We start from the raw sequence: 144,179 nt of genomic DNA, 5'->3' as shown, positions 1-144,179 counted from the left end.
AGGAACAGTATGACCATGACCCTCAATTCACTGAAATCACAGGCAGGCATTGCGCCTCCTCACATAAATCATGAACAAAATGTCAGGCGGAGAATCAGAAAATAATGTGTGTTCCTCTCATCGGACATTTCTCAGAGAAAATTAAACAGTGTCTTTTCCCACTGAATTCACTCCATCCTTTGGTTCTTGTTTTTAAAACCAGTCTTTACGGAAGAGCAACACGTCGTTTCTCGGCCCATGTGGAGAGGGTGCCTTTTATGCAGGCTTTGGGTTTTCTTAATAAAAAACCCATCTCTCTAATTTATAGGCCCTCCTGCCCTTATTTATGGCCACGCACAATACAGCACTCTCTGAGCCTCCACAGACTCAGGCTGCAGCCGAGCCTGGGTAACAGAAGCTTCCTCGTTTCTTCTGGCTGTGGGAAAGTGCAGCATTAGTAGGGTATTTCTTCACATATCCAAGCTTCGGGCCTGGAAAAACTATGTTTCTTTTCTCAGTTAGAGAGCTTTGAAACAATGCATTGGTCTTTTCTTAGGGGCCACAGTAAACAAGTCATCTCTCGGATTGAATGAAGGCCGATGGGCTTCCCTCGATCAAAGAAGTTGATCAGTGGTTGGTGAAATAAAACCTGAAATACCTGTCATTTCATTGGTGGCCGTGGGTGAGTCAGGTTCCTCATTTGTAACACAAAAGGCTTAGACTTCATGCTTTCTGAGGTCCCTTCTGGCTCTTACTTTACAGACTTGCTATAGAGCATCTATAGCTTTTAAGCCCTGACTCTCAAGCTACCAGAAGATGCAGAGGTGAGAGCCCATGGGATGCTGGCTCTCAGGGAAGACCCACAATAGTTACTTACACCCATGAAAACAGAGAAACAAATGGAAAAATTCTCTGACAACTGTGCAGAACTTCCAACATACACCTGCTTAAAGTGACAGCCCACAGGGTCACTGGGCATGCAAAACCTCTCCCACACTAGCCCTCTCTTTTCCTCATAGGAGGGTTCCTAGGATCAGGGGATACCAGAGTTAAGAGAGGAAGGCAAGAAAGAAAAGAAAAGATCTAAAGAAAAAAAATTTCCTTGACTAGTGATGGATCAGTTAATGATGAATAGATTATGAATCCTTAGAGATCTTGAGGTTCCACCAGGTGGGGATTTACTTCTGACCATGACTGAGCACCCCTAGGAAGGTTACAGGTTCAGCCCCGGGCCCCCCTCTCCTCCCCAATTACACACTGTCCTTCAGAGTCTCTTCCAGTCTTCGAGCTTGAAATACCACCAGGCTGCTGGCGGCTCCCAGTGGATCTCAGACTCATGCATCCGTCTAGCCGGCAGCTCCACGTGGACGCCTCATAAGGCATCGCCAACACAAACATCCAAAGAGAGCTCGTCTCCCTGCCTCCCACTTACAAACTTGGTGCCCCCCACACAGATCTCAGAGTCATTACTGACAGCTTCCCTTCCTTCATTCTTCATAGCCTTTTAGCTGTCCGCTCTCTCCGAGTGAGATCCATCCTGTCCATTAGTTTTCATCTCCACTGCCAGCAGCGAGGTTCTGCCACTGTCGCCTCTCATTGGGGTCACACTAAAAACCTCCTAGTTGACTCTCTTCACTTACACTCCTGCTCCCCATCCTATCTATGTCACACACAGCAGCAATTTTTTTAAACATGATTTGAATTATGCCACTTAAAACTTTTTTCTGGCTTCCTATTGTACTTAGAATGAAATCTTCGTTCCCACCATGGGGCCCTGGGCCACATATGATGGGGCCCCTGCCCTCCTCCACCTCACTTAGCCCCACAGTTTCTTTTTCTTTTTTTTTCTTTTTTAATATCAGAGAGAGGAAGGGAGAAGGAGAGAGAGAGAGTTGAAACATCAGTGATGAGAGAGTCATCACTGACCAGCTGCCTTCTGCACGACCCCTGCTGGGGATGGAGCCCACAACCCGGGCATGTGCCCTGGCCGGGAATTGAACCTCGATCTCCTGGATCCTAGGTCGATGCTCAACCGCTGAGCCACGCCCGGCCGGGCAGGGCCACACATCTTTTGCCCAGTGCCCTGCAGTCACACTGGCCATAGTCTGTGTGCCAAGTCTGAGGGTGCCTTTGAGTCTTTGCCCCCACTGTTCCTTCTTTCCCTACTCAGTGTGGTTGACTCTTTTCCAAGTGTCAATGTCAATGTGACTTACTCAGAGAGACCTTCTCTGGTCACCTATCTAAAGGATGCCCCACCTCCATTTCTATCGGTGATAGTGCCCTGTTTATTTCTTCCTTAGCACTTACTAAAACTTGTAATTATCTTATTATTTATTTGATTACTGATCTATACTTTGTCTAGATTTTAAACTCTAAGAGAGCAGAGGTTATCTTCTTCCTTATGTATTTCACATTCAGAATATAATACGTGCTCCATATACATTTGTTGATTAAGTTAATTGATTAAAGAAGGCCATTAGCTATTCACACTTTATGGTCAGTTGTCGGGAAATCAATCCGATTGATCTAATCTGGGTGAAGCGTACTATTCTGCTCCCTCCACCTCTGTGCAAGCAGAGGTCCAGCTGCAGGGAAAGGGAGATGGAACTTGCAGCCTCATTTCCTAAAACCAACTCTTAAAGGAATAGAAAGGACTATTCCTTTTCTAGGAGAGCATCTGAACCATTTCCTTTTCCACAGCCTCTCCACTAGGAAGTTTTGATTTCATAGGATATAGAGAATACCAATTATAATGTATGTGAGCTGCTCCTGATTTTATAGTCAACTACCTTGCAGCTCAATTACATTTATGTATATTATTAATATGTATCAGATTGATTTTCTTGTAAGTTTTATTTAGATTTAGCTCAGATAATACAGTTGTCCCTTTTTAAAATTATAGGAAACAATACATCAACTGGATAGACTATTATGCAACCATACAAAATTATTATTATTATGTAAACATAGTAACAAATAACAATGTTTATAATTCAGTTGAAGAGGCAAAAGCAGAATACATAATTGCTCTGAGTTGTAATTAACACTATCAAAGTGTGTATGCAAATGAACAAGGGCTAATAGGGAACAGGAAAAACACCTTGGTTTTCTAGTGTGGTGGATTTATGTATGATTTTTTTTAAATTATTATTTCTTGGTACAATATTAATTGCACAATAAGGTCAGAGGGACTATAGGTTGTAAACATGTTTGCTGGTGCGAACCTGCACTTATTGTACTAGAAACACGTGAGTTAGTCAGAGAAACTCTCACTCTTACTATCCCTGCTTCTTTGGGCTGCCTAAAAGTTGTGCCCTTCTCTTTGAATGCCTGTGGCTTTAGTACCTGATTAAAGCCTTCACTCAAATATTCCTATCAGGAAACAGCAGCAAGGATGAGCCTCTTTAAAAGCTACATTTCCTATTAGTGCTCCATGTGGGTGTCTTGTGAGGTGTGTGCATTAGGGTGGAGGAAGTGGGGAGACAATGCATTTAAAATAAATGCAATGCAACCAAATAAGTTACAAAGAATAAGATGGATTTGAATGTCCTATATGGAATAATTCCCAGGCTATGTTGTTAAGTTAATTCTCTTTAAAAAGTGGAAACGTGTGCATTATGCTACCATTTGCTAGAAACAAAATAACAGGAAAGAAAATCAGACTGAAGGCTATATATATATATATATATATATATATATATATAGAGAGAGAGAGAGAGAGAGAGAGAGAGCGAGAGAGAGAGATTTTCATAAAGCATATATTTGCATAAATATGTTATATATAACATAAATGTGTATATTATAACATATACACACACGTTTTTAAGCAAAGATGTATCTGGAAAGATAGACAACACACTGGTAACAGTGGCTGCCTCTAGGGAAGAGAACTGAAGGACTGAGGTGTGAGTGAGGTTTACCTTTCACCATATAATCTTTCACACTGTTAAAAATATTTACCACGGGCATTTATTATCCATTCAAACAAATGACTAAGTCTTTATATGAAGCTAGAGAGCTGTTCACCAACAAAAATAACTGCATATGAAGTGAATTATGTTGAATATGTTATATTAATAGATTTTTTTTTTAATTCATAAAAGATTAAAAAAAATAAAAGCAAAACAAGTGATGGAGCTGGTGGCCTGCAGGTGGGCTCACAGACCCCTTCCCCGGACAATGGGAGCCATGCTCAGGGTATTACCCGCAGACTCAGTCTGCGCTGCTCTGTGCCCGGGGCAGCCGTGGCTGCTCCCCAATCGCCTGGTTCCTTTGACAGATGCCTGGTTCCTTTGACTGTCCTTTAGGACAGTCTCCAGGCCATTGTCCCAGGCTGGATTTTCCCTGCAACACAGAACCCTAGGAGGAAAGTCAAACAAAGAAAGGGGTTGTCAAGTAATTTTTTTCAGTTTAAATTTCTGGAAGAAAAATGCCATAGGTGTTGGGGCCTGCGGCGGGCAGCAGCAACATCAGAACACTTTTTGGATTAGCTGAGCTCCTTGCTTGTTTTGTTTGTCTGTTTGTTTCCTCCTTCTACCTGACTCTACCGGTCAGCCTAAGTAGCAAAATTCCATTTTACCTGAAGACAAAGCCTGGTTTTCATTAGGAAGCCTATTTGTTTGGAGTCCCCTGCAGGGAAGCAGCCAAGTCCAATCTGGGGTGAAGGGCTTCCCAGCTCCTGGGGGTAGGGAGAGCCTGGGAGTGGAATTCCGGCCATGCTCCAGCCTGGGTGCCTGTTCCCGACGGTGCCAGTTCCCGCTAAGCTGAGCCAGAGAGGGCATCTGGGAAGCACTCGGGCAGCACCCGAGTCCTCACTGTCATCAGCTTCCTCCCCTGCTTTGCTGCTTTCAAGAAGGGGCAGGAAACTGGGAGTGGGGTCTACGGTGCAGGTGCATCGCCTTCGCCTCTAGGAGGGGCTCCCCTGGGGAGGCCACGCTCGGGAAACTTTCTCAAGCTTCTGCTGTCATTTGTGGAAGGAGGTGGAAGGAGGGAGGAGGTGCCTCCTGCTTCTCGGGTGGCAGTGAAGCTCGTGAGTCCTTCCCCTGGGAGGGGCCCTGCTGGGAGGGGAAGGGCAGGGGCTTTGGAGTCAGACCTGCCTGGGTTTAATTCTGTGCCAACTCACTGTGTTAAGCAGCTTAGGCTAAGTTGTGCTGCAGTAACAAACAAACCCAGCGCCTTGGTGGCTTGCAATGATAAAGGTTTATTTCTCACTCAGAGTACGTATCAACTGTAGGTCAGCCGGGGCTCTGTCCCACGTTGTCTTCATCCCCAGACCCAAGCTAAAGGAGCAGCCTCCATCTGGAAAGCTGACCTTGCGGACAAGGGCAAGAGACAGTGGACCTATAGGCAGGCTGGTCAAGTTTCTACTCACATCACTTCCATTTATATTTTACTGACCAAAATAGTTCTATGGCCAAGTCTGTCACCAACAGAGCATGGATGCTTAACCCATCCCCAGGGAGGGACAGAAAAGACACTGAACAATAGTACAACTTACCACAGCCACTTGCTAACTGTGGGTCCTGTTGCAAATGATTGTGAGGTAAGAATAGTGATGTGAATCTGGAGTAGATGATAGGAAGATTAAATAAAATGTGGATTTTAAAATGAGTATAATGTACAAGAAACTAGATAACTTAGCTCCCACCCACATTTCACATGAGACTTATCAAAGAAATTCTCATTCCTCCAGAATTAGCTGCTCTGATACCCTAATATGCGGATGTGCCAATGTTAATTACTTCTCCTGGGAAATACTTGCATTTTAACAATGGTTTTGTGCATTATTTTAACCTAAAGTCTTAACTCTGGAATTTCAGACACCACAAGGTACTGATCTGCTTAACCAATTGCCTCCCTGCACCCTGGCCCTCTGAGCTTTCCAGTTTGGATCACTTAACCTTTATCTGTGGTTTCAGCCTTGGGCCAGGCTCTGGGACAATTCCTCTCTCACCAGAGGGGGTTACATAACCCCAGAACAGACATTCAGTGACTCAGTACCAAGTCAACCTTAAAAATAGTTCATGCAGCCTTTTCCTGTGGTTCTTGCAGGTTCTAATCCCTGAGCCTTCATCTTGGTCTTTGTACCCTACACGTTTCTTCTAAACCCTGACTTTCCACCACACTGGTCCCTGCCTTCTGGAAACTGGAGTCCTCCTGCTGACTCTCGTCTGGGATTCCTTACCTTCCACTCTTCTAATAAGTTAAACAATGCCACAGTTCTCCCACCTTCCAGAGCATTCACCTTTAGCCTCCCACAGGACCTCCTGGCTGCCCACTGTTACCTGTCTGGATTGCTCCCTGCTGCTAGCTGATGGTACCTGTCATACCCACACTGGTGTCTCGGCCCCAGTTAACCACATTCTGATGGTCCTGGCACCAACCCACTCCAGCTCAGCAGCAGGTGGGGAGGGAGGCATTTTGCCAAGTCAGGTAGTCACTGACACCAAAGCCAGGCCTGGCTGATATTCCATAAACAGTTCCTCCAGCCATCAAACCATTAGACATTTTCTTCAACCGTAGGCGTCACCACAGCCACTCCTCCATAAGTCTCAACACTAGCACGTCAGCAACAGGGAACAGAGGTAACAATAAACAAAAGCAAGGACTCCATGTCTGTGGTAACTGATCTGGGGCTTCCAGCTTCCTCAGGCTTTGTGATGCTGATTATGAGTGGTCTATGAACACATATTCATATTTTCAAAACTTACTGTCACAAGATGCTGAGCGGAACATTTTGTATTTCCCTGAAATTGGTGAACAGGTATCTTTTTTAAAAAAATATGTCTTTATTGATTTCAGAGAGAGGAAGGGAGAGGGAGAGAGAGGGATAGAAACACCAATGATGAGAGTCATTGATCAGCTGCTTCCTGCACGCCCCCTACTGGGGATCGAGCCCGCAACCCGGGCATATGCCCTGACTAGGAATCGAACCCCATAGCCTGGATCCCAGGTCGATGCTCGACTGCTGAGCCACACCAGCCAGGACATGGATAGTCATCTTTACTTTCTGATAGAGCCATCAATGCTTGGACCACGCACTGGCCCCACAGCAAACTAAGAGCCAACAAGACATCCCTTCCTACTCTTAACCTTCACTCCACCTTCAGTTTATATGAGACCAGCAGTTGGGAAGGAGGGTGATTTCTCCCGTGTGAAGAGTTCATTGTGAGAGGCTTCTTTCTCCCATTACAGGAGATAAGGACCTGTGCTTCTTGTCACATATAATAGTTAATATAACATTAGCTGCCATAACCAATTAACCCAGACTGTATAATAGCTCATAACAGTTCAAAGCAGATGTTCCTGTTCAACAGAGAGCTTTCATCTGTAGGTGATTCAGGGATTCTGGCTTCTCCCATCTGGTGGTTTTGCCCATTTCCTGGGTGTTATCATCTAAAACCAGCTATTGGAAGTGAAATATGCCCATAGCAGGTACATCTGCTTCTTAAATGCTTTCACCAGGCAGTGGCCCATATCACTTCCGCTCATTTTCGATTGGTGAGAGCCTGTCATGTGGGCTGACCTAGACACAAAGAGGGCTGGGAACTGTAGTCCCTGGTTGGGAAGCTCTTTCCCAAAGACATATTCCTACTGTGGAAAGAGAACACAAATTTTAGAGGACATCTACCCACAACTGCCACATTACCTAGTGCCATGCAATGGAGAGAAGGCCCCAGAGGGATCATCTGTAGAGCTTGGAAGTGCTCACAAGAAGTAGTGCCTGTCATCTCACCCCTTGGTGGATGCTTGCTGAGCTGCAGAATCTAACTCCTGCTTTGATATTGCCTTCTAGACAGGGTGAGAGTGTGAGGATAGGATCCTTAGGGCATCTTGACATACATCCACAGCTGGGGAGAGGAAATGCTTCTAAGTCTAGAGACTGGTGTGTGCTCCTTGTCTGGGTATTTCTAAAGGTTGGCTATCAGAAGGAGAAGGGACTACAATGTGTTATGCCATGTAAGAAAAAGATAGTTGCAACAGCCTCGGCCCAGTCCCCCAGGATTCTCAGGGGGTATGGAACATAACTCAGTGGTTTTGATGGGAAAGAAGCATAGAAACTGTAGCAGGAGTGAGGAATTATAGGGTTGCCAGGGTAACCACTAGGCCAGGTGAGGTGATACCCCATCCAGAGAGAAGGGTGGAGACATGGACCACTGCTGGGGCCAAAACGAGAGCCAATTGTCTCTCTCTAAAGAATTCTCAGTACAAAGAGTGCAAATCAGACAAAATTTGACACCAACGTCAAAGAAACTTTGTATGCAAAACCACCCCATCAGGAGGGGCCCCCAGCATCAAGCAGAACCAGATCAAAACACAGCTTGGCCAGGGACATCTCCCTGCCACACACATGTGGCCAGTTGTGGAGGATGACCCCTGCCTGCAGCATCTCTCCCTCGAGCCCCCTGCTGCTCCAGAGGATGGGACCTAGAAGAGGAGAGGGCAGGGTGTGCTTCCAGCCTCCAGAGGTCACTCAGGCCTGGGCTGTGGGGGAGGCGACAGGCTGAGCTTTAATAGACTTTGAAATTGAACTGGACTCTTAACTAGCAAAAGTGACAGGAAGTTATGGAATCAACTGAAGATGCTATTAAGAAACAGGAAATGAAGAACTTATCAGAGCATAGTTTAAAGTATTAATTGGAAAAAAATAAAACTGTTACACTCTACGGGGCTGAATCTCCTCAATAAATTGTTAAACCTGTTTCTGAATCAGTATCTGTTTGTATTTGCCTGATTACAGACTAACTTTCCAATTTTAAATGTGGAGTTAAAAGCAGGTTATTTTTCCTTTAAATAGTGAGTGTTAATTCAGGGAACACAGGCCTGTAAGCACAGGTAAAACCTAACCAAGCTTTCATTTTAATTCTGCTTTCCAATCTAATCTTCCTTGCCCCAAAGGGGCCCCAAAGGGGAGTGGGGCTCCCAGCCAAAGAAGAGTCAAAGTTTCTTCTCATTCCAAGCAGGATTTCTCACTGACAGATGGTGAGAGGGGGTGAAGTGGTTTCAACTGCCTGTGATTTCCTAAGAAAACTAGGTTTGCTTTCTTCAGTCAAGGGAAAGGACAGCACAGGAGTTGCTCTCAGAAGATGCACGGTGGAAGCTGGACTAATACGTCCCATTACCTGAGATTACTCTGGAGCGACATAACAAAAGTAGCAAGGCCGTTTCTTCACTAATTAAGTAGATAATTCATTCAGCGGATATGTACTGAGCACCATGGTATATCAGGTCCTCGGCTTCTCTGTTGGGATGCCTCCGGGAACGAACAGAAAAACCGTTACCCTTGTTAAGGCCCAGATTTCAGTGAACCTTTATGGAAGCACATTGTAGTGAAACCCTCGGCTGACTACAGCCCTGCCAAGGTCTTTGACTGCAGTCTCATGAGCGTCTGAGCCCAAAACACCCCACTTAACTGTTCCTGGATTCCTGACACTCAGAAACTGTGTGAGGTGATAAATGTTTATTGCTTTAAGTCACTAAGTTTGGGATAATTTGTGGTACAGAAATAATTAAGACAGTTGTTAAATTTAGGGAAGAAATGAGATTATAAAGAAAAGGGAGCAAAAAGGAGATTTTCACAATGTTCTGTTTCTTGTCTTGAAAGGTGAGCGTAGGAGTGTATTCCCAGGATTGGTGCATTTATAAAGACAGCCTCAGCCACAACCCTGAGAGTAGCTGCTGGGAAAGTGGAACCAGGGGCAGTTGCTATATTGTGTTTCTGGACACCGATCCCCCAGATGCCTGCGCATACCCATGACATCTGCTGCATCAGGACATGGGGGCAGAGAGAACTTCCACTTGCTGTGCTCCCCCCACACTAGTGTGGTGAGCCTCCCTTGAAGCCAATGAATCATAAAAGGAATTAACTTCGAAGGATCTGTACTAAGTCTCACAGTAATGACTGCTCATGAACACTGCCTTATCTATTAGTCAGAGAGAAATCCACCCACCCAATGGTCAGCCTGCCCTCTAGATAAATATCTTCATCTTGCCACACTCCTAATTTTAGAAACCAACACCATTTATATGTACTATATTCTTTACTTACACAGAAATATCTGTTTCAGCACCAAGGAGAGGAAACCTTGGTTTCTTAGGTGCTTGGGTGGGGGGTCCCTATCATTCTCAGAATGACACCAAGTTTAAGGGAAATGTCTTCAGCCAGTGAAAGGGACTTATAAATATGGTCTCGAATATTGTATGATAATTCCTGCCTAACTGACCAACCTCTACTTTATTTCAGGGCCAGCCCATGAAATGAAAGCCCTAAACACTAATGAGGGTTTTATGCTACCTCTGATTCTCTTAAAGCTTTTCAGCAGCACCCACCACAGAGAACTGTAATTGTCATGTACTTCTCAGCCTCCTCCACTGGACAGTAAGCTCCTAGAAGGCAGAGACTGTATCTTCTACATGTTTATTCCCAGTAACTAACGTGGCACTGGGTACATAGAGACTCTACAAATGGTGGCTTAAATAAATGAGAGCTAGCGCCTGAGGATGAGTTAAATAAAAACCTAGAGGATGCACAAGGTTTCAAAACTAAAGTCAAGGGCTAAATTCTACTATCACTTCCTCAGTCCTCCCTCTGCTTCCTCCTCAACCCAAGCTTTCCCCATCCCATTCACTAAGGCCACCACCTTAAACAGAAAGAAGAATCATAAGACATTTTATGTTCATTCAAAAATATGGTCTAGGAATTGAGTATGGCTGAAAGATGGTGGAAGAGAAACTCAATGGACCAGGAGCTAACGGGGGATGATTTCACTCAAGGTAGTGTCAACTCCCAAAGTCAAAAGAGAAATCATAGAAAGAAAAAGAAGCACATGAGAGTGCTCTGTGAAAAATGCCAGGAGAGTGCCCAAAGCCAAAGGAGCCACAGGCAGGTATTGACGTAAGAGTACAGACTCAGTTAGATGGAAGCAAGAGCAAGCAGAAGTGAATGTCATTATTTTTTAACATGGGCACATGAAGGAGGATACAAGCCAGTCTCCATTTGTGGGTGCTGTCTATCTAGATAGTTTAAGACAAGCTGAATACAAATATCTCAATGTAATTTTTCCAGAAAAAAAATTTCACAAATAACCCCTGGCTTAAACACAGACAATTTCTAATCAAAGCACTTGGTCCTTTTTGCCACCACAGAGTGGCCCCAGAAATACTTTAACAGTGCTTCAAATTTAACATAACAAGATATTTTAAGAACTGTTCACTTAGCTTTACCACAGCACACAAGTGCTCCCCTCCAATATGATGCACTTTTCCATGAGAATTGGTGCTGAGTATTAAATGAATCACAAACTCTGATACAGATTGTTGCAGAGTAAAGCAATATGGAGAATTCTACTCATTTTTCCCCTGTCAATTCAGTCTTTCATGCATGCTCTTATTTTTAACTATTCATTTGTGAAATGAATAAAAAGCATGATAATTTAATTTTATTACAGCTTTGTTTCACTAAAAGTCTGCATTGGAAGAGAACGGTTTCTGGCATGGGCATATGGAAGCTTTGGCAGGTGGTCCATTTGCATGGCCATGACTTGTCATAATGATTTCAACTTTACTAACAAATTATTATACACTGATGATTGGAGATGACCATTTGAGGATTGTGTTCTAATACTAGCAACAAAAAAAGAGTGGCTTAAAAGATTTATAAGTTTGTTTTTCTCTCACATCAAAGAAGGACCTAGGTAGGAAGTCCAGGGCTAAACTGGCCATTCTACATGGTCTCGGTTCTCAAGGTCACCTCCTGGTCCAAAATGACTGTCTGCACCCTAATAATTGCCTCTAATTCAAGATAGGGAGTAAGATAAAGCAGAGAAAGATAACAAAATCACGTATCGGCTGTCAGCTCACCTTTTAAGGCGACTTCGCAAAAGCCTGAGAGACAGAGTAGGCTAAGAGGTATAGGCTTTAGCTGGCAATTTTTTCAACCAGACCAAAAAGGAGCTATTGTTACCAAGGAAAGAGAAAATGATATGAAGTATGTGAGTAGACCTGTTATTTGGATAAGAAAAATAAAGCTTGAAGTGGTTAGCAGGCTTGCCCAATCTCATACAGCTGGTAAGGACAGGTCCTAAACTGTCTGGGCGCCCATTCCTCCCTCTCTTCTGCTCCCCTAAGGGAACCCTGATTTCCCTCAAGTGTCCACTCCTCCCGCACACGGCGCCTTGTATTGGCAGAAGCCGTGCACACATCTAGCCCCAGAGGTGGGCTAGATTCGTTTAAGTCATCCCATCTCATAACTGACTCCTGAGACTAGTCACACGAGGTCAGCTGGGTCAATGAGATGCAAAAATAAGGTTTTTCATGGCTGTTGAAAAAAGTTATTCCTTGATCTTCTGGAAGGAAGTCCCAGAAGCAATACTTTATGTCCCTTTGTATTCTCCCATTAATAGACAGGATGTCTAATCCTAGGGCAACCCCGCAATTTCAGCATGAAGCTGCCGTGCAGGGAGGAGAGAAAACCAAGCAACAGCAGGAAAACAAGGGGGAGTAAATGAATTAAGTTAACCGAGTGGTCTGCCCTACCTCTGGATTCCAGGCAAATTTCTTTATTCCAAACAATGACTTGAGTTTGCTGGTTCTTGTTGCCAGTTTGCCAGATACACCTGGTTTGACACGGGTCCCCATTTGTTCCCCTGCACCACCCTGAAAGATCCCTTTCATTTCTATAGTGAGAATCATACTATTAACATCCTAGGGCCTGACAGCACTTTGAGAATAAATAATATACAAAAGGCCATATGAGTAATAATAAGTGCTTTCTTGAATTTAGGCTAACTCTAAGGATGCAGGCATGCCTCCTTTTATGGCGCTTAGCTTTATTGCGCCTCACAGATGTTACATATGCAAACTGAAGGCAAGACCCTCCACCAGCAAAAACATTACAACTCACTTTATTGAAATACTTGTTTTATTTTCACGGTCTGAATCTGAACCTGCACTATCTCTGAGGTACACCTGTATTTCCATATTTAGCTATTCACCACAGTAACTATAACTAAAGTTTCCTCCTACTGTTTTCACAGATCTTTCTCCACCAAAGGCCTGGTGTCATGGTAAGGGTCACAGCCTGTCTTCTCTACCTCAACAATCGCATCAGCTTTGCTGCTTCACAAAGATGGGGGATCTCTTCACTTCCCATTGCTTGAGTCTGAAGTACATTCCTCGCTGTGTCTGATTCCCAGCTCCTGTAGCATGTCAGCTGCCTCCCTCAATTGTTACTCGCCGGCACATTTTTAAGGCATCAAGCTCATCAGCTGAAATCGACGCTGCCACATTTGCTCCTGGAGGAGTTTCCCTCACAAACACTCTTGCAGCCTGAGTGAACGTGCCATGACCAAAGTCCACCAACAGGTTGAGAGCTATCAATGACTGTTTTTTAGAATTGTACACAAACCGCCTTTATTGATGACTGTTTACACATCCTACAATGTTTGTTGATCCCAAGGCTTATCATAATCGGACATTTTAAAGCTTTTATTGTTGTGCTAAGTATTTTTATGATTAATAATTAAATAAGAAAGAGGCCATTAGAGGATGTAAGCAGATGTGTAAACAAATGCATAAACATTGATTAGAGGATTATTAACAAATTTTAGCCAGTTGATGACATTTACTGTAACAGCAAATACATATATAGATAGCAATGTCTGTAATTGAAGTCATTCATTTATTCAAGATTGAAGAAAGCATTTGATGTAATATTTATTAATAAGGGAAGAATATTAGCAAATATGCTCAAAACAGGCTTCTTTGCATTTCAGTTATCAATGTAGTTTGCTATAGTCATGGCTATAGTCATGGCTGCCTATATAAAATAATGTACTTCTATCTTAGAAAGAATAATAAATTATATGTTTGGAGTTTGCTCCCTGAGGTCTGTCCTTACTCAATAGTTTTAAACAGTGGCTGTTTTTGTAAAGGTGTGCTGTCTTAGTTAAGATTAAAAATAGTAACATTTTGGCCCAGCAGGGTGTAGTTCTGTGGCTGAGCATCGACCTAGGATCCAGGAGATTGGGGTTTGATTCCTTGTCAGGGCACATGCCCGGGTTTTTACAGGCTCGATCCCCAGCAGGAGGTGTTCGAGAGGCAGCCCATCAATGACTCTCTCATCACTGATGTTTCTTTTTTTCTTTTTTTAAATATATCTTTTATTGATTTCAGAGAGAGGAAAGGAGAGGGAGAGAGAGATAGAAACATCAATGATGAGAGAGTCATTGATTGAGCCCACAACCGGGGCAAGTGCCCTGACCGGGAATCGAACCCTGATCACCTGGATCCTGGGTCGACGCTGAGCCATGCCCGGCCGGGCATCACTGATGTTTCTATCTCTCTCTCTCCCCCTCTCCCTTCCTCTCTCTGAAATCAATAAAGATATATATATATATATATATATATATATATATATATATATATATATATTTTTTTTTTTTTTTTTTTTTTAAATAGTAACATTTGGCAGTAACTGTTAATACATTTGCTACGACCTGGTCTCAGTTTTCCAACTGGAGCCAAATTTGGTTCTTTACTAAAAACACTACATATTACAAATGAGAATAGAAGCATAAAATGTTAATATCTAAAGACATCTCGGCAATCATCTAGTTCAACTTCCTTATTTTACAGATAAAGAAGTTGAATCCAAGGAGGTTAAGTGACTTGCCCAAGGTTGTGAAGATATTTAGGGTTTAGGACTAATACCTCCTAATTCTTATCCTGTGATCTTTCTGCTGACTCACAGTGTTGAGTAACTATCATTGTTTACAAATGTTTATAGTCATCCCTAAACATAAACTTCCATTCATTTGCATAATAACTACAGCTCTTAGTAGAGTACAAAGTCTACTTGAAATTCCCAGTTGGGTTGAGATATCTGTATTATATCCAGGTCCAGAAACAAAGTTCTCAAGTTCCACCTATAAAAATGTTCACTGAAAGATAAAATCTGTGCTACAAATACAGATTTCAAAGAATTTGAATAGAACAAAATGCACTTAATACTAAAGCTATTTGAAAGTTACTCAGCCTATGTCTGATGACTCAGAGGTGCTAGCTATGTCTTGAGAATCACCATTAGAAATGTTAACCAACACCGAACTATTAATTCACAGATATACTGGCCAGCAGAAATTTCCAGTATATAAAGACCAAAATTGATTTTCTAAATTTCTAAGAACCATTAAGTTTTCTTAAATTTTGAAAATGGAAGATAGTTATATTTCTAAAAAGAAGCCCTGTAAACTTTTTAAAAGGTAAGGACTAGATCTATAAGTTGACATACCTATAACTAAATTGATGGCTACCTGTTAATTTTTATATATATTTCACTCTGGCAATAAAGTCAACTTAGACACCTAGCCAAGTATACTAAGACACTTTGAAAGGTCTAGAAATCACTGTCTGGCTTTAAATATCTTAGTGTCATTTCCAAATAATTTTTCCTGGGATTAAGAATATAAAGAATTTTATTTAAAATGATTATGAATTTCTAAGGCTTAGGGAGGGAAGCTTCAGAGATAAGGTCCTCCCACTAGTACCCATTTGTAAATTTACTTGTTACTGGAGGCAGCCAGAGGAGTGATCATTTAGTAAGCAGCTGCTATGTTCCAGGCACCATTCGGCCCTGTATAGTCACCAACTTATAGTATAAGCATCTCCCAAATATTATGAGGTCAGTGTTATTACTCCTTTGTCATATGAGAAACCTGAGGATCAAAAAGGTTAATGAATGACTCAAGTTTACAAGAAAATCTGGTGTCTATGCGTCCCAAAACCCATGTTTCCAACCTCAGGATATTCTAAGGGGAATAACTAGTACAGTACTTTATACTGCAGAGCATAATTTCTCCCCATGTGACACTGTCCTAGGATACTGAACATGTTTCTAAAAATAACTCCTTTGATCATAGAGGCATCCATCTGGTCTTTCTCCAGCTATTCCAAGGTCCATTTCCTGTGCTCAGCACCGTATATCTAAAAGCCACTGCTGCTGGGTTCTTTGCAACTGGAGATTTGGGATAGAATATTTTTCAAAGCAAATCTACTGCTCTGAAATCTGTATTCCCCATTAAGTGATGCCAGCCATGTAAAAATAGTACTAACTCACATTTTCATTGTAAACTAGAAAATACTCCTAAAGTCATGATCTTTTCTTTGATCATGACAACCTTGAGAGGTGAATAGGGTAAATATTATCCTCATTATCAATGAGAGAGACTGAATTTCAGATATGAGGAGTAGGGCTTGCCCAAGGTCATGGGAATGGGATATGGCATCACTGAATTCCAAATCCAGGGCCCTTTCTGTTATCTCCAACCCCTCCTATAGATGACCACTGCCTGCTTGAAATCCTTTGTAGAATGAGAATAAATAGATAATATTCAAAAGAGAGACAGAGAGAGGATACACTGATACAATTTTACACTAATGAGCTTTGTTTGAAATTACCTGCCCCACATCTCACTCCCATTCCCTAGTAACCACCCAGTTCACTCAGCCTTCATCTGATTGAGAGGAAACTAAACCCAAGTCTGGCTTCAGGGGCAGAATATTAACCAACATAATCCAAACATCTGGTTAGAGTTCTTGATCAGGAAGGGGTATATGACCTAATTCAAGCCAATGAGATTGGAGAGGCTGTTTGCTGGAGGTTCATGGGAAAGAAAGGTTACGCTCTCCTCCTGGATGGTGTGTAGTGCAGATGTGAGGCCTGGAACCATTGCAGCCATTTTGACACCATAAAAGTTCTTTCTGATGATTGTGCTAAACCACTGAATCAAACAAGTCTTGAACTCTATCTTACATATGATCTATCTATCTATCTATCTATCTATCTATCTATCATCTATCCTTTCTTGCCCTAAAAATATATCTAAGGCAGATATAGGGTTATAAGAGCCAATAAATTCCTTTTATTTTTCAAGTCAATTAGAGTTGAGCTTTCCTTAACTTCCAACCAAATGCAGCCTCACTGGCACATGCATACGTGCATTTATACATTCTTGGGTAAAATAAATTGCCCAGTATTCAATGTCAGCTCCAACTAAGCCATCCCAACAACACTGCTCTTGAGCATAAATAACTTAGGACCTGGGCCATTGCCTTCTGTCACTGTTCAGACTGACAGCTAGAAGCAACTTGCCAGCCTTCTTTCTTTAAGCAGCCTTTTTCTCTGCTAATATCTTATGACACTAAAATTAAAGACATTTTCACCAAGGCAAAGTTAATTAGCATACTTAATATCTTCATTAAGAGTTTTTGAGTCCAGCTAGGAACTACCGGGATCTGGGAATTGGGTATGATATTTTAACAACTAATGACAAGAAGACTGATGTCTGATAGCTGAGGTCATGGAGTAATTAACTACATACAGTTGATAGTATCTAAGAATTAATGAGATGTTATGTGGGGGGAAACACTTCATAAAGTGTACAGCACTGAACAAATGCACAGTGGTACTTTTAAGAAGAAATTTAATCACAATTATGTCAATGTGGCAGTTCCTAGGGATAAAAAAAATCAGGCAATGCATTTTTCATCTTGATTTACAAACAACTTTAATGGGGTCAGATAAGAACCTCTAGGCACAAGAGCATCTTCATTATACAACATTATTTAAGGATCAAATCACTTAAGACTGCATTTCCATAAGTGTGTTCTACTGAATAGTAATTTCAGGAAAAATGGTTCTATGGGCAATAAAGTTTGGGAAGTGCTCCATTGTTTTCACCTGCCTAGAATCTATTTCTTTCTTTTGATAACAGTGTCCTATTCCTACTCCCCACTCCCTGTTTATGTCATATAGGTAATACTAATCCCACCTTCCAGAACTATGGTGGGCACAGGGCATAAATCAGCCAATGATCATATTCCATTTCCCTGAACTTAATGATTAATTAAGGAATGGGCAAATAACCTCAGTCAGTTCAATGACAGTCAGCCCTGGGACTTGTGCTGGAACCACTGGGAAAGAGATATTCTCTTTCCTCTGGCATTGTTAGCCTGGTAAGCAGTGAGCCTGGAGCCACTGGTGGCCATTTGTCACGCTTGAGCAGAGCTTGCTGAGCATAAAGCTAATTCAGAAACAAACAGATCTGAGAGATGACAGCAGACCCTAGTGATGTTTTTTTGCAGCACCTGGACCCAGCTGTGCCTGAAGTTCCTGATTTTCAGTCACATGAGACTTTCATTTAGGCTCTTTTCTTTTATCACAAAGGCCCAGCTTGGTCACTGTGCACATAGTAGGCTCTTGGGAAATATCTATTTAATGTTCATTGATTGCTTTCCTCAGCGCAGCTGCTCTGAAATTCTCCTTGAAAACTCATACATCAGATTCTACCTCTAATTTGGTCATTAAGAGTTTATTTTGACTTAGTCAACAAATGACTGACATGTATGACCTTCCTGTCAGCACTCAATAAATGTGAGCCATTCTAATTTTTATTTTAAATAGTCTTCTGGTCTTGACCAGGCTGAAATCACCCCAAAAAAGATGCTTTTGTCACTTGCATCTTCCCCATTTTGTTCAAATAAACATCTCCTTCAACAACTGTTCTAAGCCAGCCCAAGTCTCATCAAGGGAGGCCTTAGGGCATAGCAATCATTTCCACATTTCACATCACTGATGGTTATTTTACCCTCCACACAAATACAGCAAGTACACTTGGGATTTCTTTATCTTATAGTTCATTTACTCGACAGGGGGGAAAGACTAATTGTCAAAATGCTTAATGCAGTTCCCTCGACTGGATACACACCTCTCTCAAAACCAGAGGTCACTTTACCTTCCTGAATAGGGCAAGCATTCTGTCATTGCCCTCTTTCATGCTGACTCTTTTTCTCTTGTTTTATGAGGATTCCTAACCAGCAAAAGCATTGGCATGTGTGAGATGGGCCAAGTTTTATGGAGAGTTCTTTTAATAAAGAACCAGGGATGTTAAAGCTACTTACAGAATTCAGAGAAGATGGGCACTTGCTTGTTAAACCAACCATTGTCTGCAGCTGTTCTGGACAAAACAATTATAGTCTTGAAGCAACTGTGAAATGGGATTGTTTGCCTCATTTCCCATTATAGATTCAAGTGTTTATTCTGATGATACATTAATTGGTGCAAATGTTCCCAAGACTAACCATAGTGAAAAGAGCAGCAGCTGATTCAGCCAGAGCAGGGGGCTTGAAGCACAGAGAGTGGTTGGGAAGCATAGACACTGATCCTGCCCTGTCGTTATCACATCAGAAGGTAGAGATCCCAGAGAATGAGCAGAGAAGCTCAAGATTGGAAGCAGATCTCATAGATAAAACAAAATTTTGTGATTACTTATGGGGCAGGGTAAGAATAAAGGGAGCCATTCTTATTTCTCAGAGCAGTGTTATTAAAGATTAGACATGTACCTCCTGTTTGATACTCATTTTAATAGAGGTCCAAGGCTCTATTGAAGATAGATATATTGAACATAAATCAGAACAAGAAAGAATTCAGTGTGTCTTCTACATAATAACACAGAGCTTAGCTAGATCATTAAAAGTGGGGCCTGCAGAGTCAGTGCCTAAAAAGCGGTGACCTGGTGTCTGGTTCAGGACTTGATCCAAGAGGCCAAGTCATGTTTCGAGATCTGGACGAATTATTCCCTAGTAGCTGCCCCAAGCCACATGGAGAAAGTGTCTCAGACCAAGCTGAACACAAGGCCAAGGGCCAGTGCCCACACTGATGAGCCAATCTAAAGACAGAGGGCTGCAGGATGACTGAATGCTGCAAGCAGGACATGCTGAGTCTTGCCTTGAATCATCTTAAAGGCACTCCTGGTACCTGACACAATGAAACATAGAAAACCTTAATACAAAGATAATTCTCATTTTCTAAAAGTCATTGAATTAGCAGATAACAGCCTGACTCATCTACCAACTGTAGGACCTCAGGTGATTCACAATCTCCATGTCCACATTTTTCTCATCTATAAAATAAGAATTAGCATATCCCAAAATGTGGGACACATAGTATCACTGGTACTTTAGATTCTTGCTACTCAAATCTGGTCCAAGAACCAGCAGCAACAGCATCACTGATATTGTGTTAGAAATGCAATTCTTTGAGCCCCACCCAGACCTACTGCATCCAATTCTACATGTTTAACAAGATCCCCAGATGATTTCTATGCACATTAAAGTTAGGAAAAATACTGACTTAGATGGTGCTAGGTCTCAGCACTAAATGGCTTGTGATCACAGAGTTAGGAAGTTATTCCTTTTCACTTATCTTTCAATCAATCTGATTACTTCATGGAGTCACAGTTTGATGCCAACATGTCTTTAATACCTCTCTAACAGTTGCTAATTTTCTTTTTCAATAACTAGAAAGCAAGTCTCAGGTTATTTGGCAGGCAACTGTATTTAGCGTGACTATAATAGTATTGTTTTATTTTCACTGTGTTTATTTAAATGGTTATCTTGCATTTATGGCAATGAATACCAGTTTTCTATTTAAAGCAGTGTTAGAAACCTCTTGAAAACAAATTTCTTTAAGTAGAAAAGTGAATAGATTTAAAGAAAACACATAATAAATGCGAAGAAGTGTTTGCTTTAATGCTTCCTTCACGTCAGGGAGCTCCATTGGTCTGACACTCCTGACTTCTCTCCACGGCTTTATCATTAAGCAACTTTATGTGCTCTGCATGGAGGGGTGGTGGGTGCTACATCTCTTTGTCAATTTGAGAGAAATAAAATAAACATGCTCAGGTCAGCATCACCTTTCTTCCCCTTAAAATTTAAATACTCAGAGGATGATTACTCATAGATAATTTAGCTTATAAATTGGTAGGATCTTAGCAGCAGGTTACTTATTCAATATATCTTTATTGTGTGCCTATGACATGCTAGGATCTTGTTCTGTGTCCTCTTCTCCTGCTGCTCAGAACCACCTCTCCCTTTGGAAGGTTCTGGACCAGACTCTGGCCAGGCTCTTGCAGTTTCTTTGGTTTCTCAGCTTCTGAATCTGCTCAGAGGCAAAAGTTAGGTGCACTGATGAGCTGAGAATTCTCCTAGAAAAACCCTTCAAGTGCTTATCATCATGAGTCATGAAGAAAACCAAGCAATTGTTTCTAAGGCATCTGGCCAAAGCCCTCGTAACCTAACCGTAATCCATCCAAGCAGGTCAATCATGAAGGATTTTTAGTGATTACCCTGCTAATGACAGACTTTTGGCAAAAAGCCTTAGGTAAGAGGGCACTGCCTCTTGGAGAGGAAGAACTTCTGTGCCTGGGCCCTGCGTTTGCTTTTGTCAGTTCTCCACCACTCAAGCAAAGTGGTGCCCTTTCACCACTTATAACATGGCTCTATTTTGTTTTGATCATGGTGCTTTTCTCCAGTTCTTTGTTGACTTGTTTAGGATCTGACACACTCCACTAGTCTGCAAGCTCAAGGAGAGCAAAAACCATTTCTGTATTGTTTATGGCTGTTTCTCAAGTGTCTAGAACATGGTGAATAAGAGAATTAAAATCCCATATTCCAATTGTTGGAACAAGAAAACTAGGATGTGTACTTTCTAGATCTACTTATCAGTCACCGTGGTATCATTGCTTAACCCTGAAACTGAGATATGCATCAGTTGTTGCTCCTGTGTGCATCTCTAAATGTTCAATTACATTTTTTCTACTGCATTTCTATTAATTGTTTCATGAATACTCTGCCAACAGCTGGAAAGTGTATACAGTGGCTTATAAAGGTAACAGTCAACAAGTAAAAGATAAACAGGACCCAAGGGAAACCTTATCAAGAAATCATTGTTGAGGTGTTAACTTTCTATTGTAATCTGTGCAAGATCTGTTCCCCAAGCTCCCTTCTCTGCCCTTTGCTGCGTAGAGTTGGGCATTCAAAACTAATTCAAAAAAACTATTCAGAGTCTCAGAGCAATTTCTGGTGAAACTGTCCAAAATTTATACTCATTCAAGTAATTGCACCATTTTTTGAGGCAAAATTAAATTATTTTATGCTTACTCTTCCATTTCTCATCTTTCCTTATGATAGCACAGAGGTGGGTAGGAGTCAGAGGCAGCATTTTACCTATTCTGGACAGTTTTTTAAAATTATATGTATAGAAACATGGGTTGGTACTTTCTGGTCTTTTGGTTTCCTTAAATATAAAGAGATTTAGGCTGAAATGTTCCAAAGACTATTAAAAGGAAGTACACCAGTAAAACTGGACTGGAATCTGCTTTAGGGTGGGGGAAGCTCCTCAGGAGTTCCTGGTTTGTGTGCAGATTTCCTGGGTCTGTTGATAGTGGACTGGAGACTCATTTCACCATTCAAGGTACTGATGAGTAACCAGGAATCGCTCTTGGATGCTAAATATTTTTCTTGAAATCAAACCCATTTTGAATTTCCAACCCAAATCAACTTCACCTAGCAGAGGCAGAAAACTCTAAACTTTGCTGTCCTGAAATACAGGCTCATAGCCACTGTGGTTGTGCCTAGTGCTGTTCTAAACTGAAAGGCCAGGAAAAATGAGATATAATCTAGAAATCCATCACAGAAGAGAGTGAAAGTACAAAAATGCAGCCCTCACAATGCTACACCCCTTGAATTACATGCACACACACAGACTTACAGAAGTACACCAACATTTCAGCAGCTGCCCCTTCCAAGACAAATCCATCTCCCCATCCCATCATGTCCAAATGCATCTGGACCAGAATAAATTTAGGGTTGTCTTCAGTGCATAATATTAATAGCTTACATTTGTTTACTCTTTACCTTTCACAGTGTGGTTTCTTATACATTATTTCATTTGAACATTACAAACTGTCTCATGGAGAAAGCAGATAGACATTTTATTCCTATTTCGAAGACGAGACTCTGAGAGCTTGCGTGATTTACCAAAGATTTTACAGTCAGTAACTGGCAGAGCCTGAACTTTGACTCCAAATTTTCTGATTCTTTAACTCTCTGCCTTTCCTGTAGTGTTTCACAGCTTTTTGGGTCTGATATACCTTGCTCCTGCAAGACTCTCATAAGTTTAAATTATGGGGATGTGCCAAGACTTCAAGCCTGGATGCTGGTCCAAGGCAATAATGAGCTTGAACTAAGTGGTCTTACCAAGACTCTCTTGGCACTGATCAGTCATTTTTTTTCTGGGGAGAACTCAGGGCCTCTGAGCTAAGGACCCGCGGCCTAAAGGTAAATCTGAACTGTCCTATCCTAGGGAGGAAGTATCAGTCAGCCAGTATTCTCCTCAAATACAAGTCCAGTGAATTTGTTTCTAAGAGCAGGTAGTTACATTTCACTAGCTCCCATCTATTTTAAGGACTTGGACCAAAGAAGCAAGAATTCATGCAGGGCCTCTCCTTCTAAATCAGTCTACTCAATGCATGCTAAATAATTCATTCTCTGATGAGGCCTAACATGTCTGGGTTGGTAGCATCTAGCCCTCATCTTTTTAAGACATAACATAGCTCTGGGATATTCATCTCAACAGAACCAATGAAAAATATAAGCCCTGTGTCTCTCCTGTCCCCACTCCAGCGGTTATCTGCCTAGCCTGACCTCACAGAGACCCCCCTCCAAGTTTACAAAAGATACCTCTATTCCACAGGCACAAGTCACAACCTTCTTATTTTCTGGAATGTATTTTAACGAGGTGAGGGAAGAACTCTCATTTGTTGAGTTCCCTAGATGTAGCCAGCATTGCGCTAGACAATGCCAAGAGCATTATCATTTCTAATTCTCCCCACAGTCCTGTGAGGTGGTCATTTCCCAGATGAAAGAAGGGAAATAACCCAAGCTCAGGAGGAATGGAATTTCTGGTGGGTGGTCACATCTCAGATCCACGGCCTTTCCACTTATAAGATGTTGAGAACCCAAAGAAACACTTGGCCTGCTTGAGCTTTGAAGGAGGAGGGCTTGATTTTTTATTTTAATTTTCTTTAGGAGGAGAGAAAAATCCAGTCTCTCTCCCATCCTTTCTTTCCATTGATGCTGAGGGAGGTGGAAGAAACTGGAGAGCAGCCAGGCTCGGGGAGGAGCGGGGAAGCTTGCAGAGGGCAGCCAGCAGGGCTGAGTAGCCGGCCTCCCCGGTGCCCAGTCCAGCGGGGCGCGCTGCCCACAGAGGCCCCTCAACACGCGGGCACTGCGGCCTGGCCGCTCCTGCTCTCCCAGGGCAGGGGTGCCCCCGTCCCTGGGCCCCCAGCCCCCGGACGGCCGGGGATACTGAACGCCGCACCGGGGGCTCGGTAGGCCACGGAGGAGTTGAGAAAGGCAGATAGCGTGTGTCCGTGTGCGTGTGTGTGCGCGCGCGTGTGTGTGTGCGTGTGTGTGTGCATGTGTGTGCGCGCGCGTGTGTGTGCGTGTGTGTGTGCGTGTGTGTGTGCGCGTGTCTTGGGCTCAGTAATGGGGGGCGGGGGGGCTGGCCCGCCCACGTGACTTCAGGAAGGCGGAGACGGGAGCTGACGGGCTGACAGGCAGGCCCGGGGGCGGGGGGCTCTCTGAATAATTGAGGAGCTGCTCCGCCGCGGCCGCCTCCCGCCCGCCTCCGCCTCCGGCACCCTGCACCAGCGGGGGAGAGAGCCCGGCGCCCCAAGTGCCGGCGGGCCGCCCCAGTCCCGCAGCCAGCTCGCCGCCAGCCCTCAGGTGAGCGAACGCGCCCTCGGCCGCAGGCCGTCCCCCGCGCCCCGCGCCCCCGCGGGACCTCCCCGAGTGGGATGACCGTCTCCGGCGGAATGAACCGCGGACCGGAGCCGCCGGAGGGAGGAAGCGGGAACATGGCGCGGAGGCGGAGGGCGCCCTCCGGGAACGGGTCCCCTGGAGAAGCTGGGAGCCGGGTCGGGGTCGCTCCCGGGCCCTGGCCGGGAATGGGGCCCGGCAGCTTCCAGCGTCGGGGGACTCCGGGCTCCGACTCCCGGGCGCTGCCCGGCGGGGCCGCGGCGGAGGCGGGGGGGCTGCGAGCGGCGCCGGGGCCGCCCGGGTCTCCACGGACGCCGGGCCGCTCCTCCTCCCGGTTTTGCAAACCCGCGGCTCCCGCAGCTCGGTCTCGGCCTGGGAAGGAGCCCACGGGAAGCAAGAGGCGCTGTTCCGCCGCAGCCGAGGGGAGGGCGGGACGACGTCTGCCCTTTTACCTGGGAGCAAACTCTTCAAAGCGACTCCCGCTGAGCCGGGAGCCCCGACCAGGCCCGTGCGCCCCAAGGGGCATGTCCCCAGGGAGCGGCGACACCAGGGGCGACGAGGGGGACGTGATGGGAGAAGTGTCGGGGGGCTCCCTGGCCGGCGGGGAGGGGCGGCCCCGCACTGACTACCCCGTCCGTCAGAGCCCTCTCTCTACCTCCCAAAGCGCATCAGTTTCCTACGAGTCCAGAGGGCGGAGCAGGGCAGCGGGGCCTCGCAGGACGCAGCCCCGAACCCCCTCCTCCCTCCTGAGCCCCCCCCCATGTGAATTTTATCTTGCGATTGAAGGGTAAGATAGAAGTCGCCAAATGACTAGAAGCGAAAGGAAGGCCAAGAAAAATGGGGGTAAGACTGGAGCAGCAAGCCTGCCCCCCACCCGACCCCACCTCCTGTGCAAAGCTTGGTTCACTGAGGTCTTGAACTCAGAGGTGCAAAGACCCGGCCCTGGGGAAGGGGTTCTCGCCCAACCGTGGAGCCAGTCCCCGGCCCGAGTTGCCGAAGAGCCACAGAATGATAACCGCACTCCCGCCCCAGCCCCTCCTCTGGGCAGGGGTCCGGGAGAACCCCGGGCAGGGGGTGGCCCGAGGCGGGAGCCTGGCCGCGGAGCCGGCGGCCCTGCGGCGCTGTCCGCGGTGCTGAAAGTTCTCCGCGGCCGGGAGCGAACCCCGCCCGACAGCCGGCGGCCCGCCGCCTGCCTGCGTTTCCCGCAAGTGGAAACTGCGTTAGAGCCAAGCAAAAGGGGTCAGGTGGAGCCAGCGATGCAGCGAGACGGGCGGAGGTGCTCCTCCTTCCCCCGCGAAGAGGAGCGAGGAGGGGGTCGCTCCAGGGTCCGGCTTAGCTAACTTCGGGTGGGTAGGGAGCGGGTGGTGCCTCGCTCTTTCCTCTACCTGCGCGGTGAGTCTTTCTGTTGGCAAAGGGTTGGGAAAGCAGTTAGGGGTGCTATTCTAATAAACACTCCTGTGGCTCTTGGGGACCAGAGAATTGTGAGGCTACCCAAAGGAAGAGGCTTCATTATCGGAGAGACGAGACTGCGCTCTGGGCTATCTATTCCAGGCTATGCCTTTTTCTCTGTTCAGCACCCTTCTCTCCCCAGGCTGTTTACATCTAGAAAAGATCTCTAAGCATCCCTGCGTGTTTGTTTCTTTGATTAGTCTTTTATATTATGGGTTGGATGGGAAAAGAGCAAAGCGAATTTTGGGAAACAAAGTTAAGAGAATATTTACTGAACACTTACTATCTGATGAATAATATTATCTCATTTAAACTTCATAAACTGCTAACCTGAAGTATCCCAGATATTTTTTTTTAAAATACACAAAAACACCTAAAGCTGGGTATCTCAGGTCCAGAGCTTAGATTCAAATTCAGGTCTGCGTAACTCCAAAGTCCAAGTTCTTTTTCATGCCCTCATTTTGGCATTTGTCTTTGGATAGCTGTAATTGGGAAACATAGCAAGAGAATGTCAAAAGAGAAAGGACAGCTTTCTTTTTCACATGCACTACTCTCTCTCAACTTCTTCCTCTTCAACTGCTCACCCACCCATTGTCACTCACTCCCACCATCCCAACTGTTTTGTGTATGGTGCCTGAGATAACACTGTTCACACAACTTGAGCTTCGGGATTGCAAAAACAAGTTAGAGGAACAAAACATCAGGCTTGCCTGCAACAGCAGCAGAGCTCCAGGGAATCTGGAGTACTAGAGCCCACAGGTGTCTTCATATTCAGAGTTATAGTCTTGAGTTTTAGGGCAGGAATAACCTTAAGGTCATTCAGCACTGTGATTTTCCAAGAAGGAGTACTTGGGGGCCAAGTCTAAGTCATGTGAATATAAGGATTGGAACCTAGCTGACTTGATTCCTAGGCCAGGGCCCTTTCTACTGCACTCCTGGTGCCCCAAATCCTCTTTCATGCTGCCTTCTTGGATTATCTTTGACAAGAACATCATCATCAGTAAACTATACTCAGTAATATACCACAAATGCATCTAAAATACAAGCAGTCCTCTTTTTTCTTCCAGTTCTTTCCCCTCTGGCCTCAGTATTCCAGTGTTGTCTGACCCAATGTACCTGAGACATCTGACCCACTTTCCTCATAACACTTCTCCCTATGGCATCAATTCATAAATGGGGATGGCAGTGTGGCGTTTCTCTACTTGCCTTTATGTTGTCTATATTTCCTTTTCTATGATCTATTCCCAATAAAATAATTTTTCCAAAATTAATTACCTTAAGCATTTTCTTATGTTCTCATAGGGACTTGGAAGAGGCCTTATAGACAGAAATAAATAATCATTATAAGTGCTAATATCTATCAAATGCTTACCATATGCTAGGCATTGTGCTAAGCTCTTTCATAAATCATTTTATTGAATCTTCACAATTCTGTCAAGTAGATAATTCCCTTGGAAATGGTCCTGGAGTTTTATTCCACTTTTACATAGAGCAGAACCTGATGTTCTATTCATTTCTTTTTGTTTCTATTTCAGCCCATAGTAAAATCTCACCTTCTTGAATTGAATTTTTGTTGCCCTAGTAATTGCATTGCAAGAAGAAAACTTTTATATTGAATTGGGTAGTTCTAGTCTGCTTCAAATATGTAGAGTTTAGAAATTCAAATTCAATTCAAATAGCACTATTGTGCTCTTTTATTCCTTAATAATTACTACAACATATCTGCCATTTGTTATTCTTTACTTAAAGGTTCCCATATGCCTTTTTAATGCTAATACCAACATTCTGCTTCAAACCCCCTCTAGAGTCAATTAAGGCATAATTCATAATTAAATACATAACTTCTATTGTACCCTCACTGGGTGATCTTGCAAGGATGCTGTTGCTGGGAGCTCTGGGCCCTGTGAACCAGAATCTTAAATTAACCAGAACTATTCTGTTCAATATGGTAGTCACTAGCCACATGTAACTAAAAATTCAGTTCCTTAATCACATGAGTCATACTTTAAGTGCTCAGTAACAAGATATGTCTAATGGTTACCTTATTGGACAGTGCAGATATAGAACATTTCCATCATTGCAGAAAGTTCTGTTGAACAGTGTTGCTTTAGAAAGTGCTAAAAACATCCTTACAGCAACTGAGAATTTGGAATTGGGAAAAAGACTTGAGAGTTTGCTTTGAAACTTCTTCCAAGAAAGGAGAAAAAGACACTTGTGCCTAGAACATTCCCAGAAGCCCAAAGATGCTCAAGACAATAAGGCTAGCAAAGAGAGTACATGTTCCCCTGAAGGAGCTGGTGACCTCCAACATTTGCTGCATATGAATTTCATTTTACCAATAGACTAAAATGTTCCATAGGTGAATCTTGTTAAATTCCTGAATTCCAAATTAGAAATAGCTTGGAAGTTCTTATACAGAATGCAAGTTCATATATACAATCACATATAGATATAATAACACATATATGTATAGGTATGTGTGTATGTATATGCATCTTATCTTAGTAAGTATAGTACGATAAATATGGAAAGAATACAGTACTTGAAGTTAATAGTACATGTGCCATTTACTACTTGGTGACATTGTAAGACCTTATAGAGCTCAATTTCTTCACTTGTATAATGTTGGTGAGAATTGCTATCCTATCTCAAAGAGCTACAATGAGACTCAAAGTGTAGGTATACAAAAGTACTTTGTAAGGAGCATGATTGAATATGTAATGGTTGATAATTTTATGTAGATGGTATAGTATAGTATATAACTATAATAAACAAATAAGGTAGTTTTAACTAAATGCGTTTGTGAATGTTTAAACTTCTGGTATAAGTGTACCTTGCTTTTCTTGTCATGTTTTCAGTGAAAAGTGGAATGCCAAAGAAAATACCATTTGTGTTGTTGAGGTTTCTTGTTGGTTAGGTTCTATGAATTAAAATATTATTTGTGGTTTAGTTTATTTGTCCCTGAATATTTCCTTTAGGATTAAAAAAACAACAACTAAGATGTCTCAGTGGTTCTGAAACAGGTTTTACCTTTTAACCAATAGTTTTAAATCAATTGTCAATAATTATCCTGTCATAGCAATAGGATTTTAGAGAAAACGTAAAAAGTACTATGGATATTCCTCAGTATGAGTAGGTAAGGAAGATCATTTAAAGGAATATTTTTACAAATTACTAATTGAAATGAGCTTCCACCCATCTCATGAGTATGCCAAAGGCTCTAGATTCCATATTTAGTTCCAGGAGCTCTGGCAGGTTATTTCCTTTCTTAGGGACCTAGTTGACCTTGATGGTTGTTGCAGGCAATTACTGTTGCTCATTGTGTCATGAATAATGAGAACAAAAATAATTCCATTTCGTGCATTGATTAGCCCAAAATGAGAATGAATTAAAAATAAAACAAATTCTTGTGGTTGCATTAGGGATCCTGACCTTAATAAGGGGCCTTTATACCATCCATTCTCTCAGGTAAAAAATCTTTTGGGGTCATGAGTAAGAACCTTAAGCACCTGGCTAACACTTACTCCCAAACCCAGCATCTACTGCTTACCCTAACGCCTTGTACAATGGCATTTATATACCTCAAGTAGGGGTGCTTTTTTACATCCCTGACCAGGTGAGGAGATGGTATACATACAACCTTACTTTCTTTAACGGCTCACCAATTTGACACTTAAATATTTTTTCTGACAATGCAAAGGTTAATACAATGTCCAGGAATTATAGAAAATAAATGTGTAAAGGAAGCTACTCCATCAGATGACTCTTAATTGTATTTATTATAGTTGTTTTTCATCCTTGAGATTTCATTGAGTTGAAATCTCAATGAAGTAATTTGGTTCTTTGTTTGTTTGTTTGTTTGTTGGCAAAGCAACTAAGAAATCAAGCTAAGTATGGCCAACGGCTCTAGATATCTCTAGTTCCAGGAGCTCTGGTAGGTTATTTCCTTTCTTAGGAATCTAGTTTACCTTTAGCTGAGACATGCTGTCAGCCCTGATGCTGCTCAAGCATACCATTCTCAAACCTGTGTTATATATTGGATTATATTACTAAAGGAAGAATTAGTGAGATTGTCACCTCCAGCCTCTAGTGGATCATGCTGGTTTTAATAATAAACACCTTTTATTGGGAATCATGGTTTATTTGTTTCATGGGACTTGTTTATCTCTTGGAAGGGCCTGGATTTTACAAAGGGAAAAGATGCATTACCTCAGAGCTGAAAAGAATTTAATTTTTACTATCTTTAGTTTGAGTGATTTCACTGATCTTATATCCCAGGAAATTAAGAGAACTGACAATGGCTTTGAAGTTGACCGTCATAGCATGCAATCATTTAATCAATAAGAACAACTGAGAAATGTCCTATATTGACAGAGAAAGTTTGTGGTCATTGGGTGTTTGAAACTCCTATAACCTGGCACATGGATGCTCAATAAATATTTGTTGAATTCAGGCCATTGTTCCAGGTCAGTTCATGCCAAGCACTCATCTAACCAAGAAATGAATATTCCCTGGGGAATTTTCCTTTAACAAATAAAACAGGAGACAAACACAGAACATCAAATCTTACCCTGACAAACACTCTTAGCTCCTCTGGAGACATAGGTAGTGACGGCCAAAAAAGGCTGAAGCTGAGAACTGTATCTTGCTACCCTCGTCCAAGGAACAGGGGATATATTGGCCAAGGGTCTTGCATTTGACTGTGATGAGACAACTTCATAAACACAATGCTTGAATGTAGTTGTGTGTTATTTTCCACTTTTACCTTAAAGAGGTACTTGTTATTTCCTTGAGAAGGTATTTGATTGGCCTTCGTGGTTGTTGCAGGCTAATTACTATTCTTAAATTCAGAAGGAGCTTAGCTTAGAATGAAAGTACATATATTAATTAGAGAGATGGTGACATCACAGTCTGGCAGGTCACAGAATATCATCCTTTTCCAAGGATAATTGAGACTCCCTTTAAGAGTTTTCAGTGGTGATTACTGACAAAAATGAAAGAAAAATGGATCATTCTATTCTAGCAAGTCAATGAGCAAATGGCTGGAATTAACTGATTCTCTTTTGCCAAAGGCAAAATATTCCAACCCAATAAACTGTCCTACAAATGAGCAAGCTGGTTTCCATGGTCTGTGCATTTTTTAAATTGCATTTTTGTTTGTTTTTAATAACCAGCAAACTAAAACAATTACATCCAGGTGTTTGAACATTCTAATGACAAAATCGTCTTCATAATTGTAAAGACTTAGCTGCTCATTAGAGATCATATTTAAACAATATATTATTGTGCCAATATTTTGTAACAATCGCATAACCCAACTCTCATTTTGCAAACAAACTGAGGCTGAGAACAGTCGCTCAGGTTAATAAGAAAGGCAGAAATAAGGCTTCAGCTCCCTCCCTCTATCCACTGCTCTTTGCATCTTTTAACATCATGCATCTTTTTATTAGTCATGAAAACTTGTTTAGTCAATGAGTCTAACCTCTTCCACCACTCTTTTACCAGAGCTGTTAGGAGTACAAAAGTGAGTATTTCTGGATTTTGAATTTTCCCCCTTTGCACTCCCACATAAAAGAACTACTGGTTAAGGATAGTCAACAGGTAAAATTTCATGGATGGAACTATGAGTCACAAGAAAAGGGCTCAAAACCTCAGAATCCTTGTTGTAAGAATTTGGGCAAGGGTTTCACTCCTGTTACTTTCATTGTCTTTATCTCTAAAATAAGAAATTTGGATCAAATAGTATTTCAGGTCCTGTGAGCTATAACATTCTATGGTTCTACGAAATAGGGCCAAGGACTTGAATAATTCATACTCTGCCTCATTCAGCCCAAATAATAAAACATATATCAAGGTTTTTAGTTTTATGTTATTATTTATTAGAAATTCTGACATTTCATTCTAGTATCTCACCCAGTAACAATAAAAACAATAATAATAATAATGACAGCTAATACTTATTTACTTATTTACATTTACTATGACCCCATAATGTTGGTAATGTTATTATCACCATTTTACAGATGACAAACCTGGATTTGAAAGTAGTTAAATAATCTGCCCAAATTTATACAGCTAACTAGTTTGGGCTCTTAACCATCAGGCTATGCTGCCTCTTTGAAAACCACAGGTTTCTCAGATAACTCATGTGTGTTATTTATAGGTCACAACACACAAGCCCCTTGTCTGGGGATTTTCCATTTTACCTACCTTTTCTGGCCAGAAGAGCAATTCAGAGGGTGACTAGGACCTTGATTCTCTGTTTCTGATGAAGCTGTATAGGTATGTGCATTGTCTTTCTGCAAGATGGCTCTTGTCCTCTTGTAATTGATGTCATTGATCACTTGTTTCATTAGTTCAGTATTGAATGTTGGTGCTTTGCAGGCAGCTGCATGCAATGAAGACCACTCGGCTACCTTTCCCAGAATGTGTGAACCACCTGCATTGCCAGAAATAGACGTCTACTGATGCAGGGTCCAGCACCTTCTAAGGCTGCAAAAGCCATCCCTCCACGTCCTTACTTTTCAGTGGAGTCTTCTGGCTTCTGCTCTAGGTTTTTGACTCAAAGTGACAATCTAGACAGTTTTTAAGGCAGAGAGAGAGAGCTTCCAGTGTCATTTCCTATGGATGGGCTTGGGTCAAGAGTCAGACTCACACTTTCAAAATCATATGTGAAATTCATTTTTTTTCTCATTAAACCTACCTTACTCATCTATTTCACTATGAATTTTGTTGTGTGCTAATCTGTTGATGGACATCTAACACTTAAACTGTTATGGCCAATAAGCTGAAAATGCTATGATAGCAGCCAAATAAACTTGTTTGTTTTTTTATTCTTCAGCTTTAGTTTCCAGCCTGATAACTAACCACATATCCCACCAACACCAAAGACAGTTACAGAATGTATAACTCTGCTTCTGCCTCTGTGTTTTTCTAGATACTTTGTGAGGAGTGGGATGGTCTAGGAGTCATCTGAGACCTGGTTTCCAGTCTCAGCTTTGAAATGACAATGAGACTTGAGCCAGCACCATTCAACTTCTTCAAGACTCAGTTTTCTTACCTTTAAAATAGGGGCAATGGAATCTGTCCCTCAAGTCACTAGAAGGGCTAATGAGATGGCATTTGTTAAAGTTCCCTGTAAACCATAAATTCTGTACAAAAGAAAGAAATGTTTTCCAACCTGTCAGTCTTCCTCAGTCAAAACTAACTCTCAAGTTGTTGATACCCAGTCCTAAACCAGGGTTGACAGTTAAATCAAATCTGTAGGGACAAGAAGATCTTGGATTTAAACTTGCATGTCTAGAAAATGATACCTACAATATGGGAGGCCTAGTGGTTTCTTCTAAAATCAATGGTTCTCAATCTGGGGCAGTACCATCTCACTAAGAGGTATTTTTTATTATCACAGACACTAAGGGGTGGGTATTTCTACTGGTTTTTGTGGACTGGAATCAGGAATATTAAATATCCTGTACAACAAATAACCCACCCAAAATGTCAATAGCAGTCCTCCACTGGGAGATACTGCTCAAAGTAATGTGCTGTGAATGGTTCTTGATTTCCCAATGGACATGTACAGAGAATTTACTTCTGGTCTTCTCCCCCATGTGAAATCTAGCCATACTCATGTGAGGTCTACAGAAGCTCAGAATCATTAGTGGACTTTCAATAATTTTATTGAGAAATAAAATATGGGGTCAGAGATCAATGGTTTTCAAACTAGCCCTCAAAAGCTTGTACAAGAAGCCCTCTCCAACTCCAGTAGGTGCGAGAAGTCCCAATAGGTTAACATGCCCATAATGCCAGGCCCAGAAGAAAGGCTGGCATTGGGGACCCAATATCAGTGACTCATGATTCTGAAAACCACCACCTTTGCAGTCCATTGAAGAAAACTTTGGGTTTCTTTGTGACCCTTATTTTGTGACAAGCTTTTATCTAGCTAAGTGCTGGACACAATCTCTACCCTCAAGTCACTCACAATCTGATAGTCAGGTGTAAACTCCATAATTATATATGCAACATGACATATACTGAGACATGTTATGAGGGGGCTTCCAAGAAGAATCCAGGAGCAATTTATCTCCATAGAGAAATTACAATAGAACTATACTTTGAATGATATGTAATATTTTGTCATGTGGCTATTTTAGAAATGAGAACAGCATAAGCAAATGCTGGATGTGTGAATGTAAATGACATATGTGCGGGCTGATGTGATTAGATAGAGACCTGGCCGAGAATGATGGGAGGTCATAGTGGAAGGACTCTGAAGAGACTTGAGTGCAGCTGAGTGGATATATTTATTCAGCCTGGAGTTTATTTTTTGAACAGGGTTTTTATGAATATTTTTAGGAATATCATTGAATTCAGGTCTGATTCATAGCAGACACCAGAATCATGAAATTTAATCTCACAGCTAGAAGGAACCTCGAAAATCATCCCAGCCTTCTCCTTTCCTTACGTTTTATAGTTGAAGTAATTATAACTCAGAGATGTTAAATGACTTGCCCAAGGTCAACTAGCAAATTAGTGTCAGGACAAGGACTGGAGCCTAATCTGTCTTGCCCTGCTCTGTGCTTCCCTTGGGAATTTTATTAATCATTGGAGCATAACCCAATGTAATACACAATGTGGTTATTGAGTACTTATGAAGCTCCAAGTTTCCCATGGCTCACTATTAAGATATAGTGCCTTCATTACAACCAAGTGGTATGTCAGACCCTGGGCTGCTTCTGCATGATGAGAGAACATTCTCCTCAGAAGCACGAACAAACAACGCACCAAACACATGCGCATAACATTCTTCTTGCCTCACACACCCTCCCCTGCTTCATTTCAAACTGCCAGGGGTTACAGAGACACAGCCTGAACCGGAGACATCTTAATCTCCGGTGGTTCTGTAAATAATATGCTGTTCACTCTTGTGTATAAATGATCACTGCCTTTCTATTTTCTAGATGAGGGAGACTTCAGAAAGATGAAGTTGCCTGCACACAGAGCACATCAGAGAGAGGATTTCAGACTCCGAATGCCAGCCCTCTTTATAAACAGGGTTGAATTTTACAGTCCTCTGCACACTCTTAATAATTTATCCAGGTTTATTATCTTAAATTTCATCTCATAGTCAAATTAGTCTGTGCATATTTAGATTTCTTACTTCCCATTCTCTGGCCACCTTTCCTCCCCCTCTCAATAGAAATCATCTGAACTAATCCACTCATTTCACAAGAGTGGAAACTGAGGGACAGAGAGGTAAAACCACTTGCTCAAGCTTGCACAGCTAAAAACAACACTATGACTAGGTTCTCTGACTCCCAGTCCAGTGCTTTTCCCCCCACACCAAGACGCTGCTTCCCAAGGGTAGATAATACAGCAAATTAGTGTCACCCTACTCTCCTACTCTTCCTACTCTCCACACCCCCTGCACCCCTTTCATTGCATAACCGCACAAGGACAGATGGAAATGGCTGACTGCGCTGTGCTCAGAGATTCATTCCAGGACATAGTTTAGAATCCCCACAAGCTGTTATCCCCCATGCTGTACTGGTCCATCTACCACATTCAGAAGCTGGCGATGGAGGAGTTTAACACACTTTCTAGTCTAGAGGATATACGGGGGGGGTGGGGGGGGTGTAAAAGTAGGTTTACAGTTGTTAGTACATGAAACACAGAGTTTATGCTTGCATTATTGTTATTATTATTAACTATTGTACTCTTTATTTGTATTACAACTGTAAACCTATTTTTGTCCACCCTTGTATACGATCAGTGCTGTCACTCAGCTGGAGATCGCCACAGGAAACAGTGTGCCTATGAAGAAAGACAGTAGTGTCCATGGCTCCCGTCATTTGATAACGGAGCAAAGTTCATCTGAAGTTCACTGTAACGCAGATTATTAGATTCATAAAGCCAGAGACCTGATCATTGGCTAATTGGATGAATTTAAGCACGATTGATAGTAGCTAAGAAGATAAAAAAAAAAAAAAACACAAAAAAAACTGCTCCCAAACCATTTCCGCTTCAGGGGCAAAGTGTTTTGCCTGAATTGATCAGCATAGTGCATTTAATTTAGTATGCACAAAATTTACAGTGATAGATTTATTTTTTTGAAAATCAATGGAACTCACATTTTTGGTTTAAGTTTCTTCTGAGGAATCATTTTAAGCCAAAAACAGGTGGTGTTTCAGTAAAAATTATATTGAAAAGAGAAATAAGGAAAGGGGGAAAGAAATCCAAGAACTGGCTTCTCAGGCAGGACTTCATAGGGTCATGATTGTCTCACAGTCTGACCAGGCTCATTAGGTACAGAAACTCTAGCCTACCAGTTCTGTTAAAAGTCATCTAGCTCTGCAGAATCCAACAATGCTGCCCAAACCCTGAGAGGCTGCCAATATAGCCACATGCTATGGGGGATGCCTGTGTGTGTCGCCCAGGTGATCCCCTTCCTGGTATTAGGATAGTGAGAAAACCAAATGAGTGATCGAAGGTGACCTGTGAGCACATCAGGATTAATGCAGTTGGACAGCCTCATGAAATATGCCATCCAGGCTGCAACAGAGACTAGAGAATTCTCCCAAATTCTACCCAATAACTTTTTTCAGGTTACTGGGATAGCTGAGCCCTTCCAATAGAGCATCTTATTTATTGCCCCTTTCTCTAGTGTTGGGGGAACTTTGGCAAATTCTTTCAGCAGATGATAGAGACTTTATCTAGTTTCTGAGAAGTCCCCATCTTCTGTTAGGATATTATTTTAGACATGTTATCACTTCTTAACTCATGACCTAACTCGTATTAGTTACATGCTAGTCTCCATTAGAGAGTTCTGGTGGGCGTCCCAGTTTAACAACTTGTCATGAATAAACCACCCTAAAGTTGAGTTGCTTCTGTAAGGGGCAGATCTCTTGCACTTTGGGCTGATTCTGTTTATTCCACCTCAGAAGGTATCATGATCTGACCTTGTTCTAAGAGCACTGGGGTCTGGTTTATCCTTGTCAGAAATCTTGAGTGTGGACACTGACATTTGAAACTGTACCCATTAGTCACTTTCAATAAAGAAAACATTCATGGACTGACTATGACTCATCCACAAAATGTCAAAGGAATCAACTCTCAAAAGGTTTTTTTAAAAACCAGACAACATCCTTGCTCTGAAAGAGGCCAAACAACCATTTGACTATTTTTATTTTTCCCTGGAGCTGACAGGTTATCCCGGTTCCAAGCAGGCCGAAACTACACAGACAGCTTGGGATTCATTTTAAATTTCTTCCTAGTCACATAGACTTTTGACACACTTTCTATTTCAGCATCAGAACACAGAGGAAGAAAATATCTGAATGAGTATAGACTGTCGTGCCAGAAATAAATTCCTAATTCAGACAACTAAAATATGCCACTATAGAACTTAACTTTCAAAATAGAAACAAGACTTCTCTGTTTCAGTGCTATCTTAGTGACTTGCCTGTGTTCTTCCTTTCTGCCCCAAGTCTATTACAAACTACAGTTATAAATAAATACTATGGTGCCATCACAGTACATTAAGAATCTGGGGAGAACTGTCGATTGAACATTATGATGTATTTCTTTACACATGTGATTCCAATATGACAAGTTAGTGAGGGTTTTTCTTAAATTTTTATTGATTGATTGATTGATTTTAGAGAAAGAGAAGGAGAAAGACAGAGAGAACATCAATTTGTTGTTCCACTTATTTATGAATTCATTGGTTGTTTCTTGTATGTGTCCTGACCAGGGATCAAACCCTCAGCCTTAGCGTATTGGGACCAAAGTAATGCAAGTTACTACTTACAGAAACAATGGCCTAGATCCTCAAGGTTCCTGTGAATGGTTTTTGGTAGGCAAGTTTGCCCTAAACTGTCAGCAACATACACTACATTTCTGGACTTAAAACAAATTAATGTTCTAGAACTTTTAGTATTTTCATTTGCCTACAGGAACTCATTTCTTTCAGCAAAGGCTGAGATTGTGTGATTACCCTAAAGCCAGAACATAGTACAGGAAGACCAATAAGCTGTAATGGGAGAACTGATGGCTGAAGGGACATTTATTAAGCAAAACAGGATGAGGGATTTGAAAGGAATTTGGAAGATCATTTTGTTCAATTTAAGAGAATTCTAAAGTTTAATTGTGCTGATGGAGTAGAGCATATTAAGAAAACGTTGAATGAGAGAGTTAAAAACCAAAAAAAAAAAATAGTCAACACAAAAAGGAGGGAGAGGAAATTGCATTCTTTTTGATGTACTTCCCCTTAAAGGGGAGAGTTGGGGTGGGAGATGCCCCGGGAGCATTTGCTGGGCAGTGAGGAGAAGTGAGATGCATTTCTTTCCCGCTAATCACAGCTTTTACCCATGTCCCTGGTTGAGAATATGAGGCACATCTCACACACAAATAAACAATTGGCTCCTTCTCAGCTGTGAATCATTCAATTTGTCCCCAATTTTCAGACGTCACTTGTAAGAGGCATCATCATGAAGCCATTCACTAACGATCCCAAATTTATTGAGCCTAGAGGCCTAATTTATACTCAGGAAACTATTTGGATTTTTTTATGGTGATTTTCTCCTCTTAAGACCAGGACATCCAGTCTTTTCTAGCCTAAGACCAAAACAAGAACAAACAAATAAAAAATCAACAGAAAATCACTGTCATTAGAAAATGAAGTAAAGTTGCCAGCCTAATCTGAAGCTCAGCTTGTATGCAGGGCCAATTTCTAGTCAAAAAGTAGAAAAATATTGATTGCAAATGGAATGTTTTTAAGATGTAGATTTCTAAGGGCATGACTGCATCACATCACTCAGAGTGGTCAATTTTTTTTTTTAATTTATCTTTATTATTGATAGTATTACAGGTGTTCCATTTTTTCCCCCAGTTGACCCCCTCCACTTCGCTCCCACCTCCTCCCCAGGCCTTCACCCCATTATTGACTGTGTCCATGGGTTATGCATACATGCATGTAACTTCTTTGGTTAATCTCTTCCCACCCTCCACCCCCTTCCCTCTTCCCTCTGAAATATGATCGTCTGTTGCATGCGTCAATGTCTCTGGATCTATTTAGTTCATTAGATTCTTTTGTTCATTAGCTTCTTCTTAAAGAAGACCCTTCAACATTTCCTGTAGTACTGGTCTGGTGGTGATGAACTCCTTTAGCTTTTTCTTATCTGTGAAGCTCTTTATCTGACCTTCAGTTCTAAATGATAGCTTTGCTGGGTAGAGCAATCTTGGTTGTAGTTCCTTGTTTTTCATCGCTTTGAATATTTCTTGCCACTCCCTTCTGGCCTGCAAAGTTTCTGTTGAGAAATCAGTTGACAGTAGTATGGGCTCTCCCTTGTAGGTAACTAATTGCTTTTCTCTTGCTGCTTTTAAGATTCTCTCTTTGTCTTTAACCTTTGGCATTTTCATTATGATGTGTCTTACTGTGGGCCTCTTTGGGTTCCTCTTGTTTGGGACCCTCTGTGCTTCCTGGACTTGTAAGTCTATTTCTTTCCCCAGGTAGGGACAGTTTTCTGTCATTATTTTTTCAAATAGGTTTTCAATTTCTTGTTCTCTTTCCTCTCCTTCTGGCACCCCAATAATATGAATGTTGGGCCTCTTGAAGTTGTCCCAGAGGCTTCTTATACTATCTTCATATTTCTGGATTCTTTTTTTCTTTTTGCTCTTCTGGTTGGGTGTTTTTTGTTTCCTCATGTTCCAAATTGCTGATTTGATTCTCAGTGTCCTCTACTCTACTGTTGATTCCCTGTAAATTATTCTTCATTTCAGTTCATGTAGCCTTCATTTCAAATTGGTACTTTATTATGTCATCAATTTTCTCAGTTGTTTTCGTAATAATATGCTTGAGCATCCTTATAAACAGAATTCTGAACTCTGTATTTGTTAGCTTGCTTGGATCTATTTCATTTAGTTCCTCTTCTAGAGATTTCTTCTGGTCTTTCCTTTGTGACATGTTTCTTTGCCTCCACATTTTGGCTGCTTCCAGGTGTTTGTTTCTATGTATTAGGTAGAGCTGCTATGTCTCCTGGAATTTGTAGAGTGGCTTTGTGTAGTAGGTGTCCTGTAGGGCCCAGGGGCTCAGCCTCCCCAGTCACCTGAACTGTGCCTTCTAGGTGCTCCCCTGTGTGGGCTGTGTGCTCTGACCTGTTGAAGTTGAGCCTTGGTTGCTCTTGGCGTCCCTGGGAGGAACTGACCCCCCGGCCAATCAGCTGTGAGGACCAGCTGCAGCTACAGCCAGAGAGCTGCTGTGCTGGAGACACCCCTGTGGAGCAGGATTTACTTCAGTGGAGCTTCGGTCTTCCCCAAGTGCGCCCCTTGAGTGCATCACTCGTGGATGTGGTAGGGTTGTAATTCAGAGTGGTCAAGTCTGACCACCAGGTGCACTGTCTCTGGGGCCTCCCATGAGGTGCCAAGTCAGCCTGTGCCAGTGCCTTGCCCAGGGCCACCTAGCATGAGCTACTCAGCAAACTATAATTGGCTACTACTTGTGCTGGGCTTGGAGGTGCCCAGGAGAGGCCCAGCTATGAGCCATTGCAGGCTGCCGCTAGTGCCAGGCCTGGGGCCACTTATCAAGCCATGTGGGGCACGCTGCTGCTTGTTTGAGAGATTTTAGGAAAGTCCTAAGCATGAGGCTGGAGAGGCCACTTGCACAGAAAAGCCCCTGGAAATGGCCTGGATGAGCTGCAGGTGGGGAGGGGCGGGGCCTCCGGGAATCACGGGGCGGGGCCAAAGGTGGGAGTCAGGTGCTGGCGACTCAAATATGGCGCCTGCCTGCCGGCTGTGTGCGGGGAGGACTCGCCAAAGGAGCCATGGCCTCTGCCAGCCCTTCTGCCTGGGAGGAAGCCGCCCCTCCGCCTCTCGCCCGGATCTCAGGCAGGTTAGTTCCCCCCCGAGTGTCCCGGGTCCTTTCAGGCTGCTGCCCGGCGCTGGGCTCAGAGGGAGCGTCCGAGTGAGTCCGTGCCGGGCCCTTTAGAGGAGCTGCTGGGGCTCCCGCAGCCTCCGCGACCCTCAGAGACAGTCCCCGCTGGCTTCACAGCCGGAAGGTGTGGAGACGTCTCTTCCCGGCCCTGGAGCCCTGGGCTGGGGGCCTGCTGTGGGCCTGGGACCCCTCCCTCCTCCCTCCTCCAGGAAACCTCCACCTCGGAGATTCCCTCCAGGGTTTAACCCGCGGCACTGGGTGTGGGCCGCCGCTGCTTCTCCACGATCCAGCCCCGATCCGCCCGCATCTCCGCCCCTCCTCCCACTCTCAGTGCTTCTTCAGTTCCCTGGTTGTGGGGCTTCTGTTCATCCAGATCTCAGGAGGCTCTGAGTGGTGGTGGTTCTATATTTTAGTTGTAATTTTGATGTGGTTGCGGGAGGCGGCGGGTGCAGCTGTTACCTGCGCCGCCAGATTGTTTCCTCCAGAGTGGTCCATTCTAACTTTGCGTTAAAGGTTAAAGCAAGGGTCTCAGGGTTGGCTTTTGGGTTTTCTTTATGAACTCTATGGTGATCTTCACTTGAATTTGCTTGGGGCTCAGCTGCTTGGAGTTTTGTTTTGTTTTTTAATATATTTTTATTTATTTGAGAGAGAGGGGAAAAAAGGGAGAGGGAGAGAGAGAAACATGGATGAGAAAAACATCAATCCATTGCCTCCTGCACACTCCCTACTGGGGATCAAGCTCACAACCTGGGCAATCAGGGATCAAACTGGTGACCTCTAGGTGCACAGTACAATGCCCAACCAACTGAGTCACACTAACCAGGGCACTGCTTGGACTTTTTTGGAGAAATGTTTCATTACTAGCTCAATGTCTATAAGATGAGTGAAACTCACCTCTCTTGGAATTTGAATGCCAAGCTAAAGAAATTAGACTTTAAGCCATAGGCAGTGGGAGCCACGAAAGTTTTCAGTGCCGTGGAGTTGTGACCAGAAAAGTGCCAGAGGTTCTGGCAACAGTGAGTGGAATAGATGAAGGAGATGGGGGGGGGGGGAGGGAGATAGAAAAATCAAGTCAGGAGATTTAACTGAAAAATGTGTTTCAAAGCTGTAGGATCAGGGACCACTGTTGCTCTTTCTTGGCTAGTGTTGAACATGTCACCCCATCTTGTTTGAGATGAGACAACTCTGAGGACTGCGGGGAGAGAGTGCCCCTCTCTCCTTGGCTTCAAACCTGACTTCAGCAGACAGGAGCCAACCTCTACTTACAGTGAAAGGGTTGGAAGAATGGGCAGAAGTGTGGGGAGGGGTAAAACCAGGTGTGCTTTGCATGCCTGGAACCAGAACAATGCCAAGGAAACGCCATAGGGAAATGAAGCTGTATGGTGGAATCAGGTCAGCTCCTCCCCAGCTGTGTGCCCCTCACCTTTGCTTTTCTGGATCTGAGATGCCTCATCTATAAGATGATTGCCATGGTTCTTTCCAGCTTCATAATTTATAACCTCAGCAGTGTATTATTAATTTAAAGATGCATTTCATGGATCATGTTCAATTCAATTCAATCCCAGGGTGGACCATTGTACAAAATGCCAAAGCTCTTAAAGGCTTGATTTCCTCACTCTATTTTTCCTCCCTCCTTTTCTTGTTTAGTTTTTTGTTTCCATTACTTTTCTGATGCTGTATTTTTCCCCACTTTTGTTTTGTTTTTTCTTCATTTTCTAGTGACAGCAGGGAAGGGGCTGCTTCAATAGGACAAGAAGCCAATGTTATCTATCTATTGACAGGACAAGGAGGAGCCAGGGCCTCGCCAGCCAGCTTTTTTCCACACCATTCTGCTGGTGACCCTCAGCCCTTCAACAGCAAGAAGAAGAAGGTGAGCTCGGCCTCCCTTCTGGCTTCTTCTTTTATCACTGTTTTTGCTGCCAAGCGGCAAGCTCCCAAAGGCAACTCTCTCCCTTATTGCCTGCAGGCCAAGCAAGGTGACTGTTGTCAGTCCCTTTTCCTGGTAGTAAAGAGGGAGGTGATTTGCATAAGTCTTGCTATAGTTTAACTGGACAATAACCACTACACACATAACACGTACACACACTGCCCCAGACTTCTATCTGCAGCTGCGTCTATTTAACCTTGGCCTGCTCAGATTCAACAGGTCAGCAGAGCCATGAAGACCTCACTTCCAAGGAAGGGACCAGACCCTGAATTAGTCACTTATCTTCTGGTCCCTTTAGCTATACTATTGCATCATATTGAGAACCATCAGCTCCCTGCCTTGCTCATCTCAGCTGAAGCTGGGCTCAGGTAGGGTCTCCCCTACTTTGCTATCCTACCTCATCCCACCCCAGGCCAAGATTTTTAACCCACTGCTTGGGTATCTTACTTCCTATACCAACCTGGTTAATATTTCAAGTTCAACTGTCTCAAAAGAGAGAGAACCAGCCTTGTATAGGAAGTGAGAATCCATTTCTCCTGGTCCTCAGAGATTAAGGAGACTAGAGATTTCCTCCTAACAATCCAGGATTCTGCAACAAGAACCAGATTATCAGGTGGCTATAAATGCTTAAAAAAATAAAACACTTGATTCCCAAGAGAGGCCTATGTGGAACCTGAATCTACATAGAGTCCAAAGCTGGAGAGATGAGAAACGAGTTACCAAAAAAGGGCTATAGCAAGTACAAGTTACTATTAAAATTAGAGTTGGCAGTTGGTCCACCTCATTTCCTAGAGTAATAACAACAATATCTGTGTTTTAATCCAGTGTGTACCAGACATTTCATATACATTAACATGAACTAGCACAATAATCCTAGAAGGCGGTGTTTTATGCTCATTTTTTAGATGAAGAAACCAAGACTCAGAAAGGCTGTAAACTTGTAACAGGTGGGACAGTGACTTTAACACAGATCTGTCTGACTGCTGAGACTATGGCCTGTTTCTTCTGCAAAAGGATAAACTGTTAAAACTTAAACTTAATAAAATAAAACCAAAGCCAAGGAACTAGAGGCAGACCTCTTGGGTCCTGGGACTGAGGCCTCTAGCTAACAGAGTGACCTGGGCACATCTTTTGGGTTTCACTTTCCTTTTCCACGAAATGAGTGTCAGTCCAATTATTTCGTCCAGCTGCAACACCTAAGAGCGTGTTTTCTAGTCCGTGCTGGTCTCCTCCACGAGGGCCAGCAGCTAGAATCGTCCCTTAGCACAACAGATCACTGACAACAGGAAGTGCCACTTCAGAGGCTCTGGGAATGACTCAGAAAATAACTCTCTTCTCCGAGAGAACCTGTAATTTGTATGACTGCCATTACCCATGGGTCAGGGTTGGCTTAGGTAACGTTCACCACTGTTTATTCCACCAGCATTCCACTTCATGGTGCTCTCTTAGGACACGGGAGAGAGGACATGGCCTCAATTTTTTTGTCATCCATGTGTTCAAAGGGATAGTGATTCAAAGTGAAATGGAGAGAAAGATGAATATTACACACCCACACACACCGCTTATGTGAAAACCCATTACAAGAACGTTAATGGCAGGGAGGGCTGGAAATACTTACTGGCAAGGATTCTTTATTTAATAATAAAAAATAATCACAGGATTCCTAAATAGTGGATGTTTACAGTCTATCAGAGACTGAACTTGATAGAGAGATAGATACTGAATCAGATCAAAACCCAAGGGGGCCAAGCAGCGTGGTTCAGTTGGTTGAGCTTCACCCCGGACACCAAAAAACGTTGTGGGTTCTCTGAATTGGACTGTTGCAGAAGGAAAATGGGAACTTGTCCCTTAATTACTTAATATTCTAAAAGACTCTAGAGTCCATCCCCTCTTGTGGAACATGAGCTCTGGAGCCACTAACAGGGTTTCTATAACAGTTTTGTCACTGACTGTATGACCCTGGGCAAACTGCCTCAGTTCCCCCACCTCATAGGAATGTTGTTAGAATAAAATGAGAAAAAGTGGGAATGTACTATGTGCCTGGAAAAAAAGCAACACATTGTAGGTTGGATTCCTGGTCAGGGCATGTGCAGGAGGCAACCAATCAATGTCACACACCGATGTTTCTCTCTCCCCCGCTTCCTCTCTCTCTAGAATCAATGAAAATATCCTCAAGTGAGGATTAAAAATATATATACACCAAAGGTAGAACATGTGTTATTTAATGTGAAAATATGATGTTCTGTTTGCAAAAGTTTGCTTTGCACACAATCCTTAGGAACCAGTGTTTGTTGAGTGAAGTGAATTTACCTTCTGTGTGGCGGGAGGCCCAGTGGTATGAATCAGTACCGAGGGCCTGGGTGAGCACTGATGAGGGAGGGAAAAGGCACAGGGAGCAAGATGCGAGTGAGCCCCATTTCTGTTAGAAAGGCATCACTGTGGTAAATATTATATTGGCTTTAAAAAAACTGGAAGGATTTTGCTAAAAGAGAGGATGACATTTAATGAATTTGATTTAAACATTCAAAAACAAAGCTTCCTCTAAGACATTTAGAATATCAATAGGGCTCTTTTGGTCAGCACGTGAACCATTAAAGGCAGTTTAACAAACTAACACAATATTTCCTCTAGCAAGGCTGGCAACCAGACAATGCCAGAATAAACAATATTTCCCAGAGGAATATGGAAATCGTATTACTGCCTCTATGGTGTACTATGTCCTTACTCACAAAAAACAACACATTATCAATACTATGCCATGGTTAGCCTTTTTTTTAATTTATTTATTTTTATTTATTTATTTATTTTAATATATCTTTATTGATTTCAGACAGAGGAAAGGAGAGGGAGAGAGAGAGAGAGAGATAGAAGCATCAATGAGGAAAGAGTCATTGATCGGCTGCCTAGCCCACAACCCAGGCATGTGCCCTGACCGGGAATCAAACCCCGATCACCTGGATCCTAGGTCGATGCTCAACCGCTGAGCTATGCCCGGTCAGGCTATTTATTTATTTATTTTTAATATATCTTTATTGATTTCAGAGAGAGGAAGGGAGAGGGGGAGAGAGAGAGATAAAAACATCAATGATGAGAGAGTCACTGATTTGCTGCCTCCTGCACGCCCCCAACTAGGGATTGAGCCCGCAACCCAGGCATGTGCCCTGACTGGGAATCGAACCATGATCTCCTAGATCCTAGGTTGATGCTCAACTGCTGAGCCATGCCCAGTTGGGCAGGATAGCCTTTTAAAATGTTTATTATTTAATCTTCATCACAACACTGTAGGATAAGCAAAGCAAATATACTATTCTAGTTTTGTGGACAAAGAAACTGAGTTTAGAAAGGTAGAATAGAATCCTTTATCTAAAGACATACAATTTTTCTACACAGATTAGTCTAAAACCCTGGACTTCTGTATCCTAGTCCAGTGATTTTGCTACACTACCCCAATAGGATCTGAAGGTTGTGGTATTCCCAGTTACATCAGCTCAAGTGGAAAATGGCTAATATATTTTGTATGAAGATACACACAGAGCGACTACCCACACTAGGGAGTTTGTGGATCAATTAACAAATATTTGTTGCAAGAGGCTTTCTAGATTCTATATTAACCTTAAAAACACCAAAACATGGGTCATGTCCCCAGGGACCTGACAGCTGTGGGGTCTAGACTGTGAAGGGACTTAAGGTCACTAGAAGTAGTATTAGCACCAATTAAGTCTCAGAGAATTAAGAGGAAAAGAGTCAGAAGGGGCATGTTCTTGCAGGTGAGAGTAAAGGGAAAAAGGGTTATAAGACCAAGGAAAGAGTACTAATTTTAAGGACTTGGATTTGAAGGGCCGTGCAGGAGGAACAGTGGACTTAGGCCCAGGGAGTTGGAACTGAGACCCCCTACTTACATCCAGGACCCTCAAAGGACCTCACTCTCAGTGAAATGATGAACTAGAAAAAAACCTACCCACTGATCACTGGTCATCAAGGACAAAAAACATCTTGCATGAGAAATCAAAACGTCAAGCCTTTCCATGAAAAGGTTTGGAATCCAGATCCACACTACTCACATAGTATAAAAATCCCAAGGCTAAGGATTTAACATAAAAATTGAGCCACAGATACCCATGAGTCATCTTGCAGAAGAAAAATGCAAAACAACTCTAAAAGGATACTTCCACAATCCAGGCCAGATGGGATATTCAAGAGAAGACAAACTCCACTGGTTAGCCCACAATCAAAAATTATAAAACATATCGGAAATATTCCCATGATTCAGAATGATAAACAAAGAACTGGAGGTTAGCATCCCAAACCTGAGATAACAAATGATCCAAAGGAGACTATAAATAAATAAATTTAAAGTAATTAAAGAGCTAAAAGAAAGTGAAGGAACAAGATGTCATGAGAAAAATAAGCTGGTTTGAAAAAGAACCGATTAATTTTTAGAAATGAAAAATATGGTCAGCAACAGGAGAATGGGTGAAAAATTAGTATATTCATACAGTAAGATATACCTGAGTTAAAATAGATTATCTAGATCTAGAAACAGATAAATCTCAAAAGTAAAAATTTGAGTGATAAAGCTAGTTGGTACTACTTTTATACATTTTGAACACATACAAAACAATAATCTATATGGCTACAACTTACGTAGTTAAAAAAACAGTTTTAAACATCCATGGGAATGATGGATACCATCTCCAGGATAATGGTTACCTCTATAGAATGTCAAAAATTCACAAGGAGGTGCAAAAAGGAGAAAGTTTATTCAGATGAACAGTTTGCAAACCATGGAGACACAGCCTCTGGTGGAAAACTAAAAGTGCACTCCACTGAGACAAAGGGGAGGCAGTCTTTCATAGAGAAAGTTTCTGCCCAGTTTCCCAATTTGGTCCATTTTATGCAAATTAGGTTTTCAAATCGTACATTTCTGATTGGTCCAAATCATGTAGTTCTGATTGGTTGATATTATTCATTCTGATTGGTTGGTAAAGATCCAAATGAGGCTATAATGGTGCAGTTCTGATTGGATGGGGCAGGTCTTAGTCCACTGATCACAAGAGGAGACCAGAAACTTCCTTATAATGGTTGACCCAGGCAGGAGCAGTGTGGGAGGTTGAAAGCTTAGTTTGTGGCTTTTCCCAAAATGTAGAGTGCATGGGGGACCTCAGTCAGCAATAGCTGCTAGACTCTGGTTATGAATCTGCGCCCTGTTAACCACTAGAAATCCATTTTGACATATACATTTCTTCTTGAGGTTCACAAGAGAAAGAGGAAAGAGGTGACCTTTAGATATTAACTGGTACCTTTTATTTATTTTCAGAGAGAGAGAGGGAAAGCGAAAATGTTAAATAGAAGTGGCTATACTATCACTTTCTATACTTTTGCCTATGTCAGAAATAGTTCATAATTTAAATGTCTAATATTTTGTTTTTAGAGGAGAGGCACTGTGCCTGGCCCCATATCAGAGCAGCAGGATGGCCCTGGTGAGGTTGCGGGGATAAAATGTTCCTAACAGTTCATGAGAGAGAGTGGAGTTCTCTGGAGGTCAGTTTCATGACGAGATGAAGAATAACGAGACCATCAGGCAACCCAGGCAGGACTCTCCCACGCCTTGACCAACCCAACCCTAATCACGGTTGGTTCTTCAGGATGAGATCCTGGCAGCTCAGCCACGGTGCTTTGTAATGGAATGAAGCTCTTCCCAGTTACTGCTGATCCCAGCGAATGACTCAGCCAGGACACAGAGGTGCCAAGACCGAGCCGGTCCTTCTCACCTCTGAAATGCCACTGGACTGAAAGGGTTTGGTTTGATTTGGTTGTTGATTACATATTGTGTGAGACTAAAGGCCCATTTAATAAAACCAGCCTCAGTGTGATTTCCCAATTTCAAGAGAGAGAGAGAAAGAGGGAGCAAAAGAGAGAAAGGGAGAGAGAGAGAAAATCTGTTTAGTCTATTTGCTTGTTTTTTAACCAAGGTATTAAAATTAGTAATGAAAAAAAATCTGTGGCATTTAATTAGAACACAGATTAATCAATATCCCTTTCTGAAATAATGCATTAATGAGTGTGCAGGGATTTAAAAAAAGATTTGCCAGAGAAAAAGAACAAAAAAGTACTCTGTGAATGCTACATGTCCTACATAAAAATAATTTAAAACCTGGTGTAATAGTAGGCATGTTAAGGCAGTAGATTATAGGTCTTCTTACTTTCTAAATTTTTTTAATGACAGTTAATTATTACTTTTATAGTAACAAAATTTTTAAGGAAGAGGGTAGCATTGTATTTCTGAAACCAATTTGTTCTACTGATTCAGAGAACTGTATCTTTTCTGGTACCCAGAAGACAATCTTACAATTGGTTAAGAAAGCAGTTTTAATTTAATAACAATCCACCTCTCTAAAAAAGAAAATAATTATATCCTATATTCTCCCCCTTGAACAAATTTAAAAGTTGAAACAACATTTTGAAACCACTAATATGCTGTTTAAATGGGGCCTTTTGTCAGTATCAATACTGGCGGTTGGCAAGGACATATTAATAATTTTGTGAGGTACATGTGCAGAAAGCACTCTGTCATTTGTGGGTTTTATGACGATGACTTCCTTGCAGTTGGACTCCTATACAAAGCTCCCAAGACAGTCACTCAGCCAGGCAGCTACTAGCCTGAAAATCAACAGCTCACATCCTGCATCGGAGCAGGGCCACAACAGGGAGAGCTATTTATACCAGGACTAAGCACTGTTATAACAGGAAGGAATTGCACTGCTTCTGTGTAAGGTATAAGAAGACGCTTAAACAAGCCGTTCTCATACTACAACCTTATATTTACAGTCAGTGAAAAAGCCCAGTAGTTGAAATCCAACTTTGTAATTCTCCATTCCGAATGACATCGTAGGCAAAACATCATGTTTAACTCTGTCGCTTGACATTTTTCATATGAAGTGGGTGTGAATTTTATTTGATTTTCAGCCACACCGTCTTATTACTGTGCTATTCACATCTACCATAGGGATCTGAAAATAAAACTGGCTATTTGCCCAGGTACCTCGGCGTACAAAACACAGCGAGCTAGAAGTAGAATGGGGATTTAGAATTTGAGAATTATAAATCTCAGCAGAAATTTATGTAGCTGTTCCCTCCCACACCATCCTTTTATTTTCTAAATTTTATATTCTAAACACCAAGGCTCCTGCAGTCCTGCCTGAATTGGACTGTTGCAGTTTCCTGTTGACTTTAACCACAGGCCAGGGGAGTACTGACATGCCCTAGGGAAGCTCCTGTATTCCAGACATACTCCCTCTTGTCCCCAGTGAGTATATAATCTGATTTCCCCTTGACAGTCAGGACCAAGCAGCCCAGCCAATACAGTACCCCCTTCCTTCCCTTCTTTATTTTATTTTTTATTTTTTAAAAAATATATTTTTATTAATTTCAGAGAGAGGAAGGGAGAGGTAGAGAGAGACAGAAACATCATTGATCGGCTGCCTCCTGCACATCCCCGACTGAGGATCGAGCCCACAACCCAGGCATATGCCCTGACCAAGAATCGAACCTGATCGCTTGGAACATAAGTCGATGCTCAACCACTGAGCCACACTGGCCGGGCCCTTCTCTTTTATCAAAAAAAGTTTAGTTAAGTATAATTGGTTACACTCATATTGATTATATTAGTCTCAGGTGTACAATGTAGTGATTCGACATTTTTATACCTTACAATGTGATCACCCCACTAATTCTAGTAACTATCTGTCACTGTACAAACTTACCACAAAATTATTGACTATGTTCTCCTTACCCTTTCTACCCATCTCCCCACCCCTCCTTTCTGGTAACCATTCCTTTGGTTTCTGTTTCTATGAGTCTGTTTTCCTTTTCTTTTGTTTGTTTTAGATTCTACACTAAAGTGAAACCATGCGGTATTTTTCTTTCTCTGCCTGACATTTCACTCAGCATAATACCCTCTAGAACCATCCATGTTGTTGCAAATGGCAAGATTTCATTCTTTTTTATTGTTGCATAATATTTCCTTGTGTATATGTGTGTGTGTACATATATATATTACATCTTCTTTATTCATCTATTACTGGACACCTAGGTTGCTTCCATATCTTGGCTATTATAAATAATGCTGCAGTGAACATAGGGGTGCATATATCTTTTCAAATTAGTGTTTTCATTTTCTTTGGATAAATATTCAGAAGTGGATTTGCTGGGTCATGTGGTATATCTTTTTTTTTTTTTTTTTAGGAACCTCCATTCTGTTTTCCCACATCCTCATCATGTTATTTGTTGACTTTTTATTAATAGCCATTTTGACTGGTGTGACGTGGTAACTCACTGCGGTTCTGATCTGCATTTCTCTGATGATTAGTGATGTTGAGCATCTTGGTCATCAGTATGTTCTCTTTGGAGAAATGTATTTTCATGTCCTCTGCCCATTTTTCAATTGGATTTTTTTTTATTGAGTATTAGGAGTTTCTTATATATTTTGGATATCCAAAGTTATAATAATTAAAACTGTATGGTACTGGCATGAAAACAGACACATAGATAAATGGAACAGAATATAGAGCCCAGAAATAAACCTCTGCTTATATGGTCAACTAATCTATGACAAAGGAGGTAAAAATATACACTAGAAAAACAGCAGTCTTTTTAACAAGTGGCACTGGGGAAACTGGATGAATACATGCAAAAAAATGAAACTGGACCACTCTTCTACATCATATACAAAAATAAACTCTAAATGGGTTAAAGACTTAAATATAAGGCTGGAAACCATAAAACCCCTAGAAGAAAACACAGGCAGTATTGTAAGGATTTGACATCAGTCTGAGTAATGTCATTTTGGGTATGTCCCCTCAAACAAGGGAAACAAGAGCAGAAGTAAATAAAGGGGATTTCATCAAACCAAAAAGCTTCTTCACAGTGACGGAAGCCTTTAACAATACAAAAAGGCAACCTACTGAATGAGAGAACGTATTTGCAAATGATATATTCAATAAGAGGTTGATATCCTTCCTTCCCTTCTGATTCAGAGGCATGAGTCTTGCCCAAGATTACAAAACTATTTAGTGAAAAGGGGAGGACTAGAATTCAGGGCCCTTGCTGCTCAATAAATAATAATAAACATTTACTGATACTATAAACCTGAATTTTCTAAGTGAGTTCCATGGAGCATCTCACTTAATCCTTACAATAATACTTTTAGGGAACATGCTAGCATTTCCCCATTTTACAAAAGAAAAAAATCAAGCAGATGTAGAGATTCAAGTTACAATCACATAGCTGGTCAGTGACAGAACTGGGATTTGAACAGAGGCACTTCAAGGCCGAGCTCCACTCTTACCCACCAGGTCTGTTCCACATCCCCCCATCTGATGACATTTCCACTACTCAAACAGAGCAACTGAATATGAGATCCCTGAGGACTGGGCCTCATCCCCTTCACCTCCTGCCCAGCACCCAGCAGAGCGCCTGACACAGAATCAGCAATCGTTAAGAGTTTGATAAATGGGATTGAGCTTCTCTAGGTAACAAAATTAGGCAACTCCAGATGCACTGTTCCTAAAATCAATATGGAATTACATAACTCAGGGATAGTTTCAAATGAAGGCTGATTGAAAGCTTCCTGGCTTGAAGCCTTATTTTAAATAATAGAAAGTTTGGTTTGTCTGGGTTTGTTTCTTTAGCACTTCCAATGTGCCTGGGCTGTGATAAGCGCTTACATACATTATTTTATATAACTGCTCACAACAACCCTGTAAAATAGGTGCTGTTCTTAGCCCCAAAGCCAGGAGACCTGAAGTAACTTGCCCAAGATCACATAGCCAATAAGTGGTAGAGACAGGCTTTTAACACAGGCATGTCCCTAAGTGTACACTTTATATTTATAAACATAGTATGTGTTAATCCAGCCATTTTGACTTTTTCCCCAAAAATCTCTTTGTCAGTTTGTTAACATAAAGATTCATGTTGGAGACCCCCAGACCCTCAATCTAGCTGCTCAGAATGATCCTTAGGGCCCAGCAGCCAGAAGGAGGTTGGCATAAATGCAGTGCCAGCTGAGAAAGGAGGCTGGGCCAAGCTCCCTCTAGAGAGCATGGTTCTGCCCTTTCCTCTGAAATACACACATAAGGATCCAGGCAATGCCCAGGTAACAAACACTTATGTTCCTTATAGTCTGGGCCCGACCCTCCTCAGCCACACCTCTCCTTTACTGGACCCAGCTCAGCCTGTCTGCGTCTGCTGGTGGGATGCCTACACCTCCCACCCTCTCCCTGTGGACCAGGCTCCGCTGAGCAGTAGAACAGCCTGTTATTCTGTGGTTTCTGGGAAAGTGGGCTCCATGTTCCAAAGGATGAGCTTACCAGTGAACCATCATAGCACATCCCATTAGAAAGTTCTGGATGGCCTACCCCCAGTAACAGGACCAACCAATTCATCCCCGAAAAAGCAGGGAGTTAGTACAGAAATACACTGAACAGAGTTGTGCCCCATAATCAACATGGAAACCACTGGCAAGAGCAGGCAGTGAGCCCACAGGAAGCCTGGTCCATCTCTCTGGCTAATTAGGACTGAGAAACGGGTGAAACAAGGGAATTCCTTGAGGGACCAGAAAGACCCAAGAATACTCTTTCTTATATGAGGCTTCCATTTATTCATTTATTTCCCTGGGCTCTTCAAGGGTCCTTCTCTTGTTTTTCTCCTTAGTACCTTAGTGGTTTTAATTTTACTTTTGTTATAAAGGTTGTGATGGGATTGGGGGAGAGCCTGGTAGGCTATATTTCAGTGAGTATAATGTCAATCTGGAAATAATTTAGCTGAAAATTCAAAGAATTGGCTTTCTTTGGTGTGTGTATGATGGGGCAAAACCAATACCTAGTTCCTTTAAGTTTTCTGAGGAATGTCTAAATAGGCCCCGTGTCTAGAGTCTGCTATTAAAAAGACACATGCAGAAAATAGACACATACAGTAATTCACCATTCACTGAGCTGATATTGAAAAAGAGGATCAGTGCCCTCCTCAAAGAATAACCCTGGTATATCAAACTTCTGTGTCACCATCCAGGGCAGAGGATGCCTAAGTGATTTATTGAAACGTGTGTTACAATAATAGCTATGACAATTAAAACCCACTGTTACAAAGGGCCCTACATAATTATCCAATGTAGTCCTCCTATCAACCCAGCAAAGCAGGCATGATTTACAGAAGAAGATCTGACATCCAGAGATGCTAAGACCTTTCGTGCAAGGTCACACAGAGGGGAAACTGAAGCCCGGGCCGAGGGAATGCAAACCCCATGCACTTCCCAACTTGCCATATTGCCCCCCAACCACTAGGCTGTAGGCCATCCTGGGTCCCAGGGGAAATCAGTGACCCATACATAACAACCACTCATGAGTTGTTCAATACCCTAATCACTCCTAGCATTAATGCCTTAGATATGTTATTAGCTAAATTCTGAAGACACAAAAACCATAGAATGTCATGTCTAAAAGATAATATAATCCAACACCTTTATTTTACAAATGAAGGAAACTACTGAAGGAAATTGAGACACAGGAAGGTGAACTGTCTTCTAATTTGACCATCACTGGTAGTGCACCTACTGTGGGCAGAACTTTTTGCCAGTTTGCATAGGATAGGCCCACATTTGGTAGGGGAGATAAAAACAAATACTCCAATTGTTAAAAGAATAGGCAGGCCCAACTGGGAATGGCTCAGCAGCTGAGCATCGACTTACAATCCAGGAGATCATGGTCCGATTCCTGGTCAGGGCACATGCCTTGACTGCAGGCTTGATCCCCAGTAGGGGGCGTGCAGGAGGCAGCCGATCAATGACGACTCCCATCATTGACGTTTCACCTCTCTCTTTCCCTCTCCTTTCCTCTCTCTGAAATCAATAAATATATATTAAAGAAGAAGAAGAAGAAGAAGAAGAAGAAGAAGAAGAAGAAGAAGCAGCAGCAGAAGCAGAAGCAGAAGCAGAAGAAGAAGAAGAAGAAGGGGAAGAAGGAGAAGAAGAAGAGTTATATGGTGCCATCTTCTAGGAATCTCTTCTAAGCAAACATCAAAAATGTGGTTAAAGATTTATACCCAAGCAAGTTTATTTATAATAGTCAAAATTTGACATAAACCTAAATGTCTGACAATACCAACACTAGATGGACGATTACATGGATTGTGGCACAAATATATAATGGAACACTGAGCAACCATTCAAATAATGTTTTATGAGAATATTTTAATGACCTGTGTAAGTTTCCATAACATAATAAATAAAAACAGCAGAATACAATATTGTATGTACAGTTTGAGCATAATTTTGGACCATTTTGGGCCAAAACGTTAGTAACAGTGGCTAATTTTAGGCAGTGAGATATAGGTAATTATTATTTTCTTCTTTATACTCACTGGATTTTCCAAATTGTTGACAACGAGCATTCTGAAAGTATAACTTCCCTAAGTAGCTAAAGAAACAAAATATTTTTCAAAGTGTATGGCAGCTTCTTCAGCGATTACTTTCACTGGCGCCATCTGAGATAACAGAATATATAACTGGGAAGGTAGACAAGTAAACTGCTAAGAGTGTAAGAGTGTGAACTTCGTTCTTCTTGTATCGGGGAACTGTGGAAGGTTCCTGAGCAGAGGCGGTGCCCAGGCTGGGCTTTAAGAGCAGCACCCAGCGCGGGCCCAGCGGGCGATGGCTGTCAGAGCGCAGGGCTGGGGGGCGAGCGCTGAGTGGGGCGAAAGGAAGGGAGCGTGGGAGGCTGCGGGGGCTTAGAGGGGCCTTCGTGGCGCTGAAGGAACAGCCCTCATTCGGGGAAGGGAGGGCTCACCGCAGTTAAGGTGAGGTTTCGACATGGCCCCTTGGACTTCATTCTGAATAAATGAAACACAGACGTAGAGGAGAAAATGTCGAATTAATAAACCTTGACAAAATCCATTCCTCCTTAGCTTAAAAAGCCGGGAGCTGGCATCTGACTCACGGTTAATTGCATTCTGGTCATGCTGAATCGCATTACTGACGTCACGGCTGTGCAGCGCAAGATGTAATAGAATCAATACCCTAATCACTCCTAGCAGGCCCAGCACCGGCCCCCGACAGGGCAGAGCTGGCCAACCCTCCGCATTCCTCCTTTGCCTTCTTCTTGTGCTTGCCTTTTTTTTAAGTTCAGTTCTGAAATGTGTTTTCCCCAACGACTAACTCTCAGTCACACTGAGGAGGGGTCAAATACTGGAGAGGAACAAAGTTACTGGAAGCATGTACCCTTGAATATTCACAGTGCCGTCTGTAGGGAGTGGGATTCATGGTAATGGATGTTGCTTCTTTTTTATGTAGCCATATTTCTCAAGATTTAAAATTAATATATAATGATTTTAGAAAGAAAAAAGAGTAATTTTAAAATGTCAAATCATGCAGAAAATGTTTAACAGTGGCTCGGACGTCAGAGCTATAACAGGAAGATTGGTATCTGAGGTCAAGTCCAGTGACAATGTTTGCAAACAAGTGTCTTAAACACAGCAGCTGCCACTTCAGACAAATGTATTCTTCCGACTGTTCTCTTTTCAGGTGTCTCTGCACTATGGCTCCTTTTAGGTCCCCATGGCTGCCTCATCTCTCCATGGCCTGCTTATGTTCCATCAGACGTTTCCACTGTCTGAATATCTCACGTGGGGCACTTGGGCTTTAAACTGCCTCTTTCCTTATGAAATAAAAAGGTTTTGCCCCATTAGAGAATTTTAGTATTTGGAAGACTTTCTGTTGTTGATGATGATGATGATGATGATGATGATGTTTTGAACTGGGAGCTTCCTTCCCTAGTCCCTGGAATTACACAGACAGACAGACAGACCCCTGTCTGTCTTCTCAAATAGAGGCATAGGTCTTATATAAGTAAATGGCAATAGATCTTTATGAGCTGCAAGGCTAATAATCAATGTCTCCAGAGAACTGGAGCAGTTTCTCAGAAAGAACTTATGGCAGTACTAAGGATTCATTCTTTCAACCAGAATTCACTGACCCCATCAGCGGTGAGGCAGTGCCCTCATCAGTATTTAAATGGCCAACACCCCACAACTTTATCATTTGTGGCTGTTGAGGTCACAGTGATTCTGTGCAGAGGTGCAAGTTTGAGGGCTTCATTAGATTTTGTTTGAGCTTTTACAGCTTGAAGAGAATTTTTATTTCAAATTAATTGCCTTCTAGTTTTTCTTCATATGAGTACATTATGTTGATTTTTCTTTAATGTTTGTGGTTTGATTTTATTATCTATGAATAATAGGAATGGGTGTAATCCCATCCCATTTATAATGCAATGTGCTCTATTTAAAAAGCTGTCACTGAGGCTAATAGTATTGAGGACCATCAACCAATTTTCAGATCAGCCTGTCTTTACAGACACGCCCAGTCACAGCCATCATTTAATTATAGCCCAAGGCCTTTTGTTTTTCCCTTTGGCATGTAAAAGCAAAGGCAGTAAAACCGCAGCAACCCCAGCTCTTGGAATTTCCCTAAACTATGGCCCTGCAGTTATAAAGGTGGCCTTGTGAAGAGCTTAAATTGCTTCCCTGTCTTTGTTCTCAGATTCCCCATTCTTCCGTGGGTTTGGGGAAAGGTGATTTTTGCTGATTGAACTTCGTATGTCTCCTCTCCTGTTCACGTTTATAAAATATAAAATATAATGGTTATATTTTATATAACCATTATATAACCCCACCAGAAGTGATTGGGGTAACCACTGTTTATTCTCAAAGAATGCAATCTTCATGGCACTATGCAAGCCAAGCGCCTCTCCCTAGTATGTCAGGTGGGGATAACTATTAGAATTTTTAATTTCTGAGATCATAGTATTACATTGGGAACACAAATTTCCTCAGCTCAGGCCGAGTATAAAATCTGTAGAGGAGCAGCTGGGGGAGGCAGAGAGGGGACTGGTCTTGTGTTCAGGCCCATGTCCAAGTTTCGATTCAGGGTGTATCATCACTTTATCTCTCCAAACCTCTCCTTTTCACGTGTAAGATGGGAACATTAATGCCTGTACTTCTTGCCTTATGAACTTAGCATAATAGAATGTGAAAACATTTCTAGTGTTTTATAAGTTATGTCTACTCACTTAGTCATTCCTGTGTTCTGAGAGCCTCCTACTTGCCAGTGGGTCCTGGCTTGGTGCTGGGTACATTGCAGTGCCCAAGACAGACACAGCTCTACCTTCATGGAACTCAGAGACTAAAAGGAACACAGACTCCAATGAATGACACAATTAATCCATTTATTACATGATATTACTGTATCAGAGATATCATTCTAAGACAGTAATGTAGATAGTCATCATTTGAAAGAGCTGCAAGAGTTGCTCATTTTATGTATATACAACAATTACTTTAATTTTCTTTTCATGGAAATTGGAGCTCTTCTCATCATTTCGTTCATATAAGCAATGCTATAGTGGACATATATTTTACAGACATTTCTGTATAATCCCTTAAGTTTCTAAAAGTGGAGTTAACGAGTTTGTGTATAAGAAATATGTATATTTCTAGAAAACATTCTAGAAAGTCATATGCCAAAATAAAGTTCTTATCTTTAGTGGAAGGTAATGAGTAGTTTTGACTTTCTTTTTTAGATCTCTCTAAATTGTCTGAATTTACAATAGGTATATATTGTTTTATTTATAAGAGACGGAAAATATTTTCACATTCATAATAGAAAACAAAACCACCCACTTCAGAAAGTGAAACCTACTGTATTGGGCTCATTGAGTCACTGCAGGAAACAAGGAGGAGGGAGGAAGGGGGCGGAAGGAAGAAGAGGGGGGGTCCTGATGACCTGGGCTTGCTAGCTGCTCCGTCCAGGTGGCCTCAGCCCTGACTACACTTTGAAGTCACCTGGTGATCCCTTTGACATCACCTCAGACTAATTAAATATAAATCTCTTGGTAGTGAAACTGGACATTGTTATTTTTAGAAGCTCCCCGGTTGACTCAAATTGTTCTAAATGACTCTAAAGGGCTGAGAACCCCTGGGAGTCTAACTTCGAAGACCAAGGAGATCTGTGCATCGTGCACCTGCGTGTGATACTAGTCATGGTGCTACAGCCCTCACGAGCAATACTAGTTCAAGACCAGACTTTAGGGAGGAAAAATAATTGGACTAGTGAAGGCTGATCCAAGTCACCCTCTGGAGCCGGCTGTCCATCAGTGTGAGGGGCCTCCCCTCTGATGCTTTAGGGGTGGGCACATGGGGAGCCATGGTTTGACAGTGGGTTTTCTTGGGAGCAGAAAGAGTTTCTGTTTAAAAGCACAATGCTAGAGTTCATATTGTGAGAAATTATAAAATGCCTGCTTATTCCTTTCTCCATCTCTGTTTGTACCACGATGTGAACTTACTCCCTCTAAAGGAGTCAGTGGAAATGAGAACACTAATTTACATCTGTGTTCTGGATTTTTAAGTCCTATCAGGTTGGCCGTACCGGCATAACTCAATCATTTGAGATCTAAAACGTCCAGGGTACGTCGCAGGGGAATTAGGAGCATACGGGAGACCCAAACACAAATGCCCTTTCTCCCCATTTTTTTCAGTGTCCTAAGAGAGTCCTCCTCAGTCCCTTCTCAGGCTGCTTGCCGGCAGATTCCTGCTTTCCAGGTCACTGGAAATACTGGCAGGCTCTCTCCACCAGGAAACATTAGATTCTGCCTCTTTCTGTCTCGGAGCTGGTGAGTCTTCACCTCCAGATAAGACAGTGATAGTAGTTTGTGATCAGATGGGCAGGCTGCTATCAGATGAAGTAACAGCATTTCATCGTTTCTGATGCCAAAAAGGATTGCCTGGGTGCTTTAAGTCTGTGTGCACTAGTATTTGAATTTGGCTTTTGTTGTTGTTGTTGAACAGAGGTGTATTTTCTCTGTTCATGCCCTGTGGTTAAAGTGAGATTTCCTATTCAGATCAGTTCTAAGTCACTAAAGGAAGGTAGAGGAAGGCAAGTCAATTAAATGTTAATAATTGTTGAGAAGTTACTGGGTACAAGACACTGTGCTTGGCTCATCATGGTTAATATAAGGTTGGTTTATTCAAAAACCATGCTTAAAAAAAGTCTCTCTCTCTCCTTTCCACTCGCTCTGAAAAGCAATGGAAAAAATATCCTCAGGTAAGGAAGAAAAAAAAAAGGAAAGAAAGAAAAATGATAGTCTCCCAAACCATAAATGATTGTATATTTTTTTCTTTAATAATATATTAACTAATGTGAACCTAACTGAAAGAATGTTTGGGGGGCTGGCCAGGGAGGAGGGGGAGTGGAGCTGTGGAAATTTCAAATGAAATAACAAAACTTGAAGTAGATAAAACTTTAGTACTTTTAACCAAAGGCTGTTTTGACTACGCGGCAATTTTGTTCCCAAGGATGGAAGACTTGTGGTAGATGGGAGAGGAGATTGACGGAGAGGAACAACAAAAAGGCAGCGTGGGCTAAGCCCTTACGCATGTTGAGAATGAGATCGCCGCCCACTCCCAAGTTAAGCTGCTCGTTTGGTCAATTAAGCTCTGCGGGGCCACGCCGCGTCCCCCACACCTAGCACGGTGTTCTGCCACTAAGTGCTGTTCTACTGTTACTGCGTTAATAATAGAGGAAGGGAAAAAGAGACTTCGATAGGGGTGAGGGAAGGAAGATATGCTTTCCGATCCTGTTTGGAAAGAGATGAAGAGCCAGGAGAGTGGGTCGGTAGTGGGGAGGGGGACAGGTGCACCTCTGATGACCAGGGCATGTGGCTTTAGAACCTGACATCCTGGCACGTCCACATTGTAGCTTTAGAGCCTTGGAAACATCCCCCAATGTCTCTGACGCCCAGCATCCTCTTGTTATTTTGGAAGTTATGACGCACAGATTTGACAGCTGTGTTGTCTGGTATAATAACTACTAGCCACACTATGTAAATGTAAATTAATTAAAATTAAGTGAAATTAAAAATTCTGTTCCTCAGTTGCACTGGCCACACTTTAAGTGCTCAGTACCCACATGTGGTTATGGCTACGGTAAGAAGAACATTTCATCATCACAGAGAGCTCTGCAGGACAGGGCTGCTCTAGCTGGTCCACTGCTCTGGAGCTACACTGCCTGGGTTCAAACCCCAGCTCTGCCAGTTAGTAGCTGTGTCACTTTGAACAACTGCTTTAACTATTCTGTGCCCCAGTTTCCTCATCTTTAATTTGGAAGTGGTTAAAATAATATCTCCCTCATAGGGTTATTGTAAGAATAACATATATAAATCAGTTAAAATAATGCCTGGTACATAGTAGCCATCAAGCAAGTGGTGCAATAGTTTAGTAAAGTTTACCCAAGATAAGATATGGGCAACATCTGGCACATAGAGAGCATGAGCAAATATTTCTGTCTCAGATGTGCAAACATAGAAGACAGAGGGAAAGACTCTTTTTTAAGCACTATGATTTGCATTTTAGACATATAACCATTTAACATCTGTTTTTAGCCTCATAATAAAAGATTCTCTTTTAGTCTATTTACCCTTTATTTGCAACAGAATGAAACCAAGAGTTCGAAATAATAGGGGACTATTTGAATCCTGTGATGTGCTTCAAGGGGGAGTTCGCCCCTTTTTATTTGGGGATTTCTCACTAATGTAATGGAAGGGGGTCCTGGTTGGACTCAGACCATAAGCAGGAAGGACTTATACTGCCAGCACTTGCCTATGACAGATGGACCCAATTCAGCATCCTCAACCCCAGGCTCTGAATGCAGAGGCTTGTTTGTTGGGATAGCCTTCAGTTGTCAAAATATGAAATGCAGTTTGGCCCATCCCCTTTCCCATCCCACTTGGTTCTAGAGAGATTATGCTTCTTATGGACAGAGGTCCAAGACCTCACGGATCTCACTGATGCAGAACGTAGTACAGTTGGCTCTTCTTGGGCTGATTCTAAACATCAGGCAACATGACCATCTCTTCTGGAGCAGGCATGAAAAAATAGGTGAGATCTGGGCTGGTGTTTTCTGAGGGAAAGGGGGAAGCCAAAGGCACCAGGACAGCAGGTCTACTAGCCTCACTTGGGGAGAGGACTTTACACTTTCAACCTCAGCTTCCGATTGCAGAGAGGGCAGCAGTCTCGGGTCAGCTCCAAGCATGGCCAGAGTACAGAGATGACCAAACAGTGCAGACGGACCTGAAAGTTTATAAACCGCCTGCCCCGCTACCTTAAGGAGTGTTTATATTCTTGTTCATATTTGTCAAGCAGATTAGCCCTTTGTATTCATGTTGAACTGAAGAGCGTTTAGATAGTCTCTTTTCCCCTTTTAGACCACAGGCTAAAATGTCTTCGAGGCTTTCATCGAAGACATCCCAGGCATCACAGCATAATGCTTTCTTGATGTTGACTCACACTGTCTAACACATGGTCTCATCTAAATATCACTGTGATTCCAATTGATAGTAGACATCATGTAAAGAACTAAAAATGAGCCAGCAGTAAGGATCTTCTGGAGGATGTGTTATTTTTTTTTAAATTCCATTATACTGAAAAGAAAAAAAAATCATAATAGCTTATTCCTAAAAGGATGGTGAGAGAGTACCATGTAGCTTGCATATGACATGCACACACAACCCATGGCCCTCATTGCTGTAAGAGGAGGGTGTTTTAAGAATGAAGACTTGAACAACTGTGTTGAATGCCTCTGACAGGTCAAGTGAGGGAGACAAGGGCTAAAATGCATTCACTGGATTTATTTTTTTATTTTTTTATTTTTTTAAATATATCTTTTATTGATTTCAGACAGAGGAAAGGAGAGGGGGAGAGAAAGAGGTAGAAACATCAATGATGAGAGAGTCACTGATCGAGCCCACAACCTGGGCACGTGCCCTGACCAGGAATCGAACCCCGATTGCCTGGATCCTAGGCCGATGCTCAACCGCTGAGCCACGCCCGGCTGGGCTCACTGGATTTAGAAAAATGGAAACCATAGATGAGCTCAGCAAAGAAGTTTTGGTGGCCAGGAAGATGGGGAAGGCCTAATGAGGACAGCTGATAACTCACAAGTTATGAAGAAGTGGAGACAGCCTGAGAGACAGTAGCTACAGCATGGCAACACCTAAAGAGGGCATGGTGTTTGCAGGAGGATGGGTGCTTTTACTTGTTTTGTATGATGAACCTGTTGAGAATAATTAGAATTCTTAGAACAGTTCATGGAATTACCAGAATTAGTTGCCTTTGGTGGATGGTCAACATGGAAAGACAGAAAACCAAGCTAAGAGAAGCCAGGATCATAGGACTGAGGCACTTGCTTTAGGGGCAGATATTATCTTCCCAGCAGAGATGTTGGCCTGAGCTTCTGTGGCAACTGGGAGAATCCCACCTCTAGGCTCCTGGTCCTTCAAATCTGCTGTGTTAAGTTGATTTCATAACCAAGTTAGAGCTTTCTCTGGGCCTGAAAATTCACTCTTCAAAGTGAACGGAATGATAATGATAATGTTGGCTAATCTAATCCTGTGTGGGGAACAGGTCCTAAAACAGTTTGCCATAGAAGCATAAATACAAAAGCCAAGGATATCTTTTCCTGGCCACAAACAGGCACATGCTTATTCTGGGATCTTCTGTGTTTTGTTTTGAAAATTTTTTTTTCTTATTTTAAAGGAATACATGATGGCCACAGAAATGATGAAAATAGAAGTCATTCCTAATCCACCATAGATTCATACTTTTAATATCTTAGGAAATGAATGAAATTGAATCATACTTCATAGATAGTTCTGTATTCGTTATTGTTGTAGCAGCTTTAATTTATTATATCCTGAGTAGTTTTTATGTCCATAATATTATTTTTGAACATATTAATGTTTGCTACTATTTTATTCTTTGAATGTCTTGTAATTCATTTAACTCTGTTCCTATTTTTGAACACTTGGTTTGTCTCCCATTTTTACCACTATAAGTAAAACTGCAGTGGATGTCCTTGATAAAAAATTTTTCCACCTGATTACTTCCACCTGATATATTTACTTTCCAAAAACATGTATGTCAGTTCACACTCCTACCATCAGTATACGAAAGTATCATTTCTTTGACCCTATCTTTAGCAGTGAGTGCTTTTATTTCTTTAACCTTTGCCATGTTAATAAGAGAAAATGTCTCCTTTTATTTAGCATTTATTTGAGTACTTGTGATAATGTACATATTGCTCCATATTGTTAAATATATTTGCGTTAATGGTTGCAACTTACGGAGCTCTGTGAAGAATACACTTGAAATTAAGAACTTGCAATCTGGGAAAATTTTAACTCGACACCTTGGAAGCAAGCACTTTTCAGTCAAATAGCTTGTAGGTTGGAAATTCAGTTAGAAGTCCCCAAATGAAATTTGGCAATCTTCTGACTTAGGGCTGTTGGCATTGAAGTATGCTCTCCTAGTTTTCAGATTTCCTGATGAAAAGATATGATGATAGTCCAGGGAGAAACTGGCCTCCAGAGAGAAATTCTCTAGGCTGTGGATACAGAGCAGACCCCGAGGGCCTGCAGCTCACAGACCCTGTGTAGGTCCCATCCTCAAAGTAGACTCATGCTAGAAAAGAAGATGGCAAAGCAGATCTCCATTTTTCAAAAATGTGTTGCATTTCTAGGCTGTCAAAAGGCTGTGATTTAGGAGGTTTTTACTACTCTGATTGGGTAAAAGACTGAGGTCTCCAAGGAGCTACATGGAATGTCTACATCAAAAAAATACAACTCTAACATTAACTAAATTTTAATAATTTCATATTAAAGATTTTAATACTATAATATTGTGGATTTTAATTATCTTCCCTTGACTTAATGAACACAAAAGGATCAAAAATATATAGAGATAATTTATTTATAATTAGATAGACTATTTAATTTCCCAAAGGGATCCGGTTAGTCATTCAATTAAAATAAAGTTTCCTCATTTGTAAAATCTGAGGCTTGGATCAAATGATTTCTAAGGTTCTGTTTTCTTTGATTTTATGCACAAAGAGTAATTAACAAAGAAAGCCGTCTTACATTGCAATAGATTATTACAAACTGCTATTGTAAATTATATCTTTTATAAAGAAATATTTTATGCCTGGCACTCTTTTTAGCTCTATGCAGAAATCTTTTTTTTCTATGAGTATTTGTTAGCTACCTGCAGTGTACCAGTCCCTGATGTGATCACTGGGGATTCAGAAAGAAAAAAAAAAAAGACAGACAAAATCCCTACCTTCAAGGAGTTTATAGTCTAGAGAGTAGATACAGACAATGAAAATATAAATAAATGTCAAATGGGGATAAATTACTCAAAAAGATGATAGGTAGGTAAATAGATATAGATGATTGCTAGATAGATAGATGATAGATAAATAGATGATAGATAGATGATAGATAGATAGATAGATAGATAGATAGATAGATAGATAGATAGATAGACAGATAGATGATAGATAGATGATAGATAGATAGATAGATAGATAGATAGATAGATAGATAGATAGATAGATGATAGATAGATGATAGATAGATGGATAGATAGATGATAGATAGATAGATAGATAGATAGATAGATAGATAGATAGATAGATAGATAGATGATAGATAGATAGATAGATAGATAGATAGATAGATAGATAGAATAGATAGATAGATAGAATAGATAGATAGATAGATAGATAGATAGATAGATAGATAGATAGATAGATGATAGATAGATAGATGATAGATAGATAGAGATGATAGATAGATAGATAGATAGATGATAGATAGATAGATGATAGATAGATAGAGATGATAGATAGATAGATAGATAGATAGATAGATAGATAGATAGATAGATAGATAGATAGATAGATGATAGATAGATAGATAGAGATGATAGATAGATAGATAGATAGATAGATAGATAGATAGATAGATAGATAGATAGATAGATGATAGATAGATGATAGATAGATAGAGATGATAGATAGATGATAGATAGATAGATAGATAGATAGATAGATAGATAGATAGATAGAGATGATAGATAGATGATAGAACACGAGGGAAGGAGAATGAAAGACAAGGGCTGCTTTTAGCTCAGGTGGTACAGGAAGGTCTCCCTTTACAGAGGTGACATTTCTGCTGAGATCAGAATCCTGAGGAGAGAGCCATGCAAAGACCTGGGGCAAGAGATTCCAGATAAAGGAAACAAGTGTCAAGTCCCTGAAATAATGAAGAGCTCTGTGTGGTTCAAGAACCGAAAAGAGGTCATTGTGGCTGAACCAAGAGGGATGGTGGCAGGGGGTGAACTCGAAGATGAGGTAGACACCAGAATGTGTAGGGCCCTGTAGGCCAGGGTCGGGAACCTGGATTTCATTTTCTTTGCAGTACAAAACCATTTGGAGGGTTTTAAGGAGACCCTAGCCTGTAAGCATGAAGCAGTCTGTGCAAGGCAATTTAATATATGCTGAGTTGAGGGTCCCATAGGAAATTAGGGAAGGCCCATGTGGTTAACACGCATTTAATGACAGATGGGATAGAACCACGTCCCAAAAGAATATGAAAATGTAAATAGCTTCTGGGGGAGAAGGTGAGAAAAACAGCAAAAAGAGATGCTAAGAAGTCAAATCATTGTGCTGAGTGGGGAGACCTGCGGAATCACACTGGATGGTCACATCACTGTCATGCCTGTCTTCCTGGCCAGCCCGGAGCTCCTAGTGGGCACAGGCCATCTTCTTCCTCCTGTCTCTGCATCTGCACACATGGTGCCAAACATCTCCTAGGTGCTCTGAACCCATTAAAGCAGGTGGTGTGCATCGAGAACAGTACAAACCAAGCTTAGAGGGGGTTATGTGGAGTCAAGCTTTGTTAAGAACTGAATGCTCATGGACCACATGTAATAACCCACATCTGTAAAATTAGGATTCTTTCCACTGTTCCGTTTATTGCTGTATCACATAAAAATGTGATACAAAACCTGAAGGGTCTACTTGAAATTATCTGACTTAAAATACAGATTCTTTAGAATAGTAGAAAAGAGTGGAAGGTAAGGTCAGGCTGTGATTTCCTCCCTGACTGGGTGGTAGAGTAGAAAGGTGGTATTTCAGTGCTAAATAACCAGATCACTGAACAAGCTTCCCTCACTTCTCTCGCTAAGTAGATGCCACATTTCCTTGAAAGTGTTTTCACAACAGTTTCTGCCAAATAAATACACAGATGATATTCTCACCCCCTGGAGTGTTGACAAACAGGGAAGCAGAATAGGAAACCTTTTTTAAGCAGAAATATTGTCCCAGACTAAGTAAAAATCCATCCTCATCAGGTTTTATATATAAAAAAAATTTCTTTATTTCAAGCAAATACATTTAAAATGACTCCTTACTGTTTTGTTCTGCTTGGTGCAGGAGCAGGTGAATTTTGGATTTATACTGGTTGTTAAAGGTAATCAATATTATATCTTTACAGAATTAATTGTGGAAGTACAGGAACAAACACAACAGAGTCTCTCTAAGTGTATACCTCAGACGCACAGACTTCTGTGGGTTCCAGGGAAAAACACACCTCAAAACAAAATACAATTGTTTTGCCTAGTACATAGCACGGGCTCAATGAAATCAGTTATATAATCATCACAGCTATTCACTTCCTCCTTTATAAGGAAAGTATACAACCTCACCCTTTGCCATGTGACTAAAAACTTCTATGGGAGGGGTGTGCAACCCAGCCCATTAACTTTGGGCTTGATTATTTGACTGGCTTTTAGCCAATGGAAAGTCGGTGGAAACGCCACTTCCAAGCGGAAGCAGAAGAGGCATTGCACATTTCCACCAGTCCTTGCTCTTGGCCTGTGCCAGGAGAGAGCCTCGAGTGTCAGGTAGGGACTGCTCCTCCAGCCTGAATCCAGAATAGCAGACATGTGGGGACTCACAGTCCAGACTGACAAAAAGACGTGAAGCCAATCCAAAGCCTGGAGCAGAGTCACAGCAAGCGATACATGTCATTGTTGTGACATATTGAAATTTGAGATTGTTTGTTACTGCAGCAAAAGCTGATTAATGCACTGAATGCCTATGAGAAACAGAAAAAGAAACAGCAAGCTTTGAAAAGGAAGCTGAATTGGTACGACCTCTTTGGCATGGCTACTCAGTTGTCATAGATTCAGACTCCCCTTGAAAGACGTTCCAAGCACATCAAAGCCAGCTATATCTGAGATTCCATATGCAATACAAATAGGGTAGCAGTTGGTACATTGTTAAGTAATATAGTAAGTGATCAAAAAATACTTGAGATGGGTTTGATCTATCTAACGCTTAGCAAAGATATAATTGGGGAGATCGGTAATCTGAAAAATCAGAAACCCTGGCTTTTAAGCCAATTGTATATCTGAGTGCATTTTGTCAGGCACAAACATTGTATGATTTAGGAGATGCATGTGTCCATGCACGCAAACACACACACACAGACACACACACACACAGACACACACACACACACAGCAGGACGTCTTCCTAACCGCTCTGTCATGGTCCAAAAATGTCAAGCGTGATAAACTGCAAGCTGCCCAAGAAGTACACATCAGAATGTGATTGATCTAGAAGCTGTAACATGTGAGACACTGCTGGTCACTGAAGAAACTGAAGATGTTTAGTCTCGGAAAGATAAGACTCCAAGGGATATGTTAGTTGTCTTCAAAAACTTGGAAGTCTTTTCTCATAAGTAGATTAGCCCTAATCTGTATAGATAGAGAGAGCAAAACAGAGGAAAACAGAAGAGAGTTGCCAGGGCACTGATCTCAGTTCAATTTACCAGGGTGGGCAGACCCTGAGATTCAAACACATCGGACCTGTATCTGGCCATCAGTGTAAAGTCATAGTGACTGACAGGCCAGTACATCCACAGTGGGGTGCAAGCACAGAGCCTTATCTGGCAAGCTGGGAAGGACTGGAAGAGCAAGGACCCCAGCAGAGGCTCTGTCATCGAAGACTCTGGCCCAGTGAGCCACAGGCATGAAGGTCAGAAGAGGGTCATGCTTTCAGGGATACAGTGGTGACTGCAGGTGAACCCACTGTATCTCAGCCACCCGATGGTGTGTGTGCATCTTGGGCAGAGAAGTCAAGGGTGTCGAAGGATGAGAGGAGGTATGATACCCCCAAAGGCCCATGCAAATCTGCCGAGATGCCCCTTTAGAAAACAAAACACAGGGAAGGAGAAAGCCACTCTCTGCAAACATGAGAAAGGTGAGCATGACCCCCTTGCAGTAAAAGTAGCAGGGCGTTCAGTCTGCAGCCAGAAGAAACTCAGGATTTCAGCAGAGAAAAGCCCTGGCTAAGGACTGGGAAGCAGGCAAGGGACCTCTGAGAGCTGCCTCTGGAGGTGGAGGTGGTGGGAGAGGGTGCCAGCAGTAGGGGACCAAGAGACCTGGTCAGGGGCCACAGCAGGGCAGTGAGAGCTAACGCTCCCGTGGCACTCACGCTGTGCCAGCACCGTGCTGAAAGCTTCACACGGATTACCTCCTTTGCTCCTTACCACCATTCTGTGAGCTAGGCACCCTAATCATCCCACTGTGTGGATGGCAAAACTGAAGCATGCAGAGGCTTTGCCCAAGGTCACTTTGCTAGTAAGGGCAGAGGCAGAATTTGAACCCGGGGAACCTGGCTGCTGAAGTATGTCCTTAACCAGAAGCCAGGAGTTCAGCCCAGAGGAGGAAAAGCAGTGAGGCTGGAGGAGAAAAGGGTTATCGCAGGACCCCAAGATACAGGAGTGGGGCAGGGCCTCAGAAGGCTCCTTCTGACCCTGCAGTCATAGAACCAGGGGCCTTTCCCTCTAACTGTAACCTCGCTTTGCCAGGGGACATTGATTGGAAGAATTCTGCAGCAATCCCAACTGTCCAGCCAATGTTCCCTGCTGCTCCAGATGTTTCACCAAGGCGGGGCAGTTACTCATGGGACTGTCACAAAGAGATTTCTGTAATCCCTTGGTGTGTTTGCAAAATCAGGCAGGAGTGATTCGGGGCTGTTTACTGTTTTGTTATCCTTCGTTTCCTTCCTCTCCTCTCCTCCAAATGCAGACTCCAACCTAATTCGATAATCCTACCTCAGTGAACTTCTAAGCCATAATTATTTTCACCCTTACCCAAACCTGCTCTTACTGTCATTATTCTTGGAGTCCACTGAAACCTCAAGCACCCCGGCAAACACCACAATGATGACTCTCTTCCCCCAGAGGCTCTGTAAGCCTTCCTTAGTTAAAGCTGTGAAGTATTTTGAGAAACTTGAATTAAAGTGCTGGAGAAAGCACAATACACATTCATTGCTCATCTTGGAAAGACAGCAGCAATGAGCTTCCAAAACTGTCTTTGATTAACATAATCTGGGGGTAATGAATATGGATATTGTCAATAGTCACTTAGAAGCATGTTTCCTCTTGTACATTTTGTTCTCTCCGGTAAATTTCCAACCGAGACAGGAAATGCCCTGAGCCCCTGCTTTCATCAACAGAGCAAGCGCTCAGAGAACTACATGGAGGAAGAAAGAAATTCTCACCACCTCAACTTTTGTTTCACTTGAGTGTTTATGTTTTTTTCACCACCGTTTCTAATTGTCTATTAAATAGAAGCCATCACCTCTCTAACAAGCCTGGTTCATTTCTCAGTGTCCTTGTGACAGTTTCTGATGAAGGCTGATCAGGACAAGTATCCCAGAGGGTGTCTCCAGACAGCACAGCATCCGTAATCACTGTCAACAGAAGACCAAGAAGCCAGCTACCTGCCCAGGAAAAGAAACAGGAAGGACCTGTCGGACTTGTGGCCCCATGGGGAAAACGGCAATGTATTAGTCAGGGCTCTCCAGAGAAACAGAATCAGTAGGATGGACTCAGATATATACGAGGTGATTTATTATAGGCACTGGCTCGCATGTTATGGAGCCCTAGAAGTCCCACCATTAGCTGGAGAACCAGGAAAGTCGATGTTGTGATTCAGTCTGAGTCTAAAGGCCTGGGAATTGGGAGGGACCGGTAGTGTAAGTTCCAGTCTGGCTCCAGAAGCTCAGGAACCAGGAACACCAAGGAGATGAGAAGACAGATATCTCAGCTCAAGCAGAATCAGTGAACTCAACCTTCCTCTCTTTTTTATTCTCAATGGATTTGACTGTGCCCACCAGTACTGATGAGGGCAATCTTATTCTACAATTCAAACGCTAATTTCTTCCAGAGATACCCTCACTCACACATCCAAAAATAATATTTTACTGGCTGTCTGGCACCCCTAATCCCAGTCAGGTTGAAACATAATATCAACCATCACAGTCAATGTCTGGTTTTCCACACCCAGCACTCCAGTCATGACTGGTAATGGAGAGCAGTGGACCTCGCCCCTGCCTTGCTAGAATCACCTGGGGAGCCTTAGCAAATCCCTATATCTAGACCACACCTCAGATCAATTAAACTGGGATTTCTGGGTGGGGCCAGGCACCAATGTTTCTAAAAGCTCCCTGGGTAATTTCACTGTGCAGCCAGGATGGAGAACCAGGGCCTCCCTCAGCTGCAGGTGCACACCTCACCTTCATACATCCAACCTGGGACTAATTTACCATCAGGTATGATTCCTCAGTTAACTTCGCACAGCAGCTACAATGAGCTTTTAAGAATATAAATTATATCATGTCACTTGCCTGAATAAAACCCTGCAATGGCTTCGCACCACATGTAGAGTAAACTAAAGCCCCTCGTCTTGGCTTGTGGGACCCTCAGCAATCTGACCCTGCACACCTCGGGCAGGAGAGCCAGGAGTAAGGACATGAGATTTGCAGGAGGATGCCCCAGAGTCAAGTGCTGGCTCTGCCTTTATGGGCTCCATGATTTCAGAGAAGTTACTGGACCTCTTCCAGCCTCCACTGCCTCATCTGTAAAGGCAGTTTTGTTGTAAGGATTAAATTAGTCCGCACACGTAAAGCTCTAAAATAGATCTCAGATCCTCCTCTTCACTCTGTCCCAGTCCCACTCAGTTCCCAGAAAAGCCACTCTGTGTGGACCCCCCCTGCAGGGAGAGTGACACTGGGCATGACTGGCTCCTTTTTGTCACTCAGGAACCAATGCCATGACCACAGAGACCCCCTTGCCCCTTCATAGCCCTATTTGATTTCCTTGTAGCCTGTGTCTGTTTGCTAAGTCTGCCGTAAGAAAGTATGACAAGCTGGGTGGCTTAAACAACAGAAATGTATTGTCTCACAGTTCTGGAGGCTGGAAGTCCGAGATCCAGGTGTTAGCAGGGTCAGTTCCTTCCAAGGGCTGTGAGGAAGGAAGGATCTGTTCCATACTCTCTCCTAACTTCTTGGGGTTTTCCAGAAATCCTTGGTGTTCCTTGGTTTATAGATGTATCACCCTGACCTTTCCTCCATCTTCACATCTTTTTCTCTATGTGTGTGTGTGGCTCTGGGTCCAAATCTCTTTTTATAAAGACACCAGTCAAATTGGTTTAGGTGCCCACCCTATTCCAGTATGACCTCACCTTAACTAATTATATCTTCAACAACTCTGTTTCCAAATAAGGTGACGTTCTGAGGTACTAGGCATTAGAGCTTCAACATATGATTTTGAGGGGGTCACAATTCAAACCATAACATAGCCCTAATCCCTCTCTTGAACCATCTGGTTCTATTTGTCTACTTGAGTATTGCATTGCCTTGTCTCTCCTCACTGAATGTCATTGTTTAAACAGGTTCTATATTCCTGATTCTTTCTTCTCCTTCTGTTACCCCTATGATGCGGATATTGTTACATTTCATGTTGTTTCAAAGTTCCCTTAAACTATCCTCCTGCTTTTCAATTCTTTTTTCTTTTTGCTGCTCTAATTGGGTGGTTTTTTTCTACCTTGTTTTTCAAGTCACTGATTCAGTCTTCTGCCTCATTTAATCTACTTTTGATTCCTCCCAGTGTATTCTTGACTTGTCAGATGTTATTCTTCATTTCCAACTGATTCTTATTTATAATTTATAATTATTTTAAATCTTATTTATTATTTATAATTTCTATTTCTTGTTTCATGCTGTTGTAGTTCCCACTAAATTTCTTGAAATTATCACTAAGTTCCTTGAGCATCATTATAACCATCACTTTGAACTCTATATCTGATAAATTGTTTGCGTCCATTTCTTTTAGCTCTCTTTTTGGAGTTTCCTCCTTTTCTTTCATTTGGGGGTTGTTTCTTTGTCTCCTCACTTTTGCTGTCCTTTTGTATTTGTTTCTATGTATTAGATCAAACCATTATGCCTCCCAGTCTTCATGGGGTGGTTTTATGTAGAAAGTGTTCTATGGGACCCAGTGGTGCAGTTTCTAAGATTTCCTGAGTTGGGTGCTCTAGGAATGTACCTTGTGTGAATTATTTGGGCTCTTCTGTTGTAATTGTGTCTCGAATGTTGTCCATTTGGGGATGGAATCTCTTCTCAGATTGGCTGACCATGAGACTCACCCCCAACCACATCGTGCGAGCTGTTGTGCAAGTGCAGTCTCCAGGTGTTTTTGTCCTTCCTTGGTATGTCTCCTCCTCAGTTGGTAATTCTGGGCGAATGTTCCCCAATTTAGTTTTATTTCCAGTCTTGCCCTGGGAGGAGGTGCAAGAAAGATCTGCCTATTCGGCCACCATCTTCTCTCTCTGGCTGAATGTCATTGTTTATATTGTGTGATTTTTCTGCAATAGCGATGATATGCTTTTGTAATAGGAAAAAAAACTTTTCCAAAAAATAAACAAACAAACAAATGCCTACCTTTGCATTGTGATTTGGCTGTCCATCACCTCCCATTCTAGACAGGGAACTCCATGACAGCTGGTACCACAACTTCGCACCTCTGAACCCAACACCATGCTTGGCACATAATGGATGCTCAATATATGCTGGCTGAGTTGAAACTGAACAGATAATAAATACATAAATTTTCCCACAAGTGCTCAAGAGCCCAAGCAAAGAAGTTGTTCTTGCAGCTTTCCTGGTATACTCATTTTCTCATAAATCCAAAAATCTTTTAAAAAAAAAGAAAAGAAAACTGCCTGGCTGGTGTGGCTCAGCAGTTGAGCATCAATCTATGATCCAGGAGATTCCCAGTCAGGGGACATTCCCAGATTGCAGGCTCAATCTCCAGTTGGGAGCATGCAGGATGCAGCCAATCAATGACTTTCTCATCATTGATGTTTCTATCTCTCTATCTCTCCCTCTCCTTTCCTCTCTCTGAAATCAGTAAAGATATATTTTTTAAAAAAACAACAAAACCAATGTTGACACTCTAGGTTTTTAAATGACTCATGTATATACAGTGGCACTATCAAACTATACTGATATTTAAGGTGTTGTCAAGAATTTAAAAAGCATGAAGCAATACTGTCAAATCTAGGAGGAAATTTAGCCAGTGGGGTCATCACCCAATTCTTGTGAACCAAACTGCCACATTTCACATGATTCTCCTAATTAGATAATATTTGCAAAGGCTTTAGAGGCAGACAAGTGTTACATTAAGTACTAAGTAATATTCATTAACATTAGTAGATTACATGGGCTGGTACTTATTATAAATGTAAATGTCCTAGGCTTACAGCACAGTACAATATTTAGCTGTACTTTAAATTTTTCTTTATAGAATTTTATAATGCTCTGGCTTCCAAAGAAAGTAGCTTCATATAAACTTTGCATTTTCTAACTTGACAAAACTTTTGAACTCATCTAATACAATAGTCCTCAATTCTATCAGACCCAATACCTCTCTTTTGTAATAAGTGTTTTGTCACACCTCTCTTTAACATCCTGAAGCAAAACTCATGGATAACCTGCCTGTATATAGCATAGTTCAGCATGTAAACACTCAAGCATGTCTAGGTGAAGTTGTCAGATGAATGCACTATATGAAGAAATACTGCACATGGGCCAGTTCCAAATGGCAGGCTGTTTCAAGTGTGCTATGTGGGAGATGCAGTACCATGGTGGCATTGCTATGGGGACATTGGTGTTCTGATATGGTGAAGAACTCCTCTTAAGTTCCAAACTAAAGAAATTATGATCTTCCTTCAATTTATCCTATAGTTGCATTCCTGAAAAAATTCACTGAACCTGTATGTTAAAACCATCTCCCCAAAAATCCCATGTGTTTGTATGTAAAACAGTTAGGTTTTAGGTTCAGATCATCATAACCAGAATTTTCATCTACAGGAATGTCTGATGAGATATCCCCACACATTTGGCATGTCTGAGGCCCAAGCACCAAATGCCAGGAGCACTTCCCCATCCCCAATCCTTGGGAGCAAAAAAAATGTTCAAAACATTTTCCACTTGGTCAAGTGAAAACTTGGACTATGATGTTCATCTGTAATAGTGGACCTATTGGTTACCTTAATCATACATTGTCTAGCGTGATGAAGACCTGGGGGGAGGGGTGCAAGGAGGTGGGGATCAATGAGGGGGGGAATGGGGACATTTGCAATGCTTTTAACATCAAAGATAAATTTAAAAAATAATAATTCATACATTGTCTGTATGAATAAGGACAGACAAATTAGAGCTATGCTCATCATTCATTATGTTAAGAAATTTTAAAATAATTATGAAATGTTTTACTAATCTTGATTTGTCTTTATTTGTATTTTTCTGGTTATTACACCAATATATGATCATTTAAAAATAACCCCATGGGATGGCACTGGCCCTCTTGAGAGTTGTAGATATAATTTTATATCCTTATGTAAAATATGAGGATACTACGTCCCCAGAGGATATGCCCAAGAATCACAGACCCAGCCATGCCAGGTAAAAAGTACTTAAGGTTTGGACAGATAAACAAATAAGCACATTCCATGTGCTGGGCATTGTCTTAAGCTTGTTTCAGACATACTCTAATTTAATCTTCATGTAAACACTAGGCAGACCTTGTTATCCCCATTGTACAGTTGAATCCGAAGCACAGAGAAGTAAAGTAACTTAACGCAAGGTCCCAGAAAAGTTAGTAGCAGTGCCCTGACTCAGACCATCCTCTTCTGAATGACTATACAACACAGTGCAAAGTACAGACCATCATTTAGAACTGTAGGGGACACGGGGCAATGCAACCCTCCGGTATATGAGTACACAGGCTAGGCCAGCTCTCCCAGAGCAGTACATGGACCGCCAGCCATGCATCCAAGTCATGGTTTATTTCCCACTTAGTCTCACCTTCTTTTTTGTGTTCTTCCTGCAGACATTCATGCCCAGGAGAAGGCTGCTTTAGGTCCCTCTGGACCTTTCCTAAAAGGAAGATCCCTGTGTACTAAATGAGTTCCAGAAGCATCCACTAAGGCTTCCATAGCCCTCTTCCATCAGTTGACCTTCACTGGAACCCCTACCACTCAGGATGAGCGGCTTCCTTGCCTCCCTGGACCCCCGGCGGGTGCAGTGGGGGGCTTGCTGGTATGCCATGCACTCCAGGATCCTGCGCACCAAACCGGTAGAGTCCATGCTGGAGGGAACAGGGGGCACCACAGCACATGGCACCAAGCTAGCTCAGGTGCTCACCACTGTGGACCTCATCTCACTTGGCGTTGGCAGCTGTGTGGGCACTGGGATGTACGTGGTGTCTGGCCTCGTGGCCAAGGAAATGGCAGGACCTGGTGTCATTGTGTCCTTCATCATTGCAGCTGTTGCATCCATATTATCAGGTAAGGGTCTCTGTGCAGCAGAAGTCCTGTGGAAAGCATGCTTGCGGGCCTATTACTGTTCATCCCACAATCCTAGAGTCTTCAGTGGTGAGATGTAGGAAGTGAAGAGAAGTGATCTGCATGCTTCCTTTGTGCCTGGACTGCGGGGGAGTTCAGGGATAGCTTTTGGCTCAGCTGTAGTTGCTACGCTTTTCATTGGTTTTTTTGATACAAATAATTTTTCTGGTGTGCAGCCATCTCACAACTTCTTATTCCCTGTCATGTCCTATTGGTTCCATTTTTATTATCACTCTCCCTTCCATGGGAAGATATAAGTCAATCCTTTTATAGAGTGGGGGGACAAATATAGCTCAGATATAAATAATAAATAAATAAAGGGTAGGAAGAGTAGTAAAATAAGTCAGTAAATCTGATAGATTGGGATTTGGTGAGCCTCAGACTGGTATTATGACTCCCAAGCAGGAGGACACCAAGCTAGAAATGTGAACCATCATGAGGCTCACAGAGCACGTCTGCCACCACAGACCGATATTCTACCGAGCAGCTCAGCTAGTACCTTCTCTCTCCTGGAGAAAGAATCACAAAACTCATTATTTGTTTTCTTTTTTAATAAGATACTAGGACTTAGCTGTTATCACCTGTGAAATGGCTTTTCCCTATTTCCTTGGCTTTTTCCTACTTCCTTTCCCTCCTCTTCTTTTGAGTTGTGATCCACACAGTACCTTCCCAGAATGCCAGAGATAGGTCAACAGACCTTGTTATAGGACCCAGAACCTACCTCCTCTGAGCCATGACCAACAAGAAGAGGAAACATAAGTTAGGATAGAAACTACCTGGCCAGCAGCTTCTTAAGACATTGTCTTAGCCCTGTGGCCTCATTCCCATACAGTGCAAACCAGCTTATAATGCGAAGCAAATCTGTTCTAGGAGAGAGTGACTTCCCTACAGTTTGACAAGACCCAAAGCCACAGTCACTTCCCAAGCTCCTACCAGTCCTGCACCTACACCGTCGCTGCCCGTAGCCCATCCCAGTGGGGGGGACTTCAGAGGAAACAGCTTGTGCTGTAACCTTTGCCCTTTGCCCAAAAGGCCCGATCTACTCTTCACTAGCTCAGCCGACCACCACCAGACGCCACGCCATTACCAAAGCCGAAAAGCCTTTTGTGTATTCCAGCTGAAGTAAATTAGATAGGGGAAGTCGTTTTCCTTCCTGGTTGCCACCTACAGCTTTGTTCAGAGACTGGGATGAAGGCGAGACGGTTTAGAGAGCTTCTGGGATTCCGCTGGCTGGGACGAAATAAAGCAAAGCCACCGCACCAGCCACGTCTGGCATGAGAAGCAACCTTCCCTAAGCGGCTTCCACGAACTTGAGTTCTTATAAAGCATGGCTGGTTTAACTTTTTGTCTAAGTTTATTTCCAGTTCTCTTTTAATATCATTAAAATCGAACCTCAAACAGAATATAGGTTTAATTGACTCCTAAGTTCATGCACTTTCTTCAATAACCCTTCAAACTCATATCTCAAATGGTTTTGGTAAGGATTAAAGGACAGTAGGTAAAATTGGTTCTGATACCCAGGAATGCACAGTGAGGAAATCTAGAGCCCTTTAAATAAAACTAGGGAGTTGTGAGTCTTACCTCTCTCCTCGTTTTTCCAACCCTAAATCTCTTCTTCCATGGAGTTTCTGTCTCCACTCTGCATTTCACTTCCCAGTGCCCCTTTTCTTCAGCTCTTCATCCAACTAGATGACACCTCAATTTTTCCTCCCATGAGTATCAGCAAGGCAAGGTTATATGGACTTTGTGAAAAGTTTGGGCCAGAGATGGGAGATAAAATGCAGTCCATTCCAGCAGACGGCAAGCTTACAGTTGAATATAGGACACTCCAATTCTTTCTGGCCTTTAGAAAATGTCCACCAACCCTCTCTTCTTGGCTCCAGCCTCCAGCCCCATTGATGGGCAGCCTCTCTCCTTCAGACTGTTCAGTCTGCTCACTGTCAAGCACTAAGATTCTTGTCCATATCTTATCCAGTGGGGTTTGCTTATCTCTATCTCCCTCCAAGCTCATCCTGGACATTTTTCAAAGACTATCATCTCCCAAACAAAATAGTCCATCAAGATTATTCACTACACAAAATGGGTTCTTAGAGGAAGGACTTGGGGGCCAAGCCAAGAAGGTTAGATATCATTCTGTGGGCACTGAGAAGCTCAGTGGCATGACCATATCTGTACTTTAGTAACAGTGGGGAGAGGAGAGGGGTGGAGAAACTGGTTATACACATACTGTATGGAACAGGCAAGAGATTAGGAGGCACTAGGCCCTAACGGTGGAGGAAAGGATGCTGAGGATGGAGAGGACTTGGGCATGGGTGGGAGAGGAAGGCTGAGGAAAGAAGGATGAGTGCTCTTTCTAGCTTGGAAAAGACATAATAAATAAGAATATTTTTGAAATAATTTTATTAGAGTAAATCCATCAAAAGGATTTACGGCACCGCTCTGGTGACAGAAAGTGAACGTAGAAACAGAAAGCTCTAGTATAGAAGACCCTCACAGCACACCCCAAGTGACAGTAAACTAACCTGTGTGTGCTGAACACTGTATCCAATGCAGTGCTTTCATGTGGCACCTCCTTTCCGTGTCACCAACCCAGTGGAGGGAGCAGTGATTTTAGTTCTGCCCTCAGATGAGGAGACAGTCAGAGGTGGTAAAGTGACTTCCCAAGAGGCAGGCAGATGTTTCATTGCAGAGCCGGACCTGAAATCTAAGCCTGTAGAACTCCAGTACCCATGGCCTTCCATTTCAGCAAGTTGCCCCCGAGATCTTTGAAGCCAGTATTTCTCATTAGATGTGGATTAAAACATTGCAATCAATGAGAAAGGTCTGAAAGGCAGTAAAGCATCATCACACTGAGCAGTAATTTTCTTGGCACTCTTCGTTTACGGTTTGAAACTGGGGTTTATAATTCATATTTCCTGCCATCCTCATTTGCTCTTTAGCATCTCCGGGTCATCACCAGGTGAGCCCAGGGTAAGTGAATCCCCGGGGAGGTGGTAAGGGGAGCAGACGCCTTTCCCAGCCTCCTTCTTGGGCTGGTTCTGGGGACTTGAAGAAACTTAAGCAGAGTCTCCCCACTCTACTATTCATCTCAGGTTGGATTTTCATAACTGAGGAAGATTTCTAAAGATTCAGAGTCTATTTAGTTAGTCTGGTGAGTTTCTTTGTCTCGTTTCCAAGAACGATTTTCCCCTCCTTAAATTGAAATTAGAGAGGTGAACATCAGGAGGGTTGGTCCTTTTGCAACCCTTTCTCAATGATCCAGAATAATTCATTCATTCCACAAAGTTGCATTTGTCTGTTCCCCCAAACATATCTGAGAACTGCTTTTAACCACACTGGGAGGTGAAAGAGGCAGAAACATGGAGAGGGTGGGGAGGAATTGCAAAGATAAGCAAATGCTTGCCAGTCCTCGAGCCTCTGGAAGACGAGAACTTCAAGTAGTGTCCAAATACACAGCTGGATGTTGAATTCCTAATAATGATACCAGCTCCTCCTGATGTTTGCAAAGTCTTTAGGACATAACTTATTAAATGTTAGGCATTATTATGAGTACTATTGCTTTTATTATAATTAGGCAAATATTATGGCCCAGGCACTGTGCATACATCACCTCGTTCAATCCTCTCAACCTCCCTGCTGGCTGGGTATTAGTGTTTTCATTCTATGGCAAATCATAATAGCTAAATCACTGAGGACTTACAGTGTGCCTGGCACCAGCAGAACACCAGGTGCACAACCCTCCCAACAAACCCTACAAAATAAGTGCCATGATTATATTCACTTCGTAGCTGTCAAAACTAAGGCTCAGAGAGATTAGGTGACTTGTCTAGGGCCGCAAGGCAGCCAGTGTCAAAGGCCAAGTCTAAATCGAATTCTGCCTAGCTTCAGAGTCTGCTTCATGCACACTCCAAAATTCAAAAACTCACCAAAGAGAATCAAACGAGTCAAGGAAACCTTCACTCCTTTGGGGTTTCAAAAGAGCCTGTTGCTCACTGTAGTCTGTTGATTAGGAGAGCACTTTTTTAGCTCAAAACTTCTGTAACCCAGGTCATGAAAATGACTTCTAAGCTCAGCACCTTTCTGTCAGCTGTCAGCACTGGAAGGGTGTTGTGAAGTGCATGCAGCTCTTCTATCCAGCGCTGACTGACAGCCCTGTAGGAAGGATGTCAGTTACCAGTTCAGAGAAGGTGAGCATATTGTAATAGAAACTTGCAAGTTTCTCAAATAGCTGATTGTGAAAATGAGCTTTCTCCAGCAAACCTAGGAGAACCTGGGCTTCTTTTATACCTTCTGCAGCCCTTGGTAGAGTGGACAGTGCATACGAAGGGCCCTTAGCGCGGCTGCAGGAGGGACTGGCCACCTGCTCTGGGCTCAGTGTGCAGAGGTGCTGCAGGACACAGGCAAGAGCTCTGAGACAAAGAGCTTGGCATTGACGCAAAGACACAAAACAGGCACACGTGCCATAATTGTGAACGCTGCAAGAGACAACAGGGCCTGGGTCACAAGTCAAGACACCAGACAATATACAACTTGAATTCATCATGTTAAGGAAACTGTTACAGAAACAGAGATCAGGCTTCCAATAACCCCTAAATTATTCTCATAGAGGGAGATCCAGAGAAGAGACGGCATAGGTAGCCTGGTCACATTTAATCAGCAAACTATTAAACTTCCTTGGCCTGCTTCAGGAGTCACTTCTCTGTTATGCGGACAGCTTCTTTTCTTCCTGTTTATATGTTATATATCGGTGCTGTGGTTTGGGGAACTTTCCAGTTCTCTGTTCACAGCCCAACTTCAATTGGAGCCCTGTCAGCTTCAGAAACTAATAGTGTCATATGTTCCTTGATTAACAGGGCTATCCGTCCCCTAAACACAGGCTCTTACTGTCCACCTGGGCCTGCTTTGGCAGAAAACTTATGAGTCTCTTCTTAGACGCAAAGAAACATGGGCACTCGCAGACGCATTTGTAAAAATCGCCTGGGATTCACTGACAGGTGAGGGCCAAGGTTGCTCAGGGACAAGAAGCAGCAGGAGGGAGGTGGCAGGGAGAGCGCCTGGTGGATTACTCCCTGAAAAAGAAACCCACAATCTTCTTGTTTATCAAGAACATTGGGAAGAGGACATGGGTGCAGATCACAGGGTCCCGTGGCACATGACAGGGGGCTGAACAGATGATTCTCAGAATCCAGCAGCCTGCTTCTCAAGGGGGACAGCAACAATGGAGACACTTTATCACCCACAGGCAGAATTTCAGTGTCACAGAGAAAACAAAGTTTCCAAGATAACGCACACTTTGAGGTCCTGTGATTTCTCCTTACATCCTATTCCCAACCTGCATTTAAGCAGTACTAGCCACCACAGCAATATATATGACACGTCTTAGCCCTGTTGTGAATTTATAAATGGAGCAAAGATGTTTTTAAAAAACAAAGAAAATGAGAAGGAAACAGGTAATCACCATCTCAGCAAAATGCTACATTTGGTGAGGACTTTCTTAAAGACATGTTTGGGCCTAAGTGGTGAGTTGCACGGGTTTAGTCTATCAGCTGATGCCATCCTGTGTCTGGGAGATGACAGATCATTGACACTCAGGAGAAGCTGCCTTCATGAATGAGGAATCAGTGACCTCATCCATTTGCCAAACCAGCCCACCCCTACCTCCTTACCTTCCCTATGCAGTATTATAGATACACTATGTTCAAAAAGCTCCCCAGGTCTGATGTCTTCAACTTGTGCCCATAACACAAAGTAAGACCCTCTGAGATTGAACTCTGAGCAACACTCAAGATGTTGCTGATCCTAGAGGCCTGAATGAAACTGCAGGGCTGGCAAATCATTTTCTTGAACAGCTCCTTTCACTCCCTCTCACATCTCCTGATTCCCTCTTTCCTTTTGAATAGTCCTTCTGGCTGTCCAAAGACTTTAATTCAAAATTCAATTTTGCAGTTTCTTAAAGCAGCTCTTGCATTTCCCGCCCACCCTAGCAACCAGATTCTCCTTCTTTGTGTTATTATAATTGTCAGTTTTCTGGTCTGTCTTTTCCACTAGACTATAAGACCCTCCAAAAAGAGATATTCTTCTTCTGTTCATCTTTGAATCCCTAAAAGCTAGCATAGAATCATGGAGATGGCACTTCATAATTTTTTGGATAAACGAATGAATTTAAAGCTCCTAGAACTGGATATCTGGAGGCCTCCGTTCTAGCCCCAGCTCTGTATTTAACTGAATATGCAACTACAGCCTGAGGCTCAGTTGTGTCAGCTATGAAGAGAACAAACCCAATAAGCAGTTGACACCCGTCCCCATGCCATGCTCAGTCCAGCCCCGTGTATCCACAGAGGAGGGTCAGGGGCTTAGAGGAGGTGTGGAATGAGGGAGAACCTGGGCAAACTATCCTCAGTTCCCCCACCCCTCTTCAAACATAGCCACCCTGCCTTACTTATTAGGCCTCAAACAAGACTTTATGTGCAAAGAGTGTTTTACACTCAAGGCAAAGCTTTAAAACTATAAAAGCAGATAAACTGTCCAGTCTTTTTCAGCTAGATTCCCCCAATCTATTAAAAAAGCCACACCCCCTCAATTACTTGCTCCCAGTCCACCTCTGCAGACTTATCTTCCTCAGTCCCCAAAGTAGCCCTCATGTGCCATTGCAGCTATGCCTTTTCATCTGCTGTAATCACCCTTTTCCATGTTTTTCTACCTGGCAAAGCCCAGCTCACCCTTAATATGCAACTCAAAAGCCTCTCCCTTCCTTCCTGCTCCCCCAGCAACAAAAGACCTATGCTCCCAAGAACTGAGCTGCCCCACAGAGCTCCAAGAGCACCTCATAAATGCTCTATAGTATTAAAACTGGCCATGTGGAGTCATCTGTTTATTAAATTCTTTCCTGATTAAAACATAGATGCTTCACAGTCAAGAGACCTGCTCACTTACTGTCCTCTGTCTCTGGTAATCACTACAGTGATCAGTTTAGTAGGCACTTACTAATGTGTGTCACATAAAGGAAGGAAATTGGGGAGTCAGAAGTTATTTAGGAAACTAGTAAATTAGCTGATAATTAGGTTAGAGGATTAGTCCATAAATTAAACTACATGTTAATGAGTAGTAGAGCCAAGGCAGGCCGAGTGAAGGGATGCAACTAGAGGGGGAGGAGCATGTAGTGATAGTTTACGGCTCTGTGGCACTGTCTCAGGCACAGTTGGAAAGTTCAACAGTGTCCATAGGCTCTCTGGAAGTGTCGAACCTCACGCTGGCCTATTATGTGTGTATATGATAGAAGCATGGACTCTCTGAGTTGGAAAGAATTCACACTGAAAGGGACTAAATTTTTCTGAACCCCAAATTATACCTCATTTGGAGTACACAAGAGAGGATTGGTAGACAATATTTCAAATATGGAATCTCCTGGTATCTTGTCCCAACCCTCTTTTAAATGTGTGAATCCTAAGTTTGGCTGCTTTTTAGGCTAGCAGTGTGTTAATTTAACCAAAAATAGTTCATGGTATAGGTATAAAACAAAACACTAGGGATATGACAAAATGGAAACAGGGATACATTTACAATATACTTAAAGAGTGGGCAATGGAAAAGATTATCAGAGTTGGAGGCTATGAGAAACCACTCACTTACTCTAGTCCTGCTGAAATGAATCTTCCATATTTCTCAAGGACCTAGACTTGCTATCTCTGAACAGCTCTAATGGGAAATGTCCATCATGTGGTCTGCAGCATTCAGCCTCTCCTTGATGGCTACCTGGACCTCAACATTGACTTCTATATTGATTTTTTCTAGCTACGTGGTTAAACTTTTGGAATCAATATGCCTCTCCCTCTCCAGCCACTTGGTGGACAGCCAAGGGATGTATTTTGACAATAGGACTGGCAAATATGAATAGGAATATAACTGCACGAGAAACATTTTTTTAAAATATATTACTAAATTGAGTAAAATTTATTTATAAATATATCTCTCCCTTAAAATCATGATTCTCAACCCGGTACACCAGATTGACTTTAGGTAATAAATACTTCGCAATGCTTCCCTTACTATTGTGAAATACAAACTTGGGAGAATGTCACCTTCGTATACATGCTTAATTTATTTAAAAAATTGATGTGTCCTGAGTATGAAATATTAATGAAATATAAGAAATTTCTAATAAAAAATATGGAGATAGATTCAGGCTCAAAGATGATAAACAGGTTTTTACTTGCGTGATTGTGCATTGGAATCTTCACAAGTCATGTAAGACACGGGACAGTGCTTCATTCTGTGGGATGCCCCCACACATTGCAGAATGTCTCACAGCTCAGTCCTCTGCCCATTTAATGTAGTTTGTGCCCACAGTTCTCATGAGAACCATAGACACGCCTGTAGATTTCCAGAGTTTGAACCCTAGGAGGCAGTACCACCTTTGTTGAGAACCATTGGTCTGAAGTATTTTCTACAGAGCTTCCCCCATTTACTTAGACGCTAGCTGTGAAACCAAAGATGATAGCACTAGAAGGTACCTTAAATCTTATCTAACTGCCCCCTCATTTTTATCCATGGTAAGTAACTTGCTCTTGGACACTCAGTTACTACATAATCTAGGATAAAAACCAAGACTTCCTTTACTGAATAGAAAGATACCCTTGAATTTGTCTCTCTTACACACTAAGTATTTGAAATTAGATGAATGACTCAACATTTTCCAGTTTTTAGCAGGATATTTGGGGTTGAAATCACTCACTTCTCACCACTGAGCTTCAATACCAGCTGGAATACAAATAAATGAGAAAGATTAAAAAGATTATAAATGCCCTTAGAGCAAAAATTGTCTTACATGGTTAGTGGCTAATTGATTTTCTCACCATTCTCCCCAACCTCCAGTCACCAGGGTCCAGACAGGACCTTGGGAAACAAATTACCAAGATTCCATATGCTCCTGCATTGTGCACAGCCTGACTCAGGACAGCAAGGGGCTGGTCCCTTCCTAAGACCTAATGAAATCTTGGCTATTCAGTTCTGATGGTGAACTGAATGTTTTTGTTGTTTTTTAAATATATCTTTATTGATTTCAGAGAGAGGAAAAGAGAGGGAGAGAGGGAGAGATAGAAACATTAATGATGAGAGAGTCATTGATCAGCTGCCTGCAACCCGGGCATGTGCCCTGACTGGGAATCGAACCCCAACCGCCTGGATCCTAGGTCAACGTTCAACCTCTGAGCCACGCCTGGCCAGGCGTGAACTGAATGTTTTAAAATTCGATTTGACAGATCAAATATTAAGAAGAGAATGCTAGATTGCACAAACTCCACAATACTGGCTCTCCCAATTAAATTTGCAAATTGATGCCTGTTTCAAAAATATTGCCTGGAAAAATCCAATTTATAAGCCTTATATATTATCAGGGGGTAAAGATAGGTGGAGAGAAGACACTCATAGCATGTATGACTTATTGGGTAAAATTGTGGATCCTACACCAAAAAGAAGTTCATTTCCTCCTAATCCCTTCCTCACACTGCACCGAAAGAGCAGCCTACTCTGTATGTGCGAGCTCAGCTCTCTTCAAGAGAACACAAAAATCCTGCACGCAAGAGAGCATCATCAGGTCCTCATACTTGGTGCTTATACACCCTACAATTTCCTCATGGAAGAGTTCCTCAGGTCTTTCTTCCAAGACCACATCCTCTAAAATGTAGACTCACTGTAACAATTCAAACATCAGGTGTCAGAAGCAGCAATTTAGAAAGGAGGAGGTTTGACTGCTCAGGGTAAGCCCTGTGACGGCAACAAAGAGAAACAACTGACCATCTGATCTCCAGGAAGGAGACAGAAAACTATTTTTACAAAGTGGAGGGAGGGAGGCTGACATAGGAACTCAAAATGAATAGCAACCTGGACCATTCAGTGTAGAGACAAACTGCTTTGCTAGCCCCGAGAGCATCTTCATGATATAGAACAACATTGTAATTGACCTAAAACAAAAATTAGATTATGCTCAATATATTTCACAGCAAAATTCAATACAGTAAGTTGAATCCTAGAGTGACGGAGTAGGAAGACCTTTCAGAGAGCATCCCAGTCCGATTCCTTTATTTTACAAAGAAGGAAGCTGAATGTAAAAGGCGGAACAGGGTCAAGTTAGAGTTGAGCCAACAGTGCAGCCCAGTTGTTCCAGGGCTCCTTCCATATGGTCACCCTGACAACTGACGTCACCGAGAGGAAGGAAAAGAGATACGGCATCGCATGTCATCGTTCATGTCATTGCTTTTGACATCTCTGTTTTTGCTTCTTTGCATTGATTTCTCCCCCCTTCTAATGGAGAAGAAACCTGCTCTCTTTATTCACAGAAGAGTGAACAATTATGTAGTAACTGACTTGTGATGAGAGAGCTTCAGGGTTGACCCTGAACAAAATTGGGACTGACAGTGAAGTTTACTTTGAGTTCTCTCTGACATCCTCCTACCTCCCATTCCTGCTGTGCTTCCTCCAAGCTGTCCTACATCTGTCCTCCAACTTGGCACCCCACCCACTGGCCCCATATCCAGAGCTCCTAGCACGACACAGGAAACTCTCCCAGCTCCCAGAAGTCTGGTGTATTCCCAGCCTCTTTCTAATTTGGTCTCTAATTCCATTAACCAAAGAATGAGGCAATATACCAATGTTTTCAAAAATAAGTGAGGAGCTTGTTAAAATACAGATGCCTGGTCCCCATCTCCTGAAATTATTATCAACAGATGATTCTGCTGGGATGGACCCTGGACCTCCCAGCCCCCTGCCACATGCACACTCCCCTCCACCCAAATACTTCATGCTGTCTCTCTGCCATGACTTTATCCCATATAACACTTTCTTTGTCCAGTTAATTTCTCCATATTCCTCAAAACCAGCTGATGTGCATGTCTCTCATGTCTGCTCTCATTCCTGTACAATTTTAGATTGCTGAGCTTATACAGCCTACCACGTGTGCTGATTTTCTGGCACATCTCCCCTTGAGGGCAAGGCCATGTCTCATTTGTCTTTTGTAATTCCCAGCACTTAGCAGCCTGCCAGGCACATAGTAGGCACTCTAAAAGTGTTCATTAAATTGTATTTTGCATGTGCTCAATTTCCTTATTAATAACTAGTTGTTTATTTATATTTGAACTTTTTATCAGCCCCCTGGATATAGTTAAAGATTTTCACTAATCACTCACAGTATCACTCTCAAATGAGAGGCCTCTTCTAGATGTAAGCATGAAAGAGAAGAATGTTACACATAATCTAACCTTGTGCCAACGGTTGTGGGGTCATAATGAGTTAGGCCCCAAGGAACAGTGACAGAGACACATACAACAAATGGGATTTTTTCTAAATAAAGATCAGTTTCTAATAGTTCCTTAGAATTTGCTCTGATTGCCTTCTAGGCATTCAGGTTAAAAGTGAGGTTGGAAAACATTACTGGCTTTGAACTGATTCATATACATAAAACTGTGTGTATTTGTTCTACAACCCCAGGAATCCCCAATATTTTCTACCCAACATGGTTAGCCACCAGGAGGCTAGCTCATCCCCTACAGTCCACTACCCATGTGTGTTTGTCCTATGCAGGTGTTTGCTATGCAGAGTTTGGAGTCCGTGTCCCGAAGACCACAGGGTCAGCCTACACCTACAGCTATGTCACCGTCGGGGAGTTTGTGGCATTTTTCATCGGCTGGAACCTGATCCTGGAGTACCTGATTGGCACCGCAGCGGGCGCCAGTGCTCTGAGCAGCATGTTTGACTCTCTGGCAAACCACACCTTCAGCCGCTGGATGGTGAACAGCGTGGGAACACTCAACGGCCTGGGTGAGACTGCCACACCCCCTCACCCCAAGGGCAAGCTTGCTGAGCCAAATAAATGGGTTCCCCTTTCAGGACGCAATTTGGTAAAATGCCTCAAGAGCCTTAAATATGGGGGGGGGGGCAAGCAAACTAATTCTTCCCCTGTGAATCTATCCTAAGGAAATCAGTCTAATTTCCATAAAGCTTTCTACGATGCCCGGATGGGCGTGGCTCAGTGGTTGAGCGTCGACCTAGGATCCAGGCCATCAGGGTTCGATTCCCGGTCAGGGCACATGCTCGGGTTGCGGGCTCGATCAATGACTGTCATCATTGATGTTTCTATTTCTCTCTCCCTCTCCTTTCCTCTCTCTGAAATCAATAAAGATATATTTGAAAAAAAAAAAAAAAAAAAGCTTTTACGAAAAGATGTTCATCACAGCCTTATTTATAATAACAAAAAATTAGAACCAGCCTAAATATTCAACAGTGGAGCAAATAGCTAAGTAAATTGTGGAAGCATATTATGTAGCTAGAAATTTTTTTAAATGACTAGGAAGATTGTTGTAATAATATGGAATGTTTTTAATGTAATGGCATGTGACAAAGGATGCAAATCTACATGCATCATGTTAATAATTATATAAAAGTAAAATGAATACAGTAAGAACTGTAAGGAACTTCTCCAGTGGTTTCCTCAGAAGAATTTTTAAATTTTCATAAGTAAGCATGCATTAATTTTTAAATGAGAAAATACATTTTTTAAATGGAACAAAATGGATTCCAGTCTAGCAAAGGTCAAGGATGGCAATGGAACTGTGCGAATACTAAACAATCAGAAGTCATGTAACAATTACCTTGAGACTTCAGGCCCTGTCCATCACTTGCTACCCACTTTCCATCCTGATGTCTCACTTTATTCTTTCACATTCATGGGAGGCTAAACATTAGTTGAGGGGGCTTTGGGGTCCTGCCCTGGAACTTGCAGGGACTGATTCTGTGGTTGTGTGAAAGTCATTTAACTTCAGTGTCCCTATATCAGAACTGAGGAACATACTGAGTGCCCAGATACCAGCAGAAAATGAAAAAGTGTGAAGACCACCTCTCCTCAGCATACTGACTTCATAGAATTTTAAGTCTGCAAGGGTCCTCCAGAGTCAGGTAGTCCAGTCCCTTAACCTTACAGATGAGGTCCAGAGAAACGAGGCACTTGCCCATTTGAGGCACAGCCCTATCTTTGGGCCCTGTGTGCTTACTCACACTGTGTGCTTAATAGCAATTTAATTTAATTTGACCCCTCTGATTATGGGCAAAAGTACAGCTGAAATTCAGGAGCCTAATGCCGAGGCAGTGCCTTTTCCACTCTACAGAGGGCAGGAGTCCACTGCCAACGGACAAGACCTAGCATGGAGTGTGTGTTCACTGGTTATTTTCTCTACAGCCACATACACATAAATGGAAAGAACATCCTTCTTCCAATAGTTCTCAAAGACATACATCTTAAATGTTTCTAATAAAAAATTGCTGGAATGGAAAACAAAATTCATGGACTATACAGTGAACAAGAATGATGATAAAGCAGTTTTCAAATAACATGTTAGGCCTATATATACATCCCAAATATCCCAGGACAGGCCTAACTTCCATGGTTCCATAGGACTCTTGTAGTTGTCATATATCACGTATCACAATTTTTGGTCCAGGATATCATGTTTTTTTACTTATATACCAAAACCTTCCCATGTGCAAATAGACACTTGTAGACCATAGTGTCGGTGGGCACTGGCACGCGAGCACACACACACAGTGTTTTCTCTCATGGTGACAAAATGACCACCCTCTGAGAGCTGAGTGCAGATGCCCTGGGGTGGGGCTGGAAGTTTGCAGGGCTTTTCCCCCTCTGGACAGTATTAATTCATGTCTTGCCCCTCTAGGGAAAGGTGAAGAGTCGTACCCGGACCTTCTGGCTCTGGTGATCGCGGTCATCGTCACCATCATCGTGGCGCTGGGCGTGAAGAACTCTGTGGGCTTCAACAACGTGCTCAATGTGCTGAACCTGGCAGTGTGGGTGTTCATCATGATTGCAGGCCTCTTCTTCATCAATGGGAAATATTGGGCTGAGGGCCAGTTCTTGCCCCACGGCTGGTCAGGGGTGAGTTCATCCCTTAATCCCGGTGGACCTGTCACCCGCTCTGCTTTCCTCCCTGTGACCAGTCTGAAACGTATTTTCAGGAAAATGCTGCTGCTGTGTCTCATATCTTCATGCCATCCTCTTCATTACCTTTCATTGGAGTGTTCTGAAGAAGTGGCTCATTTTATTTTATTTTATTTTATTTTATTTTATTTTATTTTATTTTATTTTATTTTATTTTATTTGTCTCACAAACATTTATTAAGATCCTGCTTTACAGATAACAGTAATAGATCTGGTGTGTTGGTCGCTTGCAATATGCCTAACACTAAGTGCATTGCATGTAATATCTCATTTAATCTCCCTAATAACCTTGCAAGGAAATATTTACATTCTGGCCTTACAGATGAAAAAGCTCACACTCAGAGAGCTCAAATCACTTGCTATTAAGCATTCAGTGTAGGTAAGCACAAAGGATCCAAAGCCAGGACCATTGGACTCCAAACTCCCTGGAATCTCCCTATAGTCTATTCAGATGACAGACAGTTCATAGATAAACAGGGCAGTAAAAAGGCCAGGAGAGGGACAGGTGGGGGAGAGATGAGTGTTTCCTAGGTATAGAACTAGGGAACAAGCAGTTTTATTGTTGTTGTTTTTCTTTTTTTTCCCTTTTTTAATCCTCACTTGAGGACACATTCTTTATTAGTTTAAGAGAGAGGAAGGGAAAGAGAGACAGACAGACAGACAGAGAGACAGAGAAAGAAAGATAGAAACATTGATAGATCACCTCCTGTACGTGCCCTGACCAGCGATCGAACCAGCAACCTGGGAATGTGCCCTGATCAGAAATCGAACCTGAAACCCCTCAGTACACAGGACAATACCCAACCAACTGAGCTATACCAGCCAGGGCAGGAACAAACAGTTTTAAAATCTAATCCCAACTTTTGACCCAAGGTAGATAGTCCCTCTGGGGTCTGAGGACAGTTGGGTGGGCCCCGTAGGTACAGATTATAAATTCCATGCCAGTGGCATGGTTCTCGCAGAGAAGCCCACCTGGGGGCTGGCAAATGAGTGGGCTGAACCAGAAGGATATTTTCAGATCTCACTCTTGTGATGAGTAGTTCTAAGTCTCACCTGATTCTTTCTCTAGGATGACTAAAAATGCTTACTTTATTCATTAATTGGTAAAATTCACCAGCCCATTCTTTCTTTAAAATAGTAGAATGTAATTCAGAGAATTTTGAGCTAAAAGTGGTCTTAGAGGTCACAAGGTCCTATCCCCTATTTAACAGGTAGAGAAACTGAGGCCAAGAGAGCCAAACCTGCCTAGGATGGTAGCAGAGTCAAGTCCAGGATTCCACCAGTTTTGCTTTTGTAGGTTTTGCTTAGATTGTTTTTCCTCCAGGATTTTCAGGGATCAGAAATCTCTCTTGGAGAACACTCAAAATAACTTCTGTTATTCTGAACCATGCCATGCTGTTCGATGCAGAGAAATAAGCAAGGAAGCAATTTCAGCCAAGATTTCTAGTCTTCTGCTTATCTGTAAAAATCCCACAGAACCACAAATTCATTCTGCCTCCTTGAAATGAATAAATTCTGAAACTGGTAAAAACCAGAAGAGACAAAGAAACACTGTTGACCCCATTCTGGATCCCCAAAGCTATATTTTCTTATGATACAAATCGTTCCTTTCCTATCAAATAAGAGAAACAACAAATTATAAGAGTGACAAAGAAAGAATGTTTTTCAGGAACTCAATTGCATTTTCATCATAGCACACAAAAATGTTCTCACCGTTTTCTTAACAATGTAAGAGATTACTGGGTCATGGACTTACTGTAAGACTTTGGCCAACAGCTAACTTCTGTGCTTTTAGGTTTTCTCAGCTATCAAGTGGGAAAACTAATTGTACCAAAAGTCTGCAAAAGAGAATAAAATCTTGGATGTTTTTATGTGCACACTGTGTGGTTAACAATAGTGAGAATGACAGGAGGAAGGAGCTAGAATGTGCCCACTACCTACTAGATGCTCTTTGAATTGTGGATTGTTCTCTATGAGTATTATCTCATTCTTACAACAAAACTTTAACACAGGAGCTGCAGTCCCCAACTTACAGGTGGAGGGTACAGGCTCAGAGAGGCTGGGTTACTCACCAGAGGTCACTTAGCTAGTCAGTGCCAGAACCAAAATTCCCACCCAGGCCCGGTGGCTCCAAAACCCTTACTACATCAATGCCTTGTATATGATGACTCTCCCTTCTGGGCCTTCTTAAATAAGATAATTAATCTGACATGTTATATTTTTATTTCCTTTGAGCTTTCCCAAAGTCATAGAGTCTCGGAACTGGCAAGAGCCTTCAGAGATGGCCTAGTCTCTTTTCTTATGTTCAAATGGGAGTAAAATTAAACCAGCCCAGGCCAAATGCGCATTGTTTACCAAGACATCATGGCAGAGCAATTCAAAAGCTTTTCTTAATTACTTGGATCATGTTAAATTTTCATAATCTTCCTCGTAGCTCACCTGAATGACATGCACTGTAGTTTAGGCCCCACGTGACAACTGGAAAGAGCTAATATCCTCTGTGTAAATACCCTTTGCCCATGCTGAAGAAGATGAGTCTTTTAGTCTTCCTTCTGGGGTTTTGTCCTGGGGTCTTTATTCTCTTTGGGGGTCTCCTCTTCCTTTATTTGGGGTTCCACATTCTTCTTCAGTCAGGAGCCTGCCTCATCAAGGAAGGAGCTCATTAAGCCAGCCTCAGAGGCTCCTCGTTTGCACATCCAGGCTCTCAGCAGCTTTTATAGCAAGAAATGAAGATCAGAAATTAACCATAAAAAAGGAAGGAAAGATTCCATTCCTATCACTTAACATTTTCTTTATGATGAATTCTTTCATATACAATTTTCCTTTCATCTTCACAACACCCCTGCAATATAAATACAATGATCTCCACTTTTACATCAAAATAACTGAAGCTTAGGCCACAAATCTTAATCACAAAAGAGTTGAAATTCAATCCCAGTCCTGGATGAGCCAAAGCCCTTGTTTATGTACTCCACTACCCCCTGGTAGTGGGCACATGGGAACAATTGTCCTTTTTTACACCTTTGGCCAATGACCTCACTTCAACCCAAACCTACTACCTTGAGTAGGCTTGCCGTTGGCCACCAAAAAGTGGCTGGAATTTCGGATTTTTCACTGCAAATCCATTTTCCCTGCAGAAAATTCCAATATGTGTCCTAGTGGCTGTGACTAAAAGCATCATCTGAGCACAAAGGACATCCCAGTGTGAAGATGTTGCTGACTCATCCTCTCTACTATCTGCCCGGCCTTGGATCTCTGCATAGTGAATTTCCTCCCTGGCCAACTGGCCTGGGCGTGTTCTTTCTCAACTTTGGTTTCAGCTCACTTTTCCAGTCCAGCAAGGCCACTTTGAATATAGATCCTATTTTTTAAGGTCCAACACCTTCTCATGAGTATTTCATCCACTGAGTTAATAAACACACTCCTTACTCTGTTATCTAACAATTGTCAACAAAAGTGAGTTGCCTACTTGGCAGCTACATCAATTTCTTCACTCCTTAGGGAAAACCTGACCTACAAGGGGATTAGTTCAGAGTTCCAGTCCACTTTATTCTTCCATCACTTTACGTAGGATGGGATGGAGAAAACCATTGTGTCGGGGGTGGTTTATAAGGATGCCATTACTTGACTTGCAACACAATTCTCAAGTACTTTGAAAGAGTTAATGAGCAATCTGTCCTCTGGCCATGGACCCCTCATAAGCTTATTCTTTCCCTACTCCAGCTACTTCCTTCCAAAGAAAATAGCTTAAGGAATGGTTTACTCACTTACAGGTTCTGGGTCAAATGCTTCTTTGGTCTTGAAGAGCTTAAGAACAACAAACATTTTTTCCCTATATCAAGTAACTGCTGGCCCTCAGCTGAACCCCTGCCTCCATCTGCAAATCCTCAGCCCCTGAACATTGTTGGATGTGTCTTCCCTGTATGTTATTTGTTCTTGATGCTATCTTATGGTTTTCCTTTAACCAAATAAGATGCTCTATCAGCACAAATAGCTGCCAGCAACACAGTCCATAGCAAGGACTTGTGGGGAATGCTGAGAGCCTCCAAACAAAGGAAAAGTTATTCTCCTTGTCTCCACATTTGAATCTATTTGTTGGAACCTATTAGCACATTCCACTGTCGCTGTAAACAGGCTGCTAATAGAGTTGGAGCATGAACGCAGGAGAAAACATTATTAAAGTTGTAGTTTTGTCTTGTTACCTTGGGAGTGAATTATACAAAGGTGCCTAATTATCTCCTAGGCACCTGGCAGACTGGCCAAGGCATGATATGGAGGGCTGCCTCATCCTGATGCCTGCAAGTATCAGCAAGGCACAGGGGGTCAGCTTTTAGGGACCCCACACACTGAGTAGCAGGCCACTAATGACATTGCTTTTGACAATTAATTAAGCAGCAGCCCTCCAGCAACTGCGGCATGTGCTGCTTCCCCACAAAGCTCTATAGGGGCACAGACCCATCTGGATCTCTTGGCTGAGCAGCTATACCAGGTTTACTTTGGAAGACAATTTCCACTATGTCATCCAATTAAGAAGTCAATGCTATTTTTTATTTATGTAAAACATTAAAGGAAAGTTAGGATAAATTACCAATGAACCCAGTAACACACCTACACACCTACACACATACACTTCACCCACCAATTTTATTCACAGATGCTCACCCTCAGGTACCACATGCATTCTTTCATGCATGGAAGGGTATCCTAACCATAATACCAGTGGCCAGATCTGAATCCGGATGGAGTAGAGTAGAAAGCAGTTTTAGTGGTGACTTGAGTAGAGATACACCCATACACAGTATTATTTCATGGCTCCTGTGTTTACTAATCAGGGATCATTTGCTTTCAAGGAAGAAAACCTCATTCAAACTTACTCAGGTAAAAAGGTGACTTTATTTGCTAATTCTATTCTCTTCTCTTTGATAATCTGCTTATTTAATCTATACCTTGTTAGGCCAGGGTCTGTTTGATCTTGGCAGGTGTGCTGGTTTTTCTCCCTTTGCCTCCACTCCCCAGATTCATTCTCCACCCTTCATGCTCTATTCTGTGCTCCCAAAGCCCCCTTTGACTGCTTCCTGTTGGGGTCAGCCAATGGGAGTTACTATCAGGAGATGCTAAGGGGAGAGGAGAGCAAGGCCAGAGTATTTCCTCCTCATTCCCTTCCAGCCTTAGCTCCTATAGTCCCCTCATTGAAATAATTTCATTTGAACCATCTCAGTTAAATTCTGTTTCCTGCCTAATGCAGGAGAACCTCCCAAGGTCCTACCTTTGATCTACCCAGTCTTTCATCAACCATAATTGTTTTCTAGTTCTACATATGCAAACTCAGGCTAACAGACATTCTCTTTGCAAACTCAATCCCCCTCTTCCCAACTTGGTTGATTGATTATAGTCAACTTTCTGGTATCTAATCATTATGAGCAATTGTCATCTGTTTGTTCACTCCCTTGGACAATAGTAGCATTTGTGGTTTTAGAAATAATGTAGATGTTTATGAGTCTTATTCAGTTTGTTACCACAGTCAAGGCTGCATTTTGGGTTGTGCAGTATCCTCGAGACTCTGAGATTCACAAGGTCAAGATCAAGGTCAAGGTCAAGCTCAGAGTACTTTTTGCTCATTACTGTCTCCACATCAGCAAGCACAGTGCCTGGCACCTGGGGACAGTTGATAAATATGTGTCGAGAACAAGGGGAACAAGGAGGATGAGAGGGAATTTGTCTGTGCCCTTGGGTTGTATCTGTTCTACAAAAGCACAATAGTTATAAAAATAGTTACAATAGTTATAAAAATACTACTGGTAAGAGCTAATATTTATTGAGCAACTACTGTATTCTAGGACTTCCATTTATTATCTCATTTAATCCTTGAAACAACCGTATGAGCTAAGTACTATCATTACTTCCATTTAAGTGATAAAGAAACTTGGCTCCAAGAGGTTAGGAACTTTTTCTAGGTCACCAACCTAGTATGTGGCAGAACCAATCTAGGTCTGACCGTCTATAGAGTCTGTACTCTTACCCAAATCTGATTCCGCCCACACCCATGCCTCTGGTATTCCCTCTGGAGCCTACAATATACCTCTCCTCCAACTGTTGCATGGTCCATACTTCAAAATCAGAAGGTGTCCTCTCTGACTTCCACTGAACCTTCTCTTCTTCAACTTAGACATCACCCAGGTGTTCCTCACATGGTGTGGTTTACAGGCCTCTCACCTTTCTCTAGGGTAGATTTGCCCTAAAATTCTTGATTAGGATCCTCCTACCCTCCTTTCCTGAGCAGAGAGCTCTTCCAGTATCTCTGACCTTTTGATTCAACTCAGAACTGACCACACCAAACAGGCATGGAATGGAAACCCTGGGTCATCCTAAATTGGGAGTGATGTACCTTCAGGCTGACTGTCACAACAGGTCACTGTATGATTTACAAGAAGGGTGTGTGTGTGTGTGTGTGTGTGTGTGTGTGTGTGTGTAGACAGGTGTTAAGGGAAGAGAAAGCAGGACATGTTTTCTGGAAGTTGTCCTAAAGCAAGGCTTTTCTTGATGGGGCAGCTTAGAGAGCCTGCAATCCTAGCATGTGTTCATCTTTAAAGAACAGAAACATTTTCTAGACAAGTGGAAACAAGCACATTTCCAAGCCTGTGAGCCTCCACGCACATCTATTTTCTCTCCTTGTATGAAGGCCAAAGACATTTTCCATGCCCTGAAATGAAGGGCTTTGCTTGAGTGAAACTGGGAGTCATCTCCCCTCCCAGGAAGTAGCTCTCTGGCAGTGGAACTGCTTGTTTGAGAAGTTGTTCTACCTGAGTTATTAGACTAGACCAGGAACTCTTAGATTTGGGGGGACCATCTGCCTGGCAGTCTGGTGAAGCCTGCAAACTTCTTCTGAAAATTGTGTTCATAAATGAATAACCTACTCACATAGGAAATCGAAAGGAATCAATTATATTGAAATACAGTTTATAAAAATATTTTAAAATCATGATATAATAACAATGTGCTTGTTTATTGGTATGTTAAATACTAATATGTCTAATAACTATCATAATTTGAAATTAGCAATGAGCACAACTGATATTCTAAAATTTCTCCAATGACATTAATATGATAGAGAAATGATTGCTCTTAGTGATAAAATTATCACCTATACTCATGATTGAAATAAATGCTTATACTCAATCAGAGGTTAGTGAAAATAAAGATGTCTTATTTTCTTAACCAAATTCACAGACCCCCTGAATTGCACAGACCCCAGGCTAAGAACTCTTAATTAGGGAGCTGAAACATTAGAATCCTAATGGGAGAGACTGTGGAAGAGACCAGCTCATTTTGCAGATGAGCAAAGGTTGCTTTTGAAGGTTTGAAATCTTCAATATTGGGATGGACCTTGCAATTCCTAGTATTTAGTATTTTGTTTTCTACTTATGAAGAAGACAGTGGGAAAGGCAAGAGTGAAAATTTAGGGACAGGTGTCTGCTTGGCATATGTTTTGATGTCATCATTTATCAACTGAATGTACAGAAAAGAAAAAAAAAAGGTCCAGTCTGCAAAGAGCCTCATTCCTGGACCCCTGGCTAGAGCTTAAATGTTATCAAGTACCCTCACCCCATACACCCAAGTCCAGAAAAATCTCTCTCACCTTCCCCTAAAAGAAAACCCCCAAGCATTCAAAGAGGCACATTTTTCACTTTCAGCTCATAATGAGGGGCCTAATGTGGGGAAAGTTCATTTACACTTAAGTAAATTCTTTGGAAGAAAGTAATACACTCCTCAGTGGAAGATTTTCACTGATAACTTATCAAGTCCCAACCATCCCTGGAGTCACGCATGCTCCTGACAGACAGACATCCAGTAGATGTCATTGGGTACCACCTCCCCAGCTTTACATAGCCTCAGACCTCAGACCTCCTGCCTTGTAGCCCCACTAGGTCACTGAAGCCCCCCAAAGAAGCAGAAAATTCAAACCGTCTCTACCTGTCTTCCCATGGGAGACAATAGAATATTTGAAGATCTGAAAATCTTTTACATCATTTCTAATCTAGAAGTCACCTTAGAGGTGATCTACCAGAGGTACTAATGGTAATTTGGACAGGACAATTCTTTGTGCAGACATCTGAGCCCACTACACTAAATGCCAGAAGTGCCCACTCCATGTCTCTGTGACAGTCACAAGTACCTCCCCACATTTACAGACACCCCCTATGGGTAGTTTGTAAACACAGCCCCTGGTTGTGGTTGAGAACCACTGGATAAAAGCATTGGGATGTTAATGAGTTTTTCCAAGACATGAGGATAGCCAACTTAGTGATTTTTTTATAACCCCACTTATTTCCAAAAATGATTTGAATGTGTTGAATGACTTGTTTTTATTTGGGCATAATTCTTATCTCCATTTTACACATGAGGGAATGGCCTAGTCTCACCCAGCTAGAAAGTAGAGGAGATTGGAACTTGAGTGTTTAGCACAAGTCCCACCATGTTACCCCCTCTGCCCCTCAGTGATGTCTGTTGGGCATTGGGCAATTGTGGGTGCCACATGTAAGGCCCTGGTGCTGCCCTGACACTCTGAATCTGACGAATGTCATCATCCCTACAGGTGCTGCAAGGAGCAGCCACGTGTTTCTACGCTTTCATTGGGTTTGACATCATCGCCACCACTGGAGAGGAAGCCAAAAATCCCAACACCTCCATCCCTTATGCTATCACCGCCTCCCTGGTCATCTGCCTGACAGCATATGTATCTGTAAGTACCAAGTGCTTAGGGGACACGCCTCATGACCTTTCACATTTGACCTTAAGATGTGGCTCTGGGGCTGGGTTCCCTTCTGTCAGGAAGTGATCCTCTCCTTGTGCCCTTGGTGTTTGTATGAATGTGTCCATGCTCCCTATATCTTCACCCACTGATGACAAGATGAAAATCAGGCGTCCAAACTGGAGATGGGAGAACCTCAGGCCCTTTCTTCAGCCACAGGCCCTGAGTCTCCATCCCCGCCTGCCCTGGGCACAGGCTCTTGGTGCCTGCTGCTTCCCGGGGCTGGGGGTGGTGTGCTGGGAATGGGCTGCCGTCCAAGGAGCTCAGATCATAGGCTGGCAGTAACGGGTGGGTGTGCATGCGAGCAGAGGCATTGTGGGCCTCTGTGCACCCTCCTCAATGCTCTTCTGTCTTCTGGGAGCTTCCCGGCAGTGAAGAGGCGAGGCTCCCCCAGAGTGAGGAGAGAGAGTGCTTCGTCCCTGGAGATGCTCTTCCCTTAAATCCTGGGGGCGGGGAAAGTGCAGTCTTTCTGCTGTTGCTTCTTTTACATGAGCTCAAGCTCACCCCTTAGGGTTTCCCTGTTAAGGGTCATCCTCAGAATGAAGCCTTCAGTCTTGTGTGCTCAGGATCACACTCTGGGATGCTCCTCACGCTTTTGATGTGTCATCTCTCAGCTCCCACCCTAGAATTTCTATCACAGAGATCAGCCACATCCAAGATCCCCTCAGCCCCTGGCAGTGGAGAGAACCAGCTGACAAGCCAACAGGTGTGTGGTTACACAAATACCCCAGGCCCTGAGAGTCCCACTCACGTCAGTCACCACATTAAAAAAGAGTCAGCAGCTGGGGTGCGCCCTATAAGCCCTGCAGCTCCTGCTGGCATAGAATGTGAAAAGCACCTCCTTCCCCTCCCACCCGGAAAAAATAAAACCATCTTTAGCAACCACCTGAAGAAGCCAGGCAAGCTGCAAAACACGATTGTCCTGGAAACCAAAGGAAAACACAAGAGCAGCTTTGAATGTGGTTTATGGAAATTCAACCTCCCACTATGCACACACATTACAAGTGGCCCCATCTTATCTATATCCCGATCACCCCAGCAGACAGAGCGCTCGGGGAGGTGTGGCGTGGGAGGAGCAGCGCAGACACTCTACTCCGCAATGCACCACTCTCTTCCTTTCAGGCTCTGAACTCCCTTCTTGATGCCAGCATTGGCCTTTGTAGGCCAGGGGGAGCCTGGCCTTATGACTGGTGGCTCCATTGCCTGAGGCCAATTCTGAAGGGAGGAATATTATGGCAGATCTATACTGTATGAAGGAAGATAGGTCCTGGTTCAGTGATTCCTGATTAAGCAAAGCCATGGTGGTCTTAATAGCCAAGAGTAGGACTGGATTCCATCCTGATGTCATAATTTGTTGGTTTGCCTGGCTCCTGGGACTGAGCTGCAGAGAAGAAATGGAAATACGAGCCCTCATCTGAGTCTTATCAGTTTATTGGCTATGGATCTCCTACACACCTATCTTTGGAGTTTTGATCTCTGGTCTTTGGGGTGACAGGAGTACTGTTAAGACCTTGTAAGACCCTGAAAGTTTAAAAGAGAGTCATGTCCTTGTGGGCAGGGTGCCGTGGTCACTGCCAGGCTCCAGTGCCTGTGGCTGCAGCTACTCCCACCTGGTAATGTCTGCCCTTCACTGAACTGTCAGTAGCTCTGCTTCATTGGGGCTGAAATACCTGCAGACTTATTCCTTAGATATGAAAAGCCCAATGGAAGATACTAGAGATTATCTGGTCCAGTCCACTAAATCCACATGTGGGGAGAAAATGCTGAAACCAAGAGCTCCAGAGGCCAAATCGTTGTTCTAAAGTGAAGGTATGTGCCAAGAAGTAGCAGATCCAAACTGCTGTGCGGGCCCCTGACTCCAGGTCCTGGGCTCTTTCTCTCCTATGGGACGTTCATCCACGCTGTCAGTCCCCTCTACCTCCAACCATGTTTTCTCTTGTTTTAACAGGTGAGCATGATCTTAACTCTGATGGTGCCATATTATGCCATTGACACGGAATCCCCACTCATGGAGATGTTTGTGGCTCATGGGTTCTATGCTGCAAAATTCATAGTGGCCATTGGGTCAGTTGCAGGATTGACAGTCAGCTTGCTGGGCTCCCTGTTCCCAATGCCGAGGGTCATTTATGCCATGGCTGGTGACGGGCTCCTTTTCAGGTAAGGGTTATGCTCTGTGAGACTGATTCTGTTATGTCATGCCTGACAGGGAACATGTCACTCGCTGTCAGTCTGACTGCAATTTCGATGTGAGTGCCTGTCACATAGACTGTGGAACTTGTCATATATCCTGGCAAAGAGATTGAGTTGAAAGAGCTTACGCCCTGAGACAGTTCCTCTATTTGACTCTGGGTCCCTCAATCTAACACAAACTAATCTGTTCCTCTAACTGCCCCCTCTACTGTTTGACATTGTATATTCCTTTGTAAAGATGGTGGGTGCCAAACTGCTACACTGGGTGGCCTCCAGAAGGGAGAAACCATTTCAGGACATCTTAGGTCTGCCCTCTTATCGAGGCCTGATACCTGGCCCTCTCTGCACAGCACCTCTGGAGGTGAAAAAGTGCAAAGTTTTCATCAAAGGGAGAACAAGACCCTCTGAACAGAACCTAGTAATAGTACCAGCAATAGCTACCATTCATTGAATATTTGTGTATCCCAGGTGCTTTGTATACAGTATCCCTTTTAGTCATCACAATAACTCTATTTAGTTGTTATAATAACTCTGTTTTATAGAAGAGTGAACTAGATGGGTATTTTCAGAGAGGTGGAAAAAAAACTTGCCTTAAATCCCCCAGCTTCTGAGTGGGGGGCAGGATTTGAACCCAGGACTGCCTGGCTCCAAAGACCAGACTTTTAACCACACCAATATAGTGACTCTTCCTGCCCCCTGCCTTGACCATGAAGTGGCCTATCTGCCCCCAATACAGAGGGTAAATGGCAGCATCCTGTGGTTCCCAGTGCCCACCATGTGAGGGGCTTGCAGGGAAGGCATTCTTCCAGTGCACAAAGCAAGGCGTAAACCCTGGAAACCACAGAGTTCTCGGGGTGCAGAGGGATCCAGCTCAGGGACTTTATCTCTACCATTGGCTGTCATCGTCTGCTCCAGTTCCTCAGCCTACCCCCTGCAGTCATCACCAGGTCCGAGCTGCTATATTTGGGGAGCTGGATAGATCAGGAAGAATTGGACTGTGGTGGAGGTGTGACAATTTCACACATCCGAAAGGTTTTTCTGCTCTCAAAGAAATTAAGAGGAAAGAGCCTGGGGCTCCAAGCACAGTGCATTGTCTTGTGTGAGTCCTGAAAATAAGGGAGGAATGGGAGAGAGCAGGAACCTGCTTAAGGCCTCCAGGAACCGCTAAGGAAGCAGCTGCCATTCAATTGCCCTTGTTGGTCTTCTCCAGTTGGTAACTGGCTGAATTTAGCCTGTGCCAGTGAGCACAGGTTCTTAATTATTGTGCTATTTTACCAGCTAAATCCCTGTACTTATGTTGTTGAGCAATGCTACTCAAGCTTTGGCATAAATCAGACTCTGGAGGTTTTTTAAAGCATAGTTTGTTGAGCCCCGCTCTCAGAGATTCTGATGTGGTAGGCCTCAGGTGAAACCTGAAAATACGTATTTCTCACAAGCTCCAAGGCAATGCTGGTGCCACTGATGCGTGGACCACACTTTGGGTAACAGGTCTAGAGGACCCCCAAGCAGCTGTGTGACTTCTCCAACTATCACTTCTTCCCAGCAAAGCCTGGATTTCAATTTAGGTTTCTGAAATACCCCCTAGATTCAATCAGCCCTTCATATCACATAATAGGGTAGGAACTTTAATAAAAGTTTGTCTCAAAACCAAGGAATCAAATTCTTTTAAAATTATATTCCAGGAACCAAATCCTGGGGTAGGCATCTCAGCTGTATTTAGAGCAGTGGATCCAGAAGTCAATTGAAGGGGCAGGACCAGGAGGAATTAAGCCATGTTAGAGTCAATCACCATCTGCAGCCACATTAACCCTGTGTTCCATCAACCCTCCAGGTTTCTGGCTCATGTGAGCTCCTACACGGAGACACCAGTGGTGGCCTGCATTGTGTCTGGGTTCCTGGCGGCTCTCCTCTCACTGTTAGTCAGCCTGAGAGACCTGATAGAGATGATGTCCATCGGCACGCTCCTCGCCTACACCTTGGTCTCTGTCTGCGTCTTGCTCCTTCGATACCAGCCAGAGAGTGACATTGATGGTTTTGTCAAGTTCTTGTCGGAGGAGCACACAAAGAAGAAAGAGGACATTCTGGCTGACAGTGAGAAGGAAGTGTGTTCTCCTGTGAGTGAAGGGGAAGAGTTTTCTGGCCCCGCCACCAATCCATGTGGGGCCAAGAACTTACCATCCTTGGGAGACAATGAGATGCTCATAGGGAAATCAGACAAGTCAACCTACAACGTCAACCACCCCAACTATGGCACCGTGGACATGACCACAGGCATAGAAGCAGACGAATCTGAAAACATTTATCTCATCAAGTTAAAAAAGCTGATCGGGCCCCGTTACTACACCATGAGGATCCGGTTGGGCCTTCCAGGCAAGATGGACCGGCCCACGGCAGCTACAGGGCACACGGTGACCATCTGCGTGCTCCTGCTCTTCATCCTCATGTTCATCTTCTGCTCCTTCATCATCTTCGGTTCCGACTACATCTCAGAGCAGAGCTGGTGGGCCATCCTTCTGGTTGTTCTGATGGTGCTGCTGATCAGTGCCCTGGTGTTTGTGATCCTGCAGCAGCCAGAGAACCCCAAGAAGCTGCCCTATATGGCCCCCTGCCTCCCCTTTGTGCCTGCCTTTGCCATGCTGGTGAACATCTATCTCATGCTAAAGCTCTCCACCATCACGTGGATCCGGTTTGCCGTCTGGTGCTTTGTGGGTAAGCAACTTCCTTTGGAGCTTTGAGAGTTCCCTTTTAAGGCATTGAACAGGCTTATCCAAAAATTACCTTCTTGCTGGACTAGGCATTGCCATTCCAAGAAAAGTATGGCTGGTTCTATGGGCCCTTGCTTTCTGCATTAGAGTCAAGAAAGCTAGTTGCACCCTTTGCCTGTTATGGTCTTGGTCATTGGTTCTGAAGAATGATGCTGATCAATCCATCACTTCATTGGATACTATTACTAAACATTCTTCTTATGGATAAGTAATACCATACAAGGTCCACTTTAAATGGATCCACATAAAAAGGGGAAAAATAGCATAATAAAAGTGAGAATGGGGAAAACTGATTCTATCTTAGAAACTAAAAATTATGGAAAAAAGTATTCTACTTTTGACAAAATTAAATTAAAATAGTAACCATGCCATAATTTTTAAGTAAGCAAAGTATAAATTAAGTGTGGGTTTTTTGGCATCATTTTTTTTCTGATAAAATTGCATTATGGCACCATTTAACATCCCTCACTTCATATTGACTTTCATAAACTATTCAAGAGTTTTTCTTTTTTTTCCCCAAGGTCCTTTCTTTGTCCTTTGAGATTCCAATCATTCTCTTGGGAAGTATCCATCACACCATGATCCGTCTTCAGTTGATAACTGATAGGACTCTCTCAGGTCCTCAGTTGTTCACAGCTTTGGGTGTGAATTAGAGTTGCTCTTTCTAAACTCACTTTCTTTGCCTTCAAGATGTTTATAAGATGGCTGGGGATTGGTGCTAGTAGTAACTTGAGAGGGATGTTTAAGTGAAGATTAATTTTAAAGTTCTTTAGTCACTATTTTTATGTTCCCTATACAACTTGGTAACCCTAGGGTCTCTGGTAACAAATGCTTAGCTAAGGGGGATCCTTAGGTGCTTTGAGGAATAGGAAAGTAATAGAATAACTAACCCCTGCCTTAAGGAGAGGCAAGACCAATATGCATGAATCAACTAGACTGGGCAAGACAGTATAGAGACTCATCAATTAATAAACCATCTACTCCTTGAGGTCAGGGACATGGGTGTTCAACATTGTGCCTTCTGTGTCTGGAACATAGTAGGTGCTTAGTAAATACTTCTCTATGATTATAAAGCACTCTTCAGATGAGAAACAAAGAAACTTCCTGTCATAAAAGCCAGAAAGGACTTTGATGAGGTAGAATTTGAAGTAGGCCTATAAGGTAAGGTTTAGATAGAGAAAAATGGGGGGGAAATCATAGTACTCAAAGGAAAGGGCATATGTCTCCCTTCAGATTCCTCTCCTCTGAAGGCTATTTTGTGTCTTCCTGTACACATTTTGTTTCAATTTTTCACTATTCTAGGTCTCATCCTCTGTTAGACATTAGGGGGATTTCTCCAGAGGACAACACCACTTATTCATCAAGGTTTTAACCATTTATATGATTGATTCACAATCTCTCTCCTCTGTTTAAACATTTTCCCACTATAACATGTAGCTAAGCAATGGAAAGATCCTATCATGGGTAGGACTGAAGTGGGTAGAAATATTTTAGTCATATATTTGTGAAATGAATAAAGGTATAGACACAAAGATACATGGATTTACTCATTTATTGCTAGACTATTAAAGCTGGAAGGGGCCTTTACTATCTAGTTCAGTATTACCCCCAGTAGGGTGACCATTCCATTGGTAATATTTGGGCTGACTTTAGAGAGTATATGAATGAACTTTTTAAAATATTATATGGTGCCCTAGCCAGTTTCGCTCAGTGGTTAGAGTGTCGGCCAGTAGACTGAAGGAGCCCGGGTTCCATTCCAGCCAAGGGCACGTACCTCAGTTGCAGGCTCGACCCCCGGCCCCGGTAAGGGCTCGTGCAGGAGGCAACCAAGTGGTGTGTCTCTCTCACATCAATGTTTCTCTCTTTCTCTCCCTTCCACTCTCTCTGAAAAGCAATGGGGGGGAAAATATCCTCAGGTGAGGATTAAAAAACACACACACAAAATAAAAATATTATATGGTTATTATACATTTTCACATATACTAAAAAAATATACATACATAAATCTGGTGATTATTTTTAAATTTAAAAAGGAGTCAAATTAAAAACATTAGTACTCATGCAGATGCTATATGATTCATAGCAATAATTAACACATATTGCACTTATCACACAGACATTATTCTGAGGGTTTTACTTATATTAAGTTATTTAATCCTCACAACAATATCCATTTTACAGATGAAAAAACTGAGGTATTTGACTGAGGTCACATGGCTAGAATAAAGCAGAGCCAAAATCAGTACTCAGGTAATGTGGGTCCAAAGTCCATGATCATAGCCACTGCACTAAAATGTGATATATAAATAAAGTTTGAGAGACACTAATATAGTCCACCACCTCCCCACTTCTCCCTCTCTCAGTTTCACAGATGAGCAAAGTGAACCTCCAAGAGGTTAAATTATATGCTCAAGGTCAACAGGAATAACAGGAAGTTATTCACAGAGCTATTACTGCAATCCAGTATCTCCATGCTCAAATCTAGGGCTCCTACCTCCCTACCAGGGTGCCTCTGAGCAGACCTTTTTATTTGATCAGGATGTTTGATATGTGTGGATTAACACATAACATCAGGTAGGGCTGGCTTCCTGGGCATATGACCTGTGTAGTCACATAGGATCCCACACTTGGTTGAATGCTCAGTTGCTACCTTCTTGAATTCTTAACAGTTTTTTAACAGGGGCTCCATGGTTTTGTTTGCACCCAGACCCACAAATTAAGTAGCTGGTCCTACATATTATCTATGGTTTCTGGCATACAAAAGCATTTTGCAAAAGTGATGAGGTGGCAGGGACCCTTGCCTTTGGAATCAAACATCCCTGGGTTCCAATCACGACTCTGCCACCTCTGTGCCTTGTGACTTTGGGAAGTTTAGAGTTTATTCATCTGGAAAAATGCAGATAATTTACTATCCTTGATCTTGTTCTGTGTGGGGCTTAAATAAGAAAATATTTGGGAAAGCAATGAGAACTGTTTCTTTCCTGCCTTTTTAAAAAAAATCTAAAGTGATTCATTGTCCCCCAAACTAGCTATCACAAGCCAAAGTACAGCGTGAACCTGTTCTGACTCAGGCTGCCTTCCCAGTTATCAGGCAGAAGAAAACTCCCAGAGAGCCTTTTGCAATCTTGCTGATAGCACAAACTTCAAGCTCGCTCCAGAAACTGATACTCCCTGGCAGGGGAGGATGCCACCCTGCAGCCTGGGGCCAGCCAGACAGGGCACAGGAGCCCGCAGGTCAACAAACACTCAGCTGCCATCTACTAACTCCTTTGGTATCGTGATCTTTGAAGGCTGGTATACAGGTCAGCTTCACCTAGAACAAAGATGCACACATCAGAATCACCTGAGTTGTTTCTAAAACATTCTACGCCCAGAATCTCCTCTACAGAGATTTTTCTGAATCAATTGGTCTAGTATGGTCAATACTGGGTATTTTTTAAAGCTCCTTCGGGTAATTTTAATGTGCAGCCATGTTTAAAATGACCTAGAATAGTGGTTCTTAAAGTGTGCTCCCAGGCCAGTAACGTGAGCATCACCTGGGAACTAGTTAGAAATGCCGTTTCGGACCCTGTCGCCACTGGAACGGAATCTCCAAGGGTCATTTAGGTGTTCGAGAGCCCCCCAGGTGATTCTGATGCATGCTCGAATTTGAGAGCCACCCATCTAGAGAGAAAAATAAGGAGATAATAGCAAGCAAGATAGATCATTTAATTACAAAAGCCTGTTTTTCAAAACACATATTTGCCTGTATAAAATACACCCACCCTACAACCCCAAATTGGCTTATAAAATCTTTAATGATGCTATCGATTAAATATCCCACCTCTAAACTTCTGAGTCTCCAAAATGTCCTATTTTTCCTCTTAATCTCTATTTATAGCATAGCTTTCCTGGGGAGAACATAGATATATTTTTAAATGGAGCTTCTTATGAAACATCAGGTAATTTTTTTAAAGCTTTACATGATTAGGCTGAGTCATACCTTAATAATCTCCTTGGATACATTTTTTTTACCCAACTCTCTCTAAAAGGGAATCGTAATTGCAACATTTTTGTCACAATGTTTTGCTAAGCTTTGACCTTCAGAAGACACAACTCAGAGAGTGAAATGAGGCACAAGCCCCAACAAGATTACCCAGCACCTGTTTCTTTTCCTTCAGGAAAGAGAAGTAATCCAACAGCAAATGTTCAGTAATCCCACAAAATGAGCACGGATCAGCCTTCATTCCCCTCTTCTCTTAGCTGATGCAGCTTTGTGAGAACATCTCCAGGAGCAGGGCAGAGGCTCGGGGGGTATGAAAGTAGGAGGGACCCGTGAGAACACTGCACACTGGGATTTTCATGGGCATCTTTCAGGTCAACTGTTCCCTGGGGCCATTATTATGAATTGATCATCTGTGAGACCGGTTTGCAGGCCTCCTTACCATGAAGGCAGCCAAGTTTTCATCTGAAATGTTTTCAATCCCTCTGAGGAGAACGAATTCTTGTCTATAGATTTAGAGAGCAGGTAGAACTTGTGATTTGGGCAATGGAGCCCATATATCCTGTACTAAAACATAAATATTCCAAAGAGGAGGCACCGCATACCGTCTTTGAGCTACCCCCTGGAATTTTATTGGACATTGACCAAAGCAGCTATTGTGATGAGGGGGCAAGGAGGAAAAGAAGGGAGTCATGAATTGGGACTTGAGAGGGCACCGAGATGAACAAATTCCTGATGAGATGTCCCACAAATAAGTTTAAAATTCTCCTTGTAGGCAGAGGAGAAAACCACTGGCACCTTCAGCACCAGAAGAGTAAGAAAAATCATGAAGGCCAGGCTGAGGATGGCAACAGGGCCAGTGGGGTTCCGAGGAGGAGGGAGGATGGAGGCGAACCCTGCAGTAGTCAAGGCCGCCCGCTGGCAGAGGTGCTGGGCAGGACAGGGAGACACATGGGGACAAAGGGGCCGAGGGAGGCCACGGCTCTGCACCCGGGGCGGCTGAGAATGAAGGCGGAGAGGACCACTGCAGAGATGGAAGGCCGGAGCGGGCAGGGACAGCCGCCTGGAGCAGCTTAAAGCCCTGAAAGAGTGGGCGTCGGGCTTCTTTCCCTCAGCATTACGTGTGTGAGGGATTCATTCCCGTTGTTGCCTGTAGATTTAGTGTGTTCTTTCTCCTTGCCGCCCAGCCTTGCCCTGCGGTAATACACCACAAGGTATTATCCACTCTAGTGTCCATGGACGTTTAGCTTGTTTCCAGTTTGGGGCTGTTGGGTACAGAACCTCTCTGAACATTCTTGTAGGTGCATTTGGTGGTCACATGGACACATTCCCCTTGGGTTTTTATTGAATTAGAAGTACAATTGCTGGCTTGGATTATTAGATTTTTTAATATTCTTTGACAAAATGCATTCTGTCTCATGGCTATTATACCCCTCAAACAAAATATGGGTCCCCAGCTCCATTTTGCAGATGGGAAACTGAAACACAAAGTAATGCTGTTTTATGTTAGATTAGTTGCAGGGCTGGGGAGGGAATCTCTCCATCCTGAACCTACTCTTCCTGGCCACTCCATAGTAAATCGTACTGTTATTACAACCAACAGGGCTTGCAGTGTATTGTAAAAAATAACCAGCAGAGTGGGAGTTGGCAGGGATTGCGCTGGATGGGAGGCCACCTCATTACCATCCAGTCTTCATCTCTGCATTGGCAAATGTCTGTTTTGGAAAGTTGATCCCAGAGTAATAAAAATAAAAAAGCCTCTGGGCAAAACAAAGTGCCTCAGTTATCTGCACAGGCAGGGCTTCCTGAGGGAAAATGCTCCCCAGGAAGAGGCAACTCCACCCAGCCCGAGGTCAGGTGCCCACCTTCTCCCGCCCTGAGCGTGGAGCTACGTGCAGAGGACAGATAGCTCCTGGGGGGCTCCAGAGATCAAGGACCTGCTGCCCAACCCAAGTGTGTGCCTGCAGAATTGGAAACCTGCTGGTATCATCCATCTCCAGGTCCCTCAGCCTCTTTTCAGAGTTAAGTTTTTGTTCTAGGTTTTCTCCCATCTGATCCAGAGGACCACTCCTCCCATCCCTCTCACGTGTAGGTTTGGGATCATTTGCTTAATCACCACAGAATGGATCAACACAAGTAGAGCACGTAGGTGTAGTGCCAGCTCATGCTGAGGTGCCCCAGCATCTGAAGGCAGGCGTGGCATTTCTACACCTTCCCGAAGCATTTAAGTGGGATGGGAACAGCCATCACGAGATGTGAGTCCCAGTGCCATTTCCATCACTGATGGATTGTGCAGCTCTTAGCTTCTCTGGGCTGATGGACAAGAACATGTTTATAAAGGGCTCGACGATCACAGTGTCCTACTACATAAAGAAAGCCCATTCAATTTCTCAAGGCATGATTCTTCATACATCCAGCCCAAACTTCTCATTGGGCCCATTTTCCACCAGGGAACTCAGTCTGGAAAAGAAGCCAAAGCCTCCCTGTGAATACTTCCCTTCACTGCAGACAGCCTTTCGCAGGACTCATGGCCTTTACCTTTGACCAGGGCTGGCATTTAGCCCGTGTGCCCGGTACAGCCATGTCTGTTGTTAAAATGTTGAAACACTTCTGCTGCTAACTAGTCTCTGCCTTTAGTGCCCCCTCCCACCAGGATCCGCAACTAAAAAAAGTCTTAATTCCAGTCCAACAGGGGAGCCCCCGGGTCCATTGTGTGTGTGTATGTGTGTATGTGTGTGGACACTGCAGCACAAAAATTGATTCCCTTCTGATTTTCAACATCACACCTGCTTGTCATTTATTACAGATATAAGGTATGTAACCAAGGAGCAATGAATGAAAGTTTTTAAGCACCAGCAGAATTAAATATGTGAATAGAATAAATACTATTACTTATCAATTAGCCATCTTATTGAGGCTTGGTTCCAAATGAATTCTGGCTTATGCCAAAACTAAATCCATTCTCAAAAATAAAACTTTGCCACCTGTAAGGGTTTACAAAAGAATATAATACCAGTCCTAGTGACAACCTAAATAGCAGTGCCCAAGACTATTTCAAGCAATGACAGCCTCATTGGACTAAGTATATAGCCTTATAAGGTGAAGGGTTTTTTCCCACATGTATACTAATTCAGGGAAATTTTAATACTAGTAGATATCAGATATTAAGGAATTATTATTAGTTTTTAGATGTGTAATGATACTAAGTTAAGGTTTTTAAAGGAGCCTATTTTAGAAGTACATACATAGGATGGAAGGAATTTGTTTCAAAATAAGCTAAGAGAAGGGAGGCAGGGAGCTAGCAATGTGTACATGGGGTTCTTTATACCATTCTCTCCACTTTTGTATATGTTCAGAATTCTTCAAAATAAAAAGTTAAGCAAAATTTTTTAAACTGTAGGTAAAATTTTTTTCAACCAGTCTATACCTCATAGCCGCCCCTGGTTAATGGGAGAAATAGCAGATGGAAGCACCCTCGGTTAGGACATGGAGAGACCCAGAAGGATTCACAGTCCGACCACCAACCGTGTTGCTGTGGACAATCCTTTGTTCTGTCCTGTGCCCAGTTTCCTGTCTGTGAAATGCATATAATCGTAAACACACACACCCCCTGACAGGCTAGAAGGAGTCTAAAGATAACATTTGTATACCCTTTTGAGCTCCTTGAGATAAAGGTGCAACCTAAATGCATCGTTACAGGACCTCGGCACCCAGAGGTGTTGTGTGAAGTCTAGCTTAGATGATGCAGGGTTCCCAGAATCCCCACAGATTTTTCAGAAACTACCTCATGCTTAGTTCACTAAGCCAAGTGAAAGGAGCAGAAACAGAACACCCGGCTTCTACACAGGAGGCTTTTAGCAGCTCTGTTTACTCCTCCGACACAAAGCCCTTGTTTATGTGTGACAGATGGTACTACATGTTTCTCTCCTCTCCTCTTCTCTCTCTCTTCCTCCCTCCCTCACTTCATTTGTTCCCTTCTGTTGCTTTGTCTCCCTCCAGTTTTTCTTTTCTCCTACCTCCCTCTGCATCCCACCACTTTTCCTGAATTGACTAAGGGCCGCAAGAGGGATGAAGGCAGAGAGAGCCAAGCCGTGGGGAATGCTGACTGCTTATTCCATCAGGCTGCACGCACAGTTGCTTCTTGGTTCACAGCACTCATATTTGAAATGTGTTTTTGAAGAGAGTGACACACCTTTGAAACTGTAGGGGGCTCAGAGCAAACATTAAAAGGCCCATAAATATTTATGTGGCAGGTTTCCATGGATTGCATTCCCAAAGTAATCACAGTCAATGCATTCTCACACTCCGCCTCCCCTCTCTCTCTCTCTCTCTCTCTCTCCCTCTCACACACACACACACACACATTTCTTCCTGGTTCAGGAAGGGGAGTTGTGAAGGACTGGACATACCAGAGCCTTTTCTAGATCCATATGGATTGCTAGTTCTGCCCCCTCTCAAACCTACAGAAGTGATTTAGTCTTTCCCAACCTCTATCTCTACTTCTGTAAAATAAAGGCTTTCAAATAAATGGATGATCTATAGACTCTGAATATCTATGATTCTATGAGCAATTCACAGCAAGAGAATTGCCATAAATGTCAATCTACCTGGCACCCCAATACCTGCTGAAGGTAGGGGATGGTCTGTTAGAATAGATGTCAAACCCGTGCTTGAATGAGGCGAGGGGTGGCAGAGGAGTGAGGGGCACTGGGAAAAGAAAAAAAATGGCATAGAGCTCAGCAGGGAAATAAATAAGGTCAGAGAAGGGGATCAGAGAGGAAAGAACTGATAGAATAGATACCAAGCAGGAGTAGGAGGCATGAGTTGGCGCCTGCCTGGATGTCTAAGAAAAACAGATAGCAAAAAAGCAAAACTGAGCAAAAGGAGGAGTGTGCCTGCTAATTCCACCTAGTCTCCTGAATTTTATTCTCAGGTCTAGACATGCTTCCAACAGAGGCATTCTCCAAGAAGCAGCAGACTGGCCCTTTTAGGTCTTAATTTGACGCCTCATTCTACACAAGGATAGTGACTGTCCCCCACTGCCACCCCCACCCCCAGACAAGAGAGAGAAAAAATAAAGTCACTATTTGAGAAGTAAAAGCTACATCTGCAAATGATTAACTTGAGGATTTATTACCAATTAGGACTATAAATCTCTGCTTACTTTGGCTGCTGAAAAGTTGATTTCTCGGGGGGTGGGGGGTGATTTGAGGCAAGAAAGAAGAAATCCAAGCTTAAATAGACACACTTCAAATTCAAAACGGAGCAGGATTTTCTCAAGCACCAGAGCGGAAAGCAGGCTTGACCTTGCTATTCTAAGCCAACAGCCCAGCAGATGCCTGCAGGGTTAGCAAAGCCAAAGGGACTAGTGCCCCTCAGAAGAGGGTACCAGGGGCCTAGAAGGAGGGTGCATAACCCAGTCACCCCCAATGGCCAGGCCATAAGACGGCCAAAGTTGGCGGTGGAATACGTGAATCAGGAGCTCTACGTCCTGGATCTCAGTGGTTCTCAGACTTGGCTGACCATTGGAATCACCTGTGGAGCTTTAAAAACCATACCTATGCTTGGGTCACACCGCAGATCAATTAAATCAGAATCTCTAGGGATGAGGCTTAGCTATCAGAGTGGTTCAAAAACTCCCCAGGTGACTGACCCTCAGGCGCAGCCAGGGTTGAAAACTATTGTTTAACTGGTGTCATTCTCACAGCAACCCCATGTTGTAGGTACAATAACTCCCAAGGCTTTATAGAAGAGAAAACTGATGCACAAAGAGGCTAAGTAACTACACAGTTAATAGTAGTGAGGGCAGGATTTGAACCCATGACTCACACTCTTAATCACCATGCCCTATGGCCTCCCCAGGCTATGGTTCTCAGTTTTCCAGATAGAAAATGGGGGCTCTCAAATTATTTTTATATATTGTTTCCAAAAATTTCTCATAGAAATGAAGCATTTGTCTATATTAATGCTACATACTGATTAAGGAGACAAGTTTCTTTCCTTTGCTTGAAGTGACATCAAAACAAGGAGTTGCACTGGATATTTTATGCTTATTAGGAATCCTCATTCATTCATTCGACAAATATTAAGTGCCAGTTTTCCACAGAGTCTATGAAATAGACCTTCTCTGTGCAGGTAGTCAATCACACAAATGCTGTTTTTAGGGCCACACCAGCTGCATGCACTACACTCTCTAGGAGGCCATAGAAGGGAGTAGACACCTCTGTGTGGCAATAATGTATTACACTTTTGGTGAGTGAAATATGACAAGGGAAAGCACAGGATAACATGAATTTTGCTAAGTGGTAAAATAAAAGATGGAAGCATAGGATAATAAAATGTGAGAATGTTGGGAATACACTGTTGCTGATCCATAAATATCTAGCCCAAGGTAAAAAAATGCAGACTCCTGGCTGGCATCTACACAAATGTAGTAAGCTGGGTGTCAACAGCAGAGGTGGGGACTGGGGTGACCTAGAGAACCTATATCCTGTCTAAAGAGTCAGCTAGTTCTTACCTCCAGCCTGAAGTTGCCATACAGGAATGTGGGTACAGTGTTGTCAGACTTTTTTAGGGGAAGCTATAGATGTGGATTGCTTAATGCAGCATCTCCCAATTTTTAATGCCCTCTAATTCTAGTCTCTTTCAAATATGGTGTAGACCAAAGAAAACACATCAACCGCCATCTCTGCTTACACCATTGAGAGTGACTTCCCCACTCATCCCATGGATCCCAAAGCAACCGCTCATTCACCTGTGCCTTTCCCCTCCTGCAGGTATGCTCATTTATTTTGGGTATGGCATCTGGAACAGCACCCTGGAAATCAGTGCCCGAGAAGAGGCCCTGCACCAAAGCACGTACCAGAGCTACGATGTGGACGACCCTTTCTCGGTGGAGGAGGGTTTCTCCTACGCCACAGAGGGCGAGAGCCAGGAGAACTGGGGCGGGCCGGCCGAAGACAAAGGCTTCTATTACCAACAGATGTCAGATGCGAAGGCCAACACCCGGACAAGTAGCAAAGCGAAGGGCAAAAGCAAACACAAACAGAACTCGGAGGCCCTGATTGCAAATGATGAGTTAGATTACTCTCCGGAGTAGGAGTAAACACACAAGGAATGGGTAGAAATGGTGGTGATTTATTTTCGGCAACTTAACCTGTGGGCTAGAAGGTGAAAACGTTTTGCCTCTCATTTCAAAAGTCCAGCCTTCCCCAAAGTTAGTCCCCAGTCATAGCCTGTCATTTGCTACTTTTGCTCTTCAGTATAGTTCTTTCGAAGGGTTTAACCTGGGTCCTCTAACTGGTCCCCTTATAGAAAAAAACAACAAGAAGCTATAAGAAATTCTATCTTAGATGCAACCATCTAAGAGCTAATTGACAGCAAATGTTTCCTAGGCCTTTGCTTTGCTGGTTGAATTTTTTTGCTTCTTACTGAGACCCCAAGAAGCAAGGAGAAAACTTCTTGGACACACTGAGGCTGCAGCTCCTCATGGAGATATGTCAAAGGAGGTGGGAATGGGCACAAGACAGCATTTCCAACACCTGAGACCACAAGGGCAAAGCTCTGTGCTTGGCATGCGGGCTGAGAGCAGCTCCCCCAGGCTAAGAAGGGCAGGTGGCATTGGCACTTCCTTAGCAAGCAACATTTTGTCCTGAAATCTCACAAAGACAGATTCATGGAAAAGATACATGCTTCTGTTTGTTCACCAACCTTCTCACAACTTTCTCCAAACTATAACTTTCGGATCCAGCAAAGGCCAGGGACTCTGAGACCATCTCCCCTAAGGTTTCAGATTCACCATAAAGCAGTCCTGCCGACCCAGTAATGTGGTGAAAAGCACCATCAAAGCTCTACTTAAATGCCCAGAAAAAATTAAATAACCATCTCTTGCAGTGAAGGCCAGAGGGCATTGGCAGAAATTAACTCTCTGTCAAGCCTTCTCTTACAGCAGACTCGAAGCTCCTGCTGATATAATGGAAGGGGGCAAAGTTGGAGCATGATTTCATGGTATTAATATGCCTTGCAGAAGGAGGCTGTTTGTTTTATAATCAGATAAAAATCTTTACAAGGAGAAGTGACCCAGCCACTGAGATCACATTGCAAATTCTATTTCAGATTTCTAAAATTATAAATTCTGTCATTTTTTGAGATATGCCGCCACTCGATTGGTGGGTGTACTCTGAAAACAAAAATGCTGAAGCACAGCTTCTTAGGTAATTGCATTCCATGAGCTCACATTTCACTTCTGAACCTTACTCTTCTGGGGCAGCTCACTTTTAGGCATGTATTTTTTTTCTGCTCTTTCCCAGAGCAGTTTCACTGAAGCCCAGAGAAATATCTACTTAGTAAGGTCGCAATCTGGGCCTTAAGAGGCACTCTTAAAGAAATCACTCTGAAACAAGCTAGATGAGACCATCTGCAACAGGAAAAAGCTCATGGTCCATAAATTCTACTCTTGGGTTCCAGGGATTCCCACTCCGCATTGAGATATGTACACTTGTACGTGAAGGCACAGTTCGGGCAAGCTGAAATCTTTGTGAGAATTCCCCGAAAGTGGGGCAAAACAGAAAACTCCTTATTCTCTCTCTTGGATCTAGTGTTATGCCAAAAGTTTTCCCAAGTACATCAACAAATGTTTAAGCCTATTCTTTCTTACAGGTTGAGGCTAGTGCCATCTTGGCGTGCTGTAGGATTATGGACAGGAAGCAGAAGTCCATTTTTCACTCAACTAACCCTGATTGAGAATTTCCCAAGTGCTAAGTGATAGGAACAAAAAAGAGTGACACCTGCCCTTGAAGGCTCAGAGTCCAGGGAAGGAGCAGCACAGGAGCCTGGTAACTGTAAATACAACAGCCGATCATCACAAGTCCCTGTGGTTGATGCACTAGGCTTTAACATAGTATTTTTAAAAAGGTCAATTGAAACTATATTTTTAATGTGCTTTTAAATAAATTGCATATCATACCCATAGTCAACATATGTCATTTAAATTCAGATAACTACTATTTTCTAGATCTTTTTCATTCTTCTCTATTGTTTATAACTCTGGTTTTCTGAGGTCATTTGTCCTTTTAATGTAATGCTTGGTAATGCTGTATTTTTCTCTCCCCTATACTCAGCCATAAAGATATCATACCTGGTCTGTGAAATAGATCCTTGGGGATTAATTATAAACTAATCATCAGCAAGTTTTGTGAATCAACAATTCTGCCTAGTTTAAATATTATCTGTTAAGCTTGAGATACATCCAGATAGATAGGGTGGGGCTGTATTCGTTAAAAATGTCCAAAGAGAAACATGAATGCAAAATAACAAAATCTTAATGTGGGTGAAAGAGCTTTCTCTTACTAGAGAGGTTTTAGGTATTAATGTCACAATAGTCTGGTGACCACTGTATGCAATTTCTGGAGCATGAGGAGAGAGAACACAAGCTTTGGTAAATAACCTTTGTATTGATTTCATGAAGATCCTATGAACAGGAGTCACTTCTCCCAAATAACAACTCTACAATTTTTTAAAGCTTTGATCTCTTTACTTCCCTAAAATTGATCAGTCATCTCCCTAGCAAAGCTGGTTTTTAAAAATTAGTCACTATGATAGAAAAAGGGTTTTTTTCAGGTAAATAGACACATTTTCCCTCATGTTCCCCAGCCTTTGTGAAATAGTCCCAGATCTCACAGTGCAGTTTTCAAATACCATCAATCACTAGAATGATTTTACTAGTGTTTCCTAACAATTTTCTTAAGACCACATTTGTGAAGCCACATTAAAAGTAAGATCACCTTATACATAATTACCATAGAAACTTAGCCCCCTTGAGAGGAGTCCAAGGAAGACCTACATTTTATGAAATTCTTCTCTGTAGCAAGAACTCTTCCAGTGAGGTTACATCATGTGGATTTGTGGTTTGGAGCCAATTATTTGCTTTTTTTTTAATTGTTGTCGATTTATTGGAACTCTGCTTCATTTCAAAAAGATTTGAGGTGGCTATTAAAATACATATAATACCCAAAATAATTAAGTGAGGAGCTGGGGGCAAATAAGAAGGATAAGACAAAGCTAGAAGTGTGTTAAGTGCTCAAATGCAGAACCTTGACATGCAATGCTAACTGCCAATAGGGGCAACTGGAAAAATGCTGCAATTGTTGGTAATGACAGGACGAAGTAGTCTTATAGGATAAGAACAAACCTTCCCCCACAAGGGCAGAGAATTGCAATAGCATAGATTATTGAAACCCAGATAAGCTTTAGACCTGGATTTTACCAGGTACATGTGCCTGCCATATAGTGGATGTCATAAATATCTGATGATTGATTGGATAGATGGATGGATGGATGCATGATGAATGAAAGGAAAATGAAATATCATTTATTCAAGTTTTTATGGAGTGCTTATTATGTGCTATGGCATAAGAAATGGGGAAATCAAATATATAAATAAAGAACAATAGTGAAGAAGACAAGTGAGACAAGAGAGTTATAACGTGCAGTGGGGGGTTCAAATATGGAAAAGACCTCCTTCCATTGGAAAGATCATAGAGAATACAGCCCTTGTGTTGAGCCTTGTGGAATGGACAGAATTTTGCCAGGTAGAAATGAGAAAAGGCTTACCAAGTGGAAGATCAGTGTTAAGGTGTAGACTGTGGCTGTTGGCTGTCTCCTGACTAATAATTTGTACTGTGCCTCCTTCAAGGGAAAGCAAGAAGCTAGTTTGGCAGGAGCTTATGATTTATGCATGATTTATGTATGGAACAGTAAGAAATCATGCTGAGAAGGCAGGTTTGGGCTCACCCACAGATAGACGTGACAGTAGAACAGAGCTGGCTGGCTCTCCTTGGGTGGGGAGGCATTGGGGACATGATGAAAGTATGAATGAGGAGAAGCTGGACTTTAAGCAGCTGGGGCAGTGACTCCTTCTACCTATGCGAGGAGCTAACCAACCACATACACGCTCCAGGTTGATTTAATATATTAAAGGGGGGAAATACCCATACTTAAAGCATTATATGATTCTTCCTTTGATCATTAACTTAGGAGAAATGTAGGCATTTAACATGCGGGCAGATAACACAGAGTTATTTGCAACCACTTCAAAATTCTCAACAGTAAGTTTAAACAACCAAACCTAACAAGTCTTTATTTCTCTCTAAGTTACACAGTAAAACCTCCGCTCAAGATTTTACTCAACTTGAGCCTGATGAGTTTGAGAATCAGCCTACAAGAGTAGAGGAAACTGCTGTCCCCTTTCCCACTAGGTTTTACCCGTGTCCGGAGATGTCAGTGGAAGCCCACTGAGGGTCAGCCACAGGTTCACCTATCTTGTATCTCAGATAAGAATGTCTTGGTGGGTGGAGAAGTCAGAAATCAGGAAACGTGCTTGCAGCTAGAGCTGAGGTCAGCCCACCGAGTCCAGGCAGCAGATAAGGGTCCACTCTTGGATTTTAGCCCTCAGGTGAGTGAGTAATCCACAGATGGCCTTCATTTCTCATGCTGGTGTGGAGGGAGGTGCAAAGGAAACACATACCCCAAAGCTGGCCCTAGGGCTGCATGACAGCCCTCTGTCTTCACACGGTTTGGAACAAAACTAGTCGAGGAGGGTGTTTCTATCAAAATTTTTTACTAAGCTTAGGTTTCCCTTGCATGCAAGTACCTCGCTGATGCTGAGGACCTGTTTGTCTACCGGGGCCCTTTGAAGTCCCCAAGAGAGAAAGGTGCCAACTGGTCAGCCGTGGTGGCCCCGCTGCGAGAGAGCCAGTATTTGCAATTAAACAACGCACAAGCACAGAAACAGCACCCCAAACCTTGGGCCCACGCAAGCAGGAACCAGGATACTGTCTCACCACGGAGTTCACTTCATATTTTCAGTTGGAGTGGTGATGGGTAGCACCCTTTCATGTACATAACTATTCCCCCTGTGTCTACTTGTATTTTCTCTACGACTTTACAGGAGAGGCTGTTGTGATTGCTTTTCCTCCTTAGGAGCATCCTCCTGTCTGAAATGCTTTCCTCTTGTTCAGCTTGAGTAACACATGCATCATTCTAATACCTGAGCCTTTTGCCAAAATTACTTCTCCAAGAAAAAAATATATTTTTTAGGACTTAAAGCCCCAAAGGGATTAGTGGAAGTTTTGAAGCCTATCAAAAATGAACCTATATTCTGCAGTATCAACTAAAATAGCGTTAGAAGTTGTTAAACAGTATTCTACATGCATGGAATTACAAAGCTCACACAGGGCTTTCACAAACACAGCTTTGGGCTTGACGCCTTCTGAAAGCAGGTAGCTCCAATTTCTTACTCTTTAAGAACACTTAGTGCATTTTGGTACAAAAAGAAAAGAAAAAGGCTTTGCATTCGAACCAGGAAATGGGGGCAGCGTGGATTCTTCTCATGAGGGACTCCCTCGGTGCTTTTTTTTCTCTGTTACTCTCGTTCCTGACGTTGAATTGGTGACACTGGCTGAAGGGAATGGTGTGTGATGTAAATTTCTCAGGAAGTGCAGACTAGGAAGGCCTGTGTCCTTTCCGATATTGGGATGAGACTGCTCCTTGCCCATCTCCTCCTGGCTGGTCTTGGCAGTTGCGATCCGCTTGTCTCACCCACGCTCCCCAAGGCGAGGACCTACCCTGGAAATCATAACCCCCCTTTCCAAAGCAAGGACACTGTTCATGCTACGGTGGCACATAAATACCTCAACTGTCTGGGCGAACAGTAGGGGTTGCAGGTTTTGAAGAGAGCAAGTATTTGTTCTAGCTTTTTCTCACTGTGGAAAAGAAAGGTTCCTGTTTAATTCGTATCCAAAGTTATAAGTACAGCCTGTAAATTTTACTAACTTGTTTCATTTTTGTTTGGTCCTTGAGAAATACAACTTGCTTTTTGCAGCTGGTAATTTCTGGTGTCGTTTCTGAGATATATATAGATATATATATTGGTATGAAATTGCTGTATTTGTTAAAGTTTGTTCGTTTTGTGGTTTTTAATCCCCATTGGTGCACCATACAATGGGGTGTCGTAGTGTATCATGAAGAAAGAAATAATATGCAGATATGTTATGGAGTATGTTTTATTTTTAAATTGACTGTGGTGTTGACGATATATTGATCTATCAAGATACTAAGAGAAAATTCTAAATTTACCAAAATGTGTATATTTTAATAAATGCATAAAGCTTTATTGTGTGCCTTTAAGTTTAAAAAATGAGTTTATAAAAAAAGTCAGAAACAAAAGTGTCTTACTATAAAATATCCATAGTAATGTAAAGCTTTTACACAGGAGACTATCAAAAAAAAAAAGAAAGAAAGAAAAAGAAGATTTCCCATATTTTGTTAACCTTAACCAGCACCAGGAGTCTGGTACATTCTTTCCATTCTAAAATGGACATGAATAAGTGAATCTTGCCTTAAATGTTTCAATTGTCCATTGTAGAAAAGCCAGATAAATGAGTTCTTTTTTTTTTTTTTTTTGGTTTGAAATTAATTGCATTATTGTGGAAAATTTGTTTTCAGAATAAAAATATTTTAAAAATTACAGCTAACCGACTATTAAAATTTAAATTTGAAGAAAGTCAGTGCCACTCCACATTTTCAAATCCACTTTACTTCCACGAGGAGAACATGAAAGTTCTGCTTTAGTGGACTCTGGAGGAAGTGAGGTGATTCAATCTCCCTCTCACGATTTTCTTCAAACAAGGTGCAAGGCTTTACCAGGACCTCCTGAGTTACCGCATTTCCATTGCCAAGTCCTAGTCACAGCCACACACACCCTCCAGCCTCAGCACCACGGAGCATTCCATCCCATTGCCCCCATTCATTTTAAGGACAAATTGTAGGAATATTACCTGCCTACAATCCCAAACCCAGTTGTAATAGCTCTAGTGGTGGTTTAATTTATTTTATTTTTGACACCACAATAGTGACACCTGGAGAAAAGGAGAGTGGTGCAGCAGGCTCATGTATTTTCTACACTACATCTTCACTTCCAGCAACTCATGATCTCCCTTGCCTGGGTAGCAATGGAGAAAAACAAACTTTAAATGTATCAATTTACAGAATCTCAGGTGTCTCTCTGTTTAGTCTCTTTAGATGATTGAGTCTCTTTGGGGTCAAGGCTCAGTCTTTGGATTTCCTCCCCTCCCCTTTGTTTCTCTCCAAAATGGCATCTAGGGGCAGAGCCTGTATGATCTCACAAATTGGGGGTGCAATAGAATTAGAGTGCTCTGAACACTTAATAAATGCTGCTACAGAATGGCTACCTGGCCCAGCTAGTGTGATTCAGTGGTTAAGCATCAATCTATGAACCATGAGGTCGGTCACAGTTCGATTCCCATCAGGGCACAAGCCTGGGTTTCAGGCTCGATCCCCAGTAGGAGGCATGCAAGAGGCAGCCAATCAATGACTCTCATCATTGATGTTTCTATCTCTCTCTCCCTCTCCCTTCCTCTCTCTGAAATCAATAAAAATGTATTTTAAAAATTTTTTTAAAAAGAATGGCTGCCTGTCTTGCTCCCTGGACAGGTGACCACTGAAAATGGCCCATCTAGACAAATTGGTTTCATAATGACATTCACTTCCAAAATCTACAGGTCCGGGTTCAGTCCACAGTGGTCCAGTACACCAGTGCTTATATTCCTTCCAGCTAAGTAGACCACTAACCCATCCAGTATATTTAGGCTTTCTCACTCCAGAAATGAAGTTTCTGTACATCGACGCCTCTTCACATCGACGCCAGGACTTTGCTGATCCACTGAGCCCTCAGCTCTTCCATTTTAGAACCCCCCTCTCACCCCTCTGAGACCTGGGGATCCATGAACACTACCTTGGCCTCAGGTATCCAGCCACTTCCTTCACTAATGAGACACTATCGTTTCTGGGATCTGCTCATTGAAGCTTATAGCCAGTAGGGTGCTCCAGCCTGCTCATGGGAACAATTGTTCACGTCTTAGGAGTTTTGTGAGTCAGTTGCTAAACACAACCATTATTAAAACTTAACTTCTATAAACTTTCAAAGGTAATAACTAATTATTTTACTGCATTTAACTGGTCTCAGGGTTATTTACAGGTATATATCTTTATGAGGAAGACGCTACATAATGACATGCTGTTGGACATGTTTTTCCCAACTCCATGTTCAATGAGTTTGCTTTGGTAGCTTGAAATCAACCATGATGGGAGGACTTATGCCATGCAAATTGTCAAGTGCTACAAAATCAGGGGTTTTTTTGGTTTTTGTTTTTCCAAGGAGCTGCGTGTTACACATTTACCAGCACACTGCTTATACCCTTTCCCTAAGTAGACCACCCATAGACAGGGAAAACCAGGACAAGTATTTTTCCCTCTCTGTCCTACCTCTATTTCTCTTCTTCTTCCCACCATCCAGCAGGGCCAGCACGGACTGGCTTTCCATCCCTCTTTCAGCCTGACAAGGATTCCCTTAATATTATGCTCCTTCCCAGGGACAATGAGCCTCATAACTCAGTCTTACTGGTGGAAGGGTTGTCTATTTGCCTATTACAAACAGTACCCAAGAAGAGTCATGGGACAACCTGGAAGTAGGGATTACCAGGCTGAAAAATAATTGAATTAATATTTCAAAATATGACCTCATGACATGAGCCTTAAAATTAAGTTATTTAATAACGAGTGCTAACAAGGGTGTGGAGTCCAGTCCTTGAGCACCGTGAGTGGGAATGTAAAATGGTGCAGTGGAAAACATACTGCTTTGGAAAACAGTATGGCAATTCCTCAAAAAATTAAAAATAGAATTACCATAGGAGCCAGTCATTCCCCTTCTGGGTCTATATCCAAAAGAATTGAAAGCAGGGTCTTGATGGTGTATGTTCATAACAGCATCAGTGGATGAACAGATAAAGAAAATGTGTTAAACACACACAATGCAATGTTACTCAGTCTTAAAGAGGAAGGGAATTCTGACACATCTTACATCATGGATGGATTTTGAGGGCTCTATGCTAAGTGAAATAAGCCAGTCACACCAAAACAAATACTATATGACTCCAATTTTGAGGTACCTAGAATAGTCAAAATCATTGAGACAGTGAGAAGAATGGTGGCTTCCAGGGGCTGGGGGAGGGGAGAGTGGGCAGTTACTATTTAATGAGCATACAGTTTCAGATTTGCAAGATGAAAAGAGTTTGGAAGAGAATGGTGGTGATCATTGCACAACAAGATGAATGCACTTAATATCGCCGAAGTGTACACCTAAAAATAGTTAAGATAATAAGTTTCATGTCATATACATTTTACCACAGTTTTTTAAATTGAAAAACAATTAAAAGGCTATTCAGAGTATCAAAGCTGATTTGGAACCATCTTCTCCTTAGGCCATAACTCAAAACCACTTTAAAATTAAATACCCCATTAGAAATTTAAGGGATCTTCATATCGCAAGCATTAAATTGACAGCTCTTTCACATTTTATTTTCAACTGTCAGCAGCTCACTGACTGGCAATGAGAGTCTTTTCTATGTCAAGTTCCCTTCCTCTCCTTTGCCCACACGCATCTCTTTCCCTGTCTGAGGATGGGTTTCTTTCATTCTCACATTAGCCTCAATCAAATCAAGAAAAACTCTAAGCTACAAGGCTCAGAGAGAAAATCACACACCCCCATTTCTATGAACTAGAAATCTGAATTCTCCAGCTTTTATTACATATACGTGTAAGCCTAATACCCGTCAGAGCAATTTAGAATGTTTTCAGGAAGGGATGAGCCCTCTGTAAGTCAATTAACTGGATGAGGTAAGTATTGTGGCAGGTTTTCCTTCAGAGTAGGGAAATACAAATGATTTATGACTCTAATTAACTTCAAACATAGCAAAGTAATACAATTTGGAACAGAATCCAAAGAGGAAACAGTCCATCCAAATTCAATTCTGGTGGCTGGAAGGCTGATTGGATTTCCTTCCTAGTAGAGACACTCCTCACAGGGTAGGGTGGGGAGGGGGAAGGGGGTTTCCTAGCAATGGGGTTTCCCTGCTCTATGAAGCTCTATGTCCAAAGCAGACCCTTTAATATACTGGAAACAAGCTCCAGGTGTGGATACAATGTCCTCAACTTTCTCACCCACCTTGTCAATCTTGTATGAGAATATGGATATTGGGCCAACCAACCGTGATGGGAAGGGCACATGAAGATGTGCTATGAGCCTGGAGGGCCAGGGGGGGAAGGACACCTCTGCCCTGTCTGCTCCCTGAGGCCCAAAATGCCTCCATTGGAAACAAAGTCTGGCATTCCACAACAAGAAAGAGACCTTTAAATGCCTCACTGTTAACTCCCGTTGGAAGAAGGAACACAGTGTCTTTACTCATCCACGTTGAGATATGAATGACTGATATCAGTTTCTTCTCAGAAAACACATTTTCCCAAGTCATGAGAAAAGATGATGAGGTCTCTGGGTGCCTAAGAGTGGGTTGGGGGACTCCAGGAAGAGAAATGGCACAGAAGGGAGAGGTCCAGAGACATACTTGGCCCCACTCACTTCACAACCTTGCCTAGAGCTAGATCCAAATACAGCAAGGGTACAAGAGACCGTAAACCTGCCCTGAACTGATGCCCCCAAATCACTCTGAGGGGACAGATGGCTGGTAGGGTGCAAAGAGGCTTGGACTGCAAGAGAATAAACCCGTATTCCATTCTGGGCTTTCACATCTCGCTAAGTAAACTCAGGCAGGCCACTCCCTCCTTCCTCGTCTGGAAACAAGAAGTTGGCCCATGATTTCTAACTTCCTAGGTGTCACTACCATGAGGGGCGAACACATCTCTCTTGCTTCCTGGTGCACCTCAGCAACTAGCACAGAGCTTGGGATGTAGGGGGCAGTCAATAAATATTTGCTGAAGGAATGAACAGAAGTTAAGTTTTTCCTCATCAGCCAGAGGCCCTCCCTGTGCTTTTGCCAAGATGCAGAACAATTTCAATCACTCTATTTAAATATTTGACAGTTCACCTTTAACAGATTTCAGATCTTTCTAATCACTTTTAGAAATTGATCCTAAGAAAACAAATAATCTGAGATATGGTAAAAGGTTTATACCAAAGGATATATCTGTAATTACAGAAAGAAAATAACCTCAAAATTGAAATCAACCTAATGTCCCCAACTAGAGGTTTAAATACACTGTAATCATAGAACTTGATACTGTACATCCACCTAAAACTGTCTTTAAGAAGTGTTTCATGACATGAGCTTTTCATTATGTTAAACTTTAAAGTAGGATGCAAAGATTATAGATACTATGTTTTTAGTTTTGAAAATATATATACTTTATAAATGTGTAGTAAAAGATTTTGAAGATTATATAAAGTGTTAACCAGTGTTACCTCTGAGAAGTCTTACATGGGATGTTTTGCATTTTTTCTTTATATTTTTGTTTTTCAAATGTTCTTCAAAACATATTTTATTTTTATTTTCAAAAATAAAATGTTGTTCATCTTTATGTCCTATAACATAAGACCCTTTTCAAATATTAGCCACCAAGTAGCAAACCAAGAAGACACCCTGGTACCTCTCCCCAAGCAATGACACAAATAACCGAAGCTGAAAATAATATGTATCAACTATAAAAATAGTCCTACTCTACATACAGAAAACTTAAATTTTTTTAATCTGATTAAGAAATCTTACAAATGAAGCTTCAAACAATTTTCTAGAAGTATAAAAATGCAACCTAACTGATTAGTTTGAAAAAAAAACACCTGAAAGGCATCAAGAAAAATGGAGAATCTCCAAGTTTTAATACAAATGTTGAGGGAGAAACAAGATGCCGACAAAGGGAGCAGCTGCGCCCGCCGCCTCCCGCAACCACATCAAAATTACAACTTAACACAGAACCACCGTCACTCAGCCTCCTGAGATCCAGCTGAACAGAAGCCCCACAACCAGGGAGCTGAAGGAGCATCGAGACCGGTACCAGGGGGGAGAAGCGGGCGGGGCGGGGCTGAATCATAGAGACACGGCCGCGGGCCCTCCCCCGGTGCCGAGGGGTAAACCCGGGAGGGAATCTCAGCAGCAGAGGTTTCCCAGAGGAGGGAGGGGTCCCAGCCCCACAGCAGGCCCCCAGCCCAGGGCTCCAGGCCGGGAAGAGACGTCCCCACAGCTCCGGGCTGTGAAACCAGCGGGGACTGTCCCCGAGGGTCGCGGAGGCTGCGGGAGCCCCAGCAGCTCCTCTAAAGGGCCCGGCACGGACTCACTCGGACGCTCCCTCTGAGCCCAGCGCCGGGCAGCAGCCTGAAAGGACCCGGGACACTCGGGGAGGAACTAACCTGCCTGAAGTCGGGGCGAGAGGCGGAGGGGCGGCTTCCTCCCAGGCAGAAGGGCTGGCGGAGGCCCTGGCTCCTGTGGCGAGTCCTCCCCGCACAGCAGGCAGGCAGGCGCCATATTTGAGTCGCCAGCACCTGACTCACACCTTTGGCCCCGCCCCGTGATTCCCGGAGGCCCCGCCCCTCCCCACCTGCAGCTCATCTGGGCCATTTCCAGGGGCTTTTCTGTGCAAGTGGCCTCTCGAGCCTCATGCTTAGGACTTTCCTCAAATCTGTCAAACAAGCAGCAGCGGGCCCCATAGGGCTTGATAAGTGGCCCCAGGCCTGGCACTAGCGGCAGCCTGCACTGGCTCATAGCTTGGCCTCTCCTGGGCACCTCCAAGCCCAGCACAAGGAGCAGCCATCTATGGTTTGCTGAGTAGCTCATGCTGGGTGGCCCTGGGCAAGGCACTGGCACAGGCTAACTTGGCACCTCCCGGGAGGCCCCAGAGATAGTGCACCTGGTGGTCAGACTCGACCATGCTGGATTACAACCCTACCACATCCACGAGTGACACTCAAGGGGCACACTTGGTGAACACCAAAACCCCACTGAAGTAAATCCTGCTCCTTAGGAGTGTCTCCAGCACAGCAGCTCTTTGGCTGTAGCTGCAGCCAGTCCTCAGAGCTGATTGGCCTGGGGGTCAATTCCTCCCAGTGACGCCAACAGCAACCAAGGCTCAACTTCAATAGGTCAGAGCACACAGCCCACACAGGGGAGCACCTAGAAGGCCCAGCTCAGGTGACTGGGGAGGCTGAGCCACTGGACCCTACAGGACACCTACTACACAAAGCCACTCTACAAATTCCAGGAGACATAGCAGCTCTACCTAATACATAGAAACAAACACCAGGAAGCAGCCAAAATGTGGAGGCAAAGAAACATGTCACAAAGGAAAGACCAGAAGAAATCTCTAGAAGAGGAACTAAATGAAACAGATCCAAGCAAGCTAACAGCTTCAGAGTTCAGAATTTTGTGTATAAGGATGCTCAAGGATATTAGTAAGAGTTTTACGAAAATAACTGAGAAAATTGATGCCATAATAAAGTACCAATTTGAAATGAAAGCTACACAAACTGAAGTGAAGAATAATTTACAGGGAATCAACAGTAGAGTAGAGGACACTGAGAATCAAATCAGCAATTTGGAACATGACGAAATCAAAAATACGCAACCAGAAGAGCAAAAAGAAAAAATAATCCAGAAATATGAAGATAGCATAAGGAGCCTCTGGGACAACTTCCACAGGCCCAACATTCGTATTATTGGGGTGCCAGAAGGGGAAGAAAGAGACCAAGAAATTGAAAACCTATTTGAAAAAATAATTACAGAAAACTTCCCCTACCTGGGGAAAGAAATAAACTTACAAGTCCAGGAAGCACAGAGGGTCCCAAACAAGAGGAACCCAAAGAGGCATATCCACAGCAAGACACATTATAATTAAAATGCCAAAGGTTAAAGACAAAGAGAGAATATTAAAAGCAGCCAGAGAAAAGCAATTAGTTCCCTATAAGGGAGCACCCATACTACTGTCAGCTGATTGCTCAACAGAAACCTTGCAAGCCAGAAGGGAGTGGCAAGAAATATTCAAAGTGATGAAAAACAAGGAACTACAACCAAGATTGCTCTACCCAGCAAAGCTATCATTTAGAATTGAAGGTCAGATAAAGAGCTTCAGAGATAAGAAAAAGCTAAAGGAGTTCATCACCACTAGACCAGCACTACAGGAAATGTTGAAGGGTCTTCTTTAAGAAGAAGCTAATGAACAAAAGAATCTGACGAACTAAATAGATCCAGAGACATTGACACATGCAACAGACGATCATATTTCAGAGGAAAGAGGGAAGGGGGGTGGAGGTGGGAAGAGATTAACCAAAGAAGTTATATGCATATATGCATAACCCATGGACACAGTCAATAACGGGGTGAAGGCCTGGGGAGGGGTTGAGAACGAAGTGGAGGAGGTCTATTGGGGGGGGAGGGGGAAATGGGACACCTGTAATACTCTCAACAATAAAGATAAATTTAAAAAGAAAAAAAGTACAAATGTTTGCAAAATTGATGGAGGAGGGTGACACAAGAGTATAATGACTGAAGAAGACAGTTGATGGATTTCTCACATATGGCTCTTTGTATTCATATGAAGTAGCCTCTTTCAGCCAAAGCAGCTATTACAACCAAGTAGTAAAATTAACTGAACTATCTAACTGGTGTTGCTCAGTGGTTGAACGTCGACCCATGAACCAAGAGGTCAGGGATTCAATTCCCAGTCATGGCACATGCCCCGGTTGTGGGCTCAATCTTCAGCGGTGGGTGTGCGGGAGGCAGCCAATTGATGTTTCTATCTCTCTGTCCCTCTACCTTCCTCTCTCTATAAAAAAAAAAAAAAAAATCAATAAAAACATATATTTTTAAAAATTAACTGAACTAATAATTAACCTTTTGAATGTTTGTCCCAGGATTAAATAATGAAGTACATTCAAATTCATTGCTCTCCTTAAAATATCATTACTAATAAAAAGAGAAAAGAAAGTTTGTATTATTAATAAATAATATGAAATAAATTAAAATGTTATTTTATTTTTCCATTCTATTAATATTTTGTGTACATTTTATACTGTGCATAATACATTAATACAGTTGTTCATCTATAGAGATAACTAAACATATATATGTACATCTAGAAGCAGAGGAGATAGTTAATAAAAGCTTGCAGAATGAAATTTTCTAAGATTTAATAGCAGAGATATAAAATGTGCCCATGAATCCTGTGCATAGAATTGTGAAGGAAAACACAAAAAGAGGAAAAAAGGACTCTTAGGTAGAACATGATCTGTTTATTTTGTAATAATTAAAGGGAAAGAAATCATCTCTAAAAAATTTTGGTGTCCTAGAATTTAAACTATACCAGTGAGTAAAAGATAATAATGTAAAACTATATATCCAGCTACGAAAATATATTAGAGAAATTACACTGAAGTTTAGTGGCATTTTTTTGGCAAACTTTCAAGATCTAATCATTAAATAAATTCACTTGACCAAACAAAGGCCCATTCTAGTATCTTGCCTAATTTGAATTCACAAATATGGTGAAATACTACTATGTTTCCAGACAATGCCCAGCCAGTTAGTGAAAAACACGTAGAGGGAAATTAAAGGCATATTTATCCCTTATCATTATATTGCAATTGAAAAGTTTTCTTCTCTTCTTTCAAAGTCTGGGGAGCTTTTGTTTCCATTTAACAGATTAGAAAATGGACGCATCTGAAGCTAACTCACTTGTGCCCAAATCTTCAGTCACTGCAGAATGTTTACCCAGCAAGTTCAGCAAAACTTGCCTCTCAAATGCTGCTCCTCTTCAAGTTCTGAGATCAGTGTATTGACCCTTGAGATGAGGTGAGCAAACTTTGTGGCGACCAAATTAATTATTGATGAGACAAAGCGCCCAGCTACAGGAGACAATTGGAGGGCAAATAAATGGAATAACTACTTTCACCATGGGTGGCAAACATATGGAACTTGTTAACTCCAAGTGGCAGTGCCCGCTCAAGCAGAGATGGATTCAGGGAAGGTTCAGATGCATTCGTGGAGATTAACTCTCTAAAGGGTTATTAAGTAAAACTAGGTTTGTTCAAGGAAAACTTCAGGCTTTGGAGATGTACCTCAAGGACACGAATTCCACTCCTCTCCATCAGGGGCACTGCAGCTACCAGGCCTGACACAGAGTGAGGTTCTTTTGTTCTTTTCATGACTTCAGAAATAAATTCCAAATCCTAAGCACAGGGAGCCTTTGATAGCCTCCCAGGTCTTGGCACGGCCCACCCTCCTAGGGTCAGGAGGGAAAGTGCATGACTCGGAAATCAGAACCCTGCCTCTCTCTTTTCCATACTAAAGCCAAACACTTTTTTTTTTTTTTTAACATCAAGACTCTACCTACTTGCCTTCTAGGGGTCTTGCAGGATTGCAAGTAGCTCAGAAAGACCTCCTGACCTAGAATGGTCTCTTATTTTTAAATTTTAAGCCAAACTTTAAAAGTTTGAAGTTTCCTGCCTAACTTCAAAAGGGCTCTGTGCAAAAATCATAACATTGTTTTCCTAAGGAGGCCTAATTGAATGATTGATATTTTGAGGGTTTTCCAACCCGATTTCTTTGCTAAAAACAGAGTTATGAACTAATTTTAGCGTTTGTTTGCAAACTCAACCTGTGATCTGAACATTGTCCATACCCCGGCTTAACAACTTTGGGAATTGCTTGCAAGTGGTGACTACTGTAGCCCAGACCTGGTAAAAGGTGCCCCCGTGTGACTTACTTTTCATATGCAGATTATGATCTCTGTCATTCATTAGGACTTCAAAGCCTACCACAGATTTTACTCCCTTTGGTAGCTAATTCCCCATATTTCCTGAAAATCCATTTGTGTAGTGATGGAGAATATGAGTCTACATTTCCTCTTTCCAGAGATAGAAATATTCAATAGCCCTTACACTATAGAGAAGTTGAGTTCCCTTTATTTCCCAATTTTCCAATTAACTGTAGATAAGAATTTAACCCTACCACTAAGCTAAATTTTTAATTGAGTATTTATGTTTAAAAAATCCTATGCTAATTTTGCATCTGTCCTTTTATTAAATGGCTTTCCCTAGTAATTCATTCCACTTGCTTAAGGAATAAATTTCACTTGAAAGCTAGAGTAGTGGTTAATACTTTGGACTTTACAGTCAGGCTGCAAGGGTTATAATCCCGGCTATAGAACCTTAGGCAATTTCCTTAACCTCTCTGTTTTCTCCTCTGTAAAATGGGTACATGATTGCTCCTAACTCATGGAATTGTTTTAAAAATTAAATAAATTCTCGTATGCTACTCTCCGTGTCAACATTCAGTAAAATGTATGCTTCTCTTTAATGTCTCCTGCAAAAGATGCATGTTTTTGACATTTTCAATCTACTGTATTTTGTTAAACATAACTGTTTCATTTCATAAACTCCAAGTGTGCTGTGGCAGCATGGGAACTGGCGTTAACCTTAGAAGACATGGGTTCGAATCCTGACCTTGATAATCACTAGCTATGGCCCTGCCTCGTTACTTCGCCTCCCTGGGCCCCAGTTTCTTCACGTGGAGAAAAAGAACGATGAATGAACTCGACGTTTGTGTGCTTCTCAAAATCCACGTGTCGAAGCCCTGATCCCAGTGCGATGGTATTTGGAGGTGGGGCCTTTAGGAGGTAATTAGGTTTAGATGAGGTCATGAGGGTGAAGCTCCCAGGATAAAATTTCTCTCTCTCTCTTTCCACCTTGTGAGGACACAGCAAGAAGGCAGCCATCTGCAAGCCAGGAAGAGAGTTCTTAGCAGACACCAGATCTGCCAAGACCTTGATCTTAGACTTCCCAGCCTCCAGAGCTGTGAGAAATAAATGTTTATTGTTTAAGCTACCCAGCCTATGCTATTTTGTTATAGCAGTCCAAACAGCTACACTCCTCAAATAACTGTTAGAAGTTAGAACATAGGCTACAAGTTTCCCTGAAAATCCACTCTCTTCTTCTTGCAGACTTGATTAAAATTTTACCTGGGCACATACATAGCCAGCTAGAGTAAAGGGCAGGGCTGGCTTCATGGACGTGTAACTATAGTTTCACAGGCCCTACAAGCAGAAGGACCCTACATTTGGTTTAATTCTCTACAGTTGCTGTCTTGAACTTTTTCATAATTTTATCATTGAACTTATGTTTTGCAAGTGAAGCTTAATGGGACGATGGAGCACGTGTGTGAGCAAAGAAAATGCACATGCAATACACGTGCCCGCCATTTCTTGCCACTCTCTTTGCACATAGCATTCACAGTGCCTCGTGAGCATAGAACTCTGGTGCATCCATGATGTGTGGGAATTCAGCAGGACTCCAAGCAAGTTCAAAGGTAAGTGTGTGTTATGTCTATGATTGAGTGTAATGTCTGAATGTTTGCATCCCTCCAAAATTCATATGTTGAAATCCTAAGCCCCACAAGTGATAGTATTAGGACATGGGGCCTTTGGGAGGTCCGTAGGTCATGAGAGTGGAGCACTCATGAATGGGATTAAAGCTTTTGCAAAGGAGACCCCACAGAGCTCCCCTGCCCATTCCGCCAAGTGAGGATGCAGTGAAAGGGTGCCAATTGTGGACCAGGAAGAAGGCCCTCACCAGAAAGCAACCATGCCTTGATCTTAGACTTCCAGCCTCCAGAACTGTGAAAAACAAATTTTTGTCATTTGTAAACTGCCTAATTTGTGACATTTTGTTAGAGCAGCCCAACCAGACTAAGACACTGAGTAAGCAGATGCACTGACAGTCCCGAGACCACACTGCACCATTCAAACCACAATTTGCTTCAAATACAAAAAGAAGGCAATGGAGTTCTGAGAAACACAAACGACCAAGGAACCTTGTCTTATCCCTGTGTAAATTCCATGTTTAATCAACCACTTTACACTGAAAGTGATGACATCGAAAGAAAGGGAAAGAATGCAATTTATAGTTCCTCTTCATTTCAGTTCTTCCTTACTCATCACTAAGCTGAGGGTAGAGAGTGTTGACAGAATATGTACATGTCAGTAAGTAAAATAAAAAACAACTGAGTTAGTTATGTGCAGTGTTTCCACTGTTCTATTAAGAAGCAAATGCTAATACATGTACAAGCTACCAAATGCAAATTGTGGAATTTTGGTTGTTTCCACATAAAAGTGAAACGCTCATATTTGCATTTAAAACAGATATTGCACAATATAAAGAAGAATAGTAAAATTACGCTAGTAATTTAAAACTTTAATTTTCTTTACTTAGGAACATTTAATAGCAAAAAAACACACACCACCATGACAAATCAAAAAAGAGACCACAAAAAAAGGAAAAAGCTTTACGCCTCAGTATCTTTAACAACACATTTTTCCTGCGTTCAGTAAAAGGACCTCCACACTTTCATATTACTCTGGCACCAACAATTATGTAGCAAGCCCTGATAAAGACTATCATTTCCCAGCACCTCTTGCAGCTGGGTGTGACTGTGTGACTTACTGCAAGCAGATTCCTGTGCCAGTTTCAGAGAGCAATCCCAGGAGATAGTGGACTTGGGCCTCTGATTCTTTCTCCACCTGCAATGTAGATGCTCCCATTTTAGACCTTGAAGTCAAGAGCCACCTCGTAGAGCTGGTGACACAGTGAGCTGGAAGGAGCCGGGTCCCTGAGGCTTTGTGAAGCAGAACCACCACACTAGGCAAAGACTGGGGAATGCCACGCTTTTACAGGCTGTGAAATGGAGTTCATTAAATGACTCATGTGGTACCTATATTAGTAACTCGATAAAGCCTAGATTGTTGTTTCTATTGTTTGGTTTTTAATCAACTATAAAAAAATTATTCTTCATATTTTTCTTTTCTGAGTTCAGCACACTCAGACCATCTGCAGTCCCCAGCATGGGGGTCATTGCTTCAAGTCTCCACTTTACTCTGCTGGCCACGCATTCCATGTACATGTCAGTGCTGGCTGACTCAGCTGTGTTTCTGTGGCACCTATCACGATAAAAGATGACCACTGACAACTGGAGAGGGAGTTTTTTAAATCATTTAGACAAGCAAAAGATTGATGCCTTCAAGTAAATTTCAGCCTTAAGAAAAAACAACGTATTCCTCTGCAGAAAGTCTCAGCTGGATGTTGTGCAGAAGCCTGGAGGAGGCACTTCTCTGCCAATTCCTCACTGTTTCATTCGTGATTAAATCAATAAACTTTCTTAGGGACTGGCTGATTCTCAACACCCATAAAAAAGGTGCAAGCTTGCGAGAAAGCCTAGTCAATGTGTCTTTTATACATTAAATATTCTGTAAACTCTTATCTTTAATCTGTGCAATAATGTGCTTCTGTTGGTATTTTATTTTCCCCTCTTGGTCAGGGTGTAACTTTCCAAAGTAGATTAAAGATGTCAGTGATAAGAAGCTAGCAGCATCATTATTTGTAAATATGCCTGACTACACCACTAGACTGAATTATTTGAAAGCTACGACTGTCTTTGGGCTTCTTTTTTATATCTGGTGGCTAATGCATGGCTAGCACAGAGCAAATGCTCATTAAATATTTGCTAAACTAATTAACGAATGAATCAGTGGATGAATAAATACATAATGCAATTTTAGCAGATGTTCATAAAGCCCATTTTAAGATGCCCAAAGTTTGAAGAGCTTGTAGGGCGGGTGGGTGGAGTGAAAAATGGTGGAGGTGGGGGAAGGTGTCTATGGGTTTCAGTTAGGATAAACATTAGTAATAAAAAAACCTTAGCCTTCTACCCTGCATAAGTTTACCACAAATACAACACTGCCTCAGGCTTCAGGTCTAAGCCAAATGGTTCAAGTGACCCCCTATTAAAGGGGGCTTTTTGGTTAAAAGGCACAGTGCCCCAGCTCAGAATAGCTTTGACCAGAAACAAGGGTACTGGCTCCAGGGTCACACAGAACTAGAGACCTGAGTGCTGTTGGGCTCCCTGCAACCCTTCTCCCATTTCTGCCCTTTCTCTCCCTTCCTTCAGACCAGCTTCCCCACAAGGGTGACCGACATCGTGGATACTGGAAGCTCTCCGACCTGGAGAGAAAGGTCTCCTTCCTTAATTTCAGATTGAAAAATGCCAGGGGAGAACTTCATTGGATCATTTTATTGGAACTGACTTGGATCACACATCCATTTTCTGGACCTCTCATTGTGGCAGAGGAGGAAGGCCATGGTCCCGCTGAGACCACACAGCTAGTGAAAGAGAAAGACTAATGTCCCAAAGGAAGAGGAGACTGACAGGGACACTGTGGGACCTGTGTCTGTGCCACTGCCTCGTCGGAAATGTGCTGGTTGTAACTGACAGAACTGGATTAGGAAAAGCAAAGGAATGAGTGTGTAACCGAAGCGCATTTGTTAAGCTGGCCTCCAAAAACGATGGACCAGGTCCCTGTGCCACAAAGCCCTTTCTCTGTCCTTTCGCCTCTCCTTCCCTCTGCATGTGGCCTCGCTTTCCCAGTTGTGAGGCCAGATCAACAGCATCAGCGTCCCGAGAGCTTGTTAGAAATGCAGAACCCCAGATCGGCTGGATCAGAATCTGCATTTTAACAAGATCCCCAGGTGATCTGTGTGCACTTTACAGTTTGAAAAGCAAATCTGTATATAACGCAACATAAGAGAAATAACCATTTTAGTTAAAGAAAGCCCCAGACTGTGATAACTGGTGCTCCTTGCTATTTGGGAGGTACTTCTGATATGAAGCATAAGCGATTCTTACCTTCCACGATCCTCTGGAAATAGTTTACCATTTCCACATTTTTCATTTCAACAATGGGGCATGGAGCAGTGACAAGTCCCTCCGTCTCCACTCCCTCCCCCAGCCTCAGGGCCACAAAGCCTGAGCTCTCAGATTTTGCGTTGAGGTAGAGAAATATAGATTCCTCAAGAGCTGCTATTCAAGCCACAAGCAGCATGTGCCAATGTTCCACTCACAATCCTGGTTCAGTCTCCATTAAGCTGCACATCTGGCTGTCACACACTCTTTTGTGGGGACATCTCAATGGCAGCACTGATGCTGCTTCTCCCGGGGCCAGCCCCACAGTGGCCTCCCTGTCTTCCCAGCATGTGATGTCATGAGCATGAATGTCCTGCCAAACATTTAAGACGTTACAGTTCACATTGTGTACATTGTATAGAGAAACACTGACACACAAAATTGAAATTAAAAAAAACCCACACACACAGGGGAAGATACAACCAAACCTTGTTCTATTGTTATCCCAAACCACCAATCCAGCACAAATACGTAACCTGCATTCTTAAGCACACAATCTTCTCTTTTTGCTGTTGTTGCTGTCTTGTAACTCGCATTCCTAGATTCAGAGATTTCCTTGAAATCTAACTTGGTTCATATCAAATTTCTTGGAAAGCATGAGCTAAAGTGATCCATTTCAAACCGAAGATCCCCTGCATGTGGTCTCTTCAGAATAAGCCAAAGAGTGGGGGGATGCTGGATGTGAATCTCAAAGTCATCTCCCCTCTGGGGACCATCAAAGAGGGACAAAGTAGCTGCAATACAGAAAAGCATGAGAAAGAGGCCTTTCCCTTCACTGCTTCTCAAAGTGTGGCATGGGGACCACCTCGTCAGAATCAGAGGGTACGCAATAAAAATGTAGATTTTTGGGTACCCACCCAGAGTCCATCTCTGGAGGTGAAGAGCGTGAATCTGCATTCTACCTGTCTTCACAGTATTAATTCTTAAATTGGAGAACTAGGGCTTTAGAGTTAGATAGACTTACATCAAATTTTAGGTCTAACTAGTGGCTATTTGACCCTGACAGTCCAAGCTCTCTAAATCTCATTTTCCTCACCTATACTTGGGGACTGTGGGGGTGATAAAATGGGTGAGGTTCCTGGCACAAACAGGTTTCAAGAGCATGAATTCCCTTTTCCCTGTTATTCAGGTAAAACACTTTGGGTCTGCCATTTTACTTGTGATTGGGGTCATTGTCTTCCCCTGGGTGACAATTATTGACACTGTAATTGCCAGGTTCTAATGGAGCTCTAGTGAGAGCAGATAAGGTGATCAAGACTGAATCCCTCTTAATGGGTACTGAGGGCAGACCTGCTGTTCTAAACTGTGCTGTCCGATCCAATAGCCGCTAGTCCCATGGCCACTGAGCACGCAAGGAGTGGCTGGTACAACAGAGATGTGCTGGAAGGTCAAATGCACACTGGACTCCAAAGACTTAATACAAAAAGAAGGGTGTAAAATAACCCACTAATAATTGCTTATCCATTAATAAAATATTTAGTCTACTAAGTGCAATATATTAAAATCATTTCACTTGTTCATTTTTTAGTTTTCTTAAGGTGGTGCCTAGAAAAATTTAAATTACAAATGTGGCTCGTAGTATATTTCTACTGAAGAGAGCTGTTTAGTGGAACGGCTGCCCCTCCCTATCTTTCCCACACTGGGGTTATGACCTATAAAATGGAATTCCCTAATTTGGTCAGCTAGGAGAGATCTGAGGTGTCTTTTCTGCAGCAGGAAAAAGTGAGACTCGTGTAGCACACCCTTCCCATGAGAAAGCAAGCAGCAGCCGCAGGGAAGTAAGTGGGTGAGTAGGTACATCCATCCAGAAGAGGAGAGGAAAAGAACTTGACACCCTGACTCAAGCCTGCGGTTGTAAGGAGAGAGGACATGGGGACAAAGCTTTACATGTCCATCCCTCCCCAACGCCTTTTGCTCCATTCATGGTCACAGTCGTTATACCCTGATGAGTTTTTGAACTACGGAAGGTCCTCCATATAATCACATGACTGTGTCCTTACAAAAACTATATCACAGCGAGGCCGGTGTGGCTCAGCAGTTGAGAGTGGACCTATGTACCAGGGGGTCACGGTTCAATTCCCAGTTCGTTTCCCAGTCAGGGCACATGCCCAGGTTTCGGGCTCGATCCCCAGCAGGGGCATGCATGAGGCAGCTGATCAATGATTCTCTCCCATCATTGATGTTCTTATCTCTCCCTCTCCCTTCCTCTCTTTACAAAATCAATAAAAACATGTAAAAAAAAAAAAAACTGTATCATAACAAGCAAATATTTTGATCAACATGAAGACTATCTTTTTTGCATAAGTAATTTAGAAATAGTTCCCACCAGGTTATAATCTCCTAATGTACACAAATATCTACAAAAATGACTAGCCCAAGTGGATATTTCCAAAGAGGAAATGTTTGCCAATTATCATACTATCAGCTAATGAAATTAGTGTTGTTGGAAAAATACTGTCAAAATAGGCTGTAATCTGTTTTTTTTAAGAGCAGAATCATAACTTGACAGTTTCTGGAATAGAAAACAAACAAAACCCAACTCAATGTGTCTTTGTCCAAAATTTCCAAACATCTATAAACAAAATGCACTTAAGTATTATTACCTAAGATCCAATAAAATGGGTTTGTTTTATACTTCCATGTATACCTACCCAACTCCTTTACTAAGTGTTCAAAGTAGATGTAAAAATTTTAACTGAGGCCCTAGCTGATGTGGCTCAGTTGGTTGGGTGTCGTCCTGTGTACCCAACGGTTGCTGGTTCAATTCCTGGTCAGGGCACATGCCGGGGTTGCGGGCTCCACCCCTAGTGCAAGAGGCAGCTGATGGATGCTTCACTCTTGCATCGAGTTTCTTTCTCTCTAAAAATCAATAACAAATATTTTTTAAAAAAGCTTAACTGAGTAATGCTTGACACTTGGTTTCTGATTGTTGCCCATTTATATGTGACTTAAAGATGCCTCTCATGTCACTCCACTTAGGAAACCCAGAGAGCATTAGGTTTCACTTTTATGACCATACATTACCACCCTGACATAGTGAATAAAATATAACTTGTTAATTACTCAGGGCAGTGCAGAATGGCTTATTCTTGCATCACTAACCAGGTTCCCTATACATTACTAGAGACTAATGAAATTGTTTGAAATCAATATGCGATACCACTGGACACAACAGAATATTCAAGGTCAGTTTTGCAGACAGTCTGTTACTTTATTGCACAGATTTCACTTGAAGAACAGAATGCACCATCAATGTTTGGAGAGTCTGGGGTCTCAGATACTGATTCACTGTCAGTGTTTACACCCGTAAAGCCAAATTCAACAGTACAATTTATGTTAAACAATAATCACTTCAAGATGGGTAACAAAATGAAAACAGAGAAAGGGAAAAATAGCTTTTAAAATGTGTTAAGTTGAAGTACATGCACGTGTAGAACTAAAAACTACATCACACAAACTAGAAATCAAAAACATTTTGTGGAATGCCAGTTAGAGTTATACTCACTTGTGCTGTTATTTATCATATAATGAAAGTCTATTTGGTTCATTTCCTTCATACTGAATTGAGAATTTCAGGAAAACCGTGGTTATAAAAATGATCAATCTTGAAAAAATATGTACAGAGAAATGTAAAATCACAAACTAAAAAAAAAAAAAAAAAAATCCCCACCCCTTGCCCTCAACTTACAAAAGGGAAACTTTCCCATGGAGGGAAGGTCCCAGGACTCCCCTCCCTCTCCCACCCCATGTCCCCAATACTGTATTTTCTAGCTTATGGCTAAGTGACCTCGGAGTCGCAGAGGAGGGGGGACAGAGAGGCATCTTTACGAGGCTCCCACTGTCCTCTGTAACAACAGTTCGAAAAGTGTCCTTTCTCTCTCTCCCCCATACCCAACTCAGCAATGTTTGCAAGATATTTAAAACTTAAGGAGGAGAGAGAGAAAATATAGATGCGTGTATAACTTTTATGGACAACAAAGGAATGCCCAAGAGCTAACAGCGGGCCGAATCATGAGGAAAACGTGTGGGCATTCATGCTCTGCGCTAAAGGCTTATTTCAAGGCAACAAAACGGGCAGGAGGGTTACAAACACACAGCGTCCGGCAGGACGCTCTCCAGGCCTCGGGCGCCCCGCCGCGAGAAGCCCCGCGCCCCGCCCGCCGCGCGCTCACACGTGGGCGCTCTTGGCGTGGGTGGGCGAGCTGGAGCCCGACGAGTAGTAGAAGCGGTTTTCGCCGAAGGCCTGCGCGTCCCCGGCGCAGCAGAGGATGACGCAGCCGCCCACCAGGCAGAGCACGGCGCCGATCCAGCCCGCGTACAGCGAGTAGCCGAAGCTCACGATGGTGGTCTCCTGGTGCGCGCACACGGGGAACCAGATGGTGGCCACGATGGCGCAGAGCGCTGCGGAGACACGGACACGGCTGTGAGTGGGCCGCCCGCCCCACGCACACGCCCCTCGGGCCCACCCAGCCGCGGAGAGCTCCGCGCCCTGCGGCCCAGCCCGGCCTGAGGCTTGGCGTCTGTAGAACGAGCGGATCAGAATGTGGCAACCTGCTAGGTCCCTCCTTTTCCTACAAAGAACTCCAATGTAAAAACCTAGCAATAAATTCCTTACATGCAAAAAATAGGCATTTGGATTTCCTTATACATACTGACTTTATCTATCGCTAGTTATGATGCTATCATTACACTTACCTAATTGTATTACAAATACCTCCTTACGCGTCTATTCTCTATTCCGAGTTCGGAGTTCCTTGACGGCAGGGACCGTATCTTAGTTTCGTAAGGGAGGCGCTTAGCTCAGTCTGAAGCACACAGCAGGTGCCCCGTGTGTACCCGTGGCATGACCCAACGAGCTGAGTTACTCGGAAATGAGAAGACAGTGCCCGCTTCAGTTTCCCCCCTGTTTTTTCAATTTAGTCCATTCACATTGCGAAGACCTAAAAAGGCTATGAAAATGCTTTTCCTGTAGTGAAGGATCGCTAGACACCAGTGGAGTACCAGCTAGGGGCCTGTGTTTGTGTTACGCTGTTCACAATCACAAACATCTCAACACACAAATGAACCGTCCTTGGAGCAAAAGAGTTTCCCCATTCAAGGATTTTATGGTAATGATATTTGTTTTGATAGATCACAACGGTAGAAATGGATGGTTTTGCACCAACCAGTCTAACTTTCAGATTTGGTTTCGATTTTTAAAGAATAAAATAAGAAATCACCTCTATCTCTTTTCATTTTCCTCTCCTCCTAAACAAAGTAGCAAAACAAGGGCAGATGGGAGTCTATAAAGACTTAAAAATTTTTTAAACCTCTAGACCAGCACTGTCAAATAGGACAGCCGCATGCTACGTGGGCTACTGACCATTTCTCGTGAAGCTAGTGAGGCTGAAAATGAAAATTCTGAATTTCAATTCATTTAAATTTAAATGACCACATGTGGCTAGTAGCTACTGTACTGAACAACACAGCTCCAGACAAAGTAACTCCATAACTTCCTTTGTTATCATCTAATTTTTCACAAGTACAAGCAGGACAGAAATTTTAGTTAAAGCTTTAAGTTGGAATGGTTTATGAAAGTTGACAGATCAAAAGAATAATAGTAATAATCAGGCTGCCAATGGTTAGCCAGAAAGCCTTCAATAAATTCAAGACAGACATTGCAATGTTTGCTACCTGGGGTACCCCGTCACTTTCAACTCAGCAAGCTCCTTCTGATTTCTCCTCATTCTGAGTGATTTTCTAGCTTCCCTTTATACCCACAGAGAAGAAATATAAGTTTTCTTTAACATAAGCACTCAAATTTAACAGCCCCGCACATTAGTTCTCAACTGAAGATTTAAGTCTTACCCATTTTCAAAGACCTTTTAAACTATCTCATTTCCTTTTGTGTAGCTTGTAACATAGGTTTTTGTTGACAACAGATTAAGTTCCACCCCCACAAGCTGGGTTTAGATATACCTAAATAGATGCGATTCGTATCCTCATAAAGTATGGATCCCAAGTAGAAGTCAAAGGAAGAAAGTAAATTTGGGTTTGAATTGCTCAAATTGGTTCTCTAACAGCCTAAATTCACTCCATTAATTGTGAACTATTCATATATATAAGGAGTTTATATAGACTATCTAAAAAGCTAAAATCTATCCATATGCTAATGAATGCATTTTTCCTATAGAGTGAGAGCAATCATGCCAACTTTTGTAATATTTTTGTGTAAGACACCATGAGAAGACATATTTTCCTTCTGTGACTAGAATGTTCTCAAGAAAACCAGCATTAATCAAATCTTCCCTTTCCAGCCCAGGACTTTAAACACCTGAGATACAGGGAAAAGTCTTTTTCTGTCTCTTCCTCTGGCCACAATTCTAAATCTGACACTCTCGGAAAACTGCTTGGCTACTGTCATAGTCATATTTTCAGTGAAGCACAGAGAAAAGCCTTTTTCTTTATCAGGACAAAGGACAGAATCTTCTAGAGTGTTTCAGCCAGAGAGAACTGCTCTAGTCTTTGTATCAATACACAATCCAGCTACAGAGCCCTAGGCCCCAAAAGTAAGAATTCATCTGCTATGGGCAAAAACAGCAAACACCCAAGCTTGATTAGAGGGAAAAGGTAGGGAGTGTAAAGCTGAATTCCACAGGAAAAAACAATTTGAATCCCAAACAACTGATGTGGCTCAATCCAACCAGTATTTCCTATAAAGTTAACTGGGTTTCCAAACAGCTATGGTTAAATTAACTTTTATATTCTTTTGATTCTTTATATTTAAACATACCACACACACACACATAAGCATTCCCCCCATTTCATGTAACCCTCACTTAACTTTCAGATTTGGTTTAGATTTTATAGAATAAGATTATAAATTACCTTTAATTTAATTCTTCCTATGCAAACTAATAAAACAAGGTAATTTTCATATAGGAAAGAATCAGGCTCAATAAATATTCCAAAAGTAAGTATCAATCTTGATTTTGAGTGTTTAAGAGATTTTGTTATATTTTATTCCAACATAATTAACTTAAAAAAGAAAAAATTTTAAAAATGTCTAAACATTTAAATGATGAATCTATAGGACTGGATGAGTGAATGGCTGAATGGATGGACAGAGAGACAGATGAATGAGAGGTGGTCTCATTTCAAGTCTACTTTCCACTTTA

The 144,179-nt window shown here is 42.5% G+C and overlaps 2 protein-coding genes across 2 annotated transcripts in view; one reads left to right on the top strand and one right to left on the bottom strand.

Annotated features, from left to right (window-relative positions):
- The first annotated feature begins 24,442 nt into the window (after nucleotides 1-24,442).
- Nucleotides 24,443-120,696, top strand: SLC7A14 (solute carrier family 7 member 14). Its single transcript, XM_081138432.1, has 8 exons — nucleotides 24,443-24,603; nucleotides 76,118-76,574; nucleotides 88,206-88,442; nucleotides 90,350-90,567; nucleotides 99,224-99,370; nucleotides 101,388-101,596; nucleotides 103,461-104,338; nucleotides 115,153-120,696. Exons 2-8 carry the CDS (start codon nucleotides 76,271-76,273, stop codon nucleotides 115,473-115,475), a joined length of 2,316 nt encoding a protein of 771 aa, XP_080994558.1. The 5' UTR covers nucleotides 24,443-24,603; nucleotides 76,118-76,270; the 3' UTR covers nucleotides 115,476-120,696.
- A 19,511-nt stretch (nucleotides 120,697-140,207) lies between these two features.
- The window catches only part of CLDN11 (claudin 11), a 14,534-nt gene continuing 10,562 nt past the window's right edge, over nucleotides 140,208-144,179 (bottom strand). The window contains exon 3 of the mRNA XM_081138145.1: nucleotides 140,208-141,423. Within this exon, the coding sequence (XP_080994271.1) occupies nucleotides 141,191-141,423 (233 nt within the window). The 3' untranslated portion in view covers nucleotides 140,208-141,190. The remainder of the gene's footprint in view (nucleotides 141,424-144,179) is intronic.

The sequence above is a fragment of the Miniopterus schreibersii genome (genome assembly GCF_964146895.1).
Source record: "Miniopterus schreibersii genome assembly, chromosome: 5".
NCBI lineage: Eukaryota > Metazoa > Chordata > Mammalia > Chiroptera > Miniopteridae > Miniopterus > Miniopterus schreibersii.
The sequence above is the reverse complement of the archived record's forward strand: the minus strand, read 5'-3'. Positions and strand labels throughout refer to the sequence as shown.

Bases quoted from the DNA above. Each gene is read 5' to 3' on its own strand.
- SLC7A14 (XM_081138432.1), top strand. From the start codon at position 76,271: ATGAGCGGCTTCCTTGCCTCCCTGGACCCCCGGCGGGTGCAGTGGGGG. The intron at 90,568-99,223 runs GTGAGTTCATCC...TCATCCCTACAG, and splicing joins TGCCCCACGGCTGGTCAGGG to GTGCTGCAAGGAGCAGCCAC. The intron at 104,339-115,152 runs GTAAGCAACTTC...CCCCTCCTGCAG, and splicing joins TGCCGTCTGGTGCTTTGTGG to GTATGCTCATTTATTTTGGG.